This window comes from Meriones unguiculatus, chromosome 12, assembly GCF_030254825.1.
Source record: "Meriones unguiculatus strain TT.TT164.6M chromosome 12, Bangor_MerUng_6.1, whole genome shotgun sequence".
Taxonomy (NCBI): domain Eukaryota; kingdom Metazoa; phylum Chordata; class Mammalia; order Rodentia; family Muridae; genus Meriones; species Meriones unguiculatus.
In genome coordinates, this window is record NC_083360.1 from 90725449 (window position 1) to 90847344 (window position 121896).

Genomic DNA, 121896 nt, shown 5'->3' on the forward strand with positions numbered 1-121896 from the left:
GGCTGTGAACAACCGTTGTCTGTGCAGGTGGGGTTGTGCTGCCTTGAACAGCAGCAGAAGCAGGCCAATCAGAGAGCCACTGGAGGCCAGAGACGGGGACCTTAGTGCACATATACTCAGTGGCTCTGGACCAGACTGTCCTTCATGGACAATGAATCCTGTTTATCCTGCCTACATATTTGAAAGATGCTCCACCTACCTATAGGAGGGAGAAGGATGAGAGCAGAGCCTGAATCTGAATCTAGAGTTGGTTAACTGGCAAATAGTGAGACAGTGGTAATGGACTTAATGCTGTCATTTTTCTTCCCCACCTTTTTTTCCAGAAATTTAATGAGCAACTTCTGTATGCTGAAAATGATATTAACTAGGTTATGGTGACAAAAATAGTCATGGATCTTGGGTTTAAGTAACTCACAGTCTAGTTTATCATAAGTTCAGTATATGTAGCTTGTACTATTACCATTCTCATTAATAAAAAACAAAATTCTTGCCAGAGGGAATTTTTTTCTCAAGGAAAGAGTAAGACTTTAAGATGGCCTAAGAAATCTTTGTTTTTACCATGTCAATCCTCCCATGGGAAGATCTTTCCATCTTCAATTTCCTTCCTCAGAGACTTTAAGTTCTTGTTATACGGGGCTTTAACTTCCTTGGTTAGAGTTACCCCTAGATACTCTATTTGTGGCTATTGTGAAGAGTGTGGTTTTTCTAATTTTTCTTAGTCCATTTATCATTTGTATACAGGAGGGCTACTGATTTTTTTGAATTAATCTTGTTTCCAGCTACTTTGCTGAAGGAGTTTATCAGTTGCAGGTATTCTCTGGTTGAATTTTTGGGGTCACTTATGTATACAATCATATCATTTGTGAATTAGCAATACTTTAACTTCATTCCAATTTGTATCCCTTTGATATCCTTTAGTTGTCTTATTGCTTTAGCAAAAATGTCAGGTACTATATTGAAGAGATATGGAGAGAGTGGGCAGCCTTGTCTTGTCCCTGATTTTAGTGGGATTGCTTTGAGTTTCTCTCCATTTAGTTTCATGTTGGTTATTGGCTTGCTCTATGTAGCCTTTATTATGTTTAAGCATGGGCCTTGTATCCCTGATCTGTCCAAGACTTTTTATCATGAAGGGGTGTTGGATTTTTTTCAAAGGCTTTTTCTGCATCTAATGAGATAATGTGATTTTTTTTCTTTCAGTTTGTTTATATAGTGGATTATATTGATGGATTTTCATATGTTGAACAATCCCTGTATCCCTGGGATGAAGCCTAGTTGATCATGGTAGATGATGTGTTTAATGTGTTCTTGAATTCAGTTTACAAGTAACTTATTGAATATTTTTGCATCAATGTTCATCAGGGAGATTGGTCTGAAGTTTTCTTTAGATGGTGAGTCTTTGCGTTTATTTCATCTTACAGGTTGTTGTCCATTATCCAAGGAAATTAGGTCAAGAATGTAAGCAAGAAAGGAACCTGAAGGTTTGGACTGATGCAGAGGTTGGGGAGAAATGCTGGATCTTGATTTTATTAATTCTTGCTGCATTATGAGAATCATCTGCCCAGAGTAGGCACCACTCAAAATAAAATGGGGTCTCCCACATCAATCACTAATTAATACACCACAGGTTTTTACACAGGCCAATTTGGTGGGAGAATTTTCTCATTTGAGGTTCCCTCTTCCAAATGACTCTAGCTTATTCAAATTGACACAAAACTAGCAAGCACAATTGACTTGTCACCCTGACATACAAACACATCACTGTTAAACCATAACCTTTCCTTTCTTGTTCATCCCCAAGATCTAATGTTAATATCAATATCACAATATAAAACATGACAATTTTTCTTTTAATATTAACTAATTTTTAATCTTTATTATTCACTTTGTATCCCAGCTAAAGCTCCCTCCCCCATCTCCTCCCAATCCCATCCTCCCTCTTCTTCTCCTATGCCCCTCCCCCAGTCCAATGATGGGGGAGATCCTCCTCCCCTTCCATCTGACCCTAGTCTATCAGGTCTCATTAGGACTGGCTTCATTGTCTTCCTCTGTGGACTGGTAATGCTGATCCCCCCCTCAGGAGGAAGTGATCAAAGAGCCAGCCCATGAATTCATGTCAAAGAAGGTTCCTGTTCCTATTACTGGTGAACCCTCTTGGATACTGAGCTGCCATGGGCTACATCTGTGGAAGGGTTCTAGATTATCTCCATGCATGGTCCTTGTTTGGAATACGTCTCACAAAAGACCTCTGTGCCCAGGTTTTTTTGGTTCTGTTGCTCTCCTTGTGGAGCTCCTGTCCCTACCAGGTCTTTCTATCTCCCCCTTCTTTATAAGATTCCCTATACTCTATAAAGAGTTTGGCTATGAATCTCAGCATGTTTTGATACCCTGCATGGTAGTCTTTCAGAGGCCCTCTGTGGTAGGCCCCTGTCCTGTTTTCTCCCTCTTCTGATGTCTGTCCCATTTGCCTTTCTGAGTAAAGATTGAGCATCTTACCCAGGGTCCTCCTTCTTGATTAGCTTCCTTAGGTGTATAGATTTTTAGTATGATTATCCTATATTATATGTCTAACATCCACTTACGAGTAAATACCATGTGTGTTTTTCTGCTTCTGGGATACCTCACTCAGGATGATCTTTTCTAGCTCCCACCATTTGCAAGCAGATTTCCTTGTTTTTAATTGCTGAGTAGTATCCCACTGTGTAAATATACAATTTCTGTATCCATTCCTCAATTAAGGGACATCTAGTTTGTTTCCAGATTCTGGCTATTATGAATTAAGCTGCTACAAATATGGTTGAGCAAATGTCCTCGTTGTACACTTGTGCATATTTTCATATTTTGGATATATGCCTAGGAGTGGTATAGCTGAATCTTAAGGAAGCACTATTCCTAAGAGGTTTTTTTTTTTTGTTTTGATTTTTTCTTTCTTTCTTTTTTTTTTTTTTTTTTTTGCTTTTAAAAACAAGGAGACTAGAAAAGGCACAAGCCAGGTGGTAATGGTGCACGCCTTTAATCGAGCACTTGGGAGACAGAGACAGGTGGATCTCTGTGAATTCAAGGCTAGTCTGGTTCCAGGAGAGCCAGGGCTACACAGAGAAACCCTGTCTAAAAAAAAAAAAAAGACATAATTATAAAAATATTATGATAGTGTGTGCAAATTTATATATCCAAAAGACGCTCAAGTACACAAGGACATCTGCTCAACCATGTTTGTAGCAGCTTTATTTGTAATAGCCAGAAGCTGGAAACAGCCCAGATGTCCCTTAGTTGAGGAATGGATACAGAAATTGTGGTACAGCTACACAATGGAATATTACTCAGCAATAAAAAACAAGGAAATCATGAAATTTCCAGGTAAATGGTGGGAACTGGAAAAGATCATCCTGAGTGAGATATCTCAGAAGCAAATTGTTTTATGTGCCTATATTTAACTAAGAAACACTGCCTACCTCCAAAGGGAATGTGTTCCTAAGATGCCCAAGGTCCACACTGGCAGAATGCAGGAGTTTTCAGACAACTGCCTCAAGTTACACAAGGACCTACGTAATGAATCCCCTAAGTTTTACCCACATGCAACTCCTGACACCTCAATTATATGTGACTGCAAAAACTGTTATAACTAACTTGCCTTCCACTGACGAGGAAATAAGCCTGTGAGCTTAAAATTCTTGGTTTCTCTACTGCTTCTCTGTGAGCACTCGGTCTCTACAGTCACCCTCCTGATCATGTGGCTGGCTGGGAGCTGCAACGCACTGTCACTGCTCAGCATCATTGGAATCCAAGAGAATACCACACTGTGTATTGCTAGCCTAAGGGGGGGGGATCAAGTTTCAGAGTGCAGTTTCTCTGGAATGTTTGTCACTTTTTTTTTTTTTAAACTATTGTAAAGCTAAAAACTCATCAGGGGCTATCTGTATTGACTTTTAGGGCTTCAACGTAAGACCTCAATGACTTATGAAAAATTAGGGTGTATACATTTGAACAAAAACAAAATACATTAAAAGATAAGCTTTTAAAACATTTTATGTATACTTGGCCATAAGCAAAGACAAAACCTGAAATGGAGTTTGAATAATAAAGATTGTGCACTTAAAAAAAAAAACACAGTGCATACAATTTTAGAATACCTTTATTAAACTGATCAGATTCTGCCTGATTTTCAATACACCCTCAACAAGCTAGACTTGAATGTGAAGAATGAGCTTGTCTTTCCAATCAATTCCATGAAGTTCACCTTCAGCATGCTTCTTTGAAGGGCCTATCAGATGGGCCCAGCTGATCCGCCCAGCTATCGGTTGCTGGCAGGAGATGAAGACCTGCTTCCTGTGGAAACCAGCCTGTGCTGCCTGTCATAGGACAGAATCACCCTGGTACCTTCCTCTTAAGGCTAGCTTCCAGTTCCTCAAACAACTGACTTGACCATGTTTGATTTTTCTTGACTCGAGCTTTAGAAAAAACAGTTGTAAAAACTTACAAGGGGAAGAAAGAGAGTATTAAAAAATAACAACAAAAAACTTACAAGGGGAAGAAAGGCAGGATGCTAAGGTTCTTACTTCATCAATGGTCTGAAAATACATCCAGAAAAAATAGAATATAATTAACCATTACTGATTCATAGGAACAAAGCTGCCCTCTTATTCTGGAGCTGAATAAAGGCTGTCATATTTAGCACTAATAACTGAAATGTGTACCTTTCTTTCTCTACACATGGTGCTCTATGAATGTCCCATTCAGGTTTCCTGTGGGGTTGGGAGCCGTGGAACAGGAGGAGCCAGACCAGAGCAAGAGTGAGGTTGAGGCATGTCCAAATGCTGGAAATCTCACGCTGAGATCAGCAGGAGTAGGATGCCCTCCTCCCCTGCCCCCAGGACTGCATGTCCCAGCCCAAGTAGGCCTGTGATCCCACTTTTGCCCCACTCTAGATAATAACACAGCCTGGTAGCCAGGTTAAACGTCCTCTTCTCTTCTAAGGTCATGTCCAGCAGCACCTCCAATGCTTCTTATGCAAATGACACATCCCAGCACCATGGCCCAAGCCAATAATATACACTTGCCCTGAAAGCTCCTACCCACCACCCAAAGGTTTAAGTATCTTTTGTTTCCCCATTTAAAAAACCTGCCTCACTGAAATCTGCCTGCTGAGAGTCTACTCTAGCTGAGCTCACCACCACCTGAGGTCTCTTTCACCCCTGGCTCTTCCAGCCCTCGCTTTTGCTCTAGGATCCATCATTTTCGGTCACGGGCTGATCACTCCATAACAGCAAAGAAGTAGAGCCTGGACAGCAGTTTCCTTATTAATATTCTAAGTGCAGTAAAACACTTCTAAAACTGATCATTTTTTATATTGTGTATGCCTCTGAGTATGTTCCTGTCTTTGCAGACTACAAATGGGGTATATTTTTGCAATAAAGAGTGTACAGAAAGGAACTGGGGGTGGGAGACCAGCAATATGACTTTCTATGCTCTTTAAAAGAAGAATCCCCCTGAATTTACATGTGAAAATGCAAGACTATCAACACCTCATAAAAATGTCTGAGTTAGCCACGAATCACGGGGCCACCGAGCTCGACTGTAATTCCAACACTCGGGGAAGTAGAGCAGGCAGATTTCTGAGTTTGTAGACCAGTCTACAAAGCAAGTGCAGGACAGCCAAGGCTACACCGAGAAACCCTGTTTCAAAAAGCAAAACAAACAAACAAAGAAAAAATATGTCCAAGTTAAGAAATGAGGACAGATTAGGACAATGCAGGAAAATTTCTTTTTATAAACACTGAAGATTTTCATACTAAACAAAATGACTACAGTAAATGATTCAAAAGCACAGTTGTTATATATTCTTAGTGGAAAGTTTATGGGTTCCATCCTTGGCTTCCAGCACAGGTGAACATGAATCCCAAGTTAAAGAGGCCACCTCCAGCACCATAGCAGCAATCACAGTTCATTAGCAGAATAAAGCAGACAATGGTCAGGTAAACGTATATTACACACAATGTGCATTGGAGATATAAAAAAAGTAAGGCAGGATGAGGTAAGGTTCGAAATACTGGGGAGGAGAACTGTGAAGCCCAGATGAAAACATTTTCATTTCCTATTATCCCCAAATCCAAAGAACCACACAAGCCACCTTTTTGACTAAACAGAATTAAAAGAGCTGTGTCAGGTGGCCCTGCTGCTTTCTCCATCACGAATAGCTGCTGGTTCTGGAATCTCATTCGTCTTCAAAACCTCTTCATAAAGTAAATAGCTCTGCAGAGTTCTGGGAAGTGGCAACTGACAGATGAAAACGTCAGAATGAAGGTGTTCTGCTTTCAGACTGGCCCGAATTTCCAAACGACAAAGATGGCTTAGGCTTGGAACAGAGGCTGAAGAAACAAAAAAAACAACATTTTAACTGACAGTGGAGTAAACAAATGGTTCAGTAAGTAAGAGCTCTTGCCATGAAAGAGCTTGAACTTCAGAACCTATGTAAAAGCCAGAGTGGCAGCTGGCACCTCAGAGCCAACACCATAGAAGACAGAGACAGGAGTATCACTAGGGTTTGCTGGCTACCCATCTACCTCCGGATTCAGTGAGAAACTGTCTCAAAGGAATTTGTGCACACTACCATGAACACAAGTGTACACACACATGCATGGGCGCACGTGCTCTCTCTCTCTCTCTCTCTCTCTCTCACAATACATTAAGGTAAACAACCAATATGTGAAATGGTATGCTGCTTAGTCTTGTTCTGAAAGAAGTCTGCTGGGTCAGGACAAGTACATGAACCTTTCAATTATTCTCTTCAACTGGCTGCTCTCCCTTCGGTTGGTCACACACTCAAGTCAGCATCCAGAGCCAGAAAAGATCAATGTTTAAATTCTACTTTCCTCTCAGTCTGTTTCATTGCGAAGAGTGTCTGAACTGAACATGCTCTTAATTTTTGAGCCATCCTCCCAGACCTTGTTATTTTATTTTATATCACAGATGAAAGAGGGAATGTTCAGGATCCAGGCTCAATTTAGAGCAGCAACACGGTGGCTTACAACTATCTGTAACTCCAGTTTCAAGGGATTCTCTCTTCTGGCCTCCATGGGCACCAGGCATGCATGTACACACACACACACACACACAAATATCCAGACATTATAAAACTATTTTTTAAAGAATGAAATTTCAAAATTGTCACAGAAAGAGAATGTCCTCTATGCCACATGCCTATGCACTTTCCAGATATTTTAAATTTTGTATCATTTACTCTGGGCTATACATACATGTATACACGCACACACAATTTTATTCACTTATTTGTTTATCTGGGCTTCTTATGCATATATCCTACCACGCCTACAGCCCCTGGGATATATTACCATGCTATGTATGATAGGAAAATGGAGGTTTAAAAAGAAGTGTCAGTAATACTTCAAACATCACAAAGCTATCTATCTACATGGCAGAGCCAGGAGTCAAACGTAGATCCATCTGTCCCCAAAGACCCTACGTGTGGGTGGATATCTGCTGTAGCGTTAGCAGGACGAAGACTGTCAGAGAATAATCCATGTGCATGTAACTGAGAGCCACCAGATGATAGCAGTTTCAATTTCCGAAATGCAAGTGTTAACCGAAGAAGCTCATGTCCACACGAAACAAAACTGCTAATGCTTTGTGGGACTCGAACCTTGTCAGCAGAGAAATCTCCAACTGCCTGCGAGATGCAGCAGTGACAAGGGAGCTCCGGCAGCAGCACCAAGTCAAGTACGGCGAGCACAGCTGGGGCCAACTCACATCATTCTTTACGCCCTCAGCCCGCAGGGCCCAAAGCTCACTTTCTAACACTCCAAATTCACCAGAGCAAAACAGCTGAAGTCAACTCAGTATCTAAGAATCTCAGTTTCTCTTTAGTGTACTAGGAGTTTTGAAAACAGCTGTCATTAGGAAAAACTGAGAACAAAATGATGGGAAGCAACCTGAAACACAGGAGAGTAGTGATGGAATATAAATGACGGTAAAAACTCACATGCCAAATGAACAGCATCATTGCTGAAGGAAATACAAAGAGCCAGAGAAATACAGTTGAGTATAATTTTGAAATTCGGTATAAGGATAATGTGTATATGCATAGTTGTGGTAGTGTATGACACACATGTGACTTTGTGGTACCATAATAATTGCCATCCATAAGTATAATGTAAGATCTGAATAAGAATCATGAGGATTTTGAAAATAAAATTAACGTTTAAAAGCTTTTGCTCATCTAACAATATTTATCACTCAGCATATAAAATATATGTTTGACAATGCTGGAGCAAAATTCATTAGTTACCTAACACTGGTGAAAATTTAAAGAAAAAGAAATACCTAAAGTCAATAATTGACTTTAACTAGAGCAAATTACCTCCTTAATTTTGTATTCAAAAAACCTATAGGAATCCAAAGAAAGCATTATGGAGTCTCAAACACATGGTTTTAGTTTTCCTGTTGGCTTATGTGCAACTTTTCTAGTCAGACAGTGTGAGTTTTATATAATGCATGGCATATTTTATGTAACTGAACCCTAGGCAGTATCAGGTAATGCACTCAGAAGCCATCACTTGGATCTAGCTTACAGCAGCCATGGTGCTGCAGTGTGCTCTCAGGTCGGCTAGTCATTGAACCTCTCCTAATACAGACTAGTCCAACTTATTTACCCACAAGTAGCTGAGCTTCAAAATACAAATAGACAAAAGCCTGATTAGATATGCTGTGTAGACAGGGATCTAATGGTATAACCTTGAAGGCTGTTGACCCTTCAAGAAACTTCAAAGCAGCCAAACAAATTAATTACCTGCTTCCAGATAATAACATTATACACTGATACGCTTGCAACACTCTCTCCACTGTGCAGACTGAAATCTCTGCAGTTATGAGCCAGAATAAGCAATTCTCAGCTTTCAGTTGTTACCTCAGATATTTCAGTCACAGATACAGAAAGGTAACTAATATGGGCAAGAAAATAAAATCTGAGGAATGACTGGTATAAAGGTAGCAATAAAGGAAATAAATGGAGACCATCTAATTCAGCAGTAAGGTGAGAAGCCACTGATTGTGACACCTGTTTCCCACCTGGTCCCCTATATTCACACACAATAAACTCAAAGAGATGCATGGAAGGAGATGGCGAGATCTTAATATGAAGTTTCTGACACAGTGTTGAAAATGTTTCTAAGAGAATAGTGTTGGACTGATCTAGATACTTCTTATAAGATCCTAAAGACATTCCCACGGCTCTTAATACTCTCATACATACATAATCTTTTTGCTTTAAGATACTTAGTCCTGAAAACTTTAACTTTGCCTATGTGCTTATTGAAAAACTGCAGTTTATTTTTTTACCAATTGTATTACACACATACTTTATTATTACTAACTGCAGGGTATTTGTTGAAGTCCAAATGTGTCAACATCATAAAGAACCTCACCACAGGACCTGGATCGTGCTCCTTTGCAGCATTTTATCTCTAAGAGGAAAATCAGTTTTCTGTATGTCACCACCATCGACATGGAAAACCCACTTTGGGATAAAGTCATTTGTACTTGAAACAAAGAATACAACAGATTTCTCTAATGCATGAGCCACTGGCTGTCAATGTCATACTGAATCAGAAACTCTTGAGTCAATATTTTTCAATTTCTCGTTCTTCATACTGTGGATACAGCACTGGGATTTTGAGAGCATGTTATCTGATTATGGGGCCTGCTCAAACAGATGCAGTTCCTCAGTCCTTCTATGAAATTAAAAGGAAAAGTCTTTTATAAGTTGTAATTGTTATGTGATTTTTTTTTTCTTCCAAAATAGAAGAGGCACAGAAAGAAACTCATCCAAGTCTAGCTAAATAGACCAGTGAATTTCTCTGGGTTACTTGTACGAGCTTGGGTGCTCAAAGACAGCTAAATCCCCAGGAAATTTTTTGATTAAAAAAGAAAATCTGGAAGTTGTCTCTTATGCCAATGAGTTATCGGCTCTTCCCCACATTTTTTTTCCTAACAGGTTTAGTGTGTCTGGTTTTATGTTGAAGTCTTTGATCCACTTGGATTTAGTTTTGTGCAGCGTGACAAATATGGATGTTTGTATTTTTCTAAATGTAGACATCCAGTTAGACCAGCACCATTTGTTAGAGATGTTATCTTTTTTCCATTGTATTGTTTTGGCTTCTTTGTCAAAAATCAAGTATCTGTAGGTGTGTGCATTTATTTCTTGTTGGTATAATATTCTTGTGGAATGTATATAATTTACCCTGAACAGAACACCAATACACAGGCTCTAAGATCAACAATCAATAATGGGACCTCATGAAACGGAAAAGCTTCTGTAAGACAAAGGACACTGTCATCAGAACAAAACGACAGCCTACGGATTGGACAAGGATCTTCACCAACCCTATATCTGACAAAGGGCTAATATCCAGAATATAAAAAGAACTTAAGAAGTTAAACACCAACAAACCAAATAATCCAACTAAAAAATGGGGTACAGAGCTAAACAGAGAATTCTCAATAGAAGAATATCGAAAGGCAGAGAAATAGTTAAAGAAATGTTCCTTTAGTCATCAGGGAGATCCAAATCAAAACAACCGTGAGATTTCACATTACCCCCATCAGAATGGCTAAGAACAAAAACTCAAGTGACAACACATGATGGAGAGGATGTAGAGAAAGGGTAATAACCCACCTCCATTGCTGGTGGGAATGTAAACTTGTACAACCACTTTGGAAATCAATTTGGAGCTTTCTCAGAAAACTAGTAATAGTGCTTCCTCAAGATGCAGCTATACCACTCCTAGGCCTATATCCAAAAGACGCTCAACTATACAACAAGAACCTTTGCTCAACCATGTTGTAGCAGCTCTATTCATAATAGCCAGAATCTGGAAACAACTTAGAAGTTCCTCAATGGAAGAATGGATATAGAAATTGTGGTACATTTACACAATGGAATACTACTCAGCTATTAAAAACAAGGAAATCATGAAATGTGCAGGCAAATGGTGGGAACTAGATCATCTTGAGTGAGGTAACTCAGAAGCAGAAATTCACACATGGTATATCCTTACTCATAAGTGGTTATTAGACACATAATATAGGATAAACATACTCAAATCTTTACTCCTAAAGAAGCTAAATAACAAGGAAGATGCTTGGGAAGATGCTCAATCCTCATTCAGAAACACAACAGACAACGGAAACAGGAGAAGATAAGAAACAGGACAGCCTACCACAGATGGCCTCTGAAAGACTCCACTGATTGAGATATCAAAGCAGAGGCTGAGACTCAGCCAAACTTCGGGCAGAACGCATGGAATTTTATGAAAGAAGGGTGAGATAGAAAGACCTGGAGGAGACAGGAGCTCCAAAATGAGACCAACAGAGCCCCCAAAATTGAGCCCTTGAGGCCTGAAGAGAATTGATACCCCAACCAAGGACCTAAAACCCCTGCTCAGATGTAACCCACATACTCATTTTTCAAGTAAGTTCCCTAGTAAGGGGAGCAGGGTTGTCTCTAGCATGAACTCAGTAGCAGTCTCTCTGATCACCTCCCCCTGGGGCGGGGTGCAGCCTTGCCAGGCCACAAAGGAAGACAATGCAGCCAGTCCTGAGGAGATCTGATAGGTTAGGGAAGGGGAGAAGGTCCTCCCCTATTAGTGGACTAGGGGAGGGTCATAGGGGAGAAAAGAGAGGGAGGGTGGGATTTGGAGAAGATGAGGAAGGGGGCCACAGCCATGATACAAAGTGAATAAACTGTAATAAATTATAATAATTAATAAACAATGCAAAAAATATTAAATTAAAAAAACCTATACCAGTGCAGTTTTATTGGAGTTAATGATTTATCTCTTATGTAACTTTTGGGAGGGGAGGGAGGGCACTGGCTACTGAAGGGTAGTGAGCCCTGTGAGATGTAGAGAGATTTTAATCCAGAAACATGGCTGCTGTCGCAAGAGAGCACGTCCAAAGACCCAGGTCTAGGTGATCCAGCCGGAATGCAAACATGCTACATACCTCTAATTCCTCTGGCTAGAATACAGACACGTCCTCAGCACACACCTTTAATCCCAACCAATGAAGATAAAGTTAGCTTGTAAATCGAAGCACCTTTGGTTTCAAAGTGGTATCTAAGTGAGGGGGAAGATAAAGTGATAAATCAGAGAAAGATCTGAGAAATTGAGTCGGAGATAGGAAAGAGTCTATTTAGAGCAGCACAGTGGGAGAAAGGGATGAGACAGTTTAACCAGGACAATTGTACAGAAAAAGGCTGCAGAGAGAACAAGCTAGAAAAAGTTAAAGACAGAACAAGGCAGAGAATAAGAAGAAGCCAGAAGATTCAAAGAGATTGCCAAAATTAGTATGATGTCAAGCAGAGCAATTCAGTCAAAAGCCAAGAGAGAAGCCAGACAGGAGTTTGAGCTAGAACAACTGAGCTGAACCAGTCAGTAAAAGTTCAGAAAGAATTAGAAAAGGTGAGCTCATGCAGCAATAAGTCTCAGATTCTGAAAACATTCTAAGCCTACATTAGATTGTTTGGAGGCTAGAAGCTTCCAGGACTAGGCCTAGGTTAGCAGACAGAGGCAATAAGCCTATAAGATGACAAGTACACCAGGCAGATAAGTTACTTTTACAGTGAGCCTCATGAAATTGCCCTTCCCTCCAGGAGGGAATGTTAGTAGACCCAATTTCATGATGGTCACCCGTGGGTGATCACAACTGCTCTAATTCAAAATGGCAATCTTCACATCAACATCGAAGGGAACATATATCAAGAACGTAGGCAAGTCCATGACACAAATCCAAAAGAAGTATTCCATGACAATTCACTAACTTTTCTTCTTCAGCCCCAAACTGCAATTGTCTTGCATTCCCCTCCCCTTTCCTGTTCTTCTTTTAACAAGGTACTCAACAGGTAGAGCAGGACAGGATACAGTCATCAGACTGGTGCTCTGGGTGCTACAGAGGGCAAAGGGTAAGCTGGCATTCACACACAGGAAGCCGGAATGTTCATAGTTGGGGTCCATCTTTACAGAGACGGTGGTAATATTAACTATGAGAGATCTGTTATGTGAAACAACCTGAACAATCAAATAAGACCAGCAGGAACCACATTTATGTTGAAGAAATAGGTTCCACTATAGAAAAAAGACTGGGATGACATATTTCTATCAGCTTATAGTTTTGACTATCAGTTCTGTTTTTACATATGCCTTAGTAAAAACTGTTGTGTCATGAAAACTCACACAAGACAATCAAGAGTTATGGAAGACTAAAGCTAGAATGCAAAACTCAAATATTTCAACAGGAAATGCACACATATCTAACTTAAGTACCTAAGAAACATAATAATACAGTTCATACATTAAGTAGATAACAGATTGAAGAGTTTTAGCAAATGTGAGTCTATACCTTGCCAAAAAAAAAAAAAAAAACCAAACCAAACCAAACCAAAAAAACCTCAAGTTTTCTTGTATAAGTAAGCATCAGTAGGATTGCAACTTTGTAGTTATTTTGAGGTTGATGTCATAAAACACCTGAAAAATCAACTTAGAGAGGAAAAGGTTCATGGTTTAAGAGAATACCATCTACCACAGCAGTGAAAGCATGTGGAGGAAATGTGAGGTTATACTATGCCAGCAAAGGAAGATCTCACCTTTTTCTGGATGCAAATGAAAGTGCTGGGTTTTGTTTGTTTGTTTTAAACATCTGGATTATTTTTTTTTACCTGCCCAGAACTGTTAAGTCCATATGTAGAATGAATTTTTCAATCTATGCCCAAAGCTTTAACTATTACTAGAGAGGTTTTTGCTATGAAAGCTACGCCATTGTTGGGCCCCATTGCTAGGAGGAAGCCAAATCAGGTCACTAGTTCCTGGAAGAGCTATTTAGAATGGATTTCCCTTCTGTCCAACACTGAACAAGCAGACTTTCAAATTTTTTTCCCTAGGTTCTTTTCAGAAAGATTAAAGACAGCTGCTAAAAATATTTCCATTGCCATCCAGCAGGATCCAGACATTTTAAAAAGTTATGAAAGTTAGAAAAATTTAAAGGTATAAGTAAGTCTCAGTTGTTAAAGGAAGCTCAAAAGGTATTTAACAACAGAGAAGTGATTGGAACAGACCTTTGGCATAAACTGAAAGCCTGTCTGTCATCTTTTCTGAAGAGTCACAGGTAGATTTAATAAACACCCAACAAAATTTTGGTGTCTTACCCTCTGAGTATTTCTTAGCCGATAGCAATGCTTCTAATCAAAAGGTAGTTATTTCTCAGATTAAACAATACCCAATCACCGTGGAAACAAACAGGGAAACTGCAGTTGATGTTGCCTATCTCAATAGTACACGCTAGACTTCAACCTGTGCTGCTCCATCTGCCTTTAGCTCCTACATGCTGAGACTAGAGGCATGACCACTACACTCAGAAAAAAAATCAAAATTAATTAGAAAGTTTTACACCTTTACATTTTTATTAAATACTTTGACAGCCAGAGACATTACTTCCACAAATACCAGTGGACGTTCTTCTTTGTCAAGAAAATCTCACAATACCAGTGAGATTCCCACATTCCCACAACAAGATATTTTTTTAAACAGAAATCAGTTAACTTTCTCACTGACTTAAAATGTCTCCTTTTCCTTAAATCAAGAGAATTTATTACAAAATGTAAGCAAGGCATACCAGCTCTAGCCCCAGCACTTGGAGACAGAGATGGTACTATAGACTCAAGGCCAACCTAGGCTACACAGTAAGAACCTATCTCAAACATTTTAAGTTAAATTAAATTTAAAATTGCTGTATGTGCTAGAGTCACACACGTATCCACCTGGCACAGTAAGTTGTTTTGTTTTTGTTTTCCACAGGGTCTCATTATTAAACCTGGAAACTCACTATGTCATCCACGTAGACCTCAGACTCACAAGATCCACTGCATTATGCACAGTAATAAAGATCAGTATTACTAAGCTATAGACCCTACACTCTACATCAGTTCCTACCTGTAAGATATACTGGTGCAATAGAGTTGGAGTTGTTAATATTTGTGTTATTAGTTGTTTTGATTTTTTTTTATTATTTTATTTTTGGAGAAAAAGGGGGAGGTTAAAGAGAGGGAGAGAGAATGAATCTAAAGTTGGGTAGGTAGAGGGGTAGAAGATCTGGAAGAAATTGGAAAATAAAAACATGATCAAACTATATTCCATGAAAATCTTTTAGATAAACAGGAAAAAAAACCCTGCTGTACGATGCAGGAGGGCTGACAATAATTTATTACCCCTACACCCTGTGAAAGAGTCTAGAGTTTTTAAGATTTTTAATTTTTTAAGATAATGAAAAAGTTTTTCAACGCATAAAATTAATAATGGTTGTTCTTATCTCATTATAAAGTAACTGAAGGGTTCTTACATAGGTATTATCTTGTTTTTAAAACTGTCTCACTGTGTAACCACAGGATGGCCTCACTATATAGTTCAAGCTAGCCTTAACTTGTGATCTTCTTGTCCCAGCTTTCTGAATACAGAGATTACTATTATTTCCTGAATTACAGAGCCACTAGATCTAGCCTTGAAATCAAATATATTACCACCTAGATAGCATTCAAACCTCTTTGCAAACAATGGCAAAATCCACATACACCTACTTGGCAGATTACAGTTGTCTGGACACATATGCAGACAAAACACCAATGCACATAAAAATAATTAATTTTAAAAAAGAGCTGGGCATGGTAAAAGAAAGAAAAGAAGTCCATACACAGCACTGAAACACCACTACTGGGAATGAAATGGATAGCAAACAGCTGTTAGGCTCTATGTCATTTTCTTAAAGAATAACATCCTCCAAGTTATCAAACTTACAGAACTAGAAAACAGAAAGATTTATAAGAAAAATGACACATTCAATCATAGATACATCAAAACATAAGATACAAAACATTAATATCCAAATGGCTCTTGGATATACAGAACTGGAATCAAGAAAAGGGGTTGTAGCTAGAGAAAAGAGGAGAAAAGCACTAGCTACTAGTAAATGTCTGACATGCAGGATTATCTGATATGTGATCCCAAAGGGATCACAACCTACAGATTGAGAATCACTGATTTAAGCACACCTGCCATGTGCTAAGGACTTCAGAGAAAATGCAAACATATCTTTAATAATTGATGTGCTGCAATAATTTTCCCATTTTTGTCATATGCGCCCTTTTGATATTTTGTTCCCAAGTTCACTGTCCCACATTCTATCTGTTCTGAATTATTATTTGTTTTCTGATGATGGAAATACATAATTAGTAGAAGTATATTCAAACAGCAATGTTGAGAATTCAATGCAAGAGAACTTTACCACATTACCATTAAAGAAATTTTAAACTGGAAGGCTTGGATACCCCAAACAGAAAACTCTTCCTCATCAGAAACTTTTCTCACAGTCTGAGTATGCCTAAGTTCAAAAGCGGATTTTCCACAGTCTGCTTTATATTGAGAAAATTTACTAAAACATAATTTTCCAGGAAATATAGACAGGTACAAATATTAAAGGTGTTAATATTTCCTTTCAGAGATGATAACATGTTATAGAGAAAACAAAAATCCACAAAAATTTCTAGAGAGAAATTAAGTTCAGCATTCTTTTGAATACAAACTAAATATTTTGTTTATATATCTTTGTAAAATCAAAAGGCTATCACTGAGTAAAAAGGGCTATCACTGCCCTTTATAAGATCTGTAGGCTAAACTTATAAACAGACACAGTTCTCAGAGGAATCACTGTACTTTCTCATCCTCTCCACATGCGAATTATGCCTAATTTACTATCGTTCTCTAACAAATCCATGAAAAATTCCAACATGGCTAGAGAACCAAGAAAAGGAAAAGTGGAGTGTGTTTAAATCTGTACTTTCTTACCCAAATGTTGCTGAAGAGCCCAAGAGGAGTTTGCACGAGCAGAGAGCATCTTCTCAACAGCTGATGGAAGTCTCTTCCAATTAGAAAATTCCAAAGTAAAGATAAGAGTGTCATCGCTGACTGAGTCAACCCTGTATCAACAACACATTGACAATCCATCACAAACTATATATATGGCTAGTGCTAGAAAGAAATACAACACTCATATTTTTACAAGAACTTAATAATAAAATGGACAAAATAAAATGACACAGAAAGTATCAATACAACTAAGACAAGTTCAGTGGACTCCTAGAAATGAAATAGACCTGTGCAACTCTGCAGGGGCGTCATGAGAATTCTCTATACTCCTGAAAAGCAGGCCCTTCCTTTTCCATTGGAAAAAGCACCAGTGTCTTGGGTGGACTTGCTATTATCTCCTCCCAACTGAGCTGTCTTGACAAATATAGTCCCTACAGATGCAGAATGATCCAGAAAGAATAAAGCTCAAAAATCTCCACTCACTGTTGAGTATACAAGAGAAATGGTTCCACTATGCCACAGCTCCCATCACCATACCATTCCCAGGGATTATACAGCTATTCTAAAGAATCTTCCATACTATAGATTCAGCCCTAAAGAGTGATTCCAACTTTAAGGATGGAAATGAGTTCCACATTAACAGATCTTCCTCTCTTTTTTCAAAACAATACAGGATTCCCTAGCAATCCACATACAGAGTTTCCCCAAATATTAGAAATACTTGGTATCTACTGAAAACAAAACAAAACACAACACAACACTGGTTTCAAGTAAGTCCTGATGTCTTAAGATTATTTATTATGTACACAGCGTTCTGCCTGCATGTGTGCCTATACGCCAGCAGAGGGCATCAGATCTCATTATAGATGGTTGTGAGCCACCATGTGTTTGTCTAGAATTGAACTCAGGACCTCTGGAAGAGCAGTCAGTGCTCTTAACCTCTAAGCCATCTCTCCAGCCACACAAGTCCTTATTTCTAATACACCTCTTCTACTTAAATGTCTAATGTCTAAATTCTTTAAACTCTAGCTCTCTTACATAATACATAACATAATATATAACTTGCAGACTTTATAAAAATATACAAGAATACACATACTTTTAAAAGTAAATGATGTATTTAAATACTTAATATTACTAGAATATGAAAACTTCAGTATTGTATCTTTTAGATCTCACATCATTATACACATGAAATTCAGTCACAACTTTAAGAGAACTCAAAATCCTAGCAAAATTACTCATCAAGATCAACTAAACAGCCCCACAGTGAAGAAAAATACATTACTGTTAGGTCTCAAACCCACACAAATTGCTAAGGTGCCTGTTTAAGATATCAAAGCAGACACTGTCCACCAGCCTTTCTCAGCATTACCAGTACCTGTTAAAGAGACATCTTGGCTAGTATACCCCACCATTTCCTACACACTCTCTAGCCCAGGCACTAGGCTGGGCCTCTTTCTGTAGCTTCTCCTCCCTAAATAACCCAGCCATTTTTGCTATGCCAGTATCTTGGCCTTTTAGTCTCCTGGCCCCTTGGCTCCTGGTTCTCCTCTCTTCCTGTCTTGCTCTCCCCTCCCCCTTCTCCTTACATGGTTCTGTTCAGTCAACTGATCATGTTCACTTTGGACTCTCCAGATGCCTCTGCCTACGCTCTCCCTTATATCTATAATAGAACATCTTAACTCCTTAGGAACAGTTATATCCTCCTTTTATTTATTTTTTCATTCAATTAATACAAAACAAATTCTTTTCATGTTCAATTTTTGCAGACACTTTGAGGGAACAAATGAAAGAATCGGAATGGAGCAAGACGGGCAGTTCAGTTGTTGGTACCTTAGAAAGCACACTGAGAAAAGGGAGGGGCAGATAGAAGTATCCCCACTCGTCTCTGACCTCCAAAAACACAGGCACATTAATGAACACATAACTCCCTCCCCCCACAAACACACAAAGAAATGCAAGGTAGAAAAACTAAATAAAACTCTAAACTTCTCTCAAACACAACTGTTTTCTCTGTTTGAAAGTATCCTTGAAATGACTGATTATAGTATAAAAATTGCTTTCCAATTTAAAAAAAGTTGTGTGTGTATGTATCTGTGTGTGATAACTTGGGGGAGTGGTCTCTCTCCTATCATGTAGTGCATGGCTACAATTCCAACACTCTGGTGGTTGACGCAGGAGTACTAAAAGTTCAAAACTAGTCTGGGCTGCTAAGACTCTTGTCTCCATAAATAAAAGAGGGGGACAAGAAATGGTCAAGAGTAGAAGACCGTACCTCAGGAAAGAACCCTTGCAAGCTGTATCTTTTCTAACCACTTGCAGTCACTTTGTATAGAACTCTGTGCTTTAAGATCAACTTCTGTTTGCCGCCCCCAACTCTTTCAACTCAGAATAGCTACAGTGGCCAATACTTTCCACAATGCAGTTGTGGTGGTCAGTACACAGGTGCACATACGTCTGCCCACGTGCATGCATACACAGACAGACAGACAGACAGACAGACAGACAGACAGACACACACACACACACACACGCACTCCCTTGCTCTCCTCCTAGGGTGGAGATCTCAAGAACTGATGGTATGTTTGAGGCAGTCTCATTACCAATGGGGAGTGCCCACTAGAAAACTTTCTTACCAAGAGCTGCTGCACAGCAGAATCAATGGGTCAAATCCAGCGAGCAGGAGATGCGGCAACCACGCTTTATAGTTTTTCTGTGCTTTAACTGCATAACTTACAAACTCAGATGTATGATTCCATGAAGCTAACAGGCAACCTTTCTTCAAAAAGGAGCAAAACATTGAAAATTTCTCATACTTGAGGCAGTAGGCCAAATGAAGTTCATTTAACTGGGCTCCATATTTCAAAAGAATATTCACAATTCCAAGGAACTCACAGCTTCACCCAAAAAAATTACACAGAAGTTTAAAGGTTAGAATTCTATACAACAAATACTTATTAACAAACTGTTAGTAGTCGTTACAACTGGGAATGAGAATGGCAGCTGAAATACCCACTGGGCTTTTACATGCAGTAAGTTGAGATGAGGTGAAGAGGAAAAATCTTTACATATCAATCCCTCTGCATTGTTCCTCTGCTTTCAATGCTAAGATTTTAAAAGGATCTCTGACAAAGAAACCCTTTTGTAAGCTATAATTTTTTTGTTCAATTAAGCATTTCTCCTACAGGATACTTTTTAAGCTAAAAAGATTAATACATTCTAGAAACCTCCATGTTATATATCCTTAGCCAATTTTCACTCTTTTATATTCAGCAAACACATAGGTAGATAGGTAGGTAGATAGGTTGGTAGGCAGGTAGGTTGGCTGGTAGGTGGGTAGGTAGGTGGGTAGATAGGTTGGTAGGCAGGTAGGTTGGCTGGTAGGTGGGTAGGTAGGTGGGTAGGCTAGTAGGTAGGTATAGGTTGGTAGGTAGATGGGTAGGTAGGTGGGTAGATAGTTGGGTAGGCTGGTAGGTAGACTGGTAGGTTGGCTGGTAGGCTGGTAGGTAGGTATAGGTTGGTAGGTAGGTTGGTTGGTAGGTGGGTAGGTAGGTTAGTAGGTTGGCTGATAGGTAGGTAGGTAGGTATAGATTTCACACCTATCATACAGGAAAGCTTTTATAATACATGAACAAATTTTAACTTGCAGATCTGTATTTTAAACTTAATCTTTCTTATCAAGCACCTCTATAAAATAAACATATTGTTTTTACCTATTGAATTTATTGCGTAAAAAAAGATCATACAATACTGATCGTTACTCTGAAAAAAAGCAGGTGTAATCTCATTTGAAAGAGCCACAGCACAGCCATGAGTTAGAGAGCAGAGTCCCTGCAGCCACCAAGTCGTGCAGCTCTAAATGAGTGACCTGACTTCTCTAGCATACACAACTATTTATGAAAATAAATAAGTAGATGGAATACTACACAGGTAATAAATACATTTTAGGTAAATATATTTAAATACACAAGTAAATATATGAATCGAAATGTAGATAAATATTAACATTTTCAGACATCTTGTTCAGTAATATAATCTTTGGCAATTTGTTCAAAAGATAAAATTCAAAATAAACTGTAAACCACTTGTAGAAATTTGTTATTAACAGTAGTATCCGTAGCAGCCTTTAGAAAGAAACCACCTACACATTCAATAACAAAGCACCCGGTAAATAAATGTAACATATTACAGTCATGTAAAACTTCATGGTTGACAGTTACACGTTCATATTATAAAACTGTTTGTTAACTGGAGCAAAGCTTAATAAACATACATGTCCAATGTGCACACAACTGAGAAAGAAATGATATGAGAATAAAATTATTCTCTCTTTGATATTGGCATTATGTGGTCCACGCCCAGCCTGGCAAGTGAGTGGTACAGTGAGGGAAGACAAAGAAAAAAGAAGGTGGTAGAAAGATGGGAAAGGAAGGAAAGCCAAGTGGTTTGTGCACTGTGGAGAGAGGTGGAACTGGAGACACAAAGGCAGTTGCTGTTCCTGCTCCTTTGGGAATTACACCGTCCATCAGCAGAGCCAGCGGCAAACTCAAGTGTTAGTGGTCCTACACCTACCTGCTTTGAGAGAGCCGACCGCTGTGTAAGCTGCTGTGACTCCTCGAGCTGCATCTTAGCTCAAGAAGAGTAGTGCCTGCAGAGTGGAGACCACAACTGACTCAGCATGTCCTTCTGTGTTTATTCCTCCTCACGGTCCTATTTGCTAATCCCTCTAGTTGATTGTTATGGCAATTCAACTAGGACTAGATGACATGATGTTGAATACGTTTTTCTGTGCTGTGTTTAACCTTGGCCAGGGATTTATTTCCTGTCTTAAGGTTGAAAAAGCATTTAACCATCCTACCTTTCCAAAGATGTCAATGCTAACACAGGAGTTCATGGCCTTGCAGTAGCAGAGGTCTACTGTGGCCACGAGGACAGCCCTGTTCTGGGCTGCCACTTTGGAGGTGTGTTGATATTGAAGGGCTGAGTAGAACTGGCCCCGGGCCTCCCCTGGATCACGGCAGAAGTGACCCTGACCCTTGCCTACCTACAGCACTCAGGAGAGCAGGCCCCACACCTCTCCTGGGCCGCACAGTAAAGCTGGTCCTGGTGGAGGGGGCACTAGTGAGCTGGTTGGCAGACCAACTCAGCTACCATCCAGGCCTAGATACAGGACTTGATTAAAGCACCCTACCCTTACTCCATATATGAACTGCCGAAGCATGTGAACGGACCGGTCTTATAAATCCAAAGATTCAGGATCTGTAAGACACAGAACAATAGTATATCCAAGAGAAGTCCTGGGGAAGTTCCAGTGTTGGAAGCGTGGGAGAAGCTAGGAACCTCAAACAAGACAAACGACTCACTGCAATGAACTTACAGGTGAAGCTGTTTGCACAAAAGAGTATAGGTAAGACACCGAGACACACCCTAGTTTGCTAGGTGATATGAGGTTTTTGTTTGTTTGTTTGGTTGGTTGGTTGGTTTTTGGGATCTTTGTTTTGTTTTGTTTCCCTTGGAGGGGGAGGTTGCAAGGGCAGAGGGTGGATATGGAGGGATTGGGAGATGAGTGGGATTTGGGTGCATGATATAAAGTTCACAAAGAATCAATAAAAAAAGTTAAATAAAAAAAGCTAAAGATAGTTATAAAAGGTAGCATGATAAACAAAAGTCACTTTTCTACTTGAAAGTTAAAGACATCGGAAGAAGAATTAACATCTTGGCTCTATAAACAAATAGCTAATCATAATAAAAAATTCTAATAGATCAAAAAATGAAATTGGCATCGTGTCATTTTAAAGAACTATAAATATTAATACATTTTCAATTATTATAATCCAGAATCTAGAAACAAAGATTTTTATATTAAAAAAATTAAGATGTTTCAACTATAATCATTTGAGAACAACTACTTTTGTTTGTTTGTTTTTTTTCGAGACAGGGTTTCTCAGTGTAGCCCTGGTTGGCCTTGAACTCACAGATTTGCCTGCCTCTACATCCCGCGTGCTGGGATTAAAGGCATGTACTAGCACCGCCTGGCTAAGAACAACTACTTCTTAAGATATATAAAACTCTCCAAGTGTAGTGGAACATACCTTTAATCCCAACAATTGGGAGGCAGAGGTAGGTGGATCTCTGTGAGTTACATCCAACCTGGTCTACTTAGCAAGTTACAGGTCAGCCAAGGCCACACACTGAGACAATATCTCAGAAAAAAAAAAAAGATATTCTCTAATGAGTGAGGAAAAAAAAAAAAACCTAGATAAAGCTTATTCCATATACCAAAAGCCTAGAAAAAAAATCGAAGTATAGGATAAAGTTATTTTTAAGCACTATGTTAGTTATAACGGTCAATACTCATCAACCTCTAAACACTAAAGTACCTTTAACATTAAAGCAATCAGCCTAATCAGTAATCTGAATAAAGTATAATAAACAAGAGTATAAAATTCCTTAAAAGCTATAAATACAGGGACAATGACATATTTACTATAAATATAAACTTGTCCTGAGTTTGCAAATTCTTCAAACATTTGTAGATCCACTCATTCCCCTACAACGCACAAGAAAAATTCTCAGAACACTATTTAATCTTGTGTGTTACAAGTTTAACTACAGAATTACTTTCATCCAATGTATTATCTCTTAATTAGTATCTTATAAAATATGTTCAGTAAACAAATCCAAAACTTCTTCCAATTAGTATACTCATACAGCATTTTGTTAAAAGAAGAAAAAAATATATTCTCAAAAGACTTAGGAAACTGGCCAGTGACATAATATAGGCCCTTCATTTTCTAACCAAATTACCATTCACAAGGAAGACAGTGAAAAAGTTGGAGAACCACAGAATTTTGCAGTCCACTCTGAGCATCCACTGTAAAAGTGGATCTGAGTGGATCTTTGCAGTCCACTGTAAAAGATCTCAGACACAAAGGCATGTTCCATACATGCAAGCCTTTGATTATTGCATGCCATCAAGCACTGTAAATTCTCAGGGTTAGGTAGCCTTTCGTTAGAATATAAAAAATATGGCCATTTCTATGTGCTCTGCTAGTGTAAAATTGAATCTTGAACACTTGTATAAGTAAATTTATTTCACTGCAATAGCAAGTTAATATTAGAAAAGTCTTCCAAATACCTGCTATCAATGACGTGACCCAAATTTGAATTCTCATTAATTAGCTGAAAATCATATGTAAGAAATCCATTACTTCGCTTTTTAATAATTAGAAAAAGTAATATCACAATTATTTTAAATTAAATTACATTCACTTATGCTTACTTTATGAGTAGTGATTCTGATAAATTTGATAAATGTTTTAGACATTTTTGTCCTCCTCAGGCACTACTAATAGTATTTTTCTCCATATAAACTCAGAAATATCTTAAGCTTTCATATTTTCAAACCTTTACATATTTTCTTTGACCTTCAGACCTCTTATAACACATTCTTGGTCCTTCACAACTTTTGTTAGCTTTTACATTCTCAGACCTTCATAATACTTTTTTCAGACCCTCATAACTAACTTAAGTTTTCACATTCTCAACTTTTATAACAATTTCTTAGACCCTCAGAACTTTAGCTTTTACAATTCTCTACCTACAATTTACCAGAGACATGAGTAGTTTTTACTGAGAGCAATCATTGCAAAGCAAATTCCTTCAAATCCTTTTGTTTTGTTTTAGGCTTCATAGCTAGGAGGAGTTTGGTTGCTGTTTTCTTTTCTTTTCCCTTGGTTGACCCATGCTATGTGTTCAATTTTCATCAAGATGGGAATGAAGTCACATGGCAAAATCCATCCTTTCCAACGTTAGCAAAAATGGCTGCCTCCATTCCGGTGAGAGGACAGCACCTAAGATGGCAGGAAGTCACATATTTCCTTTAATATTACCTACGTGTATAGATTTTTTTTTTTTTAGCTATCAATTCTGGTATTACAAGTTTTAAGTTAGCCCTTCTGTTACAGATTTTTACCAGTTTTTAATCATACCCAATATGCTTACAAATCTTGCAGTTAGATTTATACCTTAGCAAAAGTTTTAGAGAGTTAAGCCAAAATCAAGAGTATGAGACAAGTACCAATAGTCCCTTTGCGAACAGTCTGCCATTCCTTATTTTGTTTTGTTTTCCTTTTGCTATTACATAGTCAGGTGGCTTCCTGATAAGAGACAGAGATTTTGGATACTCTTGGTATTTTAAGTCTAGAGCTTGGGGTGAGCCCAGGAATTGGTAACATTTCGACTCCTAACCTTGGGCTTTTTACTCTGTAAGCAGGGAGGAATGGGGATGGGACAGTTCTTAGGGCAGTCGGTGTTCTGTGGTTGGAACCTGGCAATCAGATCCCCAGCAGAGGAGCCTGGCCATTCATGTGCCTCTAGGTGTCTGAAATAATAACTGCTTTCAACTAGTTGCTATTTCCAACATCTGGATAATCTAAGGATTAATTGTCTTTCCTTGAGATTAACTAAATGGGTTGTCATATAGCAAGTAATTTTAGACTGTACGCTAAACAAGGTAAAAATTCTGGGTCCTGTGTCTTTTCATCCTTTGAGGACTAGTAAGTAACTTTGTTTGTCTTAGCAGAAGGATAATGTAGTTAGGTTCAGCCTACAATTTCTGCTTCACCTTTATCGACAGTCTTTCTTCTTAATGTTCTCAAGGTCTTTGTTACACAGTTTGGGGCCTAGCTCAAGGGCTTACTTGAAGATTTGGTTTAATTTTGCTTTGAACAATCTGAGTCTCTCCAATACATCTGAAACTAACAGTAAACCAATAATATGTATAATATGCATAATCAGCAGCTCTCTCCAACACTCTCCCCATTATCTAGTTCTGGCCCACGGGTTCCAATTAGCCAACTTCTCTTGTGGAAAAAAGTTTATTGTTGGGGATGACCTTTTTTTACTTTGTATGAAAGTATGTCTTTGTATTTTCAATTGCTAATTCTGTACTGGCAGAGAGATACATGCTGGCAGGATCTTGATGGTCCATCACCAGCTTTATATTTTATAAGAGTTCGTCTTTCCTCACCTGCCCAGCGGCAATCTAGAAAGGTATCAGAGGTTGTCTCACTGCTGATTGGATGTAATAATGAGCCGAGCCAATGGCCAATATCTGAAGCAGGAAGAAGGGTAGAACTTCCTAGAGAGAGAGGGATGCTGTGAGAAGCAGCAGTTTGGAGACAAACTGGGAGTGAAATAGGAACTAGAGGAGAGAGGTACAGAGCTTGCCATGTGGCTGTCACCCGCTAGCTAGTCGAGTTAAGTTAGATGAGCTAGCTGGGAGACCACCCTAGTGAAAGGCCTAAGCTTTAAGCTACACTAAAAGCCTCTGTGTCGTTATTTATAGTACTGTCAGGTTTGAGAAGGTCTTGCTATAATTTATATCGAGATTTTTTACCTGCTGGAGTCACTGAGACTACCCAGCTTCAGACTAGGGCCCTACCTCAGAGTGCTGTAATAAGAAAAAAAGTACCATCTTAACAGTCACCTCAAGTTACCACATGTTGGTGCGTTGATATATTTGACAGAAACTTTGGGTAATTCGTTTTTGTATTTTAACCAGCGTTATTTTGTGGGTGGGTGGTTGATTTTGAGATGATGCCTTACAGTATAGGCCGACTTCAAATTCCCTTTTGACTCAGGGTGGCCTTGACCTCCTGATACCTCTTCCTCTACTTCCCCATATAGGTGTATAGGCTTGTCCCTGCATGCTAAGCTTGATCACAGTTTTTCTTAAATTTTATTTATATTTTATATTATTTACAGTTTATTCAGTTTGTATCCCAGCTGCATCCCTCTTTCTCCTTCCCTCATCTTCTCCCATGCTCCTTCCAAGTACACTGTTAGGGAGGTCTGCCTCTCCTTCCCTCTGACCCTAGCCTATGAGGTCTCATCTTGACTGGCTGCACTGTCTTCCTCTATCACCTGGTAAGACTGCTTCCCGCTCAGGGGGAGGTGTTGATCACAGTTTTTAACTGTGATTCTGAGACAGCAAGAGTGAGGCTGCACTGAGGTAACTTCAGCTGATCTAGACGTGACTTCATGCTGCACATAAAGAATGCATTAGCATTGAGAGCTGGACATGGTGGCACACACATGTAATTCTAGCAACCTTGGCTACGTAGTTAAGTACAAGACCAGTTTAAGATACATGAGAACCTTTTTTTTTTTTTTTTAAATAGCACTAAAATTTCCCCAGGGGAAAAAAAAATTCACAGAGTAACTTATGTATGAAGCTAGAGGGATGATTCAGCCAGGAACATAATTGTCAATCGAGTATAAGATCCTGAATTTAGATCCCTGGCACCCACCCACAGATAGGCTGGGTGGCACACATTTTTAATCCCAGCACTCAGGGAGGCAGAGGCAGGTGGATTGCTGTGAGTTCAAGGCCAGCCTGGTCTACAAATCAAGTTCAGGACAGTGGAAGCTACCCAGAGAAACCCTGTCTCAAAACAAACAAACAAACAAACAAACAAACAAACAAACAAACTCCAAACCAAAACAAAAACAGGTGCAGCAAAGTGATTTTTTAACCTCACTGCTACGGAGTGAGAGCTTGTAGAGACAAAACAGATTTTCTAGAGTTCATTAGCCAACCATTCTAGCTCCATATTCAGTGAGAGACCCTACCTCAAAAACTAGGATGGAGAGCCACAAGAAAATAGCCCGCATCAATGTCTGGCCTCCATATACATGCTCACAGATGTGCACATCTGTTCAGAAAGGGGTATTAGCATACAATATACATACAAAATAAACTTCTAAAAAAGTAAATCAACTTGAATTCCTTAAAAGTACAACTACAGGAAGAAAAAGAAAAAGCTCAGTCAGTAAACTGTTTGCTTTATTACGTCTTTCAGAACCTGATTTTAATTCCCTCAAAACCCATATTTTTTAAAAAAATGTAACTTTGTGGGCAGTGGATTTAGTTCAATGGTAGAGTGCTTGCCTAGCATGTTCAAGGTCCCAGGCTCAATTCTTAGCAAAGAGAAACAGAATGAAAATGAGTAAACAAATACAACCCTAAATTACTTGTGAAGAAAGAGAGAGAAAATGACCATTTGTATCATATAAAATATTATAGTAGTAAAGCAGCACATTATTGCAGGAGAAAAACAAAAAGGGTTTAAAGTTAAATAACCTAAGGCAGTCACTGACTAACTTGATGAAGTTCCATTTTTGATTCTTGAGTCATTTTAAAGACAACAGAGTGGACCTGCATTTACATTAATACATTTAAACTATTCCACTACAAGTGCAACCCAGATGGCAAAGAGAAAAGGCAAACAATTGGGCACTATCAACCTCACTTTTGCTAGCCTGAACAACAGATATTGTAGCAGGTACTTTCTAGGTTAGCAACTTAGTATGAACAGAGATACCAAATGTACATACTCCTTTTGTAAAGCCATGCACAGAGGAGAAGTGAATCCAAAAACCAAGCACATTTGTGCATCTGGGCTGTAGCCACTCTGCAGTAATATTTCCAGGCACTCTTCCCGTCCTCCGAACACTGCCGAGTAAACAGGGCTCACTTTGTCTGGTCCAGTGTCACAAGCCCGGTTAGTAACTGGTATTAACAAGTCCAAAATCCTTCAAATACACAAATGGGAAAATATTTAATATTTTCAAGTGCATAAGAATAGGGAACATCTTTCTTGTACATATTTTAAGAATCACCTACTGACTGGATGATTTAAAAACATCTTTCTGTCTTTCATCTACCTTCTAACACTGGTAAATGTTGCCCTTACTTTTGCTTAATACAAAGCCTAAGTAGACCTCAAAAAGAAATGAGTAATAAAGAAAATATACTTGTTTTTGGATAACTATTATTTGCCTTATCACCACCATGACCTATGCTCCAAAACCTACTTTATGTTGGATATTTCAGGTCTAATAAATTATTTAAATATTTACTACACTAAATATAAACTAGTTGGGAAATTGGGGGTCTAGGGATATTGCCCAGAGGTAGAATGTTTGCCTAGTATGCTGGAGGCTCTGGGTTCAATTCATAGCACTGGGGATTTTGTTTACTGGCCAGGTGTGGTGACACATCCCTGTAAGTCACAGTCAGAAGCTGAGGCAGGATAGTCATGAGTTCAAGGCCTACCACAGCTGCACAACAAATTGCAGGGACCAGAACTACATAACAAGGCTCGGTTTCACAAACAATAACAAAAAATAAAAAGTTTTCTGTTTCTTAAACATTAATCAGATTTGTTTCTGATTAGTAGGCATTTGGAAAGATGATGACATAAAATGAGAAATTATATTTTTAATCAGAAGAAATTTAATCTGTAATAAAATATTGTAGTCTCAGAAAAAATAATCATTAATATCTGAGGTATATTTGTAAAAAGGAATTGCTAGCTAGAGTACGCTCTAAAGTAGATGATTAAAATATCTGTAACCTTGTCTCAGCTGCAAGAAATTAGCAGCAGAAAAAGACTAGACTATATCACCTCTGAAGACAAAACTATAAGGATTAAGCAGCTGAGAAATTGCCTTCTTTCTAAGACTGTGTTTTTCTTGGCTGATTTTCTTTTCTCCCATAAAACAACTAAAATAACACTGAAGAAGACCTAAAATCATGGATGGATTATCATTGGAGTAGGCTATAAAAAAAAAAAAATCAGTAGCAACAGAATTTTCAAAATTGTAGACTCCATTTTTTTTTTTTTATTGACATGTCCTTTGCCTTACAGAAGCCTTTCCGTTTCAAGAAGACCCATTTATTAATTGTTGATCTTAGAGCCTGAGCTGTTGCCGTTCTGTTCATGAAGTTGTCTCCTGTGGCAATGAGTTCAAGGCTGATCACCATTTTCTCTTCTAATAGATTTAGTATATATGGCTTTATGTTGAGATCTTTGATCTACTTGGAATTGAGTTTTGCGCAGAATGATAAATACAGATCTATTTGCATTTTTCTGCATGCAGCCATCCAGTTAGAACACCATGATTTGTGGAAGATACTTTCTTTTTTCCACTGTATGGTTTTGGCTTCTTTGTCAAAGATCAAGTGTCCGTAGGTGTATAGGTTTACTTCTGGGTCTTCAATTCCATTGATCAACCAGTCTATTTCCATGACAGTACCATTCAGTTTTTATTACTACTGCTATGTAGTGAAATGAGGGATGAGATACCTACAGAAGTTCTTCACCAACTCTCCATCTAACTAAGGGCTAATATGCAAAATATACATAGAACTCAAGAAATTAAAACACCAACAAGTCAAATAACCCAATTAAAATATAGGGTTCAGAACAAAGAATTTTCAACAGATGAATCTCAAATAGCCAAAAAGCACTTGATGAAATGTTCAATGTCCTTAGTGATCAGGGAAATGCAAATCAAAATGACTCTGAGATTCTACCTCAGAACCTAGATGTCCTTCAACTGAAGAATGGATAAAGAAACTGTGGTACATTTATACAATGGAATACTACTCAGCCATTAAAAAGAAGAAAATCATAAAATTTGCAGCCAAATGGATGGTACTAAAAAAGATCATCCTGAGTGGGGTAACCCAGACCCAGAAAGAAACACTTAAGTGGATTTCAGCCATATACTACAGGGTAAGCATACTATAATTCACAGACCCAAAGAAAGTAAGGAACAAGGAGGACCCAAGGGAGGATGTTTAAATCTCACTCAGAAGGGGAAATAGAACAGACAGCAAAAGAACTAAGAGAGAGAACAAGACAGGAGCCTAGCACAGCTGTCCTCTGAGGGACTCCAACCAGCAGCAGACTGAAACAGATGCTGAGACTCACAGCCAAACTTTGGGTGAAGTCTAGGGAGTCTACGGAAAAGTGGGGGAAGGATAGAAGGACCTGGATGGTATTTAGGCACTCCACAAGAAGACCAACAGAGCCAACTAACCAGGGCCCAGTAGAGCTTTTGGAGACTGAAGCACCAACCAAGGACCATGCATAGACTGGGCCTAGACCCACTATACAGATGTAGCTAATGGGCAGCTCGGGCTTCACGTGGGTCTCCTAGTAAGAAGAGTGGGGACTGTCTCTGACATGGACTTTGTTGCCTGCTATTTGTTCACTTTGTCATGGCAATACTGCCTCAACAGGCCACAGGGGAAGAGGACAGGCTCAATCATCATGAGACTTGATATGCTTGGGTGGACCATTTCTGAGGAGCAGAAAATGGGAGATAGGGGAAAGAGGGAGGGAGGGAGGGAGGGACTGGGTGGAGAGAAGGAAGGGGGCTATGATCTGGATGTAAAGTGAATAAATAAATGATTTTTTTTAAGAAGAAGAAAAAAACAGATCAACAGGAAAAAAAAAGAATTCTTAAAATTGAGCATAATTACGAACAAATTCCTATGAGAGGTTTGGTATCATTTTAAAGCTGAGTATATAACTGTTCAAACATTTTTCTATATAAGTTAATCAACAATTAGAAGAAACAGATTTAAAAATTTTTGTAAAGGACACAAATTGAGGGGGTATGCACCAGGGAAAAGTTGGAGGAGGGTGAAGTATTCAAAACATGTATGAAAGTCTCAAAGAACTAACAATAATTTTTAATAAGAAAATATTAAATGCTAAAAGCAAGTATTTTATTAAAAGTAAAAATTTGCTTGACATCACTTAAATATAATAAATGTGTTTAAGTTTTAAAGATGAGTTGGGGAAAAAAATATACTGTCACAAGGCAAACATGTTTACAAAGACCTTTTGAGGACACATGCTACCCAGCAACAAAATATCCATTTTGTAAACTCCATTTTCCTGAAGTTTTAAACATAATGATCATTTTATTTTTTCAATGAAACATTAATAACAGGAAGCACTATTGTAGATTATGACCCTAAAGACTGGAAACTTGATTTTTAAATCTCTCCATACTGATTCATGAGGAGCCTTATTCTTGTTGACATAATAGGTTACTAACTTCTAGAATTCCCATATTCTCTCCAAAATAGACTAATAATTTCCTAGTGACTTCTAGCAAATAAAGAGTAACAGGAGCAAGGAACACGCCAGACTAAATATGAGATTAGAGAAAAAGTCTAGTTAAAAGGTTTTTTGTTTTTTTTTTGAGATGTCTGGAATTGAAAAAATATGGAACGCTTCACGAATTTGCGTGTCATCCTTGCGCAGGGGCCATGCTAATCTTCTCTGTATCGTTCCAATTTTAGTATATGTGCTGCCGAAGCGAGCACTAGTTAAAAGGTTTAAGATGGAGTGGACACACAAAAGGAAGGCTCCATACCAAAATGATCACACACTTTTTGCAGACAGGGAGATATTGCAAATTAGGAAGTAAGGTCATCACATTGCTGCTTAAAGGTGTTTGAAATAAAAACAGAAGGGAAGGGAAAAGGTGGCCATCAGCTGAAGAAATCCTGACAAAGCTCAGTACCTACCCCATCTCTAGCCATTCTTCTTCAGACTGGGCAAAGGGAAGCTTTAAGGAGGTCAACAAAGCTAAAAACAGTATGAGGAAGACGAGGAGTAAATTGAGGCATCTCACAAATTGGCTACAGATAAGAACTACCAAGCATTTTACCAGGAGGCAAAGGATCTGGATCAGATCTACTTGTTATTAGCTTTTGATTCTGAGACCACTTTTTTTCCATTTTGAGCACTTACTTTGTATGGCCCATTTGTGCAGCAGCATGAATAGGTAATTGCCAATTGTCTTCATTACAGTGAAGATCTGGATCTGCCCCACTGGACAGCAAAAGCTCCACACATTCCATATGACCTTCTTGTGCAGCAATAAACAAGGGAGTGGCTTTGTCTAAGGCTTGGCAATTGACATTTGCACCTAACACAAAACAGAATATTTAAGCAACAATCCTCACAGATGTTTAAAGAAAAGAAAAAAAGCTGATAACATAAATTTCAAACTGCCATAAAAGGCTTTCATAGTACAACAGCTTTTACCCTTACTGGATACTACTGGAAAAATAGACTTATTTTACTAACCTGTTTATAATCATTTAAATTGTTTTTGTTCTGCATTAGTAAGAACACAAATGATCACATTTTAGAATTCACTTTAAGAAAAATCCTATTCAATGAAGACTACTTATTTCAATCCCCCTCCCAACAAGCACTGTAGGTTCAAAGTACAAATATTTTTTAAAGATTTACTTTAATGTCTATTTATGATTTATGTGTGTGTACACACATATCTGTGCATGTGAATTCAAATATCCATGAAGGCTAGAAGGGGAATCAGATTCCCTTGGAGCTGGAGTCCATAAGTGGCGAGCCCATCTAACATGGGTGCTGGATCTGAATTCCAACCCTCTGCGAGAGCAGTACATGCTCTTAGCCACTGAGCCATCTCTCAATCCCCAAAATATCTTGTAGAGAGTCTGAGAAAAAAGGATCACAAGTTTGAGGCTAAACTGTCCTAAAATAATAATAATAAATATGAATAACATTGATGAAAATTCCAAGGAAAGTGTAAATTATGAGATTTTACTGATGTCACTAAATAATTTTTGGACTAAGATTTATGAGGTTGAACGTTACCAATTGATATGGCTTACACACATGTGGTCTACTATTAAAACCTATATTGGTGAGTCTTACTATCACACGCCTTCCCTTATAAGCACTCCATAGTAAAGGCAACAATGAATGGGAATGGTATTCTTAATGGAGCCAAGTTGATTTGAAAATAAAAACTCTGCTATTTTAATACTGCTATAGAGAGAGTTGAAAAGGCAGCCAGGCTTGGTGGTGTTTACCCTCAATCACAGCATTTAAGAGGCAGAAGCAAGCCGTTCTCTGGGAGTCTGAGGTCAGCCTGGCCAACATAGTGAGTTCCAGGGCAGCCAAAACTACATAGTGCAATTCTGTCTCTACAAACAACAAGCAAAAAGCTTTTAAATGTCCTTAATTGTTAAGAAACTTTTGAAAAACAGCAGATTTCCCTAATCATCTTACCAGCAAACAGCGCATTAAATATGTTAAGACTCATACTATTACATGACCATGCCAATTTTAAAATTTCTCTAATATATCTCAGTAGAAAACCACCATCAAAAAATGGAAAAGATTGACTGTCTTTTAATCAAAATGATCTTAAATAAGTACACCTTGAATAAGCTACACAGGCCAAATGAAATACGATGTGGAAACATCTTGATATGCAAACATGCTAGCCCACTAGAATTTATTTAGATGCTTCATCTGCTGTCAGATTCTGAGACAAACATAATCAATGAGAAAAGACAAAGTCAACAGAATGATCTTCTTTAAAAAAAATCAACCTTCTAGTTTATGTGATAACTTCAAAGTAACAGAAACAAGGAACCCAGTTCCTCTAAGACTACAACTGAAAAAGTTAAAAAAAAAAAAAGACACTGAAAGTAAAGTCATTTTTCACATGGTAACATTATAAACAGACCTTCATAACTTTTAAATTATGATTTATAACAACTTCAAAAATTTTTTTACAAGAAATACAAGAATCACCATGCTCCAGCTGTGATAGCACTTAATACCCAGAGCCTGGGCTTCTTAATGTAAAAAGTATCATTTTAGGAAGTAATTGGGGTCCAGATGTCTAAGATAAAGCATCGTCATTGCTCAGACACCTTCACCTTGAACATCATGAAGGTGAATTTCTTTCAGTTTCTATCTTGATTTAAATATGTAGATTTCTAAGGGGGAAAAAACAGAAATAAGAAAACTATGCCCTGGTGTCTAGGTAAATTTTGTTCTGTCTATTTGAAGGTTTTTTTTTTTTTTTTTAACTTTATTTTATCTTATTTTTAAGATATGGTCTCCCTATGCAGTCCTGGATGCCCTGGAACTCACTATGTAGACCACTCAGCAAATCTGGCGGTATGTCTTTCCCTCTAACTACCCATGATTTCTTAACTCTTTCAGAGCACAAACACACATTGAGACTTTAAAAGCCGTATTAGAGTGAACCCTTCTGGTCAGAAAATGTCACTAAAAGATGCCACCATCGTCTCCAGCAATGTTACAAGTGTAATGGTAGTGACAGAGAAACCTTTAGCTGGTAACATACTTAATAATAACTAGGACTATTTATCTTCTGACTCAAGAATCATTCTTCCTAGGAACACTATTGAAAACAATGATCATCTGAGCACAAATGTTATGGCTCTTACCAGATGAAATAAGTATACTCAAGCTCTCTAGCTTCCCATACTGAGCAGCCACAAACAAAGGTGTGATTCCAAAGTCATCCTGGCATTCTTTGTCTGCTCCTCTTTTAAGAAGTAGCTGTATAGTCTCAGCGTTTCCCTAAAGCACAGACAGGTATTTTAAGTTACAAAAAACTCTTGCTTGCTGTGGTTTACTTTTCTTATCTTCTCAGAAATAAACAAAACAACAACAACAACAAAAAACCCTACAGGAAAAAAAAATGCAGTCTTGTTACATTGGATGAAAAAGATTACCCTACACTTCTATACAGCCTATTAAGTATAGGCCCATTAAAGACTGGCCTCTACCAATTATAATCATTAGACCTATGCAGTTAGTTTACTAACTCAAGCAGTAGGGAGCTATCATGTTTTCTAAACATACAATTAACAATAGAACATGACATTTCTCCATATCAGTTTGTATCCCATGTATACTGCTAGTTTCATTACTACGTGACCAACATTTTAAGCTTACATAATCCCTATAATCCAAAGCTGCTCTAGCCACTACAACAGCTGGCTTATTTAAAATGATCACTAGTATTTAGTTAGATTGTCATTTCTGTACTGTATTAACTATCACAAATCACAGGTAAACAAATCAAAACTGAACAGAACTGTCTTTAAAAAGTAAAACATACAATTTACATGAAAATGAAATAATAAATCCTGAGATTACCTGGAAAGAAGCTTGGTGCAAGGAATTCCACCCACACATAGAATGGAATCCATTGACATTTGCTCCATATTGAAGCAGTAGCTTCACCACATCTATCCGTCCACTTTCAACAGCTGCAATATAGTAGTTTGAGAGATTAGTGTCACAAAAAAGATGTCTGTAGGGCTGACACTTCAGTGATGTCCTTATGATTTTATACACCTTGGAATGCACAATACTATGATCATTCCCAAACATTTATCACAAGTGTCTTAGCTCAATTTCACTTATATATGCCTAGGCCTCCATATGAATGCAAAATGATATATGAAAAGACATAGACGGAAAGGAAGTAAGAAGCAAACATTTATTCTCTCTGATAATGGTGACAATGTAGCTCCAGTTTGCCAAAAATGAGGCTGAGTGTGAAAAAGGATACACAGTCCAGAATAACTAGTCAGGAAAAACAATCTGCCAATAAAAGACAGAAAGGGTTTTTTGTTGGTGTTGTTTTTTAAACTATTTTCCTATCATAAGAGCCAGGAGTAACTATTGGTAAGGCCCTGATGCTTAAGACAATACTTACTTATGCCATCCAACATGGAGACATCAGGCTGGTTCCTCAACTAGAAACTTCACCTATACTGCCTAGCATCCAATATAGTGGAAGGTACTTGGCATACAACCAGAGAAAGATAAGCATCAGGGTGACTCAGTCACAACCTCTGCTGCTACTATTGTTGTTGGCCTGCCTTCCTGGTATTTGGATGGAAAGGCGTCCAAGAAACAACTGAGAGCTGGGAAGGTATCTGAGGTAGGACAGTATCCCAGGGGTCTCCTGAGACATGGGAGCCCAGGAACCACACAACTCTGAGAGGAGGCCTCCTCAGCAGAGACACTGTAGCTCCCAGAGGAGGGCCATCCCAAACCCTGATGAGGAGCTCTGGAGACTGAGCTCTGCTCCTTCTCCAGCAGTTGCGGCTCCCAGGAAAAGGTTAACCCAACCCACGATGAGCTGAGCAGCTTAGTAGCCTAAGCTCCGCTTCTTCAATTCTTCTTTCCTCTCTTCTTTTTCACTGCTTCTTCTGATGAGTCACACTAGACAATAAATCTGTTAAAAGAGATTTACTGGAGGGACGAATCCAGGAGAGGAGGGACGAATCCAAGAGTGGCTGCCTCTGCTCCCAGCAGGCAGCAAGGAACTGGGCAGACAAAGTTTTTAATTCAAACAGCAGAATTCTCTTTACAGGAACCAACTTCGTAAGAAGTGATCCACATTATGATTTATTGTAGTAAGTTATTACTCTGAGGATTCCTGTTATGATATCTAATGATGATAGGGCAGTGGCAGGGTGGCAGCACGGAAGATCCATGCCAAGGTATACACCTGACACAAAACATCCAGGAAATCTTGGACACTATGGAAAAAAACAATCTAATATCTCAATTAGGGTTTCCATTACTGTGAAGAGACACCATGAAAACTCTTACAAATGAGAACGTTTATGAACCTCGCATACAAGTTCAGAGGATTAGTGAGTTATCATCATGGCAGGAAGCATGGCAGTATGCAGGCAGACATGGTGCTGGAAAAGGCATCGAGAGTTCTACAACAGAATCAGTAAGAAGCAAAAAGACAGAGTGAGCCACTGGACCTGGCTTGAGCAGGTGAAACTTCGAAGCCCATCCTTAATGAGACACTTTCTCCAACAGGTCCACACCTCCCCATAGTGCCATTCCCTATGGGCATATGCAGGTCATTTTCATTCAAACCACTATGCCTAAGAATAATAGAAATAGAAGGAAAAGAATCCCACCTCGATGTCTTAGAAAATATTTTTATTAATCTATTTATTCACTTTACATCCTGACCATAGCCCCTTCCCCTCTCCCTCTTATCCGACCCTCCCTCATTCTCTCTTTCCCCTATGCCCCTCTACTACTCAGAAAAGGGGAGCCTCCCCTAACAACCCACCCCAGCACATCAAGTCGCATCAGGACTGAGCGTATCCTCTTCCCCTGTGGCCTACTGAGGCAGCCCTACCAGGGGGAAGTGATCAAAAACCAGGCAACAAAATCCATGTTAGAGATAGCCTCTGCTCCCCTTAGCTGCACACCCACATGAACCCCGAGCTGCCCATAAGCTACATCTGTATAGGGAGACTAGGTCCAGTCCATGGATGGTGCTTCAGTCTCCACAAGGCCTCCTGGGCCTTCTTTGGTTGCTCTGTTGGTCTCCTTACGAAGTTCCTGTCCCCTCTAGGTCCTTCTATCCTTTCCCCCACTTTTCCAGAAGACTCTGTAAGCTTCATCCAATGTTTGGCTGTGAGTCTCAGCATCTGTTTCAATCTGCTGCTGAAAGGAGCCTCTCAGAGGACAGCTATGCTAGGCTCCTGTCTACAAGCATAGCAAAGTATCATTAATAGTGTCAGGGGTTGGCTCTCTCCCATGGAGTGGACCTCAAGTTGTGCCAGACATTGGTTGGACATTTCCTCAGTCTCTGTTCTATCTTTATCCCTGCACATCTTGTAGGCAGGGTATATTTTGGTAAAAGTTTTCATGGGTTGGCTGGTATTCTCCTACCTCCACTAGGAGTCCTATCTAGTTAGAGGGTGTCCTCTTTAGTCTCCATGACCCCAGCTACTAGGAAATCTCAGCTAAAGTCATCTCCATATCCTCCCAGAAGCCTACCCTGTCGTAGGTCTCCAGCTTGTCACACAGACAGCCCCACCCATGGTTTCTCTTCTTCTCTGATGGCCCTCTGTCCACCCCCTTCCCTGATCGCCACAGGGCTGATCTCCCCCTTGCTTCTCTCTGTGCTCCCTCTCCTACCTTGTTCCCTCTCTTTAACCAATTCTGCTGTCTATGCTATTTCCCCTTCTGAGAATATTTAAGCATCCTCCCTTGGGTCCTTCTTGTTACTTATCTGGGTCTGTGAATTGTAGTATATTTATCCAGTACAGGCTAAAATCTGTTTATAATTGAGTAGATACCATGTGTGTCTTTCTTGTTCTGAGTTACCTCACTCAGGATGATCTTTTCTAGTGCCATTCATTTGTCTGCAAATTTCATGATTGCCTTGTTTTTAATAGCTGAGTAGTATTCCATTGTGTAAATATAGCCCAGTCCTTATTCATTCTTTGGCCATGGGACATCTAGGTTGTTTTCAGATTCTGGCTATTACTAATAAAGCTTCTATGAACATAGTTGAGCAAGTGTCCTTGTTGTATTGGTAGAACAACTTTTGGGTATATGCCAGCGGTGTTAAGAAAATTTACCTATCCTAAAGAAAGAGATGCCTACCTGAACAGCCATATCCACTGAAAACAGCTAATGTCATGTAGCCAGCACAGCTGTGTGACACAGATCTAGTAAAGCTGAGTCCAGTGTTATAATTGCTGTCATTCTGTCTCTCACTTTTAGGTTTTGGTCTCTGTGTGTTGCATTCTAGGAGACTCTCTACATTATGATTAATTTTATGTCTTTTCTGAGAAAACTGTACGTGAATATTTTTTGGAAAGTCCTAAACTTATTATCCCTTTTGCATTTAGGGAAAAATTTTTTTTTTATTTAAACAACTGGCCCTATTTGGAAGTCTTCCTTGTGTCCTAGAGATCTTGATAAGCACAGATAAGCACTAGGAATTTCTAAATGAGGCTACACCCAAGAAAACACAGGAAATAATTTCACATCAGCAAAAAGAAGAAAAACACAGAGACAGACAGACAAACACATACACTACCAACACCAAAACCACCATCACAAACAATAAAATAACAGGAATCAACACTAATTGGTCATTGATAGCTCTCAATATAAACAGTTTCAATTTCTCAATTAAAAAAAGACACAGAATAAAAGAATGGATGCATAAACGGGATCCATTGTTCTGCTGCATCCAAAAAAAACCACAATTCAACATCAAGGATAGATATTACTTCAGTGTAAATGGTTGGAAAAAGATATTCTAAGCAAATGGACCTATGAAGCATGCTAGTGGAGCTACTTTAATATCTAACAAGATAGACTTCAAACCAAAGCTAATCAAAAGAAATAAGGGAAAGACACTAAAAACACATCAAAAAAAATTCCATAAAGATGCCATTTCAGTTCTTAACATCTATGCTCCAAACACAAGTTTATAAAAGCTTAAATCACACACTGATAGGGGGAGAATTTGATACCCCGATCTCCTCAAAGATTAAGTTATTTAGACAAAAACTAAACAAAGTAATACCAAAGTTAACAGATGTTGTCAACCAAAAGGACCTAACAGATATTTACAGAACATTTCACCCAAACAAAAAACAATGCACCTTCTTTGCATCTCATGTATCTTTCTCCAAAACTGAACACACACTTGGATACAAGCAAGTTTCAACTGATGCAAGGAAATTGAAATAACTCCCTGTATGCTATCAGAACTCCATGGGTTAAATCTAGATATCAACAAGAGAAACAACAGAAAACTCATAAACTCATGAAAACTGACAATTCTCTACTGAATAAAAAAATGGGTCAACACCAGAAATAAGAATTTAAAGTGAAAAGATGCACAACACACCCAAACTTAAGTCACAAAACGAAAGCAGTGCTAAAAGGAAAGTTCATAGCATTAAGTGCCTTCATAAAGAAATTAGTGAGATCTCACACCTGAAAGCTCTAGAATAAAAAGAAGCAAACATCTCTAAGAAGAGTAGAAGACAGAAAAATAATCAAACTCAGAGCTGAAATCAATATAATAGAAACAGAGAAAATGGGGGGGGGAAGGCAAATGGGATGGACATTGTAAGAGGGAGAAAACAGGAGCCTACCATAGAGGGCCTCTACCCAGCAAGGTATCAAAGCAGATGTTGAGAGTCATAGCCAAACTTTGGGCAGAGTGCAGCGAATCTTATGAAAGGGGAAACAGAAAGACCTAGAGAGGACAGGAGCTCCACAAGGAGAGAAAAAAAATCTGGGCCCAGGGGTCTTTTCTGAGACTGATACTCCAACCAAGGACCATACATAGAGATAACCTAGAACCCCCTAGAACCCCCGCACAGATGTAGCCCATGGCAGCTCAGTGTCCAAGTGGGTTCCTATTAAGGGAAACAGGGACTGTCTCTGACATGAACTCAGTGGCTGATTCTTTGATCACCTTCCCCTGATAGAGCAGCAGCCTTACCAGACCACAGAAGAAGACAATGCAGCCAGTCCTGATGAGATCTGATAGACAAAGGTCAAATGGAAGGGGAGGAGGACCTCTCCTATCACTGGACTGGGGGAGGGCCACAGGGAAGAAGAAGAATGGAGGGCAGAATTGGGAGGGAACAAGGGAGGGGGCTACAACTGAGATACAAAGTGAATAAACTGTAATAAATAAATAAATAAATAAATAAATAAATAAATAGATGAAACAAAGAGTTTGTTCTTCGAGAAAATCAAGACAGACAAACCCTTAGCCAAACTAACTAAAAGGCAGAGAGAGAGAGAGAGAGAGAGAGAACCCAAATCAACAAAATTAGAAGTGAAAAGAAGAGATGTAGCAGAAGACACCAGGGAAGCTGAGAATTTTAAGGACATACTTTAAAAACCAGTACTCCACAAAACTGGTAAATATGAAAGAAATGGATAATTTTCTCAGTATGTATCATTTACCAAAGCCAAATCAAGAACAGAAAAACAATTTAAAATGGCCTATAAACCCTGATAAAATATAATCAGTCATTACAAGCTTCCCAACCAAAAAAAAAAAAAAAAAAACAACAACCACAAAACCCAAAACAAAACACAGCATAGGGCCAGATGGTTTTAGTACAGATTCTACCAGACTTTCAAAGAAGAGTTAATGTCAATACTCCTTAAATTACTCCACAGAATAGAAATAGAAGAGACATTGCCCAAATCATTCTATAAGACCACAGTTACTTTGCTATCCAAATCACATTAAAAACTCAACAAAAAAAAAAAAAAAAGAGAGAGAATTACAGGTCTATTTTCCTTATGAACATATATGCAAAACGCAATAAAATACTTGCAAACTGAACACATCAGAAACATCATCCATCAGAACCAAGCAGACTTCATTTCAGACATGCAGGCATGTCTAGCATTCAGGGATGCTACCATATATAAAAACAAGTACATGTAATCCACCCTATAAACAAACATTAAGAAAAAAAAATCACACGATCATTTTTCAGATGCAGAAAAGACCTTTGACAAAAAAATCCACCAAGCTTAAATAAAAGTTCTGGAGAGATTAGGGATACAGACAAACTTAAACATAATAAAGAAAATTTACAACAAAGCCTATAGCCTACATCAAACTAAATGTAGAGAAACTCAAAGCAATTCCACTAAACTCAGGAACAAGACAAGGTTGTCCATTCTTATCATAGTTATTCAATATAGTACTTAAAGTTTTAGCTAGAACAATTAAGACAACTGAAAGAGACCAAGGGGACACAATTGAAAACAAAAGAAAGCCAAAATATCATTTTTTCCAGATGACATATTATACATAAGTAACCCTAAAAACTCAGGGAACTCCTCTAGCTAATAAATACTTTCATTGGTTGGATAAAAGATTAAAAAAATTAGTAGGCCTCCTATATGCAAAGAAAAATTGGACGAGAAAGAACCAGGAAAACAACCCCTTTCACAATAGCCTGAAAGATTTTCAATATCTTGGGGTAACTAATAAAGCAGGTGAAAGACTTGTATGATAAAAACTTCAAGTCTTGAAAGAAAGAAATTGAAGATATAAGAAAACAAAAAGATCTCCCATGCTCATGGATCAGTAGGACTAACATAGTAAAAATGGCCATCCTACCAAAAGCAATCTTCAGATTCAATACAATTACTATCAAAATTCCAACACAATTCTTCACAGACCTTGAAAGGACAATTCTTAACTTCATATGGAAAAACAAAAATCCCAGGATAGCTAAAAACAACTCTGAACAACAATAGCAACAAAAAACCTGCTAGACGTCTCATCATTCCTCATTTTAAATTGTACACAGAGTTATAGTAACAAAAGTAACACAGTATTGGCATAAAAACAGACAAGTTGATCAATGGAATCAAACTGAAGACCCAGAAATAAATCCATACACACACGGGCACCTGATTTTTGATAAAGAAGCTAGAAATACAAACTGGAAAAAAGACAGCATCTTCTAGAAATGGTGGTCAAACGTTGTTTACATGTAGAAGAATGCAAATAAACCCATACTTCTATCACACTATCTAAAAGTTAAGTCCAAATGGATTGAAAACCTCAACATAAAACCAGATACATGAAATCCCTACAGAAGTGAAACTGGGGGATAGCTCTGAATACATTGGCACTGGAGACAACTTTCTCAACAGAACCCCCACAGCACAGACAGAAGATCAATAAAAACTATTCATTCCACAATGCCTAATGAAGGCTAACACTTTGCATACAAATTTTAAAAACAAAAATTAAGAAACATAAAAATATAACAGTAAACAATTAAAAATGAAACTAATACTTTTTCAGTGTAACCCTTAAAGAACTCCATACTTTTTATCTGAAAAAATTCAGATTCACTTTCAATAAGTAAAATGTTCCCAAGTAAAAACACATAAAAACCACCTAAAAAAGTGATTAATCTTTCAGTTGAAAAACCTGAAAATCACAGCCAAAGTATCAATACAATATATATCAAGTCAAAAACACTAAACTCAAAATTTTTATCACTTATGAATTAACATTTATCTATGAAGACATTGAGTCAGAGTTAAAAAGACAAGCCCTGTGAACCAAAGCATGCAACATTCCAAAGGTAAATCTTGAAATAAGCAGCCTCATACAACATTGTTTATAAAACACTGTGTTCTTCCAATACTCCTATGTTTAACACTGAAGGGTACACAAAGTAAGCAAAGACTCAGAACAACAACAACAACAGACAAACAAAAAAGCCTCATAGCCAAATGTGTGCTGAGCAGGGCGGGGCAGGGTAATTCTTATAGAAATTATTCTATGAAATCACACTAGGTTGGCCTCAAACCTCTAATTTATCAAAACTTTTAAATATAACAAATAAGAAAAAAAAGCTTACTTCCTAAATAATTAGCTGGGTTTTACTTATAATCATTGTGTTCAAAATAAGGGTATTTTTTATTTTATATGGTTATATGGTTCAGAGGTCCAAAATTTGAAATTTAATTCCTGGGGCAACATGACTGTGGTCCTGGGTACAAGTTTAGACAAAGAAGCGGGCAAGCTGAGACAGATCCGCCCTCCTGCAGAAAAGTTACCAGGCTTGTGCTTGAGAGATACCGTTGCCTGGCAACGCACCCAGATGGTCCCTACTCCCCCACCCAGATGGCCTCTCAACAGTGACCAAGGTCACATAGCCCTGCTTCTAAGAAAGACCACAAGATGTGCTTGCTAATCACCCCCCCTCCCTAACAGGACATTCCAAGCATTGCTTACAATCAAATATCCTCCAGATGGCCAAGCCAGAACCATTATGGCCTTGGTGCCTAAAATAGACCAAGGCTTCGAAATTCCCTGCTTGTGGTTTTGCCTTTAAAAACACTGTTCCCCTAAACCTCCCCACCACATTCCTCTCCTTCTTCCACAGGAAGGTTGTGACCTGAGCTTGAGCTTGTATAAAATACACCCTCATGTGTTTGCAGTGGAGTTGATTCCTGGTGTCCTTGGGGGTCTCACAAACTGAGCGTAACATGGTAAGAATATTTGCTGTTTATGTACACAGATCAAAATAGAGAAATGTGCAAGACAAGGTAAAGAAGTAATAACCCAAGCACACACATTTAACCCAGCACAATTACACAGGAGTATCACAAGATTGAGATCAACTTACACTGCCCCAATAGACCTGTTAGAACAGAAAGAAGAAAGGGAAGAGGGGGGAAAGGAAGGAAAGGAAGAAGGGCAGACTTGTTATTAAAACATAAACCTAAGCTATATGCTGGCAATCATGTTTAAAAAAAAAAAAAACAAAACAGCAGACAGTTTCTGACTGTTCTCATGTTAAATCCTGAAATCAAACTGAAAAGTTCAATCCTTAGCCAAGTATGGCAGGATGTGTCTATAATCCCTGCACTCTGGAGGCTAAGGCAGAACTTCCAAAAGTACATTACCTTGCGATACATTATGAGTTCCAGTTCAGACCAGCTTGGGCTAGAATAAGACATCTTTTAGATGGAAAAAAGGAAGGAAGAAAAGAAGGAAGCAAGCAAGCCAAGAAAGGAAGAAAGCAGGCTGGAGAGATGGCTCAGAGGTTAAGAACACTGGTTGTTCTTCCAAAACCATCTATAGTGAGATCAGGTACCCTCTTCTGGAGTGCAGGCACATAGGTAAGCAGAATGATATATAAATAATAAATAAATAAATTGAAGAAGGTGAAGATAGTTATGATGACAATGATATGCTTTTGGGCTGGAGAGATGGCTCAGTGCTTCAGAGCACTGTCTGCTCTTCCAAAGAAGCCAGGTCCAATTCCTAGTACCCACATGGCAGCTCACAACTGCCTGTAACACCAATTCCAAGGGATCTGACGCCTTCACACTAATGCACATAAAATAAAATTAAATAAATTATAAAAAGAAAGGAAGGAAGGAAGCAATGAAAGAATGAAGGGAAGGCAACATTGTGTTTTAAAACAGTGGCACGCTCTGTCCACTGAAGATAATTTCATTCCACACAGCATCAATGCTCTGGCTCTCTACACTTGGACTTGTGTTCAGTCACAATCATACCCAACAAATCACTCAAGTTGATTTTTCTAGTCAATCGCCTTGGAAGATTCCATAACTGTATTCTGCCCCACAACCCACTTGATCTACTGGTTTTACCCATATTAGCTATTAGTATCAGGCTCATTAGTAACTGGACATGAAGAAAAAATGCTGTAACAGCCAAGGAGAATATAATTTCTTTGAAAAGGGAACAACACACCCTAAACATCATTCCTCCAGAAAAAAAAAAAAAAAAGAAAAAAGAAAAAAAGAAAAAGAAAAGAAAAGAAAAATGTAAAATGCCATACAAGTCTGAAAAATAAAGGTTAGCAGATAATACTGGTGCAACTGTCTGCTCAGAATCACAAAAAGCCAAAGATGTGACACATGAATGTTAAAAACTGATGCTTAATCAACTGAACCCCCTCTTTTCTTTTTATTATTATTATTAAGAACACTGAAAATGAGGCAGGCAGTGGTGGTGCACTCCTTGAATCCTAGCATTTGGAAAGCAGAAGCAGGTGGATCTCTGACTTTGAGGGCAAACTGGTCCACAACCAACCAGAGCTGTACAGAGAAACATGGTCTCAAAAAATAAAAAAAATTAAAAAAGCACCGATAATCCAGAAAGTAATTGGGGACGGAGAGATGGCTCAGTGGTTCAGAGCGCTGTCTGCTCTTCCAGAGGACATGGGGTCAATTCCCTGCACGCACACGGCAGCTCCCAGCGGCCTGGAACACCATTCTGACACCTCCTCTGAGCTCACAGCTGCCAGGCCTGCACATGGTGCACAGACCACATGAAGGCAAAACACAAAATAATAAATGTTTCCAAAGATAATATACAAATCGTAGTGCTGTATCAACATTAACTTCCTAATTTTGATCATCATATGGTAGTTATATAACTAGGAGAACTATCACTGCTTTTAAGAAGTTCACATTGAAGTACTAAAGTACCCAGGATCAATGCATTATCTCTACAACTTAATCTCAAAAGGGTTTAGAAAAATAATAATATGGAAAAAAAAATGAAAAGAAATGTTTTTAAAAAGCAGTAAAAACCCAAACCTGAAAGAAAATTACAAGAACTCATTGAACCAGAATTGATTATTTCTATTATTTAATTAAGAAAGCAGCATAATCAAATGAGAAACTGCTAACACTTATTAGAAAATGAAAATTGAAACTAAGTGAGACACCACTAAACTCCAATGAAGACGGACTGAAAGTGTTGAGGATATGAAGCAGCTGAAACTCTAAAATATTTATCGAGGGAATAGAAAATGGCAGAGCAGCTTATAAAAGCCTCTAGATTGCTCTCCAGAGGGAAGTACATACTTAGCACATCAAGAAAAATGAATACATCATCACACAATACTGACTGCACATATTCATACCAGATTTGTCAAACACTGAAGGCGATTCAAATGGGTAAACAATGGTACATCCATATAATAAAATACAGTACTACCCATAATAAAAAGGAATAGACCATCAGGCCATGTAACAATAAAGCCTGGTATGGAAGGCACATGTCTGTAATCCCAGCCCTTGAGAGGCAGAAACAGAAAGACCACCTCCAGATCAAGGCCAAATCATGAACTACACAGGGAGACCCTGTCACATAACAAAACCAAACAAACAAAAACCAAACAGGAAGACAGAATCTGTTGGTGATGGAATGATTCTGTAGCTTCGAAGCTGACTATCAAAAGTCTTAGAAACCGGGGCTTAGAAGAGGGTTCAGCAGCTAAAAGTGCTTGCTACACAAATAGCATGCCCTGAGTTCAAATTCCTAGCACCTACATGAAACCCCAGGCTACGCACCTATAACCTCAGGGGAATATGGTGGCAGAGACAGAGTGACTAGGGTTCAGTAAGGTAAATCTGTGTCAAAGGAAATCTGTTCCTAGTGACAGACCAGGACACCCAATGTCTTTCTTACGTTGGTTTTTACATACATGTGAGTGCACATGCATGCACGCACGCACACGTACACACACATATAACCCTTAAAACTAAATTTTACTAAATGTAAAATTTTTAAAGATTTTTATAGTCACAAAGAGAAACTACTTCCACAGATATTTTATTATCGTGTGAATGACAAAATCTAGATACTCTCATTTTATAAATGAAGCAACAAGCATATAGTAAATGAGTATATACAAATTATATGTGGTATGACCAAAACTAGAGTCTAGATATACTAATCCTACTTCAAAGGTATCTTCTGAATTTCTCTGGCAATTTCTCCTCATATCTCTGGCAATCTTATGGTAAAAATATGTTCCTAAAAACCCAACAAAACCAAACAGAAGAAAGGAATAAAAAGAAAAAAAGCTATTGTTATTGGAAGTATATAACTTAGGATTTGGCTGTGATCCTTAAGAAAATAAAAGTTCCTCATTGAAGAAGTCTGACTCATGATCCACAGGCAACAAGTGATTATTTCTTTCATAGAACCTGAATCTTTTCATATGAAGAAAAAGCAAACAGGTTTTAGCAGATAACCTTGAACGACTGCTCCAACCAGACACCATTGGTCTTCAGCACTGCCATGGACAACAGGGCAGCTTCAATTCAAAATGGATTTTTCAGCTTTAAACATTTTCAAGTCCCTAATATTACCACCACCCAAGGGTAGAAAAACAAGAGAAAAATCTTTAAAAATAGCCTTTCAGTTTCAAAATCAAAGGAAGCACGTAAAATATTTGCCCAAGAACATCCTCTAACAGTTTCTCTAACAAAAGCATTTTTAAAAGTACATCTGTACCAAAAGTAGCATACGTCACCTAAAAACAACGGTGTGGTTTCTTCTAAAGTGGTTGCATTAGGATCTGCTCCAGCTTCCAAAAGAATCTGTGTGATCTTCCAGTGTCCTTGACTCACACCAAGATGTAATGCACAGAAGCCCTCAAAAGTCTTTGCCTTAATGTAATTTTCAGATGAATCTATGGGAAAAGGGAAACCTGTTAGCCAAAGGATTATCAGTCCTACTTTGTGGGCATTAAAACAAACAACCAACGAACACCAAAAAACACAAGATTGTATGAGGAACTGAATAAAACCAGTGAGTCAAAGAATAGCACGACAAGAAAGGACTCCAATGAGAACAGCTCTTCGGCAATCTTGCCACAGAAACACGCACTGTCACCACTCTCAGGGCATTGTAACCTGGGAGAATGGAGCCGATAAATGAGGCAACTGAAGTCTCATGCAACAGCCACCTTTATTCAGGGCAACAGATAATACTCTGAGGGCTAAGGGGAATCATCTAATTGTACTTCAAAACACAACATAAAGTCTGTAGGGAGGAAGGGATAAAATGATGCCTTACATAATTTTGAAAATAATGGTATGACTACAAACTATACATAAACACTGCACTGTAGCTGACAATGGTTAGGTTTTTTTACAAGATAGAGATGAACAATTCTAAAACTACTTTTATACAAAGACTACATCAAACAAAGAATGTACTGCAGATCTTCTGGAAATGGAGGTTTCACGTAAGTAACAGGAAAGCCAGAATGAATCTAGAATGTAATTCTAGATTACAGTCCAGGTATCAACACATACATACACATATGGGTTATAACCCATAAATTCATTTTCTAGTTCTGGAAGAGCTTAAAAGCAATCACAGGCCAGTGGTATTCAGTCCCTCGATCTTGGTTTAAAATATCATTCTCTAACAAAAGAAACAGCTATAAATCGTCTGATCTCCAGGACAGCTACACAGAGAAACCCTGTCTCAAAAAACCAATAAACAAACAAGCAAACAAACCCTTTTGATCTACAATGCTGCCCTCTCTGCAAGATAGGCTAGGGCAATGGTGGCCTAAAGCTTGTGTATGTAACCAACCAATATAGGATTTGACTTAAGACCAACTCCACAAGATGGAATCCATACCAAAACTGCTTGTTTGACCAAGAACCTGAGACTAGATAGCCTAAGTACCTGGGGTAAAATAAAATACTGCTGTTGTTAAAAGATACAGATAGATAGATAGATAGATAGATAGATAGATAGATAGATAGATAGATAGATATAGATAGACAGACAGACAGAGAGACATGCATGCATAAACATGATTAGACAGACAGACAGATGGCTATATCAATAAAATGATTCAAGGATATTCTGCCATACTCATAAATCAGTGCCTTGTTCATTCATCATTAGAGAAGCTTAATCCTGCAGATAGTAACAGATATAGAGACCCAGAGCCAGACATTACACACAGAGTAAAAGATCTTAGAACAGGCCAGTTGTGGTTGTCGTGGTCGCCCTTAATCTCAGCACCTAGGAGGCAGAGGCCAGGTGGATCTCTGTGAATTTGAGTCCAGGACATCCAGTGCTCTATTACACAGAAAAGCTCTGTCTGGGACAAAAAAAAAAAATGTGTTTAAGGAAGATAGTGTGTTTAAAGAAGATAGTGTGTTTGAGGACAACTGGGGGTGGGGTGGGCGGGGAGAGACCTTGCAACACTCAGCCCTAAACAGGGTGTCTCAATCAAATCCTCATCAAGGCTCAGGGAACCTTGTATAAAGGTGGCCGAAAGAGTATAAAAGTCCGAGGGGATGAAGTCAACCAAAAAAATAAGATCTCTATCGGCATAAGGAAAGCTCACATGAGCTCACAGAGACTGGGGCAGCATGCACAGGGCCTGCATGGGTCTGCACCAGGTCCTCTGCATACATATTATGCCTTCCAGTTTAGTGTGTCTATGGGATTCCTGAGCATGAGAATGAGTGGGTCTCTGATTCTTGTGCTATCTCTTGGGCTCTTTTCCTTCTGTTTATTTTGTCCATTACAAATGTATTAGTTTTTGTTGTTATCTTATTATATTTTATTATTATCCCTTAGAGGCCTGTTTCCCCATGAGAGACAGAAAGAGAATGGATTGTGATGGGTAGATAGGTAGGGGAAACTGGGAGAAGTAAAGGGAGGAGAGAGTATAATGGGAATATATTATATGAGAAAAATTGTTATAAAAAACGGTAAAACTTAAGGAAAGACAGACTTTGACTCACAGTTTGAGAGAGTCTAGTCTATCACAAAAAGGAAAGCCTGGCTGTAGGACTGTCCTGTGGCAAGAGCAGGAGACGGGTGTTTACATTTCATCAGCAGTAAAGAAACGGCCTTGGAAGGTACCTTGATAATCTATGTAGAAGTAAAGGTGAATGAAAGTACTATTACAGACATTATTATATTTAAGGTATGTCTTGATTGGCACACCTGGAGAGATTGTAATATTCACCTGGTCAGCTTCTGGAACAAACATCACTGGAGTGCTGGCATTCTCACTTCCAACAAAGTTTATTGATTTAATGGATATATCACGAAATACTAACCCAGTGAGAAGTCTTCATGTCAAATATGCTGTATGCATGCAGAATCTTACCAGCTCTCATTGTGGTCATGAACAAAGTATCTGTGCTTTGTTGGGTATGGCTTCTATGAGGTCTGGGCAAATCACTAGTGATGCAGACAATTATGAGAGAAATATCATCCTGAATATGACCATCTCAAAAACTCACTGACAGGGAAGATGCTTAACCCTCATTCAGAAGGACAAACGCGACAGACATTGGAAGCAGAAGATAGGGAACAGGACAGGAACCTACCAGAGAGGGCCTCTGAAAGACTCTACTGATTGAGGTATTGAAACAGAGGCTGAGACTCATAGCCAAACTTTGGGCAGGGAATATTATGAAAGAAGGGGGAGATAGAAAGACCTGGAGGGGACAGGAACTCCAAAGGGAGACCAACAGAGCCATAAAAACTGAGCCCTGGGGGCCCTGAAGACAATGATACCCAACCAAGGACAATGCATGGAGAGGACCTAAAACCCTGGCTCAGATGTAGCCCACTTGAGATCCAGAACCATGTGAACTGGACTTGTGTCAGCCATCTGTGCAGAAGTGACAAACGCTCTCCAGCGCCACCACAGCCTATGCTTGCTGACACAAAGTGTACCCCCACTTATAAATAATGAGCTAGCTTACCACTTTTAGCAGTGATATGTAGCAAACTTAATGTGTTTTATTGACTACAAAAAGGAAAAACAAAACTACATGGTTCTTGGTAGAAGGTAGATTAAAAATTAAGAACAAAACCATTTGGTGAGGCCAAATCTCAAAACTGCTGATCAGAAGGGTGAGAAAAGTCTGTGTCAAGCAGATTACATTATCAAGCTTTATGGGTGTAAAATACCACCCTTACATCAAAGGGAATAGATATTTTGAGCCAAACATGAAGACCGTGGTCTGGAAACATGACCATGGTCTGGAAATAAGGATTCGGGATGCCTTGTTCCAATGCGGAAGCATATCATACATGAAGACATTTTCTAAATATGTTGGCAGAAACATGAAGTATTTGGAATATGGAAAAATGGGAAATGCTGTCTACAGGCCTAATATGTTACCTGATAACACCCTTAGCTTTGAGTTGCTAGAAGCTAATAGCCTATTACATTAATAGACTACTTTTACCTAATAGCTAAAAGGATACTAGCTCAGATACAGATGTGGGGGATACAGACCCACAATGACAATGTTTTGTCAGTCCATCAACCTCATAGAATCTTCAAACTTAACATGAAACCACTTCCATATAGAAACATGTTACTGAGCACAACTTAAATCCATATTCCTGGGCCTCTGTCATTCATATTCAGCATAGAATAAGCCATTTTGGCACTGGGAACTGGGCTCTGTCAGTAAAAGCATCTGCTACACAACCATGAGGACCAAGTTTGAATCCCAGCACTGATGTCTCCCTGTCCCCCACAGCATTAGCTCTGAAACTCACTGGCCAAACAGCCTGGCCTAATCAATAAGCTCCAAGGTCAGTGAGAGACTATGACTCAAAAAGTAAGGTCAGAGGCTAAACACACAGCTCAGGGGTTAAGAGCACACTGTTCTAACAGAAGATCTGAGTTTAGTTCCCAGAACCTGCATCAGGCAGCATACGACCACCAGCTCCAGGAGACCCAGGGTTTTCTACTAGCCTCTGTGAGTACACACATTCACGTGCGGTTACCTACACAGAGAACACACATAAATCAGGCGGCTCACAATGAACTGAGACGACAGCTCCAGGGAACCTGACACCCTCACCTGGATTCACTGGCATCTCATACATGTGACATCCCCTCACACAGACACACCTTACCTACAAATAAAAAAACTGTTTGAAAAATTCTGAATGCTTTTACCATAAAGAAATGTTAAAGCAATATCTTAGTTAGGGTTTCATTGCTGTGAAGAGACACGATGACCAAGGCAACTCTTATAAAGGAAAACATTTAATTGGGGCTGGCTTACACTTTCAGAGGTTTTATTAATTACCTCATGGCGGGAAGCACCGCAGCGTGCAGGCAGACATGGCATTGAGGAGCTGAGTTAAGTGTTGATGAGAAGGCAACCAGGAGACTGTTTCATACTGGGTGTGGCTTGACTATTTAAGACCTCAAAGCCCCGCCTCCACAGTAAAACACTTCCTCTAACAAGGCCACTCCTAAGAGTTCCATGCCCTGTAGCCAAGCATTCAAACACATGAATCTATAAGGGCCATACCTATTATCTAATTTAAATACCATAATATATATGTGTATATGTATGTATGTGTGTGTACACACATTTTGAAACACCACATAAAATACTTTTATGTATCACTGTAAAAAGTAGGGCTAGAGGCTGGGCATGATGGTGCACTTTTTTAATCTCAGCACTCAGGAGGTAGAAGCAGGCAGATCTCTGTGAGTTGAAAGCCATCCAGATCTATACAGTAAGTTCTAGGATGGTCAGGACTAAATAGAGAGACCTTGTGTCAAAAACAAATAAAAACAACAACAGAGAGAGAGAGAGAGAGAGAGAGAGAGCTGAGACTACAATTTCAGTAGTAAAGTGCTTACCTAGAATGTAAAGCAGAGAGTAAAAAAATTTACATGGTTGAGGAAGTGGCTCATTAAATAAAGCGCTACATAAACATGAAGATGTAAATTTAACCCTCAGTACCCACATAAAAAGCTGGTTCTCCAATATGAACATGTTATCCTAGTACTGGGAGGCAAAGACATGAAGCTTCCTGGCTCACTGGCCATCTAGTCAAGCTCAATCAACAACATTCAGGTTCAGCGAGAAAATACCTACTTCTTTTTATGTATAGATCTAAAAAAGTTTAGGCTTTTCCAAGGAAATTGTGAGATAGACAAAACAGACAGAGAGATAATACACAATGAATGGATCGGGTATGTGTGTCAGTGTGTAATTTATATATTTTTAGGTTGTGGTGGTGGTTTGACTAGGTATGCTCCCCGACCCCCACACCCCTGCTGCCCCAGGCTCATGGGTCTGAATGTCCAGTCCGTAGGGAGTGGGACTATTAGGAGTTGTTGGAGGAGGTATGTCACTGTGGGGTAGGCTTAGAGGTCTCCTCTGCTCACACTGTGCCAGTGTAGAACAGTCTCCTTCTGCTGAGGATCCAGATGTACAACTCTCAGCTCCTCCAGCACCATGTCTGCCAGCAGGCTGCTATGCCAAATATAGTTCAAGCTTCGAGCACTCAGTATGCAAAATTATAAAAATATGTGCAATATCATACCATCACTCTCCATCCATTCCTGCTTTACTTTTTATTTTCTCAAAAATGAAACAATCCTGCTTAATGGCTTTTATCTATGTCTCCTAACAACAATACAAGAACTATAAGGGCAGGTACTCTGGTATATGCTATACTACAAATATAAACTCCAAGTAACTGGAAAATTTCTCAAATGAAAAGTATTTTTGTTTGTTTGGTTTTTTCGAGACAGGGTTTCTCTGTGTAGCCTTGGCTATCCTGGACTCACTTTGTAGACCAGGCTGGCCTTGAACTGAAAGAGATCCACCTGCCTCTGCCTCCCTAAGTGCTGGGATTACAGGTGTGAGCCTCCACACTGAGGAAAAGTCCTTGTTTAAATCTTTGTTTTTTCTTTCTATTTTTTTCTTTTTCTGTTTCTGTTTCTTTTCTTTTTTTTAAGATTGGAGGTTGGAGAAATGGCTCAGTGGTTAAGAGAACTTGTTGCTCTTGAAGAGAACCCAGGTTTGGTTTCTACCAACAACACAACGGCTTTCAACAATCTGTGACTCCGGTTCCATGGGATCCATCCTTCTCTTCTGACCACCAAGGGCACCAGGTATGCACATGGTGTGCATACATATATGCAAGCAAGTGACTCACACACATAAATATTTTAATTTTTAACAAGATTAATCCAAGTAAAACTCTCGTAGCACTGTCCCTGCTGTTTTATTTCCTTTTCTGGGTGAAAGAAGAATACATATCATGAGTAATTTCCAAAGCTGAAATTAAAGCAGCATGGTACCCTGCCATATCACCTACATAATGAATAAAAATAAACAAAGAGGCTGGGCATGGTGGTACATGCTTTTAATCACAGCACTCAGGAGGAACCGGCAAGCAAATCTCTGAGTCCCAGGCTAGCCAGAGCCACAGTAAGACCTTGTCACAAAAGAGAAACAAAATCAAAAATAAAGAGGCCAGTGAGATGGCTTAAAGGGTAAGGACACTTGCTGCTAAACCTGATAACTGAAGTTTAACCCCCAGAACCCACATGATAGAGGGGAAAACTGGCTCCCTCAATATGTCCTCTAACCTCCACAGGCATACCGCAGTACATGTATGCCTCACGCAAACAAATTAAGTAAGCATGTAAATAAATGTAAAATAAATAAAGTACAAACACTTCCAGTATAAAGGGCAATATTTATAGATGTTTAGATGGAATACCAGCCAAGGCAGAAATCTTACCATCCTTAATAGGAGAGATACTGATTTTAGGATTATAGAAAACAAGTGCTACCAATTATTACCATCTTATTTTCTGATATTAGTTATTACAGACAGTCCCACAACTTGCATTTGCTTTACCTGTGTGAATTAACATCTGCAAGCACTCTACAGAGTTGTGATAAGCTGCTTCATGAATTGGCATCCATCCCCTGTTATCAGCAACATCCACACTTCGACCTTTTTTGAGCAGTTTCCTTAAAATTTTAACATTTCCTTCTCTGGTAGCAAGTCCAACTGCAGAGCATGTATCTGAGTAAGCCTCCGTAAAATTCATCCTTTTGCTCAGCCAGTCTATAAAGCAAGGCAGAAAGACAATACTACAGTCAGTAAAACAAAACTGAACTAGATCAGCACATCAGTGGCCCTGTTTCATATCTCACATGAGAAAATTGAAGAAACTGTCAGGACACACACAGCCTGTGCTACAGCTTAACCCAGATGTCCCTCACATCAGTTCCCAGCAATATTATTTAAAATACCAGGGGAGTTTTGGGTCTTTGTAGGGCAAAGTATGTATGTATCACTTAATTTTCAATTTTTGAGCAATTAAAATACATAATATACTATACTCGTAAGAATACAAAAAAAAAAAAAAGAACACAGCCCAAAGGAAGACTAAGAAAATAGGTTTCCGAATAATAATAACCCACGATTCTATAAATTTTCCTACCAATGTTTATCTAAATGTTAAGATGTCCTGCCATAGTTTCGCAAGAATAGAACTACCTGAAAGGGAGGCAATGAAAAACTTAGAAGAGTTAAGAATGAAATCCAGGGGAAAAAAACATTTGAAACTAAATATAAGAACACTCAACAATCCAAAATATGGACTCATTAAGGAATATACATCATCCTCCAAGCTTCCTGTAACAAACAAAACAGTACCCATTCATCTGCGAAAGGAACTCTAGAGACAGCATTATAGAAACAGTGATGGAGTGTAAGTAATGTGTCAGCACACCTGCGCTTCTCTGAGCCGCAGAGAACATTAAGCATGAACACGACTCTTTTTGGCAGTTTAAATACATGTTAGGTTTCAACACTGGGACAAACGGCTGAGGAGCCCATTTAACATCAAAGCCAACACTGGCCGCCAGGTTCTCCCTGCATTCCGTAGTCCCTATCTGTTACAGGGCCCTCCTGGCTGGCATACTCCGTCCCTACCCTAAACCTCTCCAACTCAGAGGGTGAGTTGCCCTTATCTACATAATCCCACCATTTCGGATGCCTGGTCTCTTTCACCTATTCCTCTTCTGCTACACTGGCTCCCCACTTTCCTCTCCTCTTTCCCTCACCACTCGCCTCACATTGCACAGCTCAGTTTGGTCTTGTCCTCTCTAGGCTCTCCCAGATATATCTGATTCTATGCCTCCCTTTTACCTATAACAAAATTCTCTCCTCCCCCATACCTAGAAGCAGTCATGTTCTTTTCCTTTTTATTTCTTTTTTTTCATCCAGTGTTCTAGTTGCTCTTTCACAGGCATAAAACTGGTGTTGCAAATTTTCTGCTTCTATTTGAAAGGCAAAGGGAAGAGGTTTTGGTCATATGGTGATTATACTTCCAGGATCTGCTACTCAGGCTGTTACACGTCGGCAGCTAGCCAATTTTCAGAACACAACAAAGTGCCTATGTGCCGACTGCGGTGCCTATAAGAGAGTACCAGCCAGGGGTCCTGCCTTTTCTTCTCTCTCTCTCTCTCTCTCCTGCCTTTTCTTCTCTCTCTCTCTCTCTCTCTCTCTCTCTCTCTCTCTCTCTCTCTCTCCTGCCTTTTCTTCTCTCTCTCTCTCCTCTCTCTCTCCCTCCCTCCCTCTCTCTCTCCTCTCGAAAGAAAAGAGGGGGAGAGCTGCTGCTCCAATTACAATGTCGCAATTTTCTGAAGAATTGTGGGTAATGTAGTCCCCTGACTCCTACCCCCCTTGCACCACAGAAGCTCTGGAAAAAAACGTTCCTGGAGACTGCAACCCAGTATGCTTTGCGCTGAACACCGGGAGTAGCCAGCGCGCCTGCCGCCGCCCCTGCAGCCGGTTACTCCCCTGGCTGCAGTCCCGTTCTGAAGCCCGGAAGCTGGCCAGGGTCCGGAAAGATGTGGGTGTTTGGTTACGGGTCCCTCATTTGGAAGGTGGACTTCCCCTACCAGGACAAGCTGGTTGGTTACATCACAAACTATAGCAGGCGCTTCTGGCAAGGCAGCACTGACCACCGCGGGGTCCCCGGCAAGGTAAGGAGCCAGTGCCCGCACACCTAGCTACGAGGCAGAGCACTGGCGTAGAATAACGCTCTCCGCAACTTCGTTGGCCACCTGTCCTCGCCTCTCTCTCCAGGACGGTCACCTTGAGACCTTTTCAGAAGCCAGCAGTTCGTTTTTGGTTTGGGGGTTTTGATATTGTTTTGGTTTTTGGTTTTTCGAGACAGGATTTCTCGTGTGCCCTCTGGAACTCGCTTTGTAGACCAGGATGGCCTTGAACTCCCTGGGATCGCCCACCTCTGCCTCCCAAGTCCTGGGATTTAATGGTGTGTTCCACCATGACTGGACGAGCAGTTAGTTTCTAAAGGAGAAGGCACAGGCACGCAAGCTCGCACAAGGCTGAAGTACCTGGGGCAGCCCTTGTCTTGCCAACCCCCCAAAAGTAATAAGGATGAATTTTCATGTCAACACATGATCGATATGTAAATTCGTTGATATGCTCGCAATATGCCAGTTGTTTACTACTTTGAATTTACGTGTGACCAAAATTTTCCAATTTATCTTTTTAATGTTTTAGTTTAAAGATGCCTAAGATCACAAAAGAACTAGTTTACAAAGTTATTTCCAATTTTTATGCCCATGGTGATTATTTTGATTGGGAGATATAAGCAAAGTTATGTAAGGTTTGCAGTTCGTTATGAGTAAAACAGTACAAAAATCTACGTTACTCTTTCATGGTTCCTTCTCCAGAGTGCTCTTGGATTATTAATGTAAAATACAAATCATTTTATCTATTTTCAGTCGGTCACATAAGGCATTCATCTCAGTAGGGGTTCTGAGAATTAGAAGCAGCCCACAGCTTTGCACTGGCTTCAAAACAACTAATCTGTGAAAAAAAATAAAACAAGTATGCAGTAACTAGTAACTTGTTTGGTTAACTTCTAACCTTTGTAGTACTTCATTTTGAATGCTTATATGTTCTCTAAAATACTCTCAAAATTAGCCTAGCCTGCTGGTTTAAGTCTGTAATCCCAAATAGCGTCACAAATTCAAGACCTGCCTGGACCTGAAACTCAGAAATTAAAAAGGGGGTTGGGATATACTTAAGTAGAGTTCCTGCCTAGCACATATAAGGCCCTGAGTTCAAGTCCCAGCACCATTTTTAAAAATACTCCAAAGTACAATATTCTAAAATGCTGGAAGCCAGCTATCAGAAGAGATTCTTGGAAGGGAAAGACCAAGATTCTGAAATAGTTTGTACCTGCTAAAAGACACATGAAAAGCATCTGAGTTAGAACCATTCTAAGTTTGTCAATTAAGAATTAAGGTAGACTTTCCTGACCTGCTGGAACCCAAAACTGAGGGGGAATGTTTATTTACAGCCAACAGAAACATCATAACCAAAGAATTCAAGACAATTACACAACAATATTCAAGACATCAGTTTTAATATATGTTTCTTACATAATATGTGTACTGCCAAGCAGACTGCTGGTAAGAAATTGTCTAATCAATACACTCAAAAGTCCATGGGTTTTCTTGGGGGTGAAGGAGCTGTTTGGTTTTGGTTCTATGTATCACTTTTAAAAGTAGGGCCAGAGAGCCTGCATCGTAGTACATGACTTTAGTTCCAGCATTCAGGAGGTAGAGGCCAGTGGATCTGTGTGAATTGAGGCCAGAGCTACATACTGAAACCCTGTCTGGGAGGTGGCAGGGTCCCATGGTTCTTTAAAAGAAACATTTTTAATAAATAAGGCCAGTGATGTGTCTCCTCAAGCAAACGACAAAACTGATTCCTACAAGGTATCCTCTGACCTCCATGCACAAGCCATGGCACAGGTGTGCCACATAAAGTAAATAAATGTAAAAAAATAATACGCCAATGTTTCTTTATACTTTAGCCTACTGAGACAAGAAAGGAAATCTAGAGCAGGGAACTCCATTGGCTAATAGTTTTACACTTTTCATTTCAAAAAATTCCATCCTTGAAAATGAAAGGAAATATCGCGTACTAATTATGTTCCAAATAAAGTATTCTTTTTAAGAACTAGACAAAACATCATTACTTGACTTCACATTGTAATTCACATTTGTCTAAGTGTTAACCATCTGGATAAGAGTAAAAAAGCCTACAGAACTATTCAGCAACTTAGAATGATACTTCTTAGGATATACTGTTTTTTTTACAGCAGGATGTACCCAGTAAATTAGTTAATAAGAAAGGTACATATACACAAGCTTATTCCCACATAGTGTAGCAGAGAAAATAGTGTTTGACTTTCTTCATTAGACTTTAATTTCTTCCTAAGTTTTTGTTTATTTGTTTTTAGAGACAAGAGTCTCACTTCACATTCCTGGCTGGCCTGGAAATCACTATGTAGACCAAGCTGACCTCAAACTCACAGAAATACAACCACCACACCTGGCAAAGGTATCATTTTAATTTGAAAAAATCAGGAACATTTACTAAATCCTTAACTTTCCTAGATTAAAAGCATTCCTCATCACCCAATAAAAACACCATTTCTGACAATGATAAAGCATCTTCTAATCCTATTCAGTTTGAAAGACCTCTTTTTAGCCATGAATGGTGATGCACACTTGTAATCACTGAACTGAGGAGGGTGAGGTAAGAGGATTGCCACATTGGGGCCAGCCTGGGCTACACAACAAGACCCTGTTTTGTGGGTCTTTTTTCCTTCTTCAAAAGTGAAGAAAGAAATGAAAAGGGCAGCTTATAGCTCAGCTAATATTAATCTCTACTACCACATAAACTAGGGTGTGGGGGAACTTTACTCCTACTTCAAGAGATAAGAGGTGGAATATCAGAAGGTAGTTCTAGGTCATCCTCAGCTACAGAGCAAATACCAGGCCATATCGGGCTACATAAAACCCTGTCTTAAAATAAAATAAGGAAAGAACCCTTTCTTCAGTTTCATTGCTTATCAAAGAAAACATTTACAAACATACACTGCTTTTCAAAAATGTTTAAAGACATGACTGTAAGAGTTATAAAAAGAGTTTTAAGTAAGTCAGTTTAACTCAATGAGAAAGGTGGGAAGGAATGGGGTTTGTAGTTTAGCAAAGCACTTTTGTTGGTTTTATTCTGTAGAATATCACAACCTTGAAAGATTTAAAGCTAGAAAGCTATTCTTGGCTCTCCCTAGAGTAGGAAGAAGCAAAATCAGAGGCAGGCAGAGAAATCTTTAAGGAGATGACTGGATAATAGTAAAAGAACCAAACTGGAGTGAAGAGATGGCTCTGAAGTTAAGAACTCATACTGTTGTTGCAGAGAAGCCAAGTTCACTTCCCAAGACCTACAATGGGCAGCACACAACTACCTGTAACTCTGGCTCCCAGGGGAGCTGATGTCCTCTTCTAGCCTCATGTGCATACAACCCCACACAGACACATAAGTTTTTAAAATATGTACTTATTTTAGTGGGGGGATAGTGTACCTTCACATAATTTTAGAAGACAAAAGTTTTAAAGACAAAACTATCCAGAACTGGATGAGCTGGGCAGAGGGGGAAATGAGCTAGAATGCAAAATTGTCACCCTCAGTGCAGGAATTTTTCATTCTGCATCATTCTTTTTCTTCCTCCTTCCATTGTAATCACTGTACATTTTACCAACCTGATATTCCCAAAATACTTCTTCCATCATATCAATCACCTGCTACCCACATGCTACAGGTTTCAATTTCTAATTTCTCACACATTTCAATGGCTTATTTCCACTAACTTTAGTTGTTAGTTGTACACTGACTTCAATTGTGCTTTTTTTGTTTTGTTTTGTCTTGTTTGTCTTTAGCCTAAGGTTCAAGATAGGAAAAGTGTCTACTTCTACTAGGAACGCCACCTCCACTCCCTCAACTCTCATCTCTGGCTTTACAAATCTGACTCTATGCAAGCTCCAGTCATCCTTCTGAAATGTCTCTCTCTTGAGGGGGAACCCTCTGCTACAAATGGCAGTCTGGGGAGGCAGAGACAGAAAGTTCTCCAGGAATTCAAGGCTACATAGTGAGTTCTAGGTAGCCCAGACTATAGACTTAGAACTATCTGAAAAGAACAATTGATTAATTATTTAAAATTTAATTAATTAAAATGTACTTAAGGCTATGATAGTCCTGCCAGGTAGTCTGTCTTGTATAAGAACAGTCAACAATTAAAAAAAAAAAAAAAAAAAAAGTAGACAATTTCTAAGCCATGCATGGTGGATATAATCCTAACACTTCAGAGGTAGAAGCAGGAAAATCAGGAATTCAAACCAAGCCTTAGCTACATAGCAAGTTTGAGGACACTCTGGGCTACAAGAGACTTTTTTCTCAAAAATTTATACACACACACATACACACAAATAAATACATAAATAAATGATAGGCAGACAGGTCGGTAGGTAGAGTGATGAGGTCTAGTATTAGCGTCTTATTAAGTCACTGTGACATTCATTTATGAGAGTATAAAAGCAGCTGCTTTGAAGCACCCTTTGGCATAAATACAAAGGTAAAGGTGCTTCATAGCTACAGGCCAAAAAAAAAAAAAAAATCAGTCATTCATTCATAACTGAGACCTAAGAATGTCCTAGTAGTGGTTCTGAAAGCATGGATGCAATAGTTTCACTAAGCCAGCTGGCATGCTATTATAAATACCTATTATCGGGCTCCAGACCTACAGAATCAGATCTATTAGAGGTGTGGCCTAGCAATGATTTAATCTACTCCCTAAGTGGTTAAGACAGATGTAGTAGAGCGTTATTATTCTATGACAAGTTGTTAATGTTTAGTTATATAATGAACTTCAATTCAGAAGAAAAAATACTTATTTCTATCTTTTTCAAAACAGCCTGGAAGAGTTGTGACCCTTGTTGAAGATCCTGGGGTATAGTATACTTATTTTTTTTTTCATAGACTTAATTAAACTCTTAGCTCTGTGTTTTAATAATCAGTGAAATTTTATTAGTCATCACAGAAAATCTGTATTAAACTAAGTCTAGAACTCTTTTCTGTGTTTGTATTTTAGCCTCTTGTTGTTTTTTTATCTATTTATTTATTTATTCATTTATCTATTTATTTTTATTCTCTCATAGATATTGTATCCTGACCAGTTTTCCCTCCCTCCTCTATTCCCAGTACCTCCTCATGCACCTCCCCTCTCCACCAATCCACTTTTCCTCCATTTCCCTTAAGAAAAGGCCAGGCTTCCCAGTGATATCAACCAAACATGGACTAGGCAGCTTCCCTCATGTTAAGGCTGGATGAGGCAACCCAGTAGGAGGAAAAGGGTCCCCAAACCAGGTAAAAGAGTCAGAGACATCCCCTACTCATACTGTTAGAAGTCCTAAACTGAAAATGAAGCTATACAACTGTAAAATATAAAACATGAGTTTGACCTAGGTTTGGGAGGTTCTTTATTTGTTTGGCTGTTTTTAGTTTTTTGGGGTTTTTGTTTTGTTTTTGTTTTGTTTTGTTTGTTTGTTTTTTGTTCAGACAGGGTTTCTCTGTGAAGTCCTGGCTGTCCTGGATTAAAGGCATGTGCCAACATGGCCCACCACCCAGCTTGTGTATTTATTATGGAGGTGTTTTTCTTGGGTTTCTGTTTGTTGTTTGTTTGTTTGTTTGTTTTTTTAGTGGTTGTGGGAAAGTTACAATCAAACCAAAAAAACACAACAAAGTGCAACCAAATGAAATGATACAAAAATCTCCTTTTTAGGACTTTTCTAAGTGAGTTTGGTGACTAAGAATTTTTGTGATCCTCTTTGATAATAATGGAAACAGGCTCCATATAAGCAAATTATGACTAATAATCAAGTAGAATCCTTAAAGCTCTCTTGCAATTTATGTGGAATCCAGTATTTTTCAGTAAAAAGCTAAAAGTTTCTAACTCACTTTATCAACAGCACTTGTGATTTTTAAATGAGTTTGAAGCACTCAAAACTTTATGGATGGTACTCAGTTTCTCTAAACTTGAACAAATTATACAACACAAGCATCAAGCAGCACCAGGAGTACTGCCGCCTGCCTGTCAGGAAGCTGAGGCAGAAGAATCACAAGTTCAAGGCCAGCCTTGTTCAAAACCATAGTCCTTATCTGAAAATTTAAACACAAGAAGAGGCAACCCTTAGTAGCATTAATTATAGTCTAGGTTACAAAACACTTCCACCAGTTTATAGTGGGAGAGCCATCTAAAAGCACCTTACCTTCAAAACAGCAACTATAATTCCTAGTCAGCAAATGGCACTATTCTTCCACAGAATTTCTTAATAATCAATAAACAGGACATTAGTTTAAAAATAAGACCTAATATAGAAATTTCATGGAAAAGACCTATCAGTCAATTACTTATTCAGAATAAAGGTTTTTAAATACTGTTTTTCTTAGTTGTTTATAAGATATCCTTGGTCATAATATATCCTCACATAGTTTGACAGTGTATTCTTTTGATTTTCGACAGGGCAGTGTGTGGGGTGTTGCTTACAAACTACCAGTAGGAAAAGAAGAGGAAGTAAAAACATACCTTGACTTCAGAGAGAAAGGCGGCTATAGAACCACAACCGTCATTTTTTACCCAAAAGACCCCACAACAAAACCTTTCAGTGTTTTGCTCTACATCGGAACGTGTGACAACCCTAACTATCTCGGCCCTGCACCTCTGGAAGACATTGCTGAGCAAATTTACAATGCATCTGGTCCAAGTGGAAGAAATACAGAATATCTTTTTGAACTTGCAAATTCCATTAGGAAACTTGTGCCAGAAGATGCAGATGAGCATCTCTTCTCTTTGGAAAAATTAGTAAAGGAACGTTTAGAAGGAAAATAGAACCCAACTTCTTCAAAGAGGCAGAGCTATTAGTCTTCAGAAAATAACATCAGTACAAAACAGCACTATGTTCTGGACATTCTTACTTGAACATCTTATTATTTAATGTTGTAATTGTAACATCATCAGAATTTACAGTTTATTTACAAGTGTCCTAAAACAAATTCAGAAGATTAGCATAGAGAGAAAGAGTTCACACTCTACAAGCGTTTCCTACCTAGATGACACTTGAACATTTGTTCATTAGAAATACAGTCTCAATTCATGTCCTGTTTTTATCAGACTAACCATGATTTATAGTATATAAGCTTAAAATAATGTTATTAGAAATAAATGGTAATAGATAAAGTTCCAGCACTGATTGTTAACTTCCTTGTTACTTGGGATTAAATGAAACTCAAATGTAGGCTAAAATAAATTGGATTTTTTTTTAATATAAAATTTTCCTTGAAATTGTAATGTGCTATCTTCTCCATTTGTGGAAGACGGTGTTTTATTACAAAGAAATACTCTACCATGGGTTATATAAATCAGCAAACTATTGATAATGTCATTTACTTTGTATTTATATCATAATGAAACTAGGAAAAAAAAGTTTGGTTTTCTGATAATTACCAGTTGGTAAAACTGTATTTGAAACAGATTTTATAATTATAATTTCTCAAAGTAAGAAGTGTCATTTCCTGATTATATTCTATATTTTTTCTTTTTAATATCTTATAATCTAAATAAGAGCACCAACTATCTATGTGGCTACACGAAGCTAATTCTTAAATTATTGACTTCATAAAATTAGCCTCGATTTTTTTTATTAAGATATTTAGTTTATATCCCATCATAGCTTCCCCTCTCTCCTCTCCTCTCAGTCCTTCCCTTTCACCTGGCCTCCCCACCCCGACCCACCACTCCTTCCCTTCTCCTCAGAAAAGAGGAGCCTGCTATGGATATCACTTGGCATATCAAGCTGCAGTAAGTTTAGGTAAATCTACTGAGGCGAGGCAAGACAGCCCAGTTAGGGGAAAGGAATCCAAAGGAAGGCAATATAATCAGAGAGCCTCTGCTTCTCCTTTAGGAGTCTCACATGAAGACTGCACAACTATTACATATGTGCAGAGCGCCTAGGTCCCTCCCAAGCATGCTCTATGGTTGGCAATTGAGTCTCTATAAGCTTCTTCACTGCTTCCTCCTCTTCTTCCAAAGGATTCCCCAAGCTCCACCTTATGTTTGGCTGTGGCTCTCAGCCATCAGTTTCCATCAGTTGCTGGATGAAATCTGTCTGATGACATTTATGCTGGGCTTCTGTCTCCAAGTATAACAAAATATCATTAACAGTGTGTGGGATGGGCTACCTCTCATGAAATTGGTCTCAAGCTGGGCCAGGCATTAGCTGGCCTTTCCCTCAATGCTCCATCTTTTAACCCTGCACATCTTGCTGGAAGAAGAAATTGTGGCTCTCAAGTTTTGTGGCTCAGCTGGTGTCCCAATCCCTCTAGCAGATGGCTTACCTAATGACAGGAGATGGCTGGTTCAGGCTCCATATTCCTCAGTGCTAGGAGTCTTAGGTAGGGTTACCGTCATAGAGTCCTGGTGGTTTCCATTGTTCTAGGTTTCTAGCTCCTCTCAGAGATGCTTACCCTCATCCCAGTAGTCTCTCCCCTCCATCCTACCCCCAACTCGTCTCTCTATTCCCATCCCCATCCCCTCACCCACCCAAAATTCCATCCACACCCATGTCTAATCTATTTCCCCGTCTCTGTGATATTCAAGCACCCCCCACCCCCGTTATCTTGCTTCTTTGGGTCTGTAGTTTGTGGTAAGTAATAATAACAACCCATTTTTACTGGGTTATTTGGTTTGTTGGTGTCTAATTATTGAATTCTTTATATATTTGTGATATTAGTTCTCTGTCAGATGTAGAGTTGGTGAAGATCTTTTCCCATTCTGTGCTTTTGGACTAATATCCACTGAAAAGTATGTACATACCATATCTGTCTTAGCCTGGGTTAAACCACTCAGGATGATCTTTTTCTAGTTCATTCCATTTACCTGCAAATTTCATGATGTCATTGTTTTTAACAGGTTAGTAATACTCCATTACGTAACCTACCACTTCACTGGTTCAGGGACATCTAGGTTGTTTCTAGTTTCTGATTGTTACAAATAAGGCTCCTATGAGCATGGTTGAGCAAGTGTCCTTGTGGTAAGATGAAGCTTCATTTGAGCATAGGCCAAGGAGTGGTACAGCTGGATCTTGAGGCAGAGCCATTCCCAATTTTCTGAGAAACCAACAAAATTGATTTCCAAAGTGGTTGTATAAATTTGCACTCCCACCAGCAATGAAGGATCGTTCTCCTTGTTCCACTTCCAGGCCTTCATGAGCTGTCCCTTGAGTTTTTAATCTCAGCCATTCTGAATGGTATAAAGATGGAATTTCAGAATAGTTTTATTTTGCATTTCCCTGATGACTAAAGACACTGAACATTTCTTTAGTGCTTCTTTGCCATTAGAGTCCTCTGTCAAGAATTCTCTGTGTAGCTTTGTACCCCATTTTTAATTGGGTTATTTGGTTTGTTGATGTCTAATTTCTTGAGTTCTTCAATTATTTTGGATATTAGACTTCTGTCAGATGTAAGGTTGGTGGAGATATTTTCCCATTTTGTGGGCTGCTGTTTTGTCCTTTGTCATACAGAAGCTTTTCAGGTTCTTGGGGTCCCATTTATTGTTGATCTAAGTGTCAATATCTGTTGGGGTTCTTTTCAGGAACATCTTTTGCCAATGTGTCCAAGGTTGTTCACCACTTTCTCTTCTATTAGATTTAGTGTATATGGTTTTATGTTGAGGTCTTTGATCTACTTGAACTTGAGTTTTATAAAAGGTGATAAATATAGATCTATTTCCATTCTTCGGCATGCAGACATACAGTTAGACCAGCACCATTTGTTGAAGATCCTATCATTTTTCCATTGTATGGTTTTGGCCTCTTTGTCAAAAATCAAGTGTCCATAGGGTTTATTTCTGGGTCTTCAATTCAATTCCAGTAATCAACCTATCTGCTTTTATGCCAGTACCATGAAGTTTTTATTACTATTGCTCTGTGGTACAGCTTGAAATCGGGTGGAGATGCCTTCAGAAGTTCTTTTATTGTATAGGATTGTTTTGGATATTCTGGAGTTTTTGTTTTTCCATATGAGGTTGAGTGTTGCTCTTTCAAGATCTGTAAAGAATTGTGTTGGAATCTTGATGGTAATTGCATTGAATCTGTAAATTGCTTTTGGCAGAATGGCCATTTTTACTATGTTAATCCTCCTACCAATCCATAAGCATAAGAGATCTTTCCATCTTCTGTTTTTCAATTTCTTCTGTGACTTGAAGGTTTTTTTTTTTTTTTTGTTTTTTTTTTTTTTGTACAAGTCTTTCAGTTGCCTGGTTAGAGTTATACCAAGATACTTTACATTATTTGTGGCAACTGTGAAGGGTGTTGTTTGACTAATTTCATTCTCAGGTGGTTTATAATTTGTATAAAAGAGGGCCACCGATTGTTTTGAGTTAATATTGTATCCAGCCACTTTGCTGAAGGTGTTTATCAGCTGCAGGAGTTCTCTGGTAGAATATTTGGGGTCACTGACGTATACCATCCTATCATTTGAGAATAATGATACTTTGACTTCTTCCTTTCCAATTTGTATCCCCTTGATCTCCTTTAATTATATTACTATAGCTTGAATTTCAAGTACTATATTGAATAGATATGGAGAGGGTGGGCAGACATGTCTTTTCCCTGATTTCAGTGGAACTGCTTTACGTTCCTCTCCATTTAACTTGATGTTGGCTATAGGCTTGCTGTATGTTGCCTTTATTGTGTTTAGGAATGTGCCTTCTACCCCTCATCTCTCCCAAGATTTTTAATATGAAGGGGTGTTGGATTTTGTCAAAGGATTTTTCAGTGTCTAATGAGATTACCATGCATTTTTTTTCTTTTACTTTGTTTATATGGTGGGTTACATGAATGAATTTTCCTATGTTGAACCATCCATCATCCCTTAATCATGGTGGCTGATGTTTTTGATGTGTTCTTGGATTTGGCTTACGAGTATTTTATTGAGTATTTCTGTATCAAAGTTCATAAGGAAAATTGGTTTGAAATTCTTTTTTGTTGTTGAGTTTTTGTGTGGTATGGGTATCAGGGTATGGTGGCCTCATAAAATGTTTTTATTTTGTGGAGTAATTTGAGAAGTGTTGGTATTTACTCTTCTTGAGAGTCTGGTAGAATTCTGAGCTAAAACTGGTTCCTGGGCTTTTTTCTTTTGGTTGGGAGAATTTTAATGACTGCTTCTATTTCCTTAGGGATTATAGGCCTATTTAAATTGTTTACCTGATCCTGACTTAATTTTGGTAAGTAAAATCTATCAAGAAAATTATCCATCCATTTATATGTTCCAATTTTGTGGAATATAGGTTTTTGAAATAAGAACTAATGATTCTTTGGATTTCCTCAGTGTCTGTTATAATATCTCCCTTTTCATTCATTTCATTCATTCATTTAAATTTTGTTAATTTGGATATTCTCTTTCTGCCTTTTAGTTAGTTTTGCTAAGTGTTTGTCTTATCTTGTTGATTTTCTCAAAGTAGCTCTGGTTTCACTGATTCTTTGTATTGTTCTCTGTGTTTCTAATTTATTAATTTTAGCCCTGAGTTTTATTATTTTGTGCTGGCTGCTCCTCTTGAGTGTGTTTGTTTCTTTTTGTTATAGAGCTTTCAGGTATGCTTTTAAATTGCTAGTATAAGAGCTCTCCAATTTCTTTATGAAGGTACTTAGTGCTATGATCTTTCCTTTTAGCACTGCTTTCATTGTGTTCCATAAATTTGGGTATGCTATGCATTCATTTTCATTGAATTCTACAAAGTCTTTAATTTCTTTCTTTATTTCCTCCTTGACCAGTGGTCATTCGGTAGAATAGTGTTCAGTTTCCATGAGTTTGTAGGTTTTCTGTTGTTTCTGTTGTTGTTGAAGTCCAGCTTTAATATTTGGTAATCTGATAAGATACAGGAGGTTATTTCAGTTTTCTTGTATCTGTTGAGACTTGTTTTATGACCAAGTACGTGTTCAATTTTGGAGAAGGTTCCATGAGGTGCTGAGAAGAAAGTATATTCCTTTGTGTTTGGGCAAAAGGGCAAAATGTTCTATAGATATTTTAGGTCCATTTAAGTCATAACATTAATCTGTTATTTTCATTGTTTCTCTGTTTAGTTTCTAAGTGACCTGTCCATTGGTGAGAATGGGTTATTTAAGTCTCCTACTATTAATGTAGAGGGGTCCATTAACCTTTAGTAATGCTTCTTTTACAAATGTGGGTACCAGTGCATCTGGAGCATAGATATTCAGAATTGAGACATCATCATGGTGATTTTTTTTTCCCTTTGATTAGTATGAAGTGGCCTTCCCCATCTCTTTAGTTGAATGTCTATTTTACTAGGTATTAAAATGGTTACTCCAACTTGCTTCTTGGGTCTGTTTGCTTGGAAAATCTTTTTTTCTAGCACTTTACTCTGAGGTAATGTCTACCTTTGATGTTGAGATGGGTCTCTTGTATGCAGCAGAATGATGATCTTGTTTTCACATCCATTTTGACAGCCTTTATCTTTTTATTGGGGAATTCAGTCGATTGATGTTGAGACAGATTAAAGACCAATGATTGCTAATTCCTGTTATTTTGATGTTGGTGGTAGTTGTGTGTGTGTGTGTTTGCACATGCATGGGCATGCATGTCCACTTCCCTTCTTTTGGTTTTGCTGATGTGAAATTATTTCCGGTGTTTTCTTGGGTGAAGTTAACTTTGTATTGGAGTTTTCCTTCTAGTGTCTTCTGTAGGGCTGGAGTTGTGGGCAGATATTGTTTAAATGTGGTTTTGCCATAGAATATCTTGTTTTCTCCATCTATGGTGATTGAAAGTTTTTTTGGGTATATAAGTCTGGACTGGCATCTTAGAGAATGCAAGGTATCTGCCCAGGTCCTTCTGACTTTTACAGTCTCTATTGAGAAGTTGGGTGTTAATTCTGATAGGTTTGCCTTTATATTTTATTTGGCCTTCTTCGTTTGAAGCTTTTAATATTCTTTCTTTGTTCTGTACATTTAGTATCTTGATTATTATGGCAAAAGGGTTTTCTTTTTTGGTCCAATCTATTTGGTGTTCTGTAAGCTTCTTGTATGTTTATAGGCATCTCTTTCTTAAGGTTGAGGAAGTTTTCTCCTATGGTTTTGTTAAAAATATGTTCTGGGCCCTTGAGCTGGGAATCTTCTGTTATTCTTAGGTTTGGTCTTTTCATAGTATCCCAAATTTCCTAGAGATTTGTGCCAGAAACTGTTTAGACTTAACATTTTTTTTGACTGTTTTATCAATTTTTTTCTATTGTATCTTCTACACCTGAGATTCTCTCTGTCCTGTATTCTGTTAGTAATGCTTACATCTATAGTTTCTGTTCCCCTTCCTAGGTTTTCCATCTCTAGGATTCCCTCAGATTGTATTTTCTTTATTGCTTCTATTTCCATTTTCAGGTCTTGAACTTTTTATTCATTTCCTTTATCTGTTTGATTGTATTTTCCCATATTTCTTTAAGGGATTTATTAATCTCCTCTTTAAAGGCCTCTATTATCTTTATAACATTGGATTTAAGGTCCTCTTATTGTGCTTTGGCTGTGTTAGTATATCCACGGCTTGCCATAGTAAAATCGCTGGGCTCTGGTAGTGTCATATTGCCCTGGCTCTTGTTGATTGTGTTCTTATGCTGGCCTTTAGCCACCTTGGTATCCTTGATACCAGCAGACCTCCAAGAATGCAGGCAAAGGTGTGGGCCAGAAATGGAATGCAGGGGACAGGGTGTGGTTTACTGCTGTTGTGTATACTTTAGAAGGACTTGGCAGGCAGGGAATGGGGTGGGTGGGAGAATAGACTTTACCTGGTAGTCCCTGGTATCCAGGAATGTAGCCAGAGTCATGGAACAGAGCCTTGAGTTAAGATAATTAAATGATTCCTAATTACCTTTAATATAAAGTCTTTAATATCAGGTCTTTATATAAGGTCTCTCCAGGACCAATCATGTTAAGTCTCACCTGAGGCTTATTAAGACTCATCAGCTATCTGGTGTGGTGGCTAGCACCTATAATCCCAGCACTTGGAAGGTTAAAAAAGAAAGACTACCATGAGTTCAAGGCAAACCTAGACTTCAGAGTCAGATCCTGTTGCAAAAGAACCAGCCAGGCATGATGACTCATGCCTGTAACCCCAAAACCCAATACTCTTTTGAGGCTTAAGGAGGAGAAGCCAGCAGAGTTCAGGGCCAGTATAAGCTACAGAGTGAGACTTTATTAAAAAAAAAAAAAAAAAAAGGCAAATAGAACTTCTCAACTAATATAGAAATAATTCACAGTAGAAAGTTGTCCTTTTCTGTCGTTTGTTTTTTGTTTTTCTGTTTATTAGTTAGCTTCTTAGCACTTTACTTAGGTATATAACTATTTTAAGTATTTTCCAACATTTTAAATATTTGGTTTTCTAGGCAGCATTTCATGAATCTGGAACTATAGAAGGCTACTAGCATTTATTAATCTCTACTAACATGATATGCACTTTCCATAAGGAGACGTATTCTTGGTTTTCAAGAACTGCTCTAAGCCTGTTTCTATAATCACTTGCAGTCAGTTACAAATCTAACATACAGAAATCTAGGTATCTGTAAAGCACAAAATCCTACAGTGTATTTAAAAATTCATCAGAATATAGCCTTTTCACTATCCAGCATCTTTTCCCCAGGAGATAAATTATTAACATGTTTATATAAAGATGTTCAAGTCAATTTTGACAGCTCTGTATCTGTTCCCACCAATATAATGACAAGAGTGACAAGCTTCGGTTCAAAATCACAGGTCAATTCAAAGGTACAGCTTACCATTTTACAAACAAATTAAGATACTAAGGAGTCTGAGACTCCACAGGGATATTAATCTACCATTTAATATACTGAATTCGGTTACAAATATCAATACAAATTAACTCTGAGACTTCTATTTGTGCCTTTGAAGGCTTTTGGTTACAAGTTAAGCTAGGCCGGGCAGTGGTGTAGCTGCCTTCAGGGAGGGAGGTGTTGAGATCGGTTGACAGGATTCTGGAACTCACTAGGTAGACTAGGTTGGCCTCCAACTCACAGACTCTGTGCTAAGATTAAAGGCGTGTGCCAGCAGGTCAAGCCTAGAGCTTTCCATTCTTATTCTAGACCACTACTGTCGTTGTTGTTCTTTTGTCAGCTGACTAATTATCATCTGGGTATGTATGACTACCATACTGACAAGTTACTTAGGGTAACAGGCATTGGTAGTTTTCAACTCCATTTGAAAACATCAGTTGATCTATTTTGTCAAAACTTATTTTAAAAGTTTGACTACTGTCAATTTGTATTTTTATGAGGAAAAAGAAATAATTTCCCAATAAAGTGCATTATTACATATCTTCAGAGTGTCTACTGAATTTTAATGTTTATTACACACTGTGTAATAAAGTGAGTGGTTAGATGCTTAATAAATGTTACCTATTCTACTTAATAATAAATATTACTGTTGTACTTTATACCACATATTCCAAGCAACAAAGGTTCAATATACAAGATTCATGTTACAATCACGCTTACAGTTTGAGAACCATTTTTATCTGTCAGATATTTTTTTCAACATTTTATTTATTGTAATTAAGTTTCTCTTTTCTATGGCCTATCTTTTTAAAACTGTATATTAAAAGAATACTATCTCAGTAAGCAAGCACACATCCTTACACACTCAGCAGCTATGTCAATGTAAGCATAATATTCCTATAATGTATCATTGATTTTTCCAAGTCAACCATGATAAACAAAAATGTTTTTAAACTTCCTTTTACCATCACTGGAAATAATGGTACATGCCTGTAATCCCAGCACTTGAAAGGCTCAGGCAAGAGGATCACAAGTTCAAGCCTGAGCTACACTGTGATACCCTATCACAAAAAAAGGGGGAGGGTGTGGTTCTTAAAATATAATTATCAATCAAATGTTAACATTTCACCTCTCCCACAAAATTACTCACTACACTTTCTACTGATAAGCCTTTTAGCAATTCATTTTTATGCAGTCCGAAAACCTAAAACCCACTTGCAGTTTGAATGAGAATGGCCCCAAAGGCTCATGTGTTTAAATACTTGTCTCTAGTTGGTGGTCAGCCACCAACTAGAGACAAGTATTTAAAGGCGTATCTAGAGGCGTGCCCTTGTTGGAGGAAGTATGTCACTGGGTGCAGAGGCTTTGCGGGTTCAAAAACTTAATGCCATTTTGAGTTAGTTCCACCTCTAGTTTGCAGATCAAGATGTGAACTCTCAGCTGTTCCTGTTTCCACGACTTTGCTCCACCATCAGACTCTCACCCTCTGAAACCATAAGCCTAATTAAGCCCTTTATTTTATAGCTTCCCTTAGTCATAGTATTTTGTCAGAGCAATAGAAAAGTAAATATACCAATCTATGCACACAGTAAGAAGTTGAATTTTTTAAAAGATTTATTTATTTATTATGTATACAATGTCTGTCTGCATGTACAGCTGCACACCAGAAGAGGACACTGGATGCCATTATAGACAGTTATGATCCACTATGTGGTCACTGGAAATTGAACTCACGACCTCTGGAAAAACAGCCCAGTGAGGGCTCTTACCCTCTGAGCCATCTCTCCAGCCCAATATATATATATAAAATCCTGGAGCTAATGTGTCAAAACTTGAACTCTTCCAAAAATAACTACTAAAATTATCCTTCTATATACCAAATTTATGTAATAAAAATTCTCTAACTTAAAATTTCAGTGTTTTCTGCCAATAAGATTCACTTTCACCATTCTAAAACACAATACTAAGCATCACTTTCTGGGTATGTTTGTTTGTTTAATTATATTGAGCCCCCTCTTATAAACGGTTTTCTATATATTCAAACTGCAAAGCCCACCACTTAACCCAACAATTTCTCTTATTCCAACTTTCTTCTCCACAGAAATATTTCAAATAACACTATGATGTTCCACTTCTTTATCAACTCATCTTAATGAACTTCCAAACCAACTTTACTTCCAGGCTCCAATCACTGGACTCCAAAATAGCCGCTTCCCGACTCAACTGATTTGTTTATCCCTTTGCCCACTCTGAAGCACCAGACATTATAAGTGGCCAAGTATAAGCAGTACATTGAGATGTACTTGAGTACCAGCACCTTGGCTCCTACAGAAGTAAAGTGAAGCCCAACAGGCACAGTTAAAACAATCTTATTTTTATTATAAAATAATAAATTATGGTTGCATATATTATAGATACACAGTAAATGTTATGATTTATGAATAAATGGAATCACCAAATCCATAAATTAATGTATTTATCACCTCTCTTTATGAAAAATTAAAATTTACTCTCAGCCAACTGGAGGACTGAGATTTCAAGGCCAGACTACACCACGTATCTCAAAAAAAAAAATTTACTTTTGTAGAAATTTAGAAATGTACTAATCATCATCTCCCCATTCTTCCTACCTATGACACATTCCCTAGAACCCAGCACTCTTCTCTGCCTCCTAAAATTGGCTTGCTTTAGATTCTACATGTGAAAACTTGTGACATCTTTCTATGCACGGGTACTTAACAGTTTCACCCCTGTTGTCAAAAATTGGAAAGTTTCTTTTTAAAGAATGAATACAATGTCATAGCAAATGTAATACAAACAAACAAGAAAAAAACACAGAGAACCTGAGGCTAATCCTAATACTAAGAAGTTAGAGGTATGGGCTAGAGAGATGGCTCAGTGGTTAAGAGCACTGTCTGCTCTTCCAGAGGTTCTGAGTTCAATTCCCAGCAACCACATGGTGGCTCACAACCATCTATACCGGAATCTGCTGCCCTCTTCTGGCATGCAAGTGATCTACAGATAGAGCACACATATATAATAAATAAATAAATAAATAAATAAATAAATAAATAAAGTTAGAGGTAGGAAGATCTCACGTTAAAGCCATGCCCAGATTATACGATCCAAAATCCATATCCTTTCTGTCACATCCTATACAAATGCCAGGACTATTTTCTTAACTCACATCCTTTCTAACTCTCACCTCCTTCTTTATCTGTACCTAATCAATCTTATAATAGCCTTACTACCTACAACACCCACACACCCACAACAGTACCTCCTAGCAGGCTGCCAGATGACTAAGTGTACAATTTGCCTGATCTCTACACAGAACTCTCACCGAATTTCCTAGGAGCTGCTGCATTAAGCCTAATTTCCTCATCTGCAGAGAAAATCTGCAAAATAAATGGGATTTTATTTAGAACCCTAGAATCAGAAAGTCAAATGACATTTTAAGTTATTTGTTCTATATCATTCTGGTGAATAAAAGCCTAGAAATACAAAACAAAGTAATAAGACTTTTATGGGATATTTTTCCCAAAATAATTTCTACACTACAACATGGGATAAATACATATTCAGGACAATCTTCTACATATTTCTCCAAAATCTTCATCAGCAATATGTTTTTAATGTCAGAGGTACGTCCACCACAGGCCTTCATTTCTTAGTATTTTGTCCCAGGACTTCTGGGGGACCCTCTGAGGAAGAAACACACAGCTGGCAAAAGTTGAAGTGGTAACTGGGGTGACCATTGAGGGCAACAGTTCAGAGGTGCTTCCCTCCAGTGCCCTCCATTTCCTGACCAAGCTGTGTATCAAGGTCTAGCTGCTGGCTGAGGAAGGAGCTGCCCCAATTGCCATGATTTCCCTACCAAAATGGACCATATCCTCTGAACTAGGAACCAAAAGAAATTCTTCCTCCTTTGAGCTACTTCTGTTGGGTATTATATCACAGCAATGAGGGAAACAAATGACAGAGAAGGTCTGATATGATGGCACCAATGCAAGGTAAAATGAACCTTAAGAATCATTACAGATAGAATTTGGCCATTAAAACAAAATAAGGATTCAACCCCTACAGAAGTTTTAGAGTGCTAAGGTTATATATCCATTCCCAAAGATTTTCCCACTCAGTAAGTTAATACCTAAACATGTGTCTCTTTTTTGGGGGGTGGGTGGTTGAAACAGGTCTTCTCTGTATATCCCTGGCTGTCCTGAAACTCACTCTGTAGACCAGAATGACCACAAACTCAGCCTCCCAAGTGCTGGGGTTAAAGGTATGTGCCAGCCACAACCACCTGGCAACATGTATCTTACTTGAAAGTCTAAACAAGACACTTTCAACCACAAGCCATTTATTAAATTATCTGTGGATATTTTTAGTGCCAAAATTGGGGGTATGGAAAAGACAGTAATTGTTACTGGTAAACCCATGTCAAGGATACCACACCTATAGAACACATACAGCTCTCCACACAAAGCATCATCCATGCCAAATTACCAATAGTATCAAGATTGAGAATACCTTGTTCTAAATTCTTCCAAAATACAAGAGCAGATTGCTTTCATTAATATACACCTTGCAAGTTCTTTAATTCTCTCCAACCAGTCATATTTTAGTTAGGGTTTCTATCTAAAGTGATGAAGCACCATGACCACAAGCAACATGGGAAGGAAAAAATTTTAGCTCATGGCTTTTAAGTCCATCACTGAGAGAAGCCGGCACAGAAATTGGAGCAGAAGTCAGAGAGGTAGAAACTCATAGCAGGAAGCTCTCCAGCAGTAATCAGAGCAAGAGTAGCAGAAGTTACATACTGGCTTGCTCCTCACAACTTGATCATCCTGTTTTCTTATTACACCCAGGACCACCAGCCCAGCTGATAACACTGCTACCTCTACACACACACACACACACACACACACACCAATCAAGAAAACTCACCAAAGGCTTGTCTTCAGTCCAGTCTGGTGGGCATTTTCTCAACTGAGGTTTCCCTCTTCTAAAAGGACTCTAATTTACATCAAGTAGCTATAAAACTAGCTAGAACAAACTGGCTCCACCTTTCCCTATAATCCCACTCTGTGCTGTTACATACAGTAGTCACTTACCATCTTAAAAAAGCAGGCTCTTTTTTGTTTTTTTTTGTTTTGTTTTGTTTTATTTTTCAAGACAGGGTGTAGTCTCTGTGTAGTCTTGGCTGCCTTGAACTTTTCTTTATAGACCAGGCTAGACTCAAACTCACAGAGATCAACTTGTCTCGGCCTCTCCAAGTGCTGGGATTACAGGTGTGCACCACCACACCCAGCCTTACACTGCCCCTTAACAGCATCTCACTCAGTTAACTGTTCAGTGAGTGGTCCTTTGACCTCTACATGTACACCATAGCATGGACCCACACCTACCCCCCCACATATATACATATAATAATAATAATAATAATTTTACAAGAGAAACTGTTAATGCACATATAAATTAAAACTATTTCTGATCAACCCCCTCTTCCATTGCTATGCTTACCTACCCGTGTAGGTAAATTACTCAAATTAACTACTTCCTTTATGTGGCATTTCCCCCATGTGTCTCAATCCAAATTTCACCCTCCTTAAGATTTCACTGGATTAAGGCCCAACCTAATTCAGTTTGACCTCATCTTCAGTTGAATTACAGCTATAAATATTCTTTTTCCAAACAGCTCATACTTGGGTTATGAGGATTAGGAGATGTCTACATATTTTGGATGTTATGCATCAACCTACAACATCCCCAACAATCACTTTTCCACACGGCAACCATAACGGTCTTCCTAAAAGTACATCAGGCCTTGTCACTGCCCTGCCTACAAGGTTGTATCCAATTGACCTCTTCCTGCTTCTCCAACTTCATCTCTTGGCACAATCTTCTCATATACCAGTTACACTGGCCTCTCTGTCCTTCAAATGTGCCACGCTCATTCCTGCCTCAGGCTTCTGCCTGGACATTTCTGTGTAACTCTCTTCTTTTCACCATTCCAGTCAATTCAGAGCTACTTCCTCACAGGAATCTATGTGCTTAAGAAAGAGACCACATATGGAAAAACAAAAAACCCAGAGTAGCTAAAACAATCCTACACACACACACACACAAAAAAAAAAAAAAAAAAAAAAAAAAAAAAACCTGCTGGAGGTATCTCCATTCCTGATTTCAAGGTATACCACAAAGCAATAGTAATAAAAACTACATGGTACTGGCATAGAAATAGACTGGTTGATCAATGGAACTGAACTGAAGACCCAGATATAAATACACATATTTACAGACACTTGACTTTGGACAAAGGAGACAAAACTATACAATGTAAAAAAAAAAAGTCAGTAACTTCAACAAATGTTGCTGGTATAACTGGATGTCTACATGTAGAAAAATGAAAACATATCTATATTTATGTCCCTGCACAAAACTCAAATTCAAGTGGATCTGTGGAGAGCTGAGACTCAGACGCCACCAGATGGCACTGACATTCCGCCCTCAAAAATGTAAACAACCTCCAGTACGCATGCGCGAATTGCCGTAAGCACGCTAAGCACGCCAAGCCCAAGTCATCAGACGGGGTAAAGAGTGAGCAGACAATCAGGGTATTGACACGTCACTTAGGTGCGACCAGGGCTTATATAAACAGCGCCACATCGGGGCTCTCTCTCTCCTCTCCTCCTTTCAACGCTTAACTGTAATAAAGGCTTGTTGCGGAAGGATCCTTGTGTCTGCGTGCGTTTCTGCTGGCGGGACGACCACGCGGCTTCCAACCACGCGGCTTCCAACATGGATCAAAGACCTGGTGGATCAATACCAGATACATTAAATCTATTAAAAGAGAAAGTGGAGAAGAGCCTTGAACTCATTGGCCCAGGAGACAATTTCCTGAACAGAACATCAACAGTTCAAGCTCCAAGATCAACAATTAATAAATGGGATCTTATGTAACTGAAAAGCTTCTGTAAGGCAAAGGACACTGTCAACAGAATGAAACAACAGTCTATAGCCTGGGAAAAGATTTTCACCCATCCTACACCTGACAATGGGCTAATACGCAAAATATATAATGAACTTAAGAGTTTAAACACCAATAAACAAAATAACCCAATTAAAAAATGGGACACAGGACTAAACAGAGAATTCTCAACAAAGGAATACTGAATGGTGGAGAAACAAATAAATGTGCAATTTTCTTAGTCATCAGGGAAATGCACAACAAAACAATGCTGAGATTCCGTATCACACTGGTCAGAATGGCTAACATCAAAATCTCAAGTGACAGCACATGTGGAGGAGAACTCTCCTCCATTACTGGTGGGGGTGTAAACTTGTACAACCACTTTGGAAATCAATCTGGTGCTTTCTCAGAAAATTGGGGATAGCTTTACCTCAAGACCCAGTTATACCATTCCTGGGAACCAAGACACTCCACTATTGAGTAAGGACATTTGCTCAACTACATTCATAGCAGCTTTATTTGTAATAGCCAGAAACTGAAAACAACCTACATGTCCCTCAACCAAAGAATAGGTAAAGAAACTGTGGCACAAGTTTACACAATGGAATACTACTCAGCTATTAAAAACAAAGAAATCATGAAATTTGCAGGTAAATAGATGTAACTAGAAAAGATCATCCTGAGTGAGGTAACCCAGACCCAGAAAGATACACATGATATGTACTTACTTATAAGGGAATTTAGCCACATAATACAGGATAAGCACACCACGAGGCACAGACTCAGAAAAGATAAATAACAAAGAGGATCCAAGGGAGGAGGCATAAATCTCACTTAGAAGGGAAGACAGAATAGACAGAGGTACTGGCTAAAGAGAGGGAACAAGGTAGGAGAGGGGGCACAGAGAGTTAAGAGGATGGAGGGTACACCCGGGAAAAGAGAGGACAGAAGGCCAGTAAAGAAGAGAGAAACTGTGGGTGAGGGCATTTCTGTGGCAAGATGGAGACCTTAGTCAGGGTAGGCGTCTGTTTGAATATGAGGAGGATTCAAACAGAGATTCCTAGTTGCCAAGGCCATAGAGACTAAATAAGACACCCTCTAAGTAGACTAGTCTCCTAGTAGAGAAAGAGGAACACCAACCCACTCACAACATCTTCGACCCCAAATTTATCCTGCTATAGTAAAATGTGAAGATCTGATAGAACACAGATTGAGGAAAAGCTCAACCAATGCCTGGCCCAACCGAAGACCCACCCTATGTGAGAGTGCCAACCCGACACTATGAACGATATTCTCTGCTAAGCTTGCAGACAGGAGCCTCTGAGAGGCTCTACCCAGCATCACCTCAAAACAGATGCTGAGACTCAAAGCCAAACTTCGGCAGTGTGTAGGGAGTCTTGTGGAAAAGTGAGAAGAAAGAGAAAAGGACCTGGAAGTGACAGGATCTCCATAAGAAGACCAACAGAGCCAACTAACCAGGGCCCAGAGTGGCTTGCTGAGCTGGAAGCATCAACCAAGGACCATGCAGGAACGGGACCTAGTTCCCCTACACAGATGTAGCACATGGGCAGCTTAGGATTCACGTGAGTTCTCTAGTAAAAGTGGGAACCGTATCACACAGGGACTCACCTGCTAGCTTTTTGATCACTTCCCCCTGATGGGACTGCCTTGCCAGGCCACAGGAATTGAGGACAAGCTCAGTCCTGATGCAACTTGAGCTATGGTGGGTGGGAAAGGGAGCTCCCCTTTTCTGAGGAATAGGTAGTGGGGCTTGGGTGGAGGGAACGGATGCTGGGAGGGAGTGAGGGATGGGGGCTACAACGAAGAAGTAAACTGAATTTTAAAAATTAATTAAAAAACATGTTGAGTCTTCACCTTAAAAGAAAATCTATAGAGATGAAAAATAGACTACTCTTTTTGCTTTGGTTCAAATTTGGGTATGGGGACATGACAGCCAGCCCTAAGCTAATGGCACTGTGTTTTTCGCCCACCAGAAAGGAACTGCTCTATGCCAGTGCTCAGACTTGGGGAATAATTTTCACAGTCCCTGTGTGACTAAGGACACAATATGGAGCTAGGCATCCCTTAAAGGCCGTTGACTTTTTGCTCTGTAATGCCTGGGAGATCTTAATGGCTTGCACATGAGGCAAGACGGGGATAATGGGCTGTAAGGTATTAACAGCTGCTTTGCTTCTGTAAAACTCTATCGCTGTGGGAAAGGGATAAAATGGTCTCTTTTTTTTTTTAACTATTTAACAGAAAAGTAAGAAACTGATGGAAGCAAAACAATTTTCTTTTTCAGATGTGGATTCCACGGATAGTTGTAATTCACACCTTTCTGGTGTCCACCTTAAAACCTCACCTTAATTCTCCTTCCCAGTGGCATGCTGTATTGGCTCTAAGGCTACCATCCTTCTACTAGCAGTAAGAATCAATTCATTTAATCTAAATTTGAATTGCTTCTAAGTCTCTGATTTCTCCCAATGAATTTGAACACCACAACATGGGAAAGGTGGATAAAGCAGTCTTTACCAAGTGTTCTATGGCATGCGCTGTATACGTTATTACATTGGAGATGAAACAAATGCGAACTTTTTTTTTTTTTCAAGAAGGGGTGAAAAGCCAAAACTTTCTATTTTCACTCTGCTATGATTTGGTTCACAGCTTCACAATCAGCTGGCTATCAGCTTGACGTAAAAAAAAACAAAAAACAAAACAACAACAACAACAACAACAACAAAAACCACAACTTACCAGATTCCTAAACAAAATAACAGCGGCCCGACATTCAAAATCAAGGGAGGAAAAAGCCCCTGGTGAGGTGAAAATGCCGCCCCAAGAATTCCCATCCACGCCAACATCGGAGGACCACGTTTACCATACTATGGGATGGCAGGTGTCACTCGAGTGTCCCCAGATACACAGCAGCGTTAGTGGGGATCTGAGAACCGACAAGACGACCGTCGCCAGCAGAAGAAACTAAGAGGAGCTCCGGCGGGGAGACGGAGAGTGGAACTAGCAGGAGAGTGGAGCCCAGTCGGAACTGTAACTTCTTCCTCTCTGCCGGGCTGTTCTGTACCGACTCTCCCCGCGCCGGCCGCCGCCTGCCCTCAGTCCCACCCTCCACTCCCACCCCCAAGAGTCCCAAGCGGCTGGACGGAGCGACCGGGCCGGTACTCACCCCTCCGGGCCACTTCGACTCCCAGACCCGCTCAACCGGCGTCCCGTCCCAGGCCTCCGCGCTTGAGTCCAACCGCTAGAACGCCAGCAGCATCAACGCGCCCCGAGCGCCGGCTTCCGTAGCCAGGCGGCCCCGCGACCCCGGATGTTGATGCGCCGCCTGCTCCGGAAGCGGTGGCCCGAGGCCCTGGTGGGGGCGGAGGCGGCGTTGCCCAGCTCTCCGGAAGGAGACGTGGCGGCGGTTGGGTCTCCGATACCTAGGACGCTTTGTGGTCCCGCCGCCGCCTCCTTCTCCTCCTCCTCCACCTGTTCTCCTCGGGTAGCGGAGGCTGTGACGGCGGCTGGAGGACGCGGCGACGGAGGATGGAGGAAGGAGGCGGCGGCTTGCGGAGCCTTGTCCCGGGAGGGCCGCTCTTGCTGGTCCTGTACGGTCTCCTAGAGGCGTCCGGCGGGGGCCGAGCGCTGCCCCAGCTCAGCGACGACATCCCCTTCCGAGTCAATTGGCCCGGCACCGAGTTCTCTCTGGTCAGTGCCCTCGCGAATCGCAGCCTTCTCCCCTCCTCCCGGCACGAAGCGTTTTGGCCAGCCCTCGGTTTCCCTAGCTTTTCCTTCCGTAACCTGTTCTTCAAGCGTTCATCTTCCCTAAGTGTCTTTGGTTCGTTCGACCGTTGATTCATTCAGTACAGTGTGTGGACGCGCCCTCCATCCTAACCAGGAAAGCCAGCGATTACTTTCTCGCCCTCCTTTAAAGCCTGCTGCGCTAGACCTGGTTTTCCAACAGTCACACCGTGTAGGAAGTCTTAGAATTACGACCACATCACCCTACCCCCCACACAGCTGTCCAGCAGACACGAGCCTTATCTCTTTCCGTTCTTCCTTTTCAACACACACTTAAAAACGACTTGGGCAGTTTCTGGGAATCGGTTTTCCTTCTAAGGCATCTTCTGAGTCTGTCTGGCTTGGAAGACGTTAGTGAACTTGCTTGCGGAATGCGACCTGCCATGCAGAGTACATTAGACGCTTTCATGTAACACCACTGTTGTTTAAGCCTCTAGAACTTAAGAATTTTTAAAGGATCTTACGGTCTTTAATTGTGTGTTTTGTGTGAAAGAGCCCGTGGTTGTGAGCCGCCCTACGTGAGTGTTGGGAACTGTAAGAGGAGTATGCGTTCTTAATTGCTGCACCATCTCTCCAGCCCTAGAATTTGAGATTTTTATGTATAATCAGATAAATTCTGTTAGGAGAATGTAATGCTGAAAAGTCTATCCATGTACAGCTACTGTAGACCAACTTATTTTAAGAGGTGATCTTTAAAAAAAAAAAAAAAGTGATTTTGAGGGCCGAAAAGATAATGTAACAGTTATCTTCCACAGGATAGAAGTTTGATTCCCATCACCCACATCTGATGGCTCACAACAGCAGGTAACCCCAGCTCTAGGGGATGCTGTCAGGCATCTGCCCACTGCACTCATGTGTGTAACTGCGCACCCACACACGTAATTAAATAGAAAAATAAAATCTTTTTAAAGGTACCATATACTCATTTATTTCAGATTGACATCCTAGGAAAAAATAAAGGGTTTTTGTTTTGTTTTTTAATTGTATTCCAAATTATATGCCATTATTCAAGTTGGGGCAGTTTTACCATATTTTTCACTTACTACTCCATTGAGACATTAATAGGTATCACTATGATGCCAAAACAGTGTGTACCAAATTGGACATCAGGACTATTACTCAGTGACAAACACAGACACGAGACTTTTAGTTTGACAGTGGATTTAGGTAAATGTTTCTCCGGAAAGTCATTTCGTATTCGTGATCTACTGATGTTTTAATTTTATTTTTATTTTTATTGGTCTCCAGTGTTAAAACACATACACAGAATTTTACAGGACTGAGAAGAGGGCAATAGAATCTGAGGAGGACATACTCAAAGGCTTGGGAGTTTTGTTTCCGTTTACTCTGAATTATTTTGAGAAAAATCTAAATGCTTCCTGTAAATTGGGAAAAGAGCCATATGCTTGTGCAAAAATAAGCATTTAATAGTTGGTTTTTTTAGCTGGGTGCAGTGGTACACGCCTGTAATTCCAGCAAAAGAGGCAAAGACAGGCATCCGTGAGTTCAAGACCAGCCTGGTCTACAAGTCCAGGACAGCTAAGGCTACACTGAGAAACCCTGTCTGGAGAGAGAGAGAGAAAAAAAAAAGTTAGTCTTTTGAAATTTATAAATACTTCTTTTGTCTTAACACTTCCCTTCCATGCTTTCTTTAATTGAAATGACTGCCTTGCTCACATAGTTGCTGGTTACTTTTTGTGGGTCAGTTGGTTATACATTTGTAAGTAACTCAGCAGCTGTGTGAACTAGGATAAAATTGTGAGTGAACCATACAAAATTGGCAGACACTGAAATAAATAGCTCCTTTTTTTTTTTTTCTTTCCTTAAGCCTCCTGTTGCAGTTGTTTGTCTTGCTGTTGAGGCAAGGTCTCACTCACCTCTGTCTTGAGGATATCTGTCTACCTTGGCCTCCCAAGACCTGGGATTACAGATTATAGAAATGCACTATCAAACCTGACTTCTTTCTAGTAATTTATACTCCCAAAATATATGTAAAGATGATTTAAAGTATACCTTGTGACCCTAGTAACTCATTGATCCAGCACAGTTTTCACCATCACTTCTACTTTATTGAAAACTAGCCAAAATGTGGTTTACACCTTTATTCCCAGAACTTAAGAGGCAGAGGCAGGCAGATCTCTGAGTTCAAGACCAACCTGATCTACAAAGTGACCAGGATCTGGGACAGCCAGGGCTACACAGAGAAACCCTATCTGGGGTCGAAAAAAAAAAAGTAGATTTCCATAAATTAATGAAAAATCTTAGCATCAAGAATCTTCTTCCAAGGGAGAAAACAGGGAACAGGACAGGAGCCTACCAAAGAAGGACTCTGAAAGAGTCTACCCTGCAGGATATCAAAGCAGAAACTCGTAACCAAACTTTGGGCAGAGTGCAGGGACTCTTACGAAAGAAGGAGGAGATAGAAAGACCTGGAAGGGACAGGAGCTCCACGAGGAGAGAAAAAAAAATATCTGGGCACAGGAATCTTTTCAGAGACTGATACTCCAACCAAGGACCATTCATGATTCAGGGGAATAACCTAGAACCCCTGCACAGATGTAGCCCGTGGCAGCTCAGTGTCCACTTGGGTTCCCTAGTAATGGGAAACAGGGACTGTCTCTGACATGAACTCAGTGGCCTACTCTTTGATCACCTCCCTCTGAGGGGGATGCAAACTTACCAGGCCACCGAGGAAGACAATGCAGCCGCTCCTGATGAGACCTGATAGACTAGGATCAGAACAAAGGGGAGGAGGACATCCCCTATCAGTGGACTGGGGGAGGGGCATGGGTGGTAAGAGGGGAGGGTGGGATTGGGAGGGGATGAGGTAGGGGGCTACAGTTGGGATACAAAGTGAATGTACTAATTAATAAAAATAAATAATTTAAAAAAAAAAGAATCTTCCATAGCCAGGTGCAGTGACTCACACCTGTAGTCCCAGCACCTGGGGAGGCAGATGAGGTGGATCTCTGTGATTTCAAGGCCAGCCTGATCTACAAAGAGAGCCTAAGACAGCCAACGTTACACAGAAACTATCTTGAACAGTCAAAAAGAACCACAACAAAATCTACCAAGGTAATGCTAAGAAGCCTAAACCCATGCTCTCAAGCAGGTGCGTGTCTTTAATCCAGCACTTGGAATTAGTCCAGCAGGAAGATCTCTGAATTTGAGGCTACACAGCAAGTTCTGGGCCAACCAGAGCTATACAGTAAGACCCTACCTCAAAAAGAAATATAAATAAAGTAATGGTCTTTTAGTAAGCTAAAAAAAAAAAAAGTCTTCAAAGCAGGATATGGTGACATGCTTCTCTAACCCCAACAGTTCATATGTAGAGACAAAAGGATCAGAAGTTCAAGTTCATTGTCTGTATAGCAGCTTTGAAGCTAGGTTGAGTTACATGAGAACCTGGCTCCAGAAAGTAAATAAAAGTTGACCCCGTGGCTCTTAATTTTCAGATATTTTCATTCCCTCCTCACCTTTAAGCAAGGATTATTGGCCATAAAATAATTACATAGTAATCTTTAAAATATGTATTAATAAAAGCTGGCTCAAATATGTTAAAACAGTAATAAGTACACATCTGCGGAGCTGGTCTGCTTGGCTTCTCTGAGCTCTGCTCCATCTAGGTAGATTAACATTGAACATACTGTTTAAGGTCTAACCTCAAAGTCTTTTCTGTAAAAATGAGTATAATGTTTCATTTGAGGAGAATTAATTAATAAATACAAAGTAGTTAGAAGAAGATAATTGGTTCTACATGTTCATATCTGCAGGTACTGTATCTGTGGTTTTATCCAGCCTAGCATCAACATTCTCAGGAGAAGGGCTGGTAGCGTATTCCTGTAGTCCCAACACTCAGGAGTCTGAGGCAGGACAATTGCTGTGAGTTAAAAGCCATCCTTGCCTCCATAGAGATTTCAGTCAAGACCAACCAGCATCTAGCAAAACCTTGTCAACAGTTTGGAAGACAAAGACAGGAAGATCTCTGAGTTCAAGGCCAACTACAACTAGTATACACAGCAAGTTCCAGGACACCAAGGACTACATAGACCCTGTTCAAGAGAGACAGAAAATAAAGGAAAAAGCCTTGTCAATACCAAGGGTGGGGAGGTTGTTGTTGTTTCTTTGTTTGTATTTTGGGTTTTGTGGGTGGCTCATTTGTTTTGTCAATACAAAAGTTAGAGGGAAACAATTGGGTAAACGGAATGTATGCAGATGTTTTCTTATTCCCTAAATGGGGGGGGGGGGAGGAAAACAGTATAACTTGTATTTAAACATATTGCATTAGTATTATAAATTATCTAGATATGATTTAAAATATAAGAGAGGCTACTGCATAGGTTACATGTAAATCAGTGCCATTTCTGTAAGGGATTTGGGTATTTATATTTGGATGTGGAGGGCAAGAACTCTGAAACTTATTCCCTAGGCTTCTAAGAGCTGATACTGCCTTCCATTGTCTTAGGACAACGTTGCCCTGATTGTCATTTACATTTAAGATTACATTGGTTCCAAGTTTAATTGCAATAAAGTTTTGTTGTTAAGATGAGAAAAGAACAGGCATTTAACAGTAAAAGCCAAAGCAAGGGTTTTGCAGCAAAAAAAAGTGAAAAGACTTGAATTATCATGAAATATGTATCAGAGAGCAAAAATTGCTTTTTAGTAAAATGTTATCCATCACGTTAATTGAAGTGCTTGCTTAAAATATGGTTTATATAAGCAATATGCATTTATTTTTATGGTATAGAAAATTTACAGATAGTTTTGTTGACATATGACAGGAATGAATTATAGCTATTATACTGGTCAACTACATGTTTGTATAGCTTTGTTAATAGTCCTGCCTGTTTGTTTACATATTGTCAGTAAACTTTGTTGCTAAGGTGACAAAACTTATAACATGCAATAATACCGTAAAGCCTAAGACATTTACTGTCTGGCCCTTTACAGTAAAATATGCTGATTCTTGATATATACTCAGAAAAAGTGTATCAGCACAGAAGGTCCAAGATAACTATTCTTTTTAAAGGAATTTATTTATGAATTTATATATTTCCCAAATGTGAAAACTGCTTTACATTGTTTTAATGTTCCATCCAACCAAACTCATATAACACATTTATAAAGTCCTGAGGATTGTCAAATATAGATCGTGATCGCTGACGGAAGTTACAGGTGTTCAGTGATGGTGTTTCTGTGACCATTCCTGAGCTCTTAAGCTAGGAGTATAGCTCAGTGACATAGATGTAGCACACACCGAGATCTAGAGTCCGTTTCCAGCCCTGCCTAAAAGTGGACCAGAGTGGCCTCTAGCTTCAGCAGGGCCACCTGCCTCCGCCTCCTGAGTGCTGGGCTTAAAGGCGTGTGCCACAGTGCACAGCCTCATAATGCATAGTAATCAGCATCTTAAACCTATTACATTATTAGGTTTTTTTTTTTTACGTCCCAAACTTTATTATACTTTTTCTTTTAGATTGGACAACAGGATACAGTTTGTTATTTTCACTTTATCATTTAAAAAAGTGTACACTATTTTGCCTTCCTCTGAAAATATGCTTTAAAAATCTTCAGTTGAAATGATAAATCACTTGAGGAATCTTTGTTCTAACTAGCACTGAATGTATTCAGTGTATTTTTTATTCTGTTTCTAGCCTACAACTGGAGTTTTGTATAAAGAAGATAATTACATCATCATGACAACTGCACATAAAGAAAAGTACAAATGTATACTTCCTCTTGTAACAAGTGGGGACGAGGTAAGTTTTTGTACACACATTGCCGATCCCTCTCACCAAAGATGTATTTTACAGCCTTACAATCATATACCTTACAATTACATAACAATATTCTCAACAACCTTGTGGCATAAAAGTGTTAATCCCTTATTACTGTAATCTCTGACTTGGGAATCATTTTGGAAATATGACAACCAGCCGGGTGTAGTGTTCACACCTGTAATCTCAACACTAAGGATGAGGCCGAAGGGTTTTTCATGAGTTTAGCCCCAGTCTAGGCTGCATTATGAACCTTTGTCTGAAATTACAAAAGCAGGAGTGGGTGGAAGGGTTAGTTATCAATGCTTGGAATAAGAAGCTAACTCTGTGCTTGTTTTCCTTTATAGAAGTGGTGGTTTTAAATTACAATATAGTTTTTCAATGTAAACATAGTATTTTCATAAAGAATTTCTTATAATAAATAATTCTCTAGGTAGCTTATACTTTCTCACTACATAGTGCATGCCCTTTTTTAGTTTTCTCCTAAAATGCCCTAACTGCCTCTTATCCATCCTTCAAGGCAATGACTTCTTTCAAGATGAAACAGGAGAGGCAGCATGGTAAAATGGAAAAGACACCAGCCTAGGAGCCAGGAGGCTGAGGTATAGGCTACAGTTAGCTGTGGATCCCTGAACAAATTTGAAACTAAATTTCTCCATTCAATGAATTTATTAAGGCAATTTACATTTTCATGGTCTGTAAAGTAGAAATATAACTCGGTGCTTTTCTTAAGTTTTGTTCATATTTGAAATCTGTCCAAGGCAGCTTCTCCATGCTATTTTAAACCCTCTTAAAACAAAATCCAAACACGTAGCCACTTATGTGGTTCAGATATGAAGTATAAAAATATGTAGGAAACTGAAAAACACCTTTTCACAGTAGAACCATTCTAAGATTTTCATAGCTAGAATTTGGGGGATACAGGTAATTAAAAATCCTGAAATAACTTTACAAGGATTGTTCAGAAAACTGATACGTAAAACCCTTTTTAAAAAGAGAACAAATGCTATGGAAGGTTATTCCACGGCTTCATACGTTCCATTTCAGTTCATTTGAAAGAAGTATCATCCCTTAGGATCTTGTTAAAGGTGTTGACTCTTTTTCTCTTTTATTTCCAAGCCTTTGTGATTTAACCAGTGAATTAATACTCAAACAGCAGAGTTGGGTAAAGTTCTAGAAAAACTGTATGTTAAACTCCAATTCTTTTTCTAGGAAGAAGAAAAGGATTATAAAGGCCCCAATCCAAGAGAGCTTTTGGAGCCACTATTTAAGCAAAGCAGTTGTTCCTACAGGGTGCGTATTCTGTGTGCATTTGAAAGTAAGCCTCTAGCAGCCAAGAGTTCCTTAAAGGGGCTTTTCTTTTCTTCCTTTATTATACTATATCACATTTTAAGTTTGGTACAAATCTTACTGCTTAATAATATGTAAAATTATATGTATGTATGTGTATATATGTGTATATATATATATATATATATAGTTTTTGTTTTTCAAGACAGAGTTTCTCTGTATAGCCTTGGCAGTCCTGAACTTGCTTTATAGGCCAGGCTGGCCTCCAACTCACAGAGATCTTCCTGCCTCTGCCTTCCCAAGTGCTAGGATTACAGGTGTGCACCACCGCACCAGGCTTTAAATTCTTATATATGCAACAAATAGTACACTAATATCAAAGTATCAGTTACTAAACTAGTTTGAGTATTTTTCAATTTAAAGGGAAGCTTTGTTGCATGATAGAATTATAAAATGCTAATTGCTGTTTTTAAGTTATGTAGAAAATTAGCCAGATACTTACAGACCAAAGTACATTCCAGCTCTATTTCTATCACATAATGTCTATACAGAGCCAGTTAGTAGAAACCACACACACTTCAGAAGTTTTGCCATTTTATGTGTCATACTTCATAAAAGTTAATTCCAGATTTGAAGAAGAATCTGCTTTTACTTGAATTTCAAGTAAAATTCAACTGAATTATATGGCTTTTGTATTTAAAAACATACCTGTCTTTCTTAGATTGAATCTTACTGGACTTATGAAGTATGTCATGGGAAACATATTCGACAGTACCACGAGGAAAAAGAAACTGGCCAAGTATGTTTTTCTTAAAATATTAAACATAAAATGAAAAATTTCATAATAATATTGATAGTTTTTAAGTTGTAGCTAAAGAAATATGTTTGTAAAGTATTTACTGTATTTTTTCTTAATGTAGAAAGTAAATATTCATGAATACTACCTTGGGAATATGTTGGCTAAGAGTCTTCAGTCTGAAAAAGGTTAGTCTCTATACAGTGATGATAGTACTACTGGGTTTTGGTTTAACATCTAAGTTCAAAGTGAAATTTAAGTCCAGACATAGTGATACATGATTTTAATTCTAGCATTTGGAAGCAGTAGGATCAGAACTTCAATGCCATTCTCTTTATATAGCAAGGCCACATGCTTAAGCAACATGAAACTGACACAAAAAAAGAAAGAAGAAATATTTTTGGATATTACATGATTTTCTTTTTTATTATACTTTATTAAACTTTATTATTACAGTTTTATTTAACATATGTGCCACTGTGTGCATGAAGGTGTCAGAGGAAAACTTGTGGCAGTCAGTTATCTTTACCATTCCCAGGAATCAAACTCAGGTCTTTCATAGAAAGCCACTTTGGGAACACTAACTTTAAAGCAGAGGGGCAGGCCTAAGGAGAGGGTGTTTAAACACCCAGTAAATATGAGGTCCTGGCTCCACTACCCAGCAACTCTCACCCCAAAAAGCCAGTAAACAAAAGCTTGTCATGTTTTTGTCTTCTTTAGAAGGAAGTTTAAAGTGCCAAAGCTAATTTAAAAAGTTATTTTTATTGTATAGATGTGATTGTTTATGCTGTGTGTTTACCTTTTTCTTGTATTGCTTTCACAGAACAAGAAGCAGAAGAAAAAGAAAAGTCAAATGAGGCAAGTGATATATTAATTTTTTACACATCATTGTTGGGTATGACCTTAGTGACAAAAGCTAGATGCATGTTCTTTGTATAATGCCACAGAAAGTGGGCCAAATAAAATTCAAATATTTCTTTCCATAGAACGTATTTTCTATGGAAAGATGCATCACTAGCTGGGCATGGTGGCTCACACCTTTAAGTCCAGCATTTAGGAGGCAGAGGTGGGAAAATTTCATGACCCTGCTCTATATACCCAGTTCCTGGCCATCCTGGGCATAAGTGAGATCCTGTCTCAAAAAATTGAATAAACTATGTTATAATCCTTCTATTTGCTTTTTAAATAATACCTACAAAAACTGTCAGCTGAGACTACTGATAGATGACTGTCATCCTGAAAACTGAGGCAGGAGGGTCACAAGTTCAAGAACTTCATGGGCTTTTACAATGCAGAAGGAGAGAACCAGCTCCTGGAGAGTGGTCCTCTGACTTCCACACACATAGAGCTACATGTGCACATATGTATGTGCACATACATGCAAATACATAAATATAACGTCAAAGAAATTAAAACAAGGAAGAGTGAAGCTATAGCCCAGCAGTAGAACACTGTCTAGCATGTGGCAATCTAAGCTTAATCTCCACTACTAAAAGAAAAATAATATGAATTATGTGTCTGTGACGAATGCTATAATACCAGTCCATCACTTCAGTGCCTAGGAATGTTGCTTTCTATGTAGCATTGGAAACAGTGGTAATAAGAGCACTTTGTTTGTTTGTTTGTTTGTTTGTTATTCATCTCCTATGAATGTAACAAACTGCATATGTAAATAGCAAGCTACACATGCTTTAAAAATAGAGGCTCAGAACAGGAACTGTCTTTTATCTCTGTGCAGCACAAAGCTACCGTACATATGTGTATTGTAGGTATTTCATTTGTGTCTATCAGATGATGGTTCAAAGTAGTATTGTGCAAAAGAAGCAGTTCATGTCATTCAAAGAATACTGCTTCTTCCTTTTCTTCCTTTCATTTTTTTTTTTGAAGGTCTTCACCTTTTTACTCTTTATGTACGAAGACTAGCATGATCAGCTTCACTGGGTAGACAGTCTTGAATAATCCATTCAAGGTTGCTTAGTCTAACTTAATGAAGCCTGTGCCCTTAGCACACTGGCAGAAACCCTGTTGGCAGGTGTTCAGCCCGTATTTCTGGATCAGACTGTGGCAGTTAGAGCAGACATGGCAGGAGCGAGAGCCCTGGCCAGACTTCTGAGGATAACTCCAGTAGAGCTGCTGGTGACCCATCTTGCCTTCAGACAGCCAAGGAGGAAAAAGGCTTTTCTTCCTTTCTTTTTCTCTTCCTTTCTTTCTTCCTTTTCTTTCTTATCACTATATGCCCTACTCGGAAGTCAGCCTTGACACATGCAGAATCATGAACACCACTCACTACAAGTTTAGTGAAGAAAGCGCTTAGCAGCCCAGTGCACTAATTTTTTCGTTTACTGTCTTAGTTGTGTCTTCAGAACTATTGAGAATAACTCATATTAATCATGTGTTTGTACTTAAATGAACATTGACTTAACATTTTAATTTTAACATCAAATAGCTTGTTCTGTATTATGTTTCAACTAAGAATTTAAGAAGCAGAACATTAGGATTGACTTGAAAGTACAGAAATTTTCTCTTTACAAATAAAATGTAGTTTTTTATTTAAATAAATGCTTCCCCCATACTCAAACCCACCTTACATTTCTAATGAAAACTCTGTCATACACTTTTTTTTTTTTTTTTTTTTTTTTTTAGATTCCCACTAAAAATATTGAAGGCCAGGTGACACCCTACTATCCTGTGGGAATGGAAAATGGTACACCTTGCAGTCTGAAACAGAATCGACCCAGGTCAAGCACTGTGATGTACATATGCCATCCTGAATCTAAGCATGAAATACTTTCAGTAGCTGAAGTTACAACCTGTGAATATGAAGTTGTCATTTTGACACCACTCTTGTGCAGTCATCCTAAATACAGGTAAGATGTTCATTTAGTATCGTAAATATACAGTGCACATGTGCTTTAAAGCATTCCTGTTTAGCCTTGGTGCTTTTTTTCTGCTGAATAGGTTCAGAGCCTCTCCTGTGAATGACATATTCTGCCAGTCTTTGCCAGGATCTCCATTTAAACCCCTCACCCTAAGACAGTTGGAGCAGCAGGAAGAGATACTGAGGGTGCCATTTAGGAGAAATAAAGAGGTATGAGAGTTAACTAATCATACTTTCTCATTGCTTGCTTTTACGTGTTTCAGAACCTGTACCAATGTGTTAATTATTTCTCTAGCATAATAGTGGCAATTATTTTTTCAACTTCAAATTTTTAATTATAATTATTTGAATAATTTAAACTCTTTTTATTCTTTTCAGAATTTTTATCATTTTTTAAATTTATTTATGTACTTTCTTACTTGCTTAATATCCCTACAACAGTTTTCCCTGCCTTTTCTCCTCCCAGTCCTTCCCACCCACCCCTCATCTACTCTTCCTTCTCCCTCTCTCTTTAGAAAAGGGGAGGCCTCCCATGGATATCAACCAATCTTGGCATGTCAGGTTGCAGTATGATTAGGTTCATCTTCTATTGAGATTACTTGAGGCAGCCCAGTAGGCATAAAGGGTTTTTGAGGCAGGCAACAGAGTCAAAGGCAGTCCCTGCTCCCACTGTTAGGAGTCCCACATAAAGGCCAAGATGCACAACTGGTACATATGTGCAAAAGGCCTAGGTCAGTCCATGGATGCTCCTTGGTTGGTGGTGGTTCAGCATCTTTGGGCCTTACGCGCCCAGGTTGGTTAATTTTGTTGAATTCATTATGGTATCCTTGACCCCTCTGGCTCCTACAATCCTTTCACCTCTTCCATAGGATTCCCCAAGTTCCGCTGTTGTTGAATATTAATATTTACTATTGATATATCTTTTAGTTAAGCAGCGGTTATTCCTAAACAAGCTGTATATCCAAATCACACAGAGACTGGGATTTATTTAATTAACCTAGAACACAATGCTGGGCAATAGTTATTCCATCGTAAACCTCCAAGCCCACATAGTTTCCTAACATTCAGATTTCCCGCATTATACTTGCTTTTAGTCGTATCTTAGATCTGGTTCATCTCTCCATGTGGTTCCAAGACCTCTCTTATGGATTCTCAGCTCCTCCCTCCTCTTCCTCTCTCTCCCCTCCCGACCAGGATGTTCCACCCTATCCTCTCTTGCACAGCATTGGGGCTGGTTGTTTAATTGACAATATAGAGAACAAATGGTGCTGTGTTTACACAAACTTGAGACAGGTGATGCTTAGAATAAGAATCACAATGCGGTGTCTGTATTGAAACCAGATAGTGGGGGAGAGAAATCAGCATTGGAATGAACAAGGGTACCTTCCACAAGAATATTATACCAACATTTCACCTAATGTTTGGTTGTGGTTCTTTGATCTGTTTCCATCAGTTGCCGGGTAAAGCTTCTCCGTGACGGTCATGCTAGGCTCCTGTCTGCAAGTATAGTTGAGTATTATTAGCAATATCAGGGATGGGCTCCCTCTCATGGCATGAGTCTCAAGCTAGACCAGTCATTAATTGGCCATTCCCTCAATTCATACTCCATCTTTACCCTTGCACATCTTGTAGTCAAGACAGATTGTAGGTCGAAGGTTTGGGGGCTGAGTTCTTGTCCCAGTCTCTCTATTGGAAGTCTTGCCTGGTTCCAGGAAATGGCTGGTTCAGGCTCCATATCCCCCTTGCTAGAAGACTTAGGTTGGTCACCCTCATAGATTCCTTGGAGTTTCCACTGCCCTATGCTTCTAGCTCATCCCAGAGATCTCACACACACGGTTCTGATTTCAGTTATCTCTCCCAGTACTCTTTTTCCTTCATCTTTTTCACACCTCATCCTTCCTGTCCCCATCCCCACCCTGGTCCAATCCATCCATCACCCCTCCCCTGCCTGCCCACCCACAATGTCTTTTCTATTTCCCCTTCTCAGTGAGATTCATGTGTGCCCCTGAGCCTTTGTTACTTAGCTTCTTTGGGTCTGTGGACTATAGCATAGTTACCTTTTATTTTATGGCTAATATACATTTATAAGTAAGTAAACACCATGTTTGTCTCTGGGTATGGGTTAGCTCACTCAGGATGATCTTTTCTAGTTCCATTTCATTTGCCTGCAGATTTCATGATGTCATTACTACAGCTGAGTAATAATCATTGTGTAAGTGCAGCACAATTTCTTTATCCATTCTTCGGTTGAGGGGCATTAGGTTGTTTACAGTTTCTGGCTATTACAAATATAGCTGCTATGAACATAGTTGTGCAAATGTCCTTGTGGTATGTTGGAGTATACTTTGTGTGTATTCCCAAGAGTGGTATAGCTGGGTCTTGAGGTAGATCCATTCCCAATAATTAAGGGGATATAAATCAGAAAGGAAGAAATCAAAGTATCATGATTTGCAGATGATAAGATAGTATACATAAGTGACCCCAAAAAATCTACCAAGGAACTTCTACAGCTTATAAACACTTTCAGCATAGTAGCTGGATACTAAATTAACTAAAAAAAATCAGTAGTCCTCCATTCTCCATTACACAAGAGACAAATGGGCTGAGAAAGAATTCAGGGAAACAACACAATCTAACAAAGCAAGGAAAAGACCTATATGACAAGAGCTTTAAGTCTTTAAAGAAAGAAATTGAAGAAGATCTCAGAAGGTGGAAAGATCTCCATGCATCAGTAGGATTAAACAGTAAAAATGGCTATACTATCAAAAGCATTCTACAGATTCAGTGCAATTCCCATCAGAAGCCCAACACAATTCCTTACAAACCTTAAAAGAACAATATTCAACTTCTTATGGAAAAGCAAAGAACCTAGGATATCTAAAACAGTTCTGTACAGTAAAAGAACTTCTGGAGGCATCATCATCCCTTATTTCAAGCTGTACTACAGAGCAGTAGTAATAAAAACCACATGGTATTGGCATAAAAACAGACAAGTTGAGTGATAGAATTGAGTCAAAGACCCAAAAATAAATTCATACACCTCTGGGCACTTGATTTTCAACAAAGAAACCAAAATTGTACAATGGTAAAAAGAAAGCATCTTCAACAAATGGTGCTGGTCTAACTGGATGTCTGCATGCAGAAGAATGCAGATAGATCTGTGTCTACCACAAAACTCAAGTCCAAATGGATCAAAGACCTCAACATAAAACCAGACACACTAAATTTGATAGAAAGTGGGGAAGAGCCTTGAACAGACTGACATAGGGTGTTTCTGATAGAACACCAACAGCTGAGGTATTAAGATCAACAATTAATAAATAGGACCTCATGAAACTAAAAAGTTTCTGTAAGGCAAAGGATGTCATTAAAAGGACAAAATGGGAACCTACAGAATGGGAAAAGATCTTCACCAACCCCATATACAATAGACAGTTGATATCTAAAATATATAAAGCATTCAACAAACCAAATAACCCAATTAAAAATTGGGGTGCAGGCCTAAACAGAGAATCCTCAACAGCAGAATCTCTAATAACTGAAAAGCACTTAAAGAACTGTTCAGCATATTAGCCGTCAGGAAAATGCAAATCAGAACAACTCTAAGATTCTATCTTGAAACACTCATTAGAATGACTATGATCTAAAACTCAGTTGACAGCTCATGCTGGCAAGGATGAGAATGGATGGAGCAAGGGGAACACTCTTCCATTGCTGGTAGGAGTGCAAGTTTGTATAGAATTTTTTAACATTCCCTGACAGTCACAATTACACAATTAATATTAATTTTATTTTATTTTTGTGCATAATATGTATATGAACCATGTGTGTGTGGTACTTATGGAGGCCAAAATAAAGCATCACCCTGGAAACTGGAATTCCAGACACTTGGAAGCTACCGTGTTCTGAAAACAAGACCCAGATTCTCTGAAAGAGTAGCAATTAATCTTCATTATGGATCTCTCTCTCTCTGGTCCCACACATATTATCCTCTTAATTTTTTTAAATAATTTTTCCAACTAAGCTTTTTTTTTTTAAAGGCAACAGCCCTAGCTCCATCTCTTTGCATTCTGTTTGTTGCTCTCCATTAACCATCTCTGTGAACTTCCTTCTCTTCTTGATACACTGTCTCCCACATCATCTACCTGTTGGGTGTGGCCACATACATTTTTCAGATTTATCCCATTTGTCAGTTTCTTTGTTTTTTTTAAGAGCCTTTATCTTCTCTATTGCTTTTCTTTTTTTATATTTTGAGACAAGGTCTTTTGGTAGCCCTGCCTGCCTGGCCTGGAACTCACTTATTTAGACCAGGCTGGCCTTGAACTTAGAGGCCTATGCTTCCCAAGTGCTTCCCTATGCTTCCCAAGTGCTAGGATTAAAGTCATGTACCTCTACACCTGGTTTTCCCCATATTTTTTAAAGTACTGTGCTTAGAACAGACAATTCTTGCACAGACTTTTTCCTTGATGTGTACAAAACAAACTGTTCTCTATCCAACTGACCAAAAAAACCTAAGTGTTGTTTGGTTTGTTTACTTTGATTTTTTGGTTTGGTTTGTTTATTTTGTCTCTCTTTGTTGCCTTGGGTAGCCTAAGGCTGACTATGTATACCAGATGACCTCAAACTTAAAAATCGACATCCCTCTGCCATGCCTGCTTCTTAATCATTTTATTTCTGTCTTCATTTATCTCTAACCATTCATTAAGGGCCTTCATTATTCTGTCCTAAATGCTTTTCAAGTCTGTCCTGTCGGTGGTTCCAAACTTCATTATTTTCTAGGTCCAAAACCCCAATCTCCTTATAAATCCTCTTTCTAATCCACACAACTGATAACAGTGTTCTGAAGTGAACTTCTGGTTATGTGTTGAATCCATGATCTGTTTTGAGAGTAATTTAAGGCCCAGGGTGGCTGGATTCACTATAGAGTTGAAGATAGCTTTCCCTCTGCGTCCCATGCCCTAGAATTGTAGGTACACACCCGCTTCTCAGCCATTTTGAGATACTTAAAAGTACTTAAAGTTTACTGAAAGGACCATGACTTTCTTGCCTTTGAATTTCTTTTTGTATTGTCTTATGACCTCCCATCCTTTTACTCCATAACTATTACTTATGTTTGAAGACATAGTTTCAGTGCCCTTATTTCGGGAGCCAAGATCATTATTCTAAAAAGATACTTGCTTCACTTCTGTGGTCTTGTATTTTGTTCAGTTCTTGATCATAACCATGGCAAAAGTAGTAATTTTATATATAGTTATTACATTACATGGAAACAGCTGGGCTTTCTTTACTCCGGTGTTTGTAGTTTCTTGTGTAATGCTTAGAATGCTACCGAGTATTTAAAAATAACTTATCTATAAGACCTATCTTCTTTCTTCTTAAATACTTTTCTAAATTGTTTTATGTGTATGGGTATTGTGCCTACATGTACACAGTGGCCAGAACAGAGCAGTGTACCTGGAGTTGTAGAGAGTTGTGAGCCACCATGTGGGTGTTCGGAATCGAACCAGGTCCTCTGGAAAAGCAGCCAGTACTCTTAACTGTTGAGCCATCTCTCCAACCTCTGAGTACTTTGACACTTTTTTTTTTAAATGTGTGTATACCATGTGTGTGGAGTGAGGCCAGAAGAGGATGTCAGATTCCCTGGAGCTGGAGTTAATCGTAGTTGGGAACCACCTGATAAGGGTGTTGGGAACTAAACTTGGCTGCTGTAGAAGAGCAGGAAGCCCTCTTAACCACTAAACCATCTCTCCAGCCTCTCTTTTGAATACTTTTTATAAAAGTATTACTGGGTTCATTGTGGATGGGGTGACCAGAAAAATGTGTCAATCTGAAAGAAGGAAAAAGTAAGCATAACATTAATTCCAGCTTATTTTGAGTGCTATGTTAAGTATGTGGAATGGTCTTTGGACTTCCCCTTAATAGTGCTACAGTACCATGTACTGACAGGAACTTTAACATGATGTCAGTCAAAATGCTTTGCATTTGAGTGTGATAGTACATGCCTATAATCCTAGCATTCAAGACGCTAAGGCTAGAGAACCACGAATTCTCAACCAGCCTAAGCTATATAGTGAGATGCTATCTAAAAAAAAAGCAGGACCAGCCAATGAGGTGGCTCAGTGGGTAAAGGTGATTTCTTCCAAGCCTGATAACCTCAGTTTGATCCCCAGAACTTAATTTGTAGTGCTATAGTCCAACAGTAACCACACAAACCATTCAGACACCGATCTCAGTCAGTTCTGGGTGGTATATTGAATGTACACCCTAGACTGACTGTGGTCAGGAGCACAGTAGACTCAGGAGTGAAACTGTGACACCTGTCTGTGTCTAAAGCAGGCATTTTTATAAGAAAAACCACTACCAGTAACAACCAGATAGCCAGGTAAAGTAAGCAAGGGGAGGGCAGCATTACTATCAGTTGGGGACTTTACAGAATGTCCAGGCAACAAAGTGTACACAGTTTGAGTAATGAAACCATAGAGACATAACAAAATAAGAGGTTTTTCTGAACTTACAAAGTGTCAGCGTATTAATCAGTAGGGAAGCAGAGCCTGAGAACTTGAACTTAATTCCACCTTATGATCAAGATGGAGACTAAAGACAAAATGGCTATTCACATGTTAGATGGTAAGGTCTGAACATGTCTCAGTGTTGGTGGGCCTCAGCAGGCAGAAGGAGAGAATGAACTCTTCTAAGTTATCTAAATTGTCCTCTAACTTCCACATGCACATACACAAACTAAATAAGTTTAAAAAATAATAAAAATGTGTATGTGAAAGCCAGGCATGTTAGCACTGGAAACATGGCTCAACAATTAAGGGCACTTCCTGTTCTTCCAAAGTTCACAGCCAGCACCACATCAGGTGGCTAACAGCTACCTAAAACTCCAGCTTCAGGGGGTCTAGCAGCCTCTGATAGCCTCTATAGGCCGCTACCCACACATGCCATACCCAGACACATACAAACATATGTAAAAACAACTTATTTTTAAAAGAAAGCAAAGCATAGTGATACATTCCTATAATCCAGCACTTGGAAGGCTCTGGCTAGAGGATCAGAAATCACTCTTGACTACATAGCAAGTTCAAGGCCAGCCTGAGATATTGTCTCAAAGAACCAAAATAATGATAATAGTAAAGAGATAAAGAGTAAGGCAAGAGATAATTGCCTTAAAATAGTGGTTCTCAACCTTTATAATGCTGCAGCCCGCTAATACAGTTCTTCATGTTGTGGTGACTCCAACCATGAAATTACTTTGTTGCTACTTAATAACTGTAATTTTGCTACTGTTATGAATCGTAACGTAAATATCTGATTCAGGGTATCTGATAGGTGATCCCCCCACTCCCAAAGAGTTAGAGATCCACAGATTGAAAGCCACTGCCTTAAAATGTGTATTGGTATGTCTTTTTAAGTTTGGACCAAATTTTGGCACGCTTTTTTTTTTTCCTTTTACAACCATCTAACTATTGAAGAATTTTGTTGATCTCCCTCTGTGAGTATATTAATAGGGAGATTAATAGACTGTTAAGAACTTACTTGGGGAATTTTCCAAACTCTACTACAAAAGTAGTTGTTCTAACAGGTATCGTGACACACAGCTATAATATTCCCAGCACATGGGATGGTAAGGTAAGAGGATCAAGAATTGCCTCAGCTATGAAGCAAGTTCGAAGTCAACCTGGTCTGCATGAGGTCCTATCTTAAACAAGAACAAAAACTATTGTCCTTTTGTGTGTGTGTGTACATGCATGCCAGGTGCCCCTGCAGGTCAGAAGTGGGATCCCCTGGAACTAGAGTTACAGACAGTTGTGAACCATCATAGGAATTGAACCCAGATCCTTTGGAAGAGTAAGTAGCCAGTGCTCTTAACAGTTGGTTTTGTTGCTGTTGTTCTGGTTTTTCAAGACAGGGTTTCTCGGTGTAGTCCTGGCTGTCCTGGAACTCACTGTGTAGACCAGGCTGGCCTTGGAACTCACAAAGATCCACCTACCTCTTCCTCTGCCTCCCAAGTGCTGGGGCGTGGGCCACCATACTCATTTGTTCTGTTCTTATTTGAGTAAGTTTTCCCTAAAAATGAAAGTGGCTACCCTATTCAAAAGAAGCAGTAAAGTCATGCTTGCATTTTTGCCATCTTTTCCCCATAGCTCAGCTGCAGGTTTCCCTCTGCAGAGCTCTGTTGTTTTCTTCATTAATCTTAATATGGATCTTGTGTATTTTAGGTTATTAGTTTAATCTGTTAGACCTAGGCCCCTTAGGACTTAGGACTGTTTCCTTTATGTTTAATGTTTACCTTTAAGAGAGTGTCAAGAAATAGTTTGTCAGTAGGCTTTGAGTGTGGGTAGGATTATCTAGTAAAATTGTATGAACCTTATTTTTTTTTTCTCTTTTGTTTGTGTTTTGAGCAGGGGTTCTCATAGCCCAAACTGGCTTCATATTCTAATGAATCATGCAGCCAAGGAAAACCTTGAATTCCTAAACCTCCTGCCTCTACTTCCCAAGTACTAGAATTAGAGGCATGTATTACCACACTGGGCTAGCATCCATTCAAAACAAAACAAACAACACCTTTGTTCTTCTGATTGTATGAAAAAGAGTAGTCATTAGTTTCCAAGAGAATAACCATCCAAGGACTCCTATACGCTGAAATAGATGTCAAAGAGCCACAGTCTGTTAAGTGACAACCACCATAGCAACTGAAAAAGGAGACAGGATATCCACTGTAAATGGCTTAGGAAACTCTTTATTTACTTTTCTAGTTTTGTAAATTATCTTCTCAGTTATGATCAGTATACTCATTTATTTAATACTAGTTTAAATTTATTTCTTCTTCATTCAGTGTTAATATTCAGGTAACTACCAGATCTTATTTTATTAACTTCATTGACAAATAACATTTTCATTCCACCCCAATTTTGTCTTTTTTTTTTTTTTAGGGTCATATCCTGACCTGGTTACTACAATTCCTTATTTAACTCTTTGCCTTCAAGTTTGTCCCTGAAATGGCTTCTTCCTTGACATTCCTAAAGTAATTAGTTAAAACTATGGTCACTTGGGACTAAAGTATACCTGAGTGCTGTGAGACCTTGATTCAGTCCTTTATGCTCTTGGACATGAATGCATACATTCCCTTTCTCTTTCTCTCTTTCTTTCTCTCTCTCTCTCTCTCTCTCTCTCTCTCTCATACACATACACACATAACTACCTTTGCATTATAGTTGCAAGACAACGTCAGGACCTCTTATCTATAGTTTCCCATCATAAAAATGCTTGGTGATCTTTTTAGTTTTAAATATTATAGCCTTACATGTTTCTTCTAATGGGTCTTTTCTTCAAATCCTCACCCATATATACACACCAACACAAAGCATATACCTAAGTCACAAATTATTCCCGTTTCAAGGGTTGAACATGAGTTTACTCTTGGTAAAGTCTTCAAATTTCAATTCTTCTTCAAATTCAGTTCCATCTACCCTTCCGTTATGAGTCTATAGCTGTGTGTGCCTTTATTACTTTGGATCTGCTATGGTGAATTTCAGGTTCCTCCAGAGCAACAGCCAGATTCAGCTACTTTTGAGTAATTGTAACTGGTCATCCTATTTATTCCCTGCCAACTCCTTTCACCCTACTTGTTACCTTAGCTTTACCCTTAGTGACTTGCACTAAACTGAATATAAGGGTACAAAGCTTAGCAAGTGTCGAGGACATGGCAAAAGGAAGACAAGAAGAATGCATAACGTGGAAAATTTCCCTATGTGTGCCAGAGGATTAGCATACCTGTTACCTGGAGGTTAAACTGACATTAGTGTTTAGACTTTTCACTATTGTCACAAAGTCCCCTTTTTAAAAACATTAAAATTAAGTGGGGAAAAAAAAACTTTTCCAGATTTCTGTTAGATTTTAAGGTAGTAACAAGCTGTAACTAGAAAACATGTCATGAAGCTCATAATCATATCTGCTTCATTTTAGGAAGATTTACCATCAGCTAAAGAAGAAAGATTTCCAGCCATCCACAAACCTATTGCTGTTGGCTCTCAGCCAGTGCTCACTGTTGGAACAACCCACATATCCAAGCTAACAGATGACCAGCTCATAAAGGAATTTCTTAGTGGCTCTTACTGCTTTCATGGGGTAAGAAAGTGAAACTGTAGTTAAAATTCGTATCTTACAACCTTACATGTGGCAGTTACCTAACCCATAATCTTTGGGAGCACTGAACAAAAGTACCTACAGAGAAATGCCCTCTCCAGTGGCCATTTTCTTTGTGGAGTCTCATCCCCACACATCTCTGCAGTCTAATCCAGACCCCTAAAAGCTTGACCTTTCCGGTGGCCGTCTTGTGTGCTCTGGGTTGTTAGAATGGGCATCAGTGATTTATTGCTCACATTTTGGTTATGCAACAGTCAGAGTTCAAAGGTGAGCTAAATTTAAAAGGTAACATTTGCTTCTGACTCTTAAGACCACTGTAAATACGCACAAAGGTGAAATTTTTATCTTATGTACTTTATAAAAGCATGCAGCAGTAATCTTTGCATTTCTGTTATTGTTATTATTACTATTGTGGGTTTTTTTTTGTTTTGGGGGGCGATTGTTTTGTTTTGTTTTTGTTTTTGAGACAGAGACTCCCATACAGCCTTGGCTAGCCTGACTCACTGTGTAGAACAGGCTGGCCACGTTTTGTTTTATTTTGTTTTCATTTTAAACCTCACTATTGATTTTATAAATCACAAAAGTTATATACACTTCCTACGTTGTTAGATCAGTTTCCCTTCTCTGTGCATAATGTTATCTGTTTCTTTCCTTTAGGGTGTTGGTTGGTGGAAATATGAATTCTGCTATGGCAAACATGTACATCAATATCATGAGGTATAGAATAGCATTTATATCATTCTAATGCTGGATAAATCAAAGTGGTTTATTTGTTTTGCAGTGCTGGAGCTCAAACCCAGGGTTTCATGGATATGTCAAGTGCTCTTAACATTGAACTGCATCACCAGTCCTGGATTAAAGTTTTTAAAGTCTGTGACACACTGGATATTTGGTTCATCAGTTAAGCATGTAGAGGACCCAAGTTTGATTCCCAGTAACTCTAAGAGGCGATTCACAACTGCCTGTAACTTTGGCTCTAGGGAATCCAGTGCCTCCCTTACCTCTCCAGGTACCTGTAGTCATGTGTACAGCATACACATATATACATAATTTTTACAAAATAAATAAATAAATAAATATTAATACATATTGATATTTATAATATTTATATATCATATATTTATGATATTTATAATATCAATATTTATTAATATTACTTTTACTCATGAGATGATTTTAATATGAAAATACTATTATATACCAGAGTATTCCCAGTTTTTAGAAACTGGAAAACTTAGTATTAACTGATTTCAGTCATCTTGAAGGAACATTGCTTATTTACTACCTGTATTCTTGGATTACCATGAGCCTGGTAGATTAATAAACTATTGGAGCTGTTGTAATTTAATTCATCCTTAAGAAATAAATAAGTGGTAGGATAGTACATTGATTACAAAATTAATCAAACTTGGTAAATATACCGCCTTTCTCAGCTGAAAGAAAGTAACATTTTATCTTCTGTTTTTTGAGATACAGTCTCTAACCAAACTATCTTCAAACTCCCTCTACAGTTAGAAAAGACTTTGACCTTCTGATCCATGCCTCCACCTTCTGAGTGCTAGGATTACATACATGCCCTACTATGCCCCCTTTTTTGTATGGTACTAGGTATCAAACTCAGGTCTTTGTACATGCTAGGCAAGTACTCTATAAACTGAGCCACATCCCCACTCCACTGTGAAAGTGTTTTAATAAACCTTTTAGACAGTTATCTCAGTCTACTTTTATGGCATTTTGTTGTTATTTGATTTGGGGTGGATTAGGTTGAAGGTTTTAATTTTTTGTTTGTTTGGGGACTTTGGTTTTGGTTTTCTTTTTTTTTTTTTTTTTTTTTTTTGAGACTTGGCCTTATTAACTCAGGATGTCTTGATTACTCTAACCCCCTAAGCGTTAGGGTTACCAGGCATGTGCCACTATGCCCAGTATACTTTTGCCAGTAAGTTCCTAGGGTGTATTTTACAGTCTACTTGGTTACATCAAAGTATGCACATTGAAAAAATGCCCTTCAGAAAGTTGAACCAGTTAATGTGACTATTAAAATGAATCTTTTCCCATGTGCTCAATATACTCCCGTATACTTTACCTAATCTAATCTGAGGTCATTTAACCTATCTGATGGGTCCACTAGGCACTTCAGAAGACAACAGCTAACAAGCACAGTTCTCGCCATCTGCCAGGGGCTGAGCACCTTATACATTAACTCATCTAACTCTCAGAGCACCTCAAAGAAGTCAGCTCTGTTATCCCAAGTTTCAGGAATGAAAACGACGGTTTTACATAGGCAAGAAATGATAAGACAGGAATTCAAACTCAGGCAGTCTTGCTCCCTCGGTAGCTTCCTAGACACTTTGCTGTTCTAATCTCTGTCTGGTAATTAACAAGCCTAATTGCTGGGACAAAAAAGAAAAAGGAAGGAGGGAGGGAGGGAAGGAAGGAAGGAAGGAAGGAAGGAAGGAGGGAAGGAAGGAAGGAAGGAAGGAAGGAAAGAAGGAAAGAAGGAAAGAAGGAAAGAAGGAAAGAAGGAAATAGCTCTTCTCCTTTGGGCAATAAAGTCTACCAGGGAAGTGGTTCTATGTGTCTCACTTGCTGCTTCACAGGTTTTCTGTACTACTAATCAGAAGTATATTATTGCCAGCCATGATTATCTACATAAAATATGAAGGACAACAAGGAATAAGGAGAGAAGGGGGACAGAGCTTACTTTTATAAGACAAAAGGTAGGATTTTTTTTTTTAATAGTAAAGGCAGAATCAGGAAAGGTATTCTGTATAGTCTTCATACAGAAATGAGTGTACCACCAAATGACTTGTGGAGACTGTAAAACTTCTGAGTTCTTATTTAAAAGTAGAAAGGGAAGGAGAAGATCAGTATAGGGTAAGGCATCTTAGTCCATTTTGTACTTCTGTAACAGCATACTACATAATGGATAACTGAAATGAAAGAAACTGGATTTTACATTTCTGGAGATTTAAAATTCTATTATCAAATTGCCATCTGGTAAGGGCCTTCTTGCTTCATGTAATGACAGAAAGCAAGATAAAAAAAGGATGAGAGAGCTTGGGGCAATGTAGAGATGGTTCAGTGATTTCAGACACTAACTGCTCTTCCAAAGGACAAGGGTTCAGTTCCCAGCGCCACATGGTCACTGTAACGCCAATCCTAGGGGATTCAACATCCTCCTTTGGTCCCATGGGCAGCAGGCAAGATATCCATACACATAATTAACTTTTTTTTAATATAACAACAAAGACATTTGATCAAACATGTTCATAATAGCCAGAATCTGGAAACAACCAGATGTCCCTCAACTGAGGAATGGATACAGAAACTGTGGTACATTTACACAATGGAATACTACTCAGCAATTAAAAACAAGGAAATCATGAAATTTGTAGGCAAATGGTGGGAGCTAGAAAAGATCATCCTGAGTGAGGTAACCCAGAAGTAGAAAGACACATATGGTATATACTCACTTATAAGTGGATATATAATATAGGATAAACATACTAAAATCTGTACACCTAAAAAAGCTAATCAAGAAGGAGAACCCTGGGTAAGATGATCAATCCTCATTCAGAAAGGCAAACGGGATAGACATCAAAACAGGGAGAAAACAGGGAATAGGACAGGAGCCTACCACAGAGGGCCTCTGAAAGACTCTACCATGCAGGGTATAGAAGCACATGCTGAGACTCATAGCCAAACTTTTTGCAGAGTGCAGGGAATCTTATGAAAGAAGGGGGAGATAGAAAGACCTGGAGGGGACAGGAGCTCCACAGGAAGAGCAACAGAACCAAAAAACTGGGCCCAGGGGTCTCTTCTGAGACTTGATACTCCAACCAAAGACCAGGCGTGGAGATAACCTAGAATTCCTGCACAGATGTAGCCCATGGCAGCTCAGTGTCCAAGTGGGTTTCTTGGTAAGGGAAACAGGGACTGTCTCTGATCTGAACTCAGTGGCTGGATCATTGATCACCTCCTCCTGAGGTGGGAGAGCAGCCTTACCAGGCCACAGAGGAAGATAATGCAGCCCGTCCTGATGAGACCTGATAGGCTAGGGTCAGATGGTAGGGGAGGAGGACCACCCCTGTCAGTGGACTGGGGGAGGGGCAAGGAAGGAGAAAAGGAAGGGAGGGTGGGATTGAGAGGGAACGAGGAAGGAGGCTACAGCTGGGATACAAAGTGAATAAATTGTAATTAATAAAAAAAATTTAAAGAATAAAAAAAAAGGAAAGAAGGGTGAAATTTAAACTCAGAGCCATAAAGATACTCGAGACTTAAATATCCCTTAATAGGTTATACTTCCCTATACTGTGATTTTAGGAATTAGGTTTCCAGCACATTTTGGAAGAGATACGTTGAGCTCATAACAGAATCACAGAAGTGGTGCGAGGGCTGTAACTTGGCTGTAAAGCACTTCCCCAGTATATACAGGTCCTCTCAGAACAGCACAGCAGTAGGTATGTTATTGAATAAAATAGGTATGAGAAATTAAATTTTGGGTTTTGGGTGAGGTGTTGATATTGAACCCAAAGAGAAAGGTTCTGGCAAATTGACTAGTTACATGAAAGAATGTGCTGTGTAAGTCTGACAACCTGAGCCCCAAATCCGGTGGTGGAAGGATAGAACAGCTGCCGTGAGTTGTCTTCTGGCCTACCTCCACAGCACTGTTACTACATGTGCCTCACGTTTATGTCGTGCATGCAGTGATGACAAATAATTTTTAAAAGAAGAATCTAAAGTAAAAACATTTCCAGAAAGGAATTGATACAATAAAAAGATAGGAAAGGGGAAAGATATTACTACATCTGGAGCTAGGCTAGCTGCAAATTACATTTTTCAAAGAAACAGAATAAAGATCATTTAAATTTCTGTTTCCTCAGTTTGACTGACATCATCACATCACTATCCAGGGAATGAATAAGGAGGAGGACTGGGTCTTACAGAATGGTCTTTTTACTCATGTCAAGCATGCATTACCACCAGCACTGTAAGGGGCACCTGATAGCTCAGCTGATGAAGGTACCTGATGCCAAGACTGACAACTGAGCACACACAAAAATTAACTAATTTTAAAATTTTGTATTTTTCTATATACTAGGACAAAGATAATGGGAAAACTTCTGTGATTGTGGGGACATGGAACCAAGAAGAGCACATTGAATGGGCTAAGAAAAATACCGCTAGAGCTTATCATCTTCAGGACGATGGCACCCAGACAGTCAGGTACAGACTGTTTGCCTTTAAAACTGAGCAATAGGATTTTAAAAACTCAAAGTATTTTTGAGGGCCCCTTTTTTTATTATTATAGTACGTCCTGACCACAGTTTCCTCTCCTGCTAGTCCCATCCCCGGCCAGGAGGACCTTCCTCCCCATCAACTACTCCATTTCCCTTCAGAAAAGAGCAGCCCCCCCCCCCCCCCAGGGATATCAACCAAACACGGAATAGTAAGTGGCAATAAGACTAGGCACCTCCCTCATATTAAAGCTGGGCGAGACAACCCAGCAGGAGAACAAGGGTACCAAAAAGCAGGAAAAAGCATTAGAAACCGTCCCACAAAAACATCAACTACACAACTATAACATGTGCAGGGTCCTAACATCCAGGCAGCTTCCCCATGGAAGCTCCGTGATTGTTGCTTCAGTCTCTGGGAGCCCCTTTGAGTCCAAGTTTGTTGGTTCTGTGGGTTTTCTTGTGGTGTTCTTGTTCCTTTTGGCTCCTACAGTCCTTCCTCCCCCTCTTCAGCAGGATTCCCCCAAGCTCCACCCAATGTTTGACTCTGTGTCTCTCTCTGTTTCCATCAGTTACCTCCCTGATGACAATTGGGTTACGCACCAATCATGAGTAAAACAGAATCTCATGAGGCATCATTTCAGTGACTGTTTTTCCAGGCATGTTTGGTTCTATCCTAGGTCTCTGGGCCATCAGTCGTCTGGTTTCTGGCCCTCAAGGCAGCATCAGGGGTGGGCTCCCTCTCATGGCATGGGTCTCAGTGGGTCCCATTGCTTAGCCAATCCTACAGATTCTGTGCCACCTTTACCCAACACCTCATGCTGGCAGGACAAACTGTAGATTGAAGGTTTTATGGCCAGGTTGGTGTCCCAATCCCTCCACTTCAATATTTGCTGGTTGTAGGAGACGGCCAATTCAGGCTCTGTATCCCCCAGTACTAGGAATCTTAGATAAGGTCACCCCAGTAGATTTCTGGGATATTTCATTGCACTAGGTTTCTCCTTGCCCACAAATTGCTCCCCAATTCCAGTTGTCTCTTTCAGTATTTTCTCCCTCCATTCTCCTCTCATCTGATCCCTCCTGTTCCCATCCCCAGCCCTAGTTCACCCTCGAAATCTATTCTGTTTTCTATTCCCAGGGAGATCCATGCATCCCCTCTTGAGCCCTCCATTTTACCTAGCCTCTCTGAGTCTATGGGTTATAGCATGATTACCTTTGCACTTCCACCAGCAACACAGGGATATTGCCCTTGCTCCACAACCGCGCCAGCATGAGCTATATCACTAGTGTCTTTTATTTTAACCATTCTGATGGGTTTAAGATGGAGTCTCAAAGTCATCTTGATTTGCATTTCCCTGATGGCTGAGGATATTGAATATTTCTTTAAGTGCTTCTCCGCCCTTAGAGATTCCTCCATTGAGAATTCTCTGTTTAAATCTGTACCTCATTTTTTAATTGGGTTATTTGGTTGTTGATGCCTAGTTCCACAAGTCTTTTTTATTTTTTTGTAAATTAGCTGTCTGTTGATGAAAATCTTTTCCCATTCCATAGGCTGCCATTTTGTTCTATTGACAGTATCTTTTGCCTTGTAGAAGCTTTTCAGTTTCATGGCATTCCACTTATTGTTTATCTTAGTGCCTGTACTATTGGTATTCTATTCAGGAAGTTGTCTCCTGTGCTGATTGTTCAAGGCAATTCCTCAGTATCTCTTCTATCAGGTTCTGTTTATCTGGTTTTATGTTGAGGGCTATAATCTACTTGGACTTGAAAAACTCAAAATATTGCCAGATTAAAATTTTAAATATACAGAGCGGGCCATAATCCTGCATGCCTTTAATCCCAGCAGGGAGATCTCGAGTTTGAGGCCAGCTGGGGCTATGTAGACAGACCCTGTCTTTAAAAAAAAAAAAAAGATTAAACACACAGGTTAAGTTTTAGGTCAGTGTTATTTCAGGAACATGAAATAGTCATGAGCTGCACATCGTGGTACATGGCTTTAATCCCAGCCAGGGCTAGGTAGAGAGACCTTGTCTCAAAAACATGAAGAAGAAAAAAACACAAATCATGGAGTCAGGCTGCCTGGGTTCAAATGCTGGTTGTCTGGCTCTTCAGCAGTAATAATTAGGGAAATTAAATAATGTGTAAGCCTTACTTGTCTGATAAGTAAGTGAGTACATTTAAATAAAATAACCGAGCCTCACAGTAAGATGCAGTAAACTAATCGCTGCCTTTGATGGTGGGAGTATATAAGGTTGGCAGTGCTGTCCATGACAATGGCTCCTTTTTTGTTTGGTTTTGTTGTCTATTTTTTATAAGATTTATTTCCATTTTGTATGTATGAGTGTTTGCCTGCATGTGTGTGCTCACAATATGCCCACAAAGACCCAAAGAGGGTGTTGGATTCCTTGAAGTTGGAGTTACAGACAGTTGTGAGCTGCCACCTGGACACTGGGAATTAAACCCAGGTCCTCTGGGAGAACAGTGAATGCTATAAACCTCTGAGCCCCAATTTTATTCTTCTGTATAGTGAGGGAGCTTGAACCCAGGGCTTCATGGTTAAACATCATCCATGCTGGACAAGTGCTGTAACACTGACCTATCTCTCTACTTCCAACAATTATTTCATTCAGTTAAAACTGGGGCTGTTCCTAAGCAAGAAGGAGGACCCTGGTAAGATGCTCAATCTTCATTCAGAAAGGCAAACGAGATGGACATCAGAAGAGGGAAAAACAGGGAACAGGACAGGAGCCTACCACAGAGGGCCTCTGAAAGACTCTACCATGCAGGGTATCAAAGCAGATACTGAGATTCATAGCCAAACTTTTTGCAGATTGTAGGGAATCTTATGAAAGAAGGGGGAGATAGAAAGACCTGGAGGGAACAGGAGCTCCACAAGGAGAGCAACAGAACCAAAAACTCTGGACCCAGGAGTCTTTTCTGAGACTGATACAAGGACCATGCATGGAGATAACTTAGAACCCCTGTACAGAAGTAGCCCATGGCAGTTTGGTGTTCAAGAGGGTTCCCTAATAATAGGAACAAGGACCGTCTCTGACATGAATTCATGGGCTGGCTCTTTGATCACCTCCACCTGAGGGGGGAGCAGCCTCACCAGTCCACAGAGGAAGACAATGCAGCCAGTCCTGATGAGACCTGATAGGCTAGGGTCAGATGGAAGGGGGGGAGGACCTCCCCTATCATTGGACAGGGGGAGGGGCATAGGAGAAGAAGAAGGGAGGGTAAGATTAGGAAGGGGGGGCCTACAGCTGGGTTACAAAGTGAATAAACTAATAAAAAGATAAAATTGGGGTTGTTCTAAAGCATTTGTGTTTGTAAGTTTTTAACTTGTTAAATATACTTTATCATTTCCCCGGTTACTTAGTTTTTTTTGAGGTAGCACTCACAATTCTTTTGTGCTATGTGGGTTTATTTTATTATGCCAGAAGTAAGTAAGTTAATCTTTCTTCTCAAGAATAACTATGCTTCAGCTTTCCTCGTAGTCCCATACCCAGTGAGCTTACAAAAGATATTAATTCTTGTTCCCTTCTCAAATGTGTTAGCTTTTCTTTCTTCCTGAACCAGAAAGTATTGAGAAATTGTTTTCATACTGACTTTTCAGGATGGCCAATGTCAAAGTTAGGAAAATTAAAATAGAGCTATGTAAGTGTTCAATGTACTAAACAAATTATGTTAAGTTTGTGTTTCCTGAAAAATAGTGTTTATGCCATCATATGCTCACTATTGAAGCCTGGAAGAGTGTGACTAAAAGACGTAGAGCTTTTTTTTGGATACTGCTCCCTTTAAGAGTTACACTTTGGCAGAGCCTTGCTTTTCATATCACATACAGGAGAGTGTTAATGGGGTTAGCCTGATGGAAAACAGAAAGGAAGAATTGTTTCATTAAATAATAAGCTGGGCTAAGGAAGTGGATAACTTTAAAAGAGTAACTTCTATTACTTTGTTTTGGTTGGTTGGTTGGTTGGTTGGTTGGGATAAGATCTTGCTGTTAGCTTTATTGCCTCAAGCTCACAGCAGTCCTGTACCCTCATACTTCCAAGTGCTGGTGTTGGAGGTATTTGAAGTACCACACCAAGCTCCAAACACGTTGAATCTGACCTGTATGTAATATGAACATCATTAGGAAAGATAGTACAAAGTTTCTCTAATTTGTATTTTCTTTATAGAATCTGACTCTGTGATGTAACCTTCTCACCTGCTCCTTATAGTTAATCTAATTATTGAGAGACTGTAATAAAGCTTGTATGTTTCTCCAACTCAGGATGGTGTCGCATTTTTATGGAAATGGGGACATTTGTGATATAACTGACAAACCCAGACAGGTGACTGTAAAACTAAAGTAAGTAGAATCCTTCTCTTTTACCTACTTTTTATTAACAAAAGTTTTATATAAGATATAAATAATATATCTAAATAATTACTAAATTGTGTTATTTAAGTTAAATTATGCTAGGTCCATTTAAAGATTTTTATAGTTTAGTAGAATAACAAAAATACCTGTTTGTTTGTTTGTTTATGACATAAGCAGTTCCTTAAAGTGCCGTGTATTTTAGGTGTAAAGAATCAGATTCTCCTCATGCTGTTACTGTGTATATGCTTGAACCTCACTCCTGTCAATATATCCTTGGGGTAAGTAAAATGAAAATAATTAAGAGTTCATTTAGGGACTAAGTGCTAGGGTACTTATTTTGAGTGTGGGAGGTCCTGAATTCAATCCCACTACCACCAAATGAAAAAAGTTAAATTGTAAACATGTTTGAATTTTTTGTGTTAAATCTACAAAGGGCATTCTATGATTCAATATACCTGTTTGTATTTTGAGGTATGATTTATATAAAATGCACAAAGGCCTAGGTATGTAACTGAGTTTGGGAGGTGTTTGCCTAACATGTATGAAGCCCTGAGTTTAATTCCTAGCACCACATAAAACCAACCAGGCGTGGAAATATACACTTGTAATCCTAGCACTTAAGAGGTGGAGGCAGAAGAAGAAGCTGTTCACAGTCGTCCTCAGCTACACAAGGAGGTCAGGGCCAGCCTAGCATACATGAGATCCTGTCTCAAAGCACAGGTCTTCAATGCTGAGTTTCATATCATCCGAGATAGGTTTTCCACAACAGGAAGTTCTCTCATACCCCTGACCAGTCCATGTCTCCAAAAGATACCTCTTCCTAGTACTATAGATTAGGTTTGTTCTATAGATTAGGTTTGTTTCATTTGGGATTCCACATGAATGGAGTTCCACTGTGTGTTTGGCTTCTCACACTCAGTCATGTTGAATAAATGTATTAGTACTTCATTGTTTTGCTTTGACAGATCATATTCTTTTGTTTAAATATGCTACATGTGCTTATTCACTGTTCTGCCTATGGCATTTGATTCATTCATTTCTTTCTTCATTCATTATTTGGTTATGGTGAAAAAGGCTAGTCTGAACTGTTTTCACAAGTCTTTCTGTGGTTATATGTTTTCATTGATTATGGGTAAATATCTGTGAGTGGAATTTCTTCTTTTGTATGGGGGGGTGGTGTTGTTTGTTTTGTTTTACACAGGGTTTCTCTGTGTAGCCCTGGCTGTCCTGGACTCAGTTTGTAGACCAGGCTGGCCTCCAACTCACAGAAATCCGCCTGCCTCTGCATCCCAAGTGCTAGGATTAAAGGCTTGCTCTACCGTGCCTGGCTGTGAATGGAATTTCTAAGTCATGGGTAAAGACCTGCTATTAAATGATTCACCAAAATGCTAGTGCCATTTAATCTCCTACCAAGAGTTCATGAGACTCCAGTTACTCCATCTCCTCACTGGCTTTATTTTCAGTCTTTGTCAGTCATTGTGGTGGGTTTAGTTTGCATTCCTCATACAGTTAGATACTGAATACCTTTTCATGTCATTTTGGTATTCATATACTTTTGTGAAGCTTCATATCCAGCCAGCCCCTACTAAAGAAAAACTTATTCTGATATTTCTTCAAATGTTTAGGAAGACTTCAGTCAGTGCTGCTTTTACTAAGACTTGCAGGGAGGACTTTTGGTTGAAATACCTTGTATACATGTATGAAATTCTAAATAAATAAATAAAATAAGACTTGCAATACCAGAAACAGGTAAAGTCAACTGTGAATACAGAAGAGACAGCTCAGGATCAATAGCCACCATCCCAAATGAGAGGAGTTAGTAAGCAGAAAACCACAAAGAAGAAGCATCAAGTCTAGGCTTCTTACTAAAGCAAGCCAGAATGACCAGGTACTAAGTGTATAGACTCTGTCTCTTGGTGCAAGTAGGGGTAGTCAGGCCAGAGACAAAGCCCAAGGCATAACTGGACAGAGGCACAAAGGAGCCTGACTACACGTAAAAGAAAAGAGCCTGTGTCAATCTCTTACCTGGGTATTTTTGCTGGCACTGCTTTTCTCCTGATTGCTTGATTCTAGGAGTTCAAAAATATTCTGAATATAAGCTGTTTGTATTGCACATACCTTTTTTATACTCTGGCTTCATCTTTCCGTAAGATGATCTTCTGATAAGCAAAACTACATTCAAATATGTTCAGGGTTTTACTTATTTGTTTGTTTTTTTATAGTTACTGTGTTTTGTATCCCAAGAAGTTTTTGCTGCCTTAGACTCATAGACACACTCTCTTGCTTTTTCTTCTATAATACTGACTTCATGTTCTAAGTGTGCCCTTTTCTGTTTTTAATCCTATATAAAATATACATGAGTTCATACAAATTTTAGAAAACTTTTGGCCATTATCTTCTCAAAGATTTCTTCCATCCCACTCCTTTATTCCTCTGTTTCTGAAACTCTAAATATACAAATCTAAAATTGTCTCAAAATGCCAGAAACCTCCTTTTATTTCTACTCCACCCCTACCCCACCCTGTATTTAAATGTAGGTCATTTCTGTTCATCTTCATCAGTTTCACTAATTACTTCACTTGCTATGTCCAATTTAGTGACTAGTTCATCTGATACACTTTTCATCTCTTAATACTTCAATTGAATTTTTACGATTTCTTTTTGTCTACTTAAATTCTCTCTGGTCACATGTTCTCTACTGTTTTCCCTGGTGTGTGTTTGGTTTTTGTTGTTGGTGTTGGTGGTGGTGGTGGGTTTTTTTTTTTTTTCCACAATTATCATGACAACTTAAAAATTATCATTTTTAAGGCAGTGTTTACTTTGCCTTATAAACAGAACTTATTGTTTTGCCATAATGATCTGCTATTTTAATGCTGTAAACTCTGGCAACAATTTCTTCCCATATTCCCGACCTTTCTATCTTTTGTCTTTCTACCTTTACCATATTTAATGAAAGATAAAAAGTATTTTCTCTACCTGTCTCATTTTTATATGGATGGCTAAAAAATGTTTTTCAGGGAGCTTTATTTATGCTAGGCATCATGAAACCTGCTGTAACCTAGCACTCAGGACTGCTAGCTGGGAGTACATAGCATGATCTGATCCCTTAAAAAAAGGGGGGGGGGAGAAGAAAGAGAGAGGGAGAGAGAGGAGAAAAGCCTGATTTGTAGGGGAAATTGTTGGGTGATTTATCCAAATCAAGACCTTGTACGTTTAGCAAATATATTCATGAGAAGAAGACACTGAGGAAATGTTCACCGTACCAACTTTCTAATGTTATTTTTGTTCTTCAGGTTGAATCACCAGTAATCTGTAAAATACTAGATACAGCTGATGAAAATGGACTTCTTTCTCTCCCCAACTAAAGGATATTAAAGTTGAAGGAAAGAAAGATGTTTGAAAGTCATCACTTCTTCCTGACCATGTGTCATTGTAGTCTTACCATTGGACCTTGTTTGTTGTATAACAAAAGTGGACTGGCAACCATACTGTAAAATTCATGTGTATATAAGAGATTACTGATAAACTTGTAAGGCAAATGCTCGTCTCACTTCATTCATTTTGGTGTTATATGAACTGATTGCATTTTGGCTTTGCTTCGGTACTGTAATTTCAAAACAAATCTGATCTAAGCAGTTTAGGCTACAACCTTTTCAAATGTCATAGTCCTTACACTTGTTGAATTATTTTTAAATAATATACTTATTGTATAAATTACCGCATATATAATGAGCTAATGAAGTAAAGATAATGAAGAAAGAAGTTGCTAGGAGATTATGTAAATGAGAGGCCATGAAAAATGTATAAAATTCTAGTGCCTGAAATCTTTTCAGCAAATTTTCCTGTGGCCACTGCTCTCTGTCAGGCGATAAGCTAGAAGTTGGAACAGAGGAGAGCCTCACAGGTGACTCCGACACCACTGTCATCTCAAGAAAGTCTTATGGCAGGTTTCTCCTCTTCCTGAACTGTTACCATTCTTGTCATCAGTGAGTTTACTACCAGGGTATGTCTAGTGCAGACATGGGGAGAGGCATCCCTAATTAGAATGGTTCATTCTAACTCACTGTGCTGGCTCACTATTGTACTCACCTGCTATATATTATAAATCTTAGTTCTGGACAGTTTTACAGCACATTTATTTCAAAGAGAATAAAATGTTCATACACAGGTTTTTTTTTTCATGTAATCAGTGGCAGATTATTCAGTTACTTTATTTTCTCCTTTATCCTTTTGCATATATTTTGTGCATAATTAACTAAACAAGGACAAAAATGTAGACATAGGGGACATAGGTAGAGCACATTACCATGGTTGAGGGACCGCGTTTACTCTCCAGCAACAAATAGAAAGAGCTGGGTGTTGAGGTTAATGCTTTTGTTCCCAGCGCTAAGTATGCAGATGCAGGGAGATCAGAAAGTTCAAGGATAACCTGATCTAAACCAAGTTCTTTGTAGCCAGGGCTACAAAGAAGAGAGCCTATCTTAAATTGCCAAAACAAAAAGAAAAAGTGTGCAGCATACTCTTGAAAAACCAATACTTCTGATAAAAGCAATGTTAATAAAGAGTTTGTGGCTAGGCCTAGTGGCATATACTTGTAATTCCAGCACTTGGGAACTTGGGAAGTTGATACTAGAAAAACAGAAGTTCAGTCTACCCCTTGGGTGTAGAACGACCTTTTCACAGGGGTCACCTAAGACCATCAGAAAACAGATATTTACATTATGATTCATAACCTTGGCAAAATTACAGCTATGAAGTAGCAACAAAAACAATTTTATGGTTGGGGATCACCACATGAGGAACTGTACTAAAGGGTTACAGCTCTAAAGTTGAGCACCACTAATGTAGGAGGAAAAAGAATTTATGGCTGGAGCCTGAAGATGCAGCTCATTAGACTGCTTAGCATGCACAAGGTTCTGGATCCCATTTCCAACACAGCGCCAGAAATGAGGAAAAAGAAAAGGTAAACGGTTCAACCCTAGCACTTGGAAGATTGAGGAGAAGGATTGTTGAGACCAGCCTGAAATACTATACACAGTTAATTCTAGGCCAGCCTGGGGGAAAAAAAAAAGTTGGGTACAACTTTAATCCTAGCTAGCACTTAGGAAGCAGGGGCAGGTGATTACTGTGAATTTGAGACCAATCTGGTCTACATACTAAGTTCATAGATTTTATAAAGAAGCAATACATAGAAAAGGCAGGGACTTTGAGTTCAAACCTGGTCCACACCTTTTCTAGCATTATTATGAATGGGTTTGGAGGTGGGAAATCAATTGTTTCTACATAGCATAGAATGACCTAAATAACCAAAATGTGGATTTCTTTATTCTTACCAACTAAATTCAGCACCTTTGGGTATCCTACAATTCATTTTAGTTCTCACACTTGTCTACTTGGACTTAGTTACCCTCAGGTGCCATAAGTAAAAGAATTCAGCCTCACAAGGCATCTGCTCCCACATTAGATGCCAGTTGTACGAACTAGGTTCTATTTTTTTAGTTTTACTGTTATTTATATGCATACGTGCATACGTATTCGTGTACATACACCTACTTGACGTGTGTGTACCACGTGTAGTACTCATGGAGTCCGGAAGATGGCATTGGCATTGGATCCCCTAGAACTAGAGGTACAGGCAGTTGGTAGCCACGTTATGTGGGTGTTGAGAACTGAAATCAGGTCCTCTGAAAGAACAGCAAGTGTTCTTAAGCACTGAGCCATCTCTGTGGTCAATGGATTCTAGTAACTTCAGCCTGCTATAAATCAGTCTCAAGACCTACTACTTGGTTTCAAAAATGTGCTAGAATGGCTCACAGAACTCTAGCAAACACTTGATTTATAACTGATACAGTCAAATGAAAGAGGTAAATAAGGTAAGAAAGTTGGGGAAGGATTCAGTTTCCACACCTTCCCTGTACCTCCGCAATCTAGTGTTGTAAAGAAAGAAAATCCCAAATGTTCCATTTTACCAGTGAAGACTCAGGAAACAGATACTTGGGTAAAAGCCTGCTAGCTCAGGCAGAGCAAAAACACCCATATGACGGTCCTACTCAGCCAGCATCCCAGAAGGAAAAAGACCTTTCCCCTTCTTCATGCTGTCTTAGAAACTGTTCAAATGGAATGTCCCTCCTTTCTACTTTCTGTACATCTCTCTATTAGTCTTCTGGACTTCCTTTCACTCTCTATGGTTTTTTTTCCCCCATGTTCAGTTCCTGTCAACTGGTTACTTGCCCTGCCTCTCGACCTAGGGTTAACTTTATTTAATCCTATATACAGAAAGCTCTTGGACTAAAGGTGTGTGCTAGGGCTGAGCCACACCACAATTACTTGTTTACAATAAACAGAAGCTTTTGGGTTAAGGTGTGTGTTAGAGCTGAGTCACACCAAACAAACATTTTTTTTCCAGTTCACAGTCTTGGGGTTCACAACAGGATTAAATATCCTGCAACAGTCTAGTATTCCAGACACTTCAAATCTCAAGAGTTTGAAAATTTGTATGGAGCTTGATACCATCACTCCCTTACACTGGCACACACATGCTCTTTTCCAAAGGTCACTAGATGGAACTGAAGTTCCAGCTATGCAATCATTTTGGTCCTTTTGGTGAGCAGCCACACTTGGTGAGTGTCTAAGGGTCATGGTTCTTCAGCATAGATGTTAAGAGCAAGATAGAGTTTAAGTTACTCCACATTACATAAAACTGCTTTTTAAGGCTGTGCCTTGCCCTTAGAAACTGCATTTTACAAGCAACATTTGGCTCTATTTTGAGTAAGAGCAAAGACTCAAGGGTGACTCTATACCTTATAGGCATGCAAACAACACAATCCATCTGGCGCTACCCACAAGGAACAACTGATAACATTTTTTATAAAGTAAAAAGAATGCCATCTTATGATTTTGTCAAAGTAAACTGTTATCCTATGAGTATGTAAAGTATTAAAATTGTATCAAAAACTCAGTAAGAATGTACTGAACTTGACAAACTGAAAAAGGGCTGCAGCAAGCTTACTTAGACCCCCCTAAAAAAGGATACCTTTAATAGCCCTTTAATAGAGGGGTAATTAAATGACAGCCCGTCAACCTGTCATTCTGTCATTGATTACCTTGAAACTAGCGTACCTGTATGTTTATTCACAAATTAATAAATATAAATATAATAAATTCTCTAGTGAATCAGTGGTTGAGAATCACTGACTTAGGAACTTCCCTTCCAACCCCAAATTAGAGTGTCAGAAGCTGATAACTAGTCTTCAGAAGGTTTGGCATGTTTTTTTCTGTGAACATATTTCTGTATCTGCTCTATCTGTTCTTCTAGACACCACTTGGCTTGTAGCCTATCTTTAATCCATCCGTGATTGAACAGCTGCTAAGCACAAACTGTCTCAGAACTGAAGAGAAAACCCGCATGCCCTGCACACACTCCTTTTCGGTCTCTTTTACCTGTAATACCAATAAAGACGCAAGAGGATGGCAAGTTCAATACCAGCCTTGGCTACACAATGAGACCCTTTCTGGAACAGAACTTTAGTTCCAAACACCGATGTTCTAGAATCTTAGAAGAGTTTATCAGCAATAACACAGTAGGGGCATCAAAGAGCATTAGCTGCTCTACAAAGGACCCAAGTTCCATTAACAGCACCTACATGATGGCTCACAACTAATCATAATGCCAGTCTGGAAAGCCAGTGCTTTCTTCTGGTTTCTGTGAGGCACTTCATGTGTGGGGTATACATATATGCAGGCAAAATACCTACACGCATAGAAAATATTTTTAGATTCTTTTGTATTTTATTTTAGATTTTATATGTATGAACATTTTGCTTGTATGTGTGTATACCATGCACCTGCATTATGCCTGCAGATGTTTTAAGAGGGCCTCAAATCCTCTGTAACTGGAGTTATGAATGGTTTTGTGAGCTGCCATGTAGATACTAGAAATTGAACCCAGATCGTCTGAAAAATAACGAGCACGCTTAACTGCTGGACCTTAATTGGGATTTCTATTGCTGCAACAAAGCACCATGACCAAAAAGCAGGTTGGGAAGGAAAGGGTTTTTGTTTGTTTGTTTGTTTACACTTCCACATTGCTATTTACCACTGAAGGAAGTTGGGACAGGAACTCTGAAACAGGGCAGGACCCTGGATGCAGGAGCCTATGCAGAGTTACACGGAGGAGTTCTGCTTACTGGCTTGCTTCACATGGCTTATTCAGCCTGCTTTCTTATAGAACCTAGGACCACCAGTCAAGAAATGGCACTACCCACCAGGGGCTGGGCCCTCCTTCATTGATCACTAATTGAGAAAATGTCTTACTGATGGATCTCATGGA

At 39.0% G+C, this 121896-nt stretch overlaps 4 protein-coding genes, 1 long non-coding RNA gene and 1 other non-coding gene across 13 annotated transcripts; 3 read left to right on the top strand and 3 right to left on the bottom strand.

Moving 5' to 3' along the window:
• Positions 1-4111: 4111 nt before the first annotated feature.
• Asb3 (ankyrin repeat and SOCS box containing 3) lies at positions 4112-82628 on the bottom strand. Of its 6 annotated transcripts, none has more exons than XM_021629287.2 (10): positions 82461-82628; positions 55425-55637; positions 48274-48432; positions 35771-35883; positions 35053-35188; positions 32546-32723; positions 28323-28520; positions 19559-19819; positions 16899-17029; positions 4112-6362 (listed from the first exon to the last, which is right to left on the bottom strand). In XM_021629287.2, the coding sequence occupies exons 2-10, from the start codon at positions 55618-55620 to the stop codon at positions 6157-6159; spliced, it is 1578 nt and encodes a 525-aa protein (XP_021484962.1). In that variant the 5' UTR covers positions 55621-55637; positions 82461-82628; the 3' UTR covers positions 4112-6156. The 6 variants fall into 6 exon arrangements, with proteins under 6 accessions (XP_021484962.1, XP_021484967.1, XP_060222164.1 ...); XM_021629292.2 differs by lacking the exon at positions 82461-82628 and adding an exon at positions 82034-82326; XM_060366181.1 differs by lacking the exon at positions 82461-82628 and adding an exon at positions 56756-57070.
• Positions 32009-32115, bottom strand: LOC132646937 (U6 spliceosomal RNA). The gene has a single exon (XR_009585261.1). It is a non-coding gene; the product is annotated as a U6 spliceosomal RNA (small nuclear RNA).
• LOC132646871 (uncharacterized) lies at positions 52419-54771 on the top strand. The gene is made up of 2 exons (XR_009585213.1): positions 52419-52504; positions 54514-54771. It is a non-coding gene; the product is annotated as an uncharacterized LOC132646871 (long non-coding RNA).
• Positions 57117-65023, top strand: Chac2 (ChaC glutathione specific gamma-glutamylcyclotransferase 2). 3 transcript variants are annotated; one of them, XM_060366183.1, is made up of 5 exons: positions 57445-57565; positions 58915-59026; positions 59863-59963; positions 62377-62412; positions 63985-65023. In XM_060366183.1, the coding sequence occupies exons 2-5, from the start codon at positions 59002-59004 to the stop codon at positions 64348-64350; spliced, it is 528 nt and encodes a 175-aa protein (XP_060222166.1). In that variant the 5' UTR covers positions 57445-57565; positions 58915-59001; the 3' UTR covers positions 64351-65023. The 3 variants fall into 3 exon arrangements, with proteins under 3 accessions (XP_060222167.1, XP_021484995.1, XP_060222166.1); XM_021629320.2 differs by lacking the exons at positions 58915-59026; positions 59863-59963 and having other exon boundaries at positions 57137-57565; XM_060366184.1 differs by lacking the exons at positions 58915-59026; positions 59863-59963; positions 62377-62412 and having other exon boundaries at positions 57117-57565.
• Positions 82629-82675: 47 nt separating the features above from the next.
• On the top strand, positions 82676-117106 carry Erlec1 (endoplasmic reticulum lectin 1). The gene is made up of 14 exons (XM_021629311.2): positions 82676-82984; positions 88729-88833; positions 90064-90144; positions 90863-90940; positions 91062-91125; positions 91761-91795; positions 93581-93804; positions 93896-94025; positions 103785-103946; positions 104622-104681; positions 109066-109190; positions 113478-113555; positions 113770-113845; positions 116861-117106. The coding sequence occupies exons 1-14, from the start codon at positions 82823-82825 to the stop codon at positions 116930-116932; spliced, it is 1452 nt and encodes a 483-aa protein (XP_021484986.1). The 5' UTR covers positions 82676-82822; the 3' UTR covers positions 116933-117106.
• Positions 92912-93082, bottom strand: LOC110542831 (small ribosomal subunit protein uS14-like). Its single transcript, XM_060365254.1, has one exon. The coding sequence runs from the start codon at positions 93080-93082 to the stop codon at positions 92912-92914; it is 171 nt and encodes a 56-aa protein (XP_060221237.1).
• Positions 117107-121896: the final 4790 nt, after the last annotated feature.

Bases quoted from the DNA above. Each gene is read 5' to 3' on its own strand.
- Asb3 (XM_060366180.1), bottom strand. From the start codon at position 56,374: ATGTATTTAAACTGCCAAAAAGAGTCGTGTTCATGCTTAATGTTCTCT. The intron at 35,884-48,273 runs GTGACGTATGCT...ACTATATTGCAG, and splicing joins AACCACACCGTTGTTTTTAG to CTGTTGAAAGTGGACGGATA. The intron at 28,521-32,545 runs GTAAGTGCTCAA...GTGTATTTGAAG, and splicing joins GCACAAATGGGCCATACAAA to GATTTTGGACTTGTTAATAC.
- LOC110542831 (XM_060365254.1), bottom strand. From the start codon at position 93,082: ATGGGTCACCAGCAGCTCTACTGGAGTTATCCTCAGAAGTCTGGCCAG.
- Erlec1 (XM_021629311.2), top strand. From the start codon at position 82,823: ATGGAGGAAGGAGGCGGCGGCTTGCGGAGCCTTGTCCCGGGAGGGCCG. The intron at 88,834-90,063 runs GTAAGTTTTTGT...TTCTTTTTCTAG, and splicing joins TTGTAACAAGTGGGGACGAG to GAAGAAGAAAAGGATTATAA. The intron at 113,556-113,769 runs GTAAGTAGAATC...CGTGTATTTTAG, and splicing joins CAGGTGACTGTAAAACTAAA to GTGTAAAGAATCAGATTCTC.
- Chac2 (XM_021629320.2), top strand. From the start codon at position 57,431: ATGTGGGTGTTTGGTTACGGGTCCCTCATTTGGAAGGTGGACTTCCCC. The intron at 57,566-62,376 runs GTAAGGAGCCAG...TTTTCAAAACAG, and splicing joins ACCGCGGGGTCCCCGGCAAG to CCTGGAAGAGTTGTGACCCT. The intron at 62,413-63,984 runs GTATAGTATACT...GATTTTCGACAG, and splicing joins CCCTTGTTGAAGATCCTGGG to GGCAGTGTGTGGGGTGTTGC.